Here is a 144,179-nt window from a genome sequence, read left to right as displayed (position 1 = left end):
AAAAATAGTTACAACTTGTCAAATGCTCTCCCCTGTCTATGCTCTTGCCTCTCTTTCTTTATGGGATGGAAATATGTAGACATAGAGGGAGTTAATTTGTAGGCTAAAAAGAAGGTTTGGTGTAAAATGTGAGTAAAAAAATTCACTGTAGATTTTAATGCTGCATTTTCTTTTTTCTCTCCACCCGCCCCCCTCCCCCCCACCCCCATCTGCTCAATTTTACCCTGTATTTTATCCAGTCTTTGGGTTTTGGCATTACAAATTTGTTTCTACTCTATTCCACACAAGTATTACATTACAGTTCAGGGACTTCCTTCACATCCAGTTAAGCACTGCCTAATTATAGGCTGAGCTGGCCTTGTAAATAGGCACAGCACCTTTTCCAAATCACGTTCCTCTTCATCCTTTTCATTACAAAGGCAGATGGGCTGCAGTTGTTTACAGCCACCTTGGTGGAGGAACCAAGACCAGAACATCTCTATCAGCATTGAGCTCATACTGATTGTGAAAAAAAAAATAAAAAATCCATGCTTGAGTGCAGACAATGAGAAGAATACACCAAAGGGAGGTTTTCAGATAAGCCTGATAGGCAGGGAAATGTCTGGAGACTGATCAGTGAGCTCTTAAAAGAAAAGACTGAGTCTTTGCTGAACCTGAAATGAAAGAGGGATCTCTTAATTGTGAGTCTGAGCCCTTTCTCTGATACTGCAACTGAGTCAATGGACTGATTTAATTCCTTGCCCTTCTTGAAACAGATTCAAAGTTCTTACATGTTTGGGATCCCATTATGAATCAAAATCCAAGTTAAATCTTTGAGAACTTCAGTTTTCAGTTGGTATCAATGTGTCAAGTCTTGTGGTTCATAATGATTTCCACAGTGTCTTTGAAGTCCCCCTTGCAGCTCCAGCATGAGGAAGCATATCAGCAAACAGGAATACACCACTTAAATGTGCATATACTGTAGTTAGAAGCTCTTGAAAATAGGAGTCCTGAGGTACAGAGCCATCAGGGAAATGACCTCCTAACCCAGCCATTTGTGTTTCACCTTTCAAGCAAATGTTCAGGTTTCCAGGTCCTAATTCAAAGGGCAGCATCAATATCACTGTTAGGTTCATAAGTAGCCCTTGGCTATACTGCAGCTCTTAATGTGGGAATAAAATTGTACTTACATTTTAGCTGACACAAGATACAGCTACAGCTACAGCTTGGGTGGGTCCTGCTTATGTAACTGAATATATCTTTCATTATATCCTCCAGGCTTCTCAAGACATGGATGGCAGTATTTGGAAGACTGGCAAATCGTACCAACTTAACTCTAAAATGAACTCGTCAGCTAAATTTATTCATTAGCAACACACATGCAAATGGGTGTTTCTTGCACCATATTAAGCACTGCCACTGCATAGAGGAAAGTCTTAGTCCCTGACAGCCATAAATTCACTGTGAGTGTATGACACCACAGAGATAACAGTTTGCACTGCTGGCTACAGTCCTGGTTATTCATAATCACCGAGCTCCTGAGAGTTCATCAGAAGGAAAACTCAGAGCACAGGTGATCTCCTTCTTCTCTGATTTTCCTTGATGATGCCTGGTTTAGGGCAAATTTGGGAGGAAACCTCTGAATGGGGTTCCTCTGGGGAGCAAACCCAAACAGCCCCTCTCCTCAGCCGGTCCAGGAAAAAAAGTTTCCTCAGAGAAAAGTGGAAAAAACTATCTATTTAACAAACAAAATGCCCACGAGCATGAGGAATGAAAAAATATTAAACAATAAAACCTCTCGCTGCTCCAAAGAGAGATGGCAAAACTGAGGAAGTTCTCACCAGGAGTTAGCTCGGCTCTCTCAGTCTTTTATCAGTCCCAGTCCCTTCGGTGCTGGAAAAGGCTGAGGTCCACACCCTGGTGGGCCACAGATGCCAGATCCCAGTCCTCCTCTGGGTTTTCAGTCCAGAGCAGATTGAAACAATCCCAAGACAAAAGAGGGGGGGGGGGGGAGGGGGAAAAAGTCTAGGAAGCTTCTTTGCCTCAGCTAGCTAAACTAACTAAAAGGAAAAAAAAAACCAAACCTCTCCCTGGTCACTCTCTGTGTATCCAATGAACATCGTCCCAGGGAAGAAAGAGAGGAATGCAGAGGAGTGAACACTTTTCAAAACAAACTATGTGTCTTCTTCCCTGCTCACCCTCAGAACCACTGTCAAAGGTACAGAACACAACCTACAGCACACACAGAACAGACAATTGGGGATACAGAGGCATCATAGTCACCCCAGGACAATGCCTTATGTTTTCCTGCTACTGGCCCTCTCCAGAATGGGGCAGAAGGTCTCCTCTTTTCCTGATGCCACCTGTAATATTTTCTGTTGTCTTGCCAACAGTTCTTATCCCATCTATTTCTATGCCCTTGCACTTCTCCTCTCTCTGGAAACTTTTTCTACTGGGATACCTCTGATGAGCAGCTACAGCCATCTTTGCCCCTTTGATGATTGCCTTGCTCACATACTTTTGAATAATTGCTCCCACCGATGCCATCACAAAGTTACAGAATTCTGGCATGCAGTTGGCAATTGGCCTATTCTGGTGTCCAGGTTGAAGGCAAGGTATTACTGATGTTATCTTGACTAGTGCATGTCTCTTCCATAGGTGTCAGGCTTCTGTTTTGGCTACACTGTACTGATATGGAGCAACCCAACCAATACTCACTCTGCAAGGACATGCACTTCTATAACTGAGGTGTTAAAGAACATGGTACTGAAGAAGATACCACAGCAATTAAAGAACCTCAAAAAAGCCAAATACAAAATAGAATCAAAAGAACCAGATTAGCAAAAGCAGCAGGCATTAAACAATTGGAAACCATTATCATAATTTTTTAATAGTAAGTTAAACCTCTTGCTTCTGGCTAGGCCAGCCTGGCTGCAGGACTCATTAAGAATTCCTGGGAGTCTTTTCTCTATATGCCTTTATGGAGTACTTTGCCCTCGCTTTGGCTGACTTCTGACATCCTCTACAACAGGCAAAACTGTGGTCCAAAAGACAACACCTTCCTTTACTGACTCACCACCAGAGTGAGACTGGGCAAAGGATGACACTGAAGACCAGTGGGAAGATGGCCAGTGATCCCAAAATAAGGCCTCTCAGGCTAGCTGTGGTAATGATCATTGGGATCTGAAAAGGGACTGAGACAGAACTTAATTTCCCCAAATCCAGTGTATCCCTTCCAATTATTCAAGCCAAGCAACAGTATGTTCCTGTGTGTTGCCTACACTCACCATGCTCCGATGTTTGGCTCCAGGCTCTGAGCAGGGAGCATGGATTGGCATCACATCTCACTCACAGGTCTCCAGAGGTGCCACCTAGTTCTCTTGGAGTCCATATATTGGTTTCTGCACCTGTGTCCCCACACCTCCAGGAACAAGCCCCTCACTAAATTAAGTGGTGGCACTGGTGACTGTTGTGACAGCTGCTTGCCTGGAGTGTAATGAGAACAGACTGCAGCATTCACATGGGAAATTAAAGACGTGGAGTCAGTTCCCTCAGCCTAGAGAAGACCAGGTTTGCTTCCCCCAGTACAGCTTGTGGGGGATATTTTTCACCCCATGCTGTAAAATGCCACATTGTAGGCTCATGGGATAGGGACTTGAGTTTGGGGAAAATGGGGACAGTAACTGAGGTACAAAGTGTCCTTAGCCTGGGTTGGTAGACTTTGTGGGACCAGACTGTAGGAACACTGCACCATGGTCTCTCCCTTTGTCTCTCTGGGCCATGTACATGGTACCACCCTGCTACACACAGAGCATGTATCCATCATTACCATTTCATGTTCTGCCTGAACATGTGGCTTCTGGCTAATGGAATGGAAGGCTTCTAAAAAGTTGAAGCTGGTTACACTTTATCTGTATTGGCATTTTCATGATATTTCTTGGACTATAGAAAGGCCCTCTATTGGTCAGTGGCAAAATCTCAAACAGCTGGAACGAGACTAGATAAGTTTTTTCGTTAAAGACATCACCATTTGAACATAACAGGCCTGTGTAACAATTTGCCCATGGCCTGATTCAGCAAAGCTCCTCAAGTGCACTCAACTCTGAGTGAGAAGAGCTATTCTGAAATAAGCAGCTGACTCACCAACAGCTAAACATGCACTTAAGCACTTTGCTGGGATGCTGCAGCATGGCTCCTTGCCTGCGGGGAGCTCGGCGCCCAGACAGGCTGGGAGTGGAGGGAATGGACACCTCCCACCCCCTGACTTGTACATTTATTATATTGCCACTGTTTTGTGTCAGTAGGCAGAAGAGAGGTTGGGATCTAAGAGCCGGTGGCACTGGTCCCTGTCCTGACCCCCTTCAGTTCCAAATTGTAGTGTGGCTCTCAGGAGGCCCTGAAGCCAAGGTCCCCTCCTGTGGTGTCAGCTGGACTGCAAGCACCCAGAAAGTTAACTGCACGCCCGCATTCCTTCCCTTGTGTAACTAAGGCACTTATTTAAATGTCTTAAAACACTTTGCTTGTATGTGAAGAGGTTTTTTTTTTTTCAGGCCAAGAACACTTACAGGCTTTTTGTATTTTTGTTGCTTACTTTGATTTCATCACCTGTGGCCATTCTGGGATTGCCTCTTAGTAGTCAGACAAGGGCTGAAAGTGGCAGTGGATTATTTAACCAGTGCCCTCAGTGAAGAGTTATCCAGTCCTCCTAATCCTTCCCCACGTGTCCTCTTGATTTCCATGCCTGGAAGAATAAGAGCACCAAACTTTAGCTGAAACATTACACTGCGGGATCCTCCTGTAGAAATAATTCATCCAAACAAGTCCTGCTGGGATTAGATAATGCCCAGCTGTTCCTTAATGAGATTTTGAAGTCATAGCTGACAGGTGGCCTGTGGCAGGGATGGATGCACGTTCCAGGGATAGCTGTGAGGGGAGCTTTGGAGCCCCAGGCCCACGGCAGCAGTGGCAAGATGTTGCCTTGGCCACGCTGTCAACAGCAGGCTCTGGCTGTACATTGTGCCTTGGTTGTTGGAGACCACACAGCTTGTCCCAGGAAACCTGCCAGGCCTCAAGACCGCCTTGGAACAGGGCTGGTGTGGATATATAGAACTGTGAGCTGTAAAGAATACTTCAGATGCTGCTGCAGCAAGGAGTAATGACTGGAGAGGCAAACTCTGCTTGAAATTCAGTGTCAGTGAAGATTAGCTTTCAGCCCTCTATAAACCTCTATAAACTGGAATCTGTCCTTTGCCTGTCCATAAACACCAAGGCCTTCAGATTATCTCCTCACAGGAATGATAAGGTCCAAAGGTCTGGTAAAAGACCCGTGTTCACAATCATAAAAAGTTACAGTACCAACAGGGAAATCTTGCTACCTAGAGCAAGAGCAAGGAATTTGTGGTTGGTATGTTTCTTTTTGAATAAAATAATTTTTGAAATAGACTTTAAAAAAACCCAGCTTTCCTAGATTGTTACAGAAGATATTTACAGCACATAAAGTATATGAACAATACAAATATTTTCAAATATATAGCTTTGACAAGTGAGACTGATTCCAGCTGGGTTTGGATTGCAATTTTTAAGCCAATTTATTTCAGTTGCATTGTAGGGGTTAGTGGAGAATCCTGCATGAACTCCAGGCTTCGTATCTAGACTCTCTTTTCTCCTTGCTGAGAGCATCTTGTGCCATGGCCGTGTTCTTTCTGTTCTCAGGAAGCAGGTTTGTGTTGGAATAAAATACTTATAACAGATAAGGATTCCTTTGGCATCCTTAATGGTGTCTAGTTACGAAAACATTTTTTCTGGTTCTTCTCCATCTCCAAGAAAAGCAAAAGATGTTACCTGTCTAGTGAAAGAAATGTAAATGTGTTATGCTCATACATACCTACACAGCTGCTTTTTCTCTATTCATCTCCACCTGAGACTGAAGCAGGAAGCCTGTGAAAGTTGGAGAACTCAAGCAATATTAAGGAAAAGTTGCCCCAGTCCTTCAGGAGTCTCAGGAATTTCTTCTTGGGTTTTCTGGCCTCTGCAGGTATCACCAAAGCTGTCCCACTCCTGAGTAGAGCTGAACTGCAGCACAACTCTTCCTTGAAGGTGCTGGACCTGCAGGGATCCTTGTGTTCCTGTGAAAGGCTTGGCACTGGTCTCACGAGGTCGGCTCAGGAAGGCTCATCCCCATTCCTGGGGGGCTGCAGGTCAGACCCTCCCCACAGGGGGTGGTTGGGACCAAGCAGATATCTACCCCAGCACCACCCTGCTGTCCACAGTGGCCTGCACTGGCTGACATCCCATGGCAGGGTCTCCAGAGATGCTGAGTTTGGCCTTTCTCCCCACTGACTGCTGGGGCATCTCAGAAAGACTGGCCTTGTCAGGCTGAAGTTGTGCTTTGGCTGTTTTCATCATACTTCGGTGATGAAAGAGGGGTGATCAAAAAAAATAATCATGCTGGCTTTCTGTATATGTCTTTCTCACCTTTTTTCTTCCCACCCCCATTCTCTCCTTTGGGTTTATCCAGGATAAAAAAAGGACTCAATGCAATAGTTTCATTGTCCGTGAACTACTTACAGCAAAGAGCTTTCCAGTATGCCCTTTTCCAAATGGAAAGACTACAGCTGGGTCTGTAGTGATCCTCAGCTTTGAAATTGAAAGAAAAGGATTTGCTGTTTATAAAGTAAACAAATAATGCTTTTGAATGGGACCCCCCCTTTTTTTTAAAAAAAAGTAATATTTTCAGGCTTTCCTATTCCTATCTCTTGAATGAAACATCTAACATTTTTTTCAAAGACTTTTTTGTCCAAATGAAATAAGTAGACCTGAAAATACTTTCAATTTGTTTTTGCAGTAGCTTGTCCTGCAAGTCCATCCAATTCCAATTTTCACAAGAGTGTGAAAGGTCCAAGAGATAGACAGAATAAGTATTGCTTGAACTAAAAACATGATAGAGTCTCTCTAGATTTCCTAGGGTTTGAATCGAGCCCTAGAGGGAGGTTGTTTTGCCAGCTGTGCTATTTCTCCCTGAGCACACTGCAGTTACAATTTGCAGTAAACATTAACTCCTTCTCTACTGAAATGTTGTCCAGGAATATATTCTAGGGAAACTAAGAAATCTGTCCAGGAACATCTTATAGGAAAACTAAGAAATAGTACAGTATTTACAGATTAGATGAATTTGTGAAAATTCATCACCTCAGTGAACTGTTCTCAGGAAAGATAGTGAGAAATAAACTGTGAATAATTCCTCCCCAGTCCTACCAAGAGGAAAATGGGAGAAGAGGCATTTTAAAATCTCACTCAAAGTGTCAGCGATTGTCTCCAGGCTTTCTTATCTCAAATGATTTTTAAGCAAAATAATAATTAAAAAAAGGTGTTTAAATAAGTCTTTAGCAGAAGTTTTCAGGGAATGTTGCTAATGGAAGAAGGTGCATACAAACCCCAATGCAGCTACTTTAATATTTCTGACATTTTCTGGTTGCTGGGATTATGCAGAATGAGGAAATTACGCAGCATGAGTCAGGTAAAAGCTAAAGCACATGGACCTGCCTCCTCTTACTGCCTTCCTGTCACCAAGCTGGTTTTAGGTTATAGTGTGCCAGCTAGGCTGAAAGGCTGATGAGAAATTAGGGGTTGCCACTCTGCTTGTATTATCTTTCTATGGCAGAAACCAGGATATTCCTGTGGTGAACTGTGCCTCCTCTCAGCAGTTCCCACCTGTATAGCACACCACCCTTTAGAAACACCCAAAATTAGGAGGGTAGCTATTAACCATTTACCTCCTCTAATAGGCACTGATTAGTGTACCTAGAATGTAAGCAGGAAAACGCCATAGTTTGGCTTTCTGAAGCTACCTGACTCGGCTTTGACTTTTACAGCACCATGAGATCATAGCACAGGCTCCGTGGGTACTGGGCAATGCCCCTGTGTCCTGTTTGCATGCTGCTTCCAGAGGGCACTGCAATGACACTGGAGCTCCTGAGCAGCCTCCTGTGTTGGGGTGTTGCATTCTCAGCATGGGTGCAGCATTGGTGCCGTGGTGCTCTGCCTGTGCTCAGCCCAGCGCTGCTCTCTGCCCTCCCTGCACTGCAGCAGCTGAGCCCTGCTCCACCCTGGGCTGCCCCGGCTGCCAGGCTCATCTCTTCCTCCCTGGGACATGGATATCAGACACCAGCATGAGAGACTGGACAGACCCACAGTCCAGCTTAGGGAGGGAAGGTTCCTGTAGCCTGCACGGATGTGCAGAAGCCTGGGGCAGTCAAGTGCTAATGAATTCCCCAGAGGAGACAAGCCTGTGTCTTTCCTTCTGAGTCGTGAGACCTGCTTGGGTTTGGCACCTCCTTCCAGGGCTGCACATGTGGTCATGGCTAATCCTGTGCCTGAGTGGCCCTTGGCATCAGAGGCCTCTTGACTATGTGCCACATCCCACAAATCCAAGCAGCAGAGGAGCACAGTGGGTTTCCTTCAGAGCTGCACTTCGCCACGGGACTGCGTGGGACCTTACAGTACTTCATTAATTCCAGGAGGTGACATCCTATCAGACCTTCTTATCACATTCCAGAAGTTTATTTCAGAAATATTTCATGGTCTGTAAGTGGGACAGCTGTTCCCTTGTGACACTGTTAATAGCATGGATCCCCTTGGTCAGGAGTCCTGGAGCTGCTGCTCGTCTCCCAGGCTCAGTTTAACACTTTGCTTTTAATCTCAGACCAAAAGAGCTGAAATGAAGGTCCAACAAGGTGTACCAGGTGTGGAGGCTTGGAGAGCGGGGCAAGGGACAGGAGCAAGGGCAGATCAGGCTGCAGTGAGGCCGACCAGCCTGGCCAGAGTTAGTCCTGCACAGCTGTGCCTGTGCTGCTGCATAAAACAAACCAGGGCCATTATTTGCCCTGAGAGGGGGAGGTATGTCCCATGTGCCCTGCCCATAGCTCTCTTCCCTCTTAAGATGGGGTGATCATATCCAGACTGTCCCAGACAGTGCAAAAGCCATGCTTGGGCATGTGCCTCTGTGGGGCTCACCTGTGGGTCCTGGGTAGACAAATGGTACCTTTGGGACTAGTGGGAAGCACAGAGGTGGGGCATCTGTATGGCAAAGGGGGGAATCTCTGGGGTTTTAGAGGGAAACAGGGCCCTCCACTCCTCCTGTGTGCCTGGACACTGCTGAAAAGACAAGGAGCAGCAGAAACAAGGTCCTGACAACTTTATGGGTAGGTGAATACTGTCACATCTTTTTTTTTTCCAGACTGGAGCCTAGCTAAATATTCAGCAACCCAGCAAATAAGGATTTGCACCTAGCCATGTGTGAAGTGTGGCAAGCTGTGCATTGTTCAGTAAAAGGGCTTGCCTCCTACAGGGAATACTTCTGGATTTATGGCAAACCTGGTGGGACCAAGATCAAATAATGCAACATGCCTTTTTCCTCACTTGCTATGTCATGTGCAACCTGATAACCTGTGATGGGAATCTGAAACTTCTGAATAAAACACAACAGAAAGGGAATACAAAATACAGAGCAGTGAATGTGACAGACATGCAGAGCTGGTGGGTACTGGGTCTGATTTCAGAAGAACAACTTTCCTTCCTCCATGGGGACAGGGCTTGGTGGGCACAATTGTCTGAATTTCTGCTGAAGAAGGGATTTTAAGGTTAGTTTGTAAAACCCAGTTATTTATACAGCCATGTTTTTATTTGCAGTTTTCTGCCCAAAAGAAGATGTATTTCCCTGACATTTCTAAACCAGCTCTGTTATGCCTGGTTAGTGCAGTAAAGCTGGAAGCACCAGCCTTGGCCATTAATCACAGAAGTCCCAATCTGGGTACCACTGCTGACCAAGTGAAAACTGGTCAATCATGCTCAAAAATATTTGTTGCTGGCTACAGAACCTCTGTGCCCTACATCTCTCTCCAGCTGTGTTCAGCCCTGTTCTACCTGGACATCATCTCTGAGTCCTGCCAACCTCACTGTAAGGACTTGGGGCCCAACAGCATTTTTTAAGTCACTGTGACTTGCCTGTCACCTGTTTTCTTGAATTTGAATGGGGTTCTGCTTGGCCACTTTTCCCTCAAAGTAAGTTTAATAGACTGTATTTCTTGAGAGCACTCATGGGGCAAGACCTTCTTTTTCTTCCAAGTCAAATGGCTTGGGGGACAGTAAGCAGGCAAAGGCATGCAGTCATGCCTCTGGGGATGGGGAGCAAGCAGGCTCCTTGGCTCAGGCTATCCCATGCATCCTGTCCCCCTTCTATACCCCACACACTCCTATATTCCTCCTTGGCTGACATTTCCCCAGCACCTTCCATTCTCTCAGGCTGTTCATACCCAAGCCAGGTGCTGGTAAACCTCAGAAAATAATTGGCACAGAACCAGTAACTTCTTATTACGAGGAGGATTGCACATAGAAAACAACACAGGCTAGCAAGGTCCTCATGCCCTTATTGCCCAGGTAATCATCAACAACTCCAACCCTTGTCAGTGTGTCAGGGTGGAAAAACTGAACTTTAGCTCAAGCTAATGAAGCAACATCCCTCTAAAGTTTCCTGGAATAATGAGTTTCTTGTCTGACCTGGCATAGATTGCTGCTTCTCTCCAAAAGCATAACAAGCCCCACAGGAGCTCTGCAGAGGATCAGTGTGGTTCCCTGGCTGTTCCTGCTGGATTAAGAGATACTTCTATTATCCAGGGTTGGCACAGGTCAGTGTCATGTCATTCAGCCTCAGCAGTCTATTAGGTGTCAGATGGTTGCTTAGGTCTTATGGGCAAAGTACTGATCTTGTTAATATTATCAAATCAAGCTGAGGAGTGCACTGACACCCCTGGCCCTCTCTTGCAGGGAAGAGTTACAATCATAGAATCATTTAGGTTGGGAAAGTCTCTAAGGTCACTGAGTCCAACTGTTAACCCAGCACTGCTGTGTTTACCATTAACCATGCCACTCCAGCCTCTGGTGACATATCTACACATTTTCAAACACCTCCATGGATGACAACTCAACCACTTTCCTGGGCAGCCTGTTCCAATGCTTGGTAATCCTTTCAGGGAAGAAATTTTTCCTGCTAAAATCTAAACCTCTAAACCTTTTTCCTGATAAAATCTGAACAGTGCAACTTGAGACCATTTCTTCTTATTCTGTTGCTTGCTACCTGGCAGAAGAGGCTGACCCCCACCTGGCTGCACCCTCCTGTCAGGCAGCTGTAGAGAGCAGTAAGGTCCCCCCTGAGCCTCCTTTTCTCCAGGCTGAACACCCCCAGCTCCCTCAGCTGCTCCTCACAGCACTTGTGCTCCAGACCCTTCCCCAGCTCCGCTGCCCTTCTCTGGACACGCTCCAGCCCCTCAATGTCTTTCTTGCAGGGAGGGGCCCAGAACTGACCCCAGGATTTGAGGTGTGGCCTCAGCAGTGCCCAGTACAGGGGGACGGTCCCTGCCCTGGTCCTGCTGGCCACACCATCCAGGCCAGGATGCCATCGGCCTTCTTGGCCACCTGGGCACACCTGGATCATGTTCTGAATTCATTCTTGTCCACAGTTTAGCCAGACCACCTACCTGGAAAGCCTCTCCTGTGATGCCGAGAGGTCTAGAAGATGGCAGATAACACATCTTCCAATAAAGAAGAACTGGAAGATACTTCAGAGGGGCTGATGCCAGAGGTGCATTGAGCCAATGCTTTCAACACAGCACTTTCAAGCAGAGCACTTTGTGCTTGTTGAAGTGTTTGCACTGTGTAAGATGGGTAGCACTGAGGAGCACACTCAAGGATGAAGGGAAGGTGGGATGCCTGGCTCCAGCTGCCATAAACACTGGGTGCACACTGGCAGGTCAGCTTCACTGCTGCAGGATTATGTCCATGACCTGATCCAAAGAGAGTCATGCTGACAGCTGGTTTGGTAGTGCACAGGCTTGATACTAGCAGTTGCCTAATCAAGCCTGAGAGGGCAAAACGAATAGTTTCCTATTCCAGGGCAGGGAATGAAAGATAATTAATATCTAAAGAGCATATTAACAGAGGAAGGGAAGGAAAGGTATGATAGCTGAGCAGGGAGTGGATGTCCTATTTGCCCCTCAGCCACATAACACTTAAGTCTGTGGGCGTAAGTGTGGGTGTCTGTGTGCTGCTCATTTGCTTCTCTCTGTAGTTGTACACCCTCAGGTAATGAAGCCTCCATCTGCTCACACAGAGATGTGTGAATTGATTTTGTAGAAAGCAAAAAGTGGATTTAACTATTCATCAGTGATGCACAAACTGTGATTACTAAGACAAGAAGAGGGCAGAGAACATTTATCACAAACAATGGAGGAAGCTTAACCTTAGTGATGCAGCTATCTAGTGTTAAAAGACTTTGCTCCCAATACATGACTGGTCAGTAATGTTGTTAAAAGTTGTTGTTCACTCCAAACACTTGTCTTTCCAAGACCCAGAATTGTATGTCCAGCAAAAACAGATTGGTAGAGCAATCTCCAAATGGCTAATTATAACAGATGAGGATTTTGACTAAGTGGAAAGAAGAAGCACTGGTGAAGTCCAGGCTGAGGGTGCTGTTTTGGACTGTTCCACTAGTTTTGCTGTTCAAACTTTTTTTCTGTACTAAATTCTGACAGTCTCAAAAATTTTTCAGGTGCATTTCAAAGCCTGGAGCAAGTGTCTGGGTCCCAGACAGGGAAAGTGTTACTGGATTGTTGATGGTAGCCTTTTATTCCATAAAAGTACATTGTTCTGAGAAAGAATAACATTTTTTTGCATTAGTTGTTACAAAACTCTGATCTGCATTGTCTTGAGTTAAGCTTTATATTAGATTTCATCCCTCACACAAGGTCAATGACTGCTGTGATTAGGAAGTCATTAGAGACTTCTTGACTCTCTTTGGCTGTGTATAAACACCTCAGAAATGAAGGGTGAATCCATGCTGAGAGAGGCTCTGCTCTTGCCTTCCCCTCCATCAAGTCAATCCAGCCCTTATTAGCTCTGTTTTTCCTAATGAACACAAAGCAATGCAACCCAATGTTTTGGGTTCAGCTCATTCCCTGCTAAATCGCTTAGCACTGAACTCCAGATTCCTCTGGAGTTCAGTGAGGGAAGGATGAGATCCTTCGTGAGCTTTTCTTGCTAAATAATACTGGCTTTGGATTTGTCTCAATGGATAGTACTGAAATGCAAGTGTCAACATCTCTTCAAGGGTTATTTGAGGTAGTGGTGGACCAGAAGAGATGTTTTAGATCCTGTTTAGTGGCAGTTTATCTATTCATCACATTCATTTATATTTGTAAAGGGCACCTAAATCTTGCAAAATTATTCTAGGTCTTCCAGGCTTGTTGGCTTCCTCCTGTTCCAGGCATTGCCTGAGGGTTCTTGTTTACATAATCCAGAAACTCAGACTGCTGTAAAACCCAGCATCTAATTGATGGTGAGTGCTAAACTGTGCTTTTCCAGGGGTCATACCGTGAAACATTTCTAGAGATAAGCTTTTATTGTGGTTTAAATTCAACAGTATTCCTGGTCCTTATGCAGATACCCAGATTAGTGTGGTTTCTCTACCAGTCCTGAGCTGGAGTCAGAGGTCATCCCACACATTCTCTTTTGCAGATCCCCAGGCTTTTTTTTCTTGACGTCTGGATGAAAGTGAGTGGCTTGCTATGTACCTCTGAGCTCCATAACTCCAGGAGCAGGGCAGTTGCTTTCTATATGTTTTTCTTGGTGGAGTTTGGGGGGGGGGGGTTGGGTGGTTTCTTTGGTTTTTTTGGTTGGTTAATTGTTTGGGTGTTTTTTTTTTTTTTGTTTTTTTTTTTTTGTTTTTTTTTTTGGTTTGTTTTTTTTTTTAATGTTTTTTAATGTTTTGGTTTGGGTTTTTTTGCTTGTGATTTGGTTTTCTTTTTCCATTTTTTACCAGCAGACAGGTTCCAGGCTAAGGCTTTAGCTTGCTGGTTCTGTTCACATGCTTCTCTGAGTGTCTCTAGGGAAGGACAGTTACTTTCCATGTTCCCAGGAAGGGGCTCTCCATCTTCTTACTGTGGATGCCAGACTATATAAAATGCCTACTGCTGGTAGTTATCTCCTGATGATCTCCTGGCTGAGGGTGAGGTCCCGACATGGTGCTTTTTGGTGTGTTGGGTTTTTTCTCATTGAAACAAGTGCAATGTTCTGTCAGAGTTTGCTGGTGGTGTTTGTAAAATAATGAGAAGATGAGGGAATGAAAGCTTTTACTAACAAGTAGGGCATACCCAGAATTTCTTGCTTCTTGGAGTCGTATTTGACAACCCAGTTTGCCCAAGGTTTAGTCAGAATTCCAGGGTTTTTCCTTGTTGGATTTAGATGGGATTGTCTTTCGGACTCAGGTGGGGCTGTCAAAGGATTTGTTTCCCAGGTGCACGGAGAGTGGACCAGAGAGTGGTCCTGTCAACTCCTTTCTGATTTTGCATGCACAGGCTGTTCCTGCTGCATTCTCCTTCAGCAGTGCTCCATTCCCCCTCTGGAGCACACCGCTTTGTATTCTTATGGCCAGCCAGGGGTGTTTCACACTCCCCTGTGGCTGCCACAGCTTTGTCATGAGGATTTGGGCAGGATGTTGTCTGTCTGAGGAGAAGTAGTGCTGCTTTCTTGAAATGCAGGAGGTGCTCCGTGGCATCTGTGTTTGCTGTTCCGTGACAGAGGCGGAGGGACCACCCAGCACACCCGGGTAAGGGCAGCCCTGGGGTTTGCATGCTGCAGCAGAGCTGGGCTGGGAGCCCTCAGAGGCTCAGCCCACAGCCCTGTAAACCACACAAACACTGTTGACTGGAAGTACCAGGGTGTGTTGGCACAACAGTTCATGGCTATTTAATAACTAAAGGCAAACCTCTTTCTAAAGGAGGGGCTATGGGCTGCCTTGTAAGTGACTTCAGAGATGTGAGAATTCACACAACAGCTGTATGGGTTAAGTTGAAAGCTTGTCACATACCAGTAGTGCTGATATTGTTGTTCATGGAGTTAAAAATTGTATTTCTTCATGCTGCCAGGACATAGTTTATTGGAGACTCACTTCTTTCCATGGAGGAGATCAAACCAGACTATAAGTGCACAGATGCCTCACTCTGTGCTAGAGTAAGCGGAGGACACAACTGACATCAGTGGAAACTCATGGCCAAACTCCTACTCAGAAGTTGCTTTAGTTACTTACAAATCTGCCCCTGTTTTTTTTCAGAGATGAACACCCTGCCTTTGCCTATGTGCCCATTTACCAGGGTGCAACCAATAGGTTGTAGGTTCACAGCCACCCTTGTTGCTCTGTGTCCATACCTATTCTGGGATAGCTGAACCCTTTGCAGGAGACTTGTGACATGTTGATAGCTACAAGGGCATCGATAATTCTTGATGCAAAAGCACTGAACACCATGGACTGAGTACAGAAATCTGCATTTCTCTGTCTGTGCCTCTGACCCTGCTACACCAGTCTCTCCTCCTCTACCTGCAGAAATTTCCTGCACCACTCAGAAATCCCTTTTAAAGAGACTGATTTTGTTTCTGATTTGAATGTGTTCCTCTTCCACTGCATCTTCTGGCATCAATCCCTCCCATGTGTCCTTGCTAGTTTGCAGATTGTTTTTTTCTTTGAAGCTGTGCTGACTAGATTTTTGATCTGTTCTGCTAACACCTTATGCTTGTGGACAGAAGTCTGCTGGTTCAAGCATAAATCTCATAAATGGCATTCATCAGAAGACAGATGTGGCAAAGGTCACAACTACTGTGCTTCTGAATAGGTTGCCAATGCAGGGGCTCATATTCTCAGGGATTTCATGTACTCCTGCCTACTCTGTCTGTCCAAACTGCAGCTCTCTCTGGCAGCACATTGTAAGGTGGCATGGAAGAGTGTGGCCTCAGTAATCCACATGTCTGCGACCTTGATCCTGATTGCTGAAATTAGTTTTAAAAGCATTAAAGCTCAAAACCCTCTCCATAGCTTCCATCAGTACTGTCTAGACAAGGAAGCACGGCAATAGCATATCCCAGTGCATAGCCATGAATTCCCTACTAGCCTTTAGTTATCTTCCTGAAGAAACTCATTAACTTCAAGGCCTGGCATTTAGCATCACAGAAGGAAGTTGGCTTTTAATGGTTTTTGAAGCCCTGTGAAAGACAAAGGCTGTGTCCCAGAATTCAACTTTATTCGGAACAAGTGGGATGTGAGAATATAGGAGCCAAGATGTAAAATACACCCATTTTTGTCTACACAACATTTTTTGCACAATTCCATCTGTGATATTTAATCTCTTAGTGCTATTCACTGCTTGATTGTCCCTGAAGTGACTGGATCACTGCTGTTGAAGGTGAATTGATGTTTTCTTCACTCTTGACCTGACATTTAATTTTTTATAAGCTATAAAACATTAAAATTAAGCCCTCCTTTGCTTTTTCTTTCTTACCTTACCTCTAATTTGTGGTGCTTTAGAAGTAATTTCAAGTTTTCTTCTTTCCCCTCTGTGTTCAGGGTTGCACATGGTCTTCTATTGGCCTGAGTATATTGCCACAGAGAGTTGCAGTTTGTCTTACCATATTGCAACATTTGTCCAGTTGAAAATGTTGTAGAGAAATAAAAGGAGTATTTTCTGAAGTCTAAAATTAATGAAACAACACCCAAACCCTAATAAAAATATTATAAGAAGAAAATATTATAAAAAGACATAAGCTCTGCCAGACAATGAGGAATTATGCTGGCAACAATTGTAAACACCTCAGTGACTCGTGGCCCATACTTGTACATACATATACTGCATTTGGTAAGAAAGGTAATGCTGGGGGCAAAAATGAACACAGTATCCTCTAATTGTGTAAGAATGGCTTTGAAAGATTGTATGGTACTTGATTAGTAGGCTGGGAAGAACGTGACATAGTCACAGCAACTTTAAATATAGACAAGAGCCTTAAGTTTGAGTATGCGAGGCATGAAAATGGAGCTTTGGCATGGCCACATGAAAGCTGAGAACATCCAGATCTGTCAGAAAATAGAATAATAAGTGACAATGAGAAAAATATTCAACACTCTATCTAAACCTCTGGATTAGCATTTAAAGTAAAATCACTACGTTAATTCTCTTCCTCTCTTTTCTGCTTTCCTAATCAGTACTGAATCACTTGGATAAATAAATCAACTTCTTAAAGAAGCAGCCTTTAAGGCCTTTATGCTTTTAGTTGATAAAGAGCTGGAATAAGCAGGGTTTTCTGGGGTGGAGGGCTCAGAATGTGCAGCCTCTGGCAACCTCAGACTCTAATCTGTGGCGAATTGAAGTCAGATGTTCAGACTCTGGTGGGATTCACTGTTCACATCCAGGCACATTCCACAACCCAGGGGTGTTTATTGGACCTCCTAGTCAGTGCTAAGCCCTTTTATTTTTACAAGTTTCTCTCTATGTGTGTAGATACGGATTATATAGGTAAAGCTCAACCATGAACGAGTTCCCTGATCTAGATTTATTCATGGAATGAGCAAGAGGGAGCCATAAACCCAGCCTGTTTGTAGTCCCTATCTAGCAATCCTGGTGGACTGAATCCCAGACATTTGAGGATGTTTAGGCAAAGATCATGTTATATTCACTGTGTTTCTACATACTTTCCCTAGATTTCTCCACCAGTCAGTGAGTTGAGTTAGATGAGCTTTGTTCTCATTCAGCAATGAATATTTGTGATCCTATATGCTCATCCTTGGTCTACTGCAAGATCCTCAGCACAAAAAATGAGAGAAATATCTGTGCGTGTAGAGGTGACTTGGGGTGCTCATTGTGTGTCTTGTGATTAATGACATTTGTAGTGCTGTTTCCCTGCTTTGAAGAAGGGCAATTTTCTAGCTGTCATGCAGGACATAAAAGAAGGAGGAGATGAACTAGAACAGAGGAGGAAGGAGCTCTCTGTCAGTGTGGAAGTGCAGAGGGCCTGAGCCTGGGGACCAGAGCTGATGGGTTCTAGGTTAAAAAATACACTTTTGAGTGTTCTGTTAGCAGAGAGTGAAATAAACCCCAAGGTTTCCACAGACCAAGGAGAATATTTGGGTAGTGCTGTGTAACATTTGATAATTAGGGTGAATGGCATTCAAATGTTTTACCATTTCTCTAGTGAAGATTTATGCGATTCTACGTGAAGTAAATGAGGTATAGCATGAGAAATCCACAGCTTTCTGCTTCAGAACATGCCAAGGGAGAAAACAGTCTAGAATAGGCTCATGGTAGTCATAATCTTGCTTCCCTCTGGCTAAAAGGAGCATTTTCAACCTGGATTTCCCAAATCCCTGTAAGTGTGGGATGTTTGCCCAAGTTTTCCCTAAAAGGATGGCCCTGCAGAGCAAGCATCATAACAGGACCCTGCCAACCTACTTAGGCATGTAATTCCTGAATGAGGCATGGGTTAAAGCCTTTGCTGTTTGATGTGTATACTTTAGCACAAGCCTCCCACGCAGCACACAGGTTTTTTTTTTTTTTGGACATGCTGCCTGGTTGTGTAGGAGGGCACTGGCAAGGCAGTCAAACCAATGAAAAGGAAGGCTTCTACTGTTCCAATCCCCACTCCTACTTCCACTGATCCCATGGGAAGCCTATTTAGGGAGATCATCCAGCAAAATCCAAGCAACACTCCCCTCCACCCCCCTGGTTACCCACAGCTATTTGTTTTGTTGTGTTTTCCACAGGGTAGGTTTCCAGCCAGCTGGCCCCTCACCTGGCCATGGTCCCGTGATGTGAGTGCCAGTGATGGCGCAAAGGGAGAAACCTGGGAGCTCAGGGAAGGGGACAGGGACAAACAAGCTCAGATACTCTGAGCTAAAGTATGTCCCAGCATGCTTGAATATAAATATAAAAAAGGCATCAGAACCAATAAATTATCTGCATGCTATGTATCACACGTGGTGTTTGGCAGTGAGAATAAGGTCAGTGTTGTGGATAGCCTTACACACTTAAGCAGGATCCCCCACTCCTTTGGCAGCATTTTGCACAAGTGACCCCTCTGACTTCGGTGGAAATGCTTGTATTTTCCAAGTAGGGGGAAACCCATGGCACTGTCTGCTCCCAGTTCATTCCAGCTGACTCTGCTATTTCAATTGAAAGGGAGCAAACAGCCACTTCTTGTTCACGTTTACAACAAGTTCTAGCACTGCCTTGAGCAAAGATAAGGGAATGTGGAGGTTATAGTTCTCTAGGCCACAGAGCAGTATATTTCTGCATGGTGACCAAACACTTCTCTGTATGCTCAGGTAGGTGAAGCATTCACACCAGCACTGAAATTCAATGGGGGAAGAGCATACAAGAATGTCAGCAGTTCTTTAAAGAAATGCTTTGTACTTTTCAGCACAAACTAGTCCCAAACTTTTCTATCCAGGAAATGATCCTGTTTCACCTATTTGTATTGAAATGAAAAGGACATTTTGCTCCTATTCACTTCCTTTTAAATGCATATAAACTCAAGAAGCTGTGCAGACTATAGGTATGTAGAATGTCAACAGCTGTACTGTACTCAAAAAGGTAGATTTGTAGACAGGCTCCTGGAAATGGTCTTGAGATCCTTAGCTCTGCACACAGAATTCTTCAAGTGGCTCTTTCCTTCCTTTTCTTCACACTGGGGAAGACACCAACAGGACAAAGGAAAGAGTGTACTGACAGAACTTGGGGGAATGGCTTCTAGCTCAAAGAATAGGTTTAGATTAGATATTAAGAAGAAGGAGTTGGAACTAGATAATTTTTAAGGTTCCTTCCAACCAAAACTATTCTGTGATTGTATGAAATGCTTTATCAGATCCAGTTGAATCCCAAGGGATGCACACAGCTCTGCTCTTAGTACAGCACCATGGCAGAAGAAACAAATCAGCCCTCTATATTAGATATTAGATATTATTAGATATTAGAGCCCACTGCATAAACAGCCTCAACCAAATTTATAGCCAGACTTAGCCCTTTAAAAATATTTTGGGGGTGGGGGGGGGGGGGGTGGGGGTGTGCGTGTGATGTCAGCACCTGGATTGCCAACACACTTGTTGGTCTCCACCCTCAGCCTACTTTAGTTCCCACACAGGGGCAGAGCATCCAGATTGAGTGGGAGATAGGCAGAAGCTTGGAGGGAGAAATTATCTTCAGTGGCCCAAAGTCCAGAGGCAGAACCACTGGGCTCCATTTACCTCCTCAAGGTAAAAGAACTGGCTTACTTATTAGGTCAGATTTTTTCGTGTGCAAGGACATAGGAGGCTGGCAAAACAACCTGAAAATGTAGGAATTTGTTAACTGCATGCATGAGGCTTTTAGTATTTAATCTGCAGACTAAAGTAATTTCAATTGAAACTCTCTGTCTTCATGCTGGTATGGTCCCAAGGCTTCTCATTTGCCCCAGAGATGTTACAGTCTAATCCGGCTGTGTAGCTGAAATTCTTTGTCTAAACTTAATACTTCATTGTTAAAGGGTTCTTATTTTATTTATGTGTTATGCAGAAATTAGCGCATGATATTAGGGATAAAGCATTCTCTTTTCTTTGCATGAACTCCAAAATCATATAAAATTCAAAGAATGCTGTCATAAAGTAAATAAAAGCCATAGCCAACAGAAAAGTTTTTGAGTACAGCTTGAATGGGATTTTGAAATATGAGATTTTTAGCATTTTTCAATTCAATTTTTCCTTGAAATTTCAGGAAAGGCAGAAGTTTCTTGAGAAAATGCTATTTCATCTGTGTAAATGACTCACAAAATATGTGAAGTTCTTCAGAAATGAAAATGTCTAACCTTAAGTCCTCCTTGTACTTCTAGTAGTAACAAATAATTCAGATTTATCAGTCTTTCTCAATAAAATAATAGTTTGCACTTTGTTTCTTAAAAACAATACACTAGCAAATATAGGAATTTAAAAACTCTTAGTAGTGTATTTACAATATATACTTGTTGAAAGTGTTGAATGGGACTTGGGGCATGATTTATTTGAAAATGCTTGCAGAAAGCAGCATTGATTTCCACAGCTCACCCTTGTGACTGTATTTTGGGGTGACCCTGGGAGTGTCCTTGTCAAACACCATAAATCAAAGAAGGTGATAAGCTGCCAAAGAAGGCTTTTAATTCTTAGTCCCCCAGTGCTTACTGACTCCTGGCCACTGAAACAACATTTATTTAGACCGACATAAAAAGCCCTACTGAATCTGCCACCTTCATGCATCTGTCCTTTACATGTTTTTCTTTTTTTATTTTTTCATAGAGCCTGTGACCTGAAGGTTGAGCTCAAGGACACATCCAAGCAAGTCACTGGAGTCTTCCCTTTGCTCTGCCTGCTGATCTCTGCTCTCCTCATTGCTCCCAAAAAATGGAACTTTCCACGCGAGAAATTTGCCTCAACTTCATGGTTGTCCTGATTACTGTGATCCTCATGTGGCTCCTTGTGAAGTCTTATCAGGATTGAAAGACTCTCAAGAACTCTGGGGGTGATTTCAGCGTGTGCCTCCACAGACATCATAACACCCACAGCATGCCACAGCAATTAGCTTTCAGTCAACTGAGGATGTTGTGAACCTTTATTTTTTACTCTCTCCTACCTGTTGCCCTAGCTAATATTTGTAATGAGTCTGTGATGGTGTAATTCTCTCAGTCTGCAGTGATCCAGCTGTAAAATGCAAGATGTTTAGGAACAGTTTGATGTGGCTGTCTCCTCCAGTAGTTTCTGTGTATGCTGTGCTCCCAGCCCACCATGCCAGCTTGTTTGGCATCAGTGTTGGGTTCTGGAGGGTGTAAAACTGCAGTGTGTAATGTAAGAACCTGTATTATCCAATGTAAAAGGCATAAACTTGCTTAGCAAAAAGGAATGTGAAACCTCTGCTTTCCCTTGCATATTTTGTTTAAATAAAGACCACATAAACCCTTTTTTTTTTTTAAAGCATTTTTTATCCCTCTCCTGACCTCAGCAGATAATAGGTGTGGTACAGCGTGATAGAAAAGTGGAGTTGTTTGCTTGTTCCTCCTACTTACATTTTGATTTGTATTTTTTATAAAGTGCTGTAGAATGGAAACCCTGCAGCATAACAGGCGTGTAACCACATATATGACCTGCTTGGGTGACTTTTCTCTCCAGAGAGTCTTGCACACTTGGTACCTGTGGACACAGACCTCACTGGGACATTGTCAACAATTACGTTTTCTGAAGCTTGATTTCGGGCAGGGATTCCCACTGTTCTATTTTAAGCCAAGTTATTTTTGGAGCAGTGCCTGGAGGGATGAGCCTGGCCACTTGTAGGCTCCTGCTGGCAGCCCAGCCCTGCCATGAGCCTTGCCCAGAGCAGAATTCCCTCTGGGTCCAGTGTGGCACGCTGGGTGCCACAGCACAGCCGTGTCCAGCTGCCCCAGGCTGAGGCATGACTGGATCTGGGTTGCTGTGATGGTGTCGTCACCTGTTAAAAAATCTTGAGCCATCTTGAAGAGCTCACAGTTCCTGGGCTTGTGAAATCAAAAATCAAACTCCTCCTAGGAATTCCCCATCTGTCATTTTAATGGCTTCAGAGAATCGGGATCTTCTACAAAGCACAGCTTCCTGTAGGAAGGCTGTTAAGTACATGCCATGCTGCTGATACGTGTCTCTTTCCCTTCCAGGAGCCTGGAAGGAGCAGGCAACATTGCAGGGCTGTGCTGGGCTACCCAGGTCTTTGATGGTGGGGCAGAGCTGGCCCTCACGGGTGGGATCTGGGCCCAGGCTTTAAGGAAAGAGCAAATATTCTGGTAGCACCATTATGAAGGTTTTGTGTTGCTTGGAGTTTGCTAACAAATGAACCCTTGCCCTTGTCATTTGTACTGTCTGTCTGGGTTTGCAGTCTTGCAGTTTGTGCCTCTTGTTCTCCCTGTCAAGGAATCCCCACTGCAGTGCAATGCTGAACAGTTACCGCTTGTCTGTTCTTGGCTACAAGTGAGAAAAGTTGCCTCCAGCACTTGTTGGGGTGGCAAATTTTCTGAAAAAAAAAAAGCACAGAGACATTGAAAAGAACTTCTGTCAGCAATGGACACAGCCTTTCTCTGCAGCCCACCTTGCACCAGATGCTGCTCTTTTATCAGTATTGCACACAGTCTGTGTTCATAGGCTTGGTTGAGACATGCAAGCAATGGCTGGAGAAGGACGTGGAAAATCTATTTTTAAATACCATGTATACTTGATAATTCAGTATGAAAGATGAGAATCTTTCACTGGCTGTAAGTCCCAGAAGAGAGCAATACCATGAGTGAATTGACATTTTTGGGCTCATCTCAGTCTAGCAATGGAAAAACCAGAGGTGTGGGTAGCAGTGATTCTGAAAAAGTTCAAAGCGATCCTAGCAGTTTTCCTATCCTAGCAGATAGGAAGAATCACAGAATGGTTTGGTTTGCAAGAGACCTTAAAGAACATCTAGTTCCAACTGCCCCTGCCAAGGACAGGGACACCTTCCACTAGTCCATTCTTTCACTTTGGATCCATCCCCCTTTTCCTATCACTACATGCCCTTGTAAAATGTTCCTCTCCATCTCTCCTGCAGACCCCTTTAGGTACCGGAAGGCTGTGGAAGGTGTTCCCAAAGCCTTCTCTTCTCCAGGCTAAACAGCTCTCTCAGCCAGTCATCATAGGAGAGGTGCTCCAGGCTGCTGATCATCTCTGTGGCCTCCTCTGGACTTTCTCCAGCAGGTCCCTGTCCTCCCTGTGCTGGGAGCCCAGAGCTGATGCAGCACTGCAGGTGGGGTCCCAGCAGGGCAGAGCAGAGGGGCAGAATCCCCTCCCTGGCCCTGCTGCCCACACTGCTTTGGATGGAGCCCAGGACACGTTTGGCTTTCTGGGCTGAGAGTGCACATGGCTGGGTCGGATTGAGTTCTCATTATCCAATGCCCCCAAGTCCTTCACCTCAGAGCTGCTGTCAATCCAGTCTCCACCCAGTCTGTATTTGTGCTGAAAGATGCTAAGAAAATATTCTGGAGGGTGTGGGTCATCCACAACTTTTAGTCACCAATCTTTTTCAGAGTCGACATGCATCTGACTTTCACAATATGATTAAGGTAAATCACTTTGAACAAGTTCCTAAAAGTGAGAATAACAGCCTAAGTGGTTCTCTTTTCAGGCATTTCTAGTTTTCAAGCAGATTTTGAATGAGATAAATTGCTTGCCTTAGGTCATTTGCCTGAAACTGAGGAAAAGGCAATTCAACATCTAGTGTCAGATGCTGTGAAGAGCCAGCATTTTGTAGGTGAACAGGCACATTAAGGTCAAAGAACTTCAACCAAATATAGATATATAAAATCAAAATTTCCTAGTTTGAGGGACCTTAATGTAGGTGTTTGGTGTGACCCTTAAGGCTCAAACTTTCTCCATTACCTTCTTGCTCACCAAAGAATCCCTGGATGAGAGATGGCTTTGTGGAGATGAATGTTGTAATGATTTTCCATCCTTTTGCAATATAAAGGAGATAAATAACATCAAAGGACTTCTAACTGTTAGCCCTTCTAACAATAGGCTAATAGTTTTTTGTCTTTAGTTTATCAGCCAAATTATCTTAGGCAAAATTTTCATTAAAACAATACTTTGGTGTAAGTAGCTACTCTAGCTCCTCCAGGCTCCCTGAGTAAAGTGTTCCAGTGCTTGACAGTTCTCACAGTAAAAAAGGGTTTTCTTATATTTAAATGTCTTTCCTGCCTTTGAGTTAGTTCCCATTTCCTCTTGTCTTGTTGTTGAGCGCCACTGAGAGGGGTCTGGCTCTGTCTTGTTCATTCCCACCCCTCAGGTGTTTACATACACTGAGAAAACCCCTCTAAGCTTTGTCCAGGCTGAACAGTCCCAGCTCCTTTAGCCTTTTTTCATATGTCAGATGCTTTCTCATCTTCATGACCCTTTGCTAGAGTCTCTGCATGTCTGTCTTGCACGGGAAAGTCCAGTTCTGGACACAGCATTCCAGACGTGTCTCCAGTGCTGAGCAGAAAGGATCACCTCCGTTAGTCTACTGGCAATGTTCTGCCTGGTGCAGCCCAGGAGGCTGCTTGGCTTCTGCTGCAAGGACCCAGTTTTAGTTTGTGGTCAGCCTGGTGTCCACAGTGAGCCTCACATTCTCTGCAGAGCTGCTTTCCAGCTGCTTGGCCACCCATATGCATTTGTATGTCAGCATTTGGCCCACAAGAAGTTCTACAGAGTGTGCCCAGGACAGCAGTGCAGCACAGTTCGTCCACAAGGAAGACTGCTGAAGTGACACTTAACTGCCCCATTCCCTCTGTCACCCCACCTCCTTTGTTAAACGCACTCTGTGCAGCAGGAACTGCTCATGATGAGCAAAACAGTGGTTGCTCAGGACTGACCTGGCCCAAATGAGGTAATTTTCACTCTGACACCTAAGTGTAGATGAATCAACCCCACATAGAACCAGAAGTCCAGCAGCACTCTCTCTGTTCACTTTTCTGGGCTTTGGCTCAGACCATAGCTACCTAATTCTAGATGTTCATATTTCAGACGCTTGACTCTAGCCATGGTAATTTGGAATTTCTAAGCTGTTAGCACTTCATTTCAGAGAAACTCAAGACACAGGATGTTCAGCATGCTTTTGGGAAAAATCAGACCACTAGTTTATGGGCCTGGATACCAAGCTAGAACAAATTCAGGCACCAAGATTTGAAACTTTGGCTAACCATTAGAGGATTGTTCAGTGGGGTTTACCAGCACGCTTTTATCAATCCAGTGCGTGTTCAGTTGAAACCAGCTTCTCTATTGTTTTTTTCAAGAAAATTGTTTTTAGCAAAAGGAAAACTAAAATTTGTCAAAGACAAATATAATGTATGAAAACCAGCTGTGTCCATTTTGCTTTTGCAGGATGTGTCAAGGCTGCTGTAGGCTGTGTGACTCGTGCCCCCTTTGCCTTTACTGCCCAGGCCCCAGGCCAGGCAGCTTCTCTATCCCATGTGACAAAACCAACCACTCTCATGTGGTACCTCCAAGTTTCAAGGTAGGAAATTGTCATGCAATGAGAGAGAGGTGAGTATGTGAAAAAGAAGTGGTTGACACCAAGGAACTGCATGTGCTGTTCCACATTGCTAAGAGGATTGATTACAAACATTTTCTTAGTGACATTTTTTAGTTTGCAAAGATTCACTCAAATTCCATTTTCCATGGGAAAAAAAAAAAAAAAAAAGGCACACTGTGTAATCTCTGTGTTCAGCAGATGGGAATATATAACACGAAATGTGTAAGCTCTGTTTATGTGTTCAGCAGATGACAAAGAAAAAGAAGAAAATGTAAAACCTGAGGTTCTCAGCTTTATGACGGCAGCATTCCTGTGTATGCACAGAATGTTTCTCTGGGTCATGCCAACAAAAATGTGAAGCATAAATAACTTCCTCACTATGTAGCAAGTCCAGCACAGTTCTATTTATACAACTGCATTTGGAAGCATGCCAGAGGCAATAGATGCCCTTGCAACTCAAGAAGAACTTGGCACAATCATAATATATATTTTGGTGGTGCAGTGAGCTGGAAGGGATCAAGAAGACTGACAGGTGCTGACTCCCAGGGTTGCCATTGTGGAGACTCCTAAATCATTCTTCACCTGCACAGCTGAGCTGGTTTGCCCCCCTCCCCCGTGTGCTGGGTTTACTCACAGATTAACATCTCGTGGGTCCGAGCTGGAAAAGCCTTTGGCACGTTTCTCAGGGCCACATACAGCTGCTGCACAAGCCAATCAACTCTGACCTCCCAGCTTAACAGTTCAGCTGTCAGCTTCTGCAGAGAGATGACAGCATTTTCAAGCAGGCTCTGCTACGCTTATCAGCTAATGCCAATCTCTACTCACACTGGGCTGATCTGTGAGGGAGTGCAATGAAGCATAAATTCGTATGTGGAACAGACAGAGGTGATCATCTCGTCCCACCCTTTGTGCTGTATTCCACTTGCACTTGCCAGTTCTTGGCTCTAGTGGGTGGATGAGGGAGATGAGTAATAATTTGGTTTTGGCTGCAGTTATTAGGTAAATGTAGACTCATGCTTCCTTCTACTACAGCTTGTATGGCAGGGCCCAGGAAGGTTTTTGTAAGTGCCTGGATGTGCCTTAATCTTCTGGCTTTGCATTGATGCCTCTTGGTGTACCCAGAGGAGCAGCCAGAGCTGTGTCTCTCTTCCAAATGGATGTTTTCCTTGTGTTTCAACTCTGCCCTCCTGAGAAGCAGGCAGAGGGTTTTGTCTCAGCCTCATGGCCTGAGATGTACAGTCTATCAGAATAATGTCACACCCTGTTCATGTCTGCTCCACCCTTCTTTCCTTGCCACACTGGAGCAAGTGTGGCTCAGGTGACCTGAAGATCAAATTGATGTGGCCAGGATATTCATGGTGATTAACGTATCTAAGTTGCTCGGGAGGGACTTAGTCCCTCATGGATATCTGCCTTGGGAGGAGGGCTCCAGGAGAAGATCCTACCTCATGCTCATAGAAATCTGCATATTTCTATATGCACATGGCATGTATGTGGGCTTGCACATCAGTGTGACAGCCTGACCCAGATGCATCACCCAAAATATTGAGTGGGAGTGACTCAATTCCTTAATCAAAATTATGGGACACATTGAGCAATAAATAATCTAGAATGGAGTTTGCATGTACCTCTTTTCCCTGTTGCATTCAACCCTTTTGCTGTTCAGCTTGTTGTGCACAGACATCTCTTGGCACAGCTAAAAGCAGGGACATAATTTTTTAATACTTGCAGCACAGTTTCACTGGTGGCTGCCAGTTCCAGTAGGATTGACCCGAGCCTTGTTACCATGTTAGGCAGGATCTGCTTCTGCTTACTGCGAGCCATTTCCCCAGCGTGCTCCAGTGGAGCTGGGCCTCGTTATATCAGACAAGGATCTACCCCTCTGTGTCTCTCTGCTTCTGATCTGCCCTCCACAAAGTTCTGTTTTAGAGAGAGGCCTGTTCTGTTCTGGAAGAGATAGGCCAGAAGTAGCTTTAGGTCCTTCACTTCAACACAATTTTAAATAAGAGAATTTCACTATAAACAATATTAATTCACACTTTAATGAAGCTATGATATGGAAATAGTAAGCCTTACACTTTAAATCTGTACCCATATTCCAAACTATGCTTTTGAATTTCTAGGTTTTAAAACTTATGTGACTTGGAACAAAATAAATAATAAAAACTGACTTTAATAGACTACTTTTGCAACAAATTTATTTTTTCAACCCCTGCAGAATTTAAAATCTAGTGGTTTTCTAGTGGTTTAAATCTAAGTTTAGTCAGAAGATAATAAGCATTAAAACCACTAAGCCTTGGTTGTTTTTTTCTTTTTTCAATCTAGGATACTTCTCTACTTAAGGGTAGAGTATACCTCTGAGTACTTCAGCTGCATTTTCATATGTGTATCAAGAAAACTGTTAAACTGAAACTATCTCATCAGATACAGTTAATTCCATGTCATAATGAGGCTAGATAAAATCTCCTGTAAGATTAACAAGTGGGAATTTACACCCCTTGTCCCAGAGCCACACTCCCCCTGCAGCCTTGGTTGTGAGTTTTGGCTCTTCTCTTTTCTGAGGCTGCATTCACCTGAGCACTGAAATTACTGAAAATGCCCTTTCAGGCTTGGGGAAAGACTGGCTGCATAAATGGCCAGCTCCAAATGTGTAGTGCTCAGCTTCTAGATTTAAATCATGCCATACTGCATCCTCTGATATAGAACAGAGTGAAAGTCAACAAAATTCAGATGGGAAACAAAACAATCAGCAATTTCAACAAATAAAGGCATATTTAGCTAGAAACAGAAAAAGACCATAGGACATGGTGTTAATGCAAATATCAGAAAGACAAAGATGACAATGTCAGTAAAGAAGATGCAGTATACATTAAAGAAATCTTTATCAAAATAAACCCACTGTTAAAAAGTACATAATAACCCTCTAGCCTGACATTTCAAAAATAAGAAAAGTGCAATTAGACTGAAGTGTCAACCAGAATAAGACACCAGGGAGGCTGTAAGGCTGAAAGCACAGCGGCCATAGAGAACTCTAGTGTAACACCTCCTCCATAAAGTGGGAAAATGTCAAAGTGGACTCTAATTCCTGCTACATTTTTTAGCAACACAAATTATTTCTCCTTGGGCAGTCAGACAGAAGGAGAAGATGTGCAGCCACTAACAGAACACAGGATCAGGATCAAATGTTATCTTTGTAAAACGACGGTGTGACAGTGACCACAATGTGCATAAGGGGAAACTTCCTTACGGGACTAGGAAGGCTGAAAGGAGAATCACCGAAGCACAGGGAGGAGGTATGAATAAAATAGTACTGCTCAAAACACAGAAAATGTATCTACATTGGCAAAACTGAAAAGAACTCAGAAAAGTTAAATAAAAGGTTGTGAAGAGGGCAAGAAAACTGTTGATTAACACCAGGGCAGATGCATTAAAAGCTAAAAATTAAATACATCAGAAGCAGGCGACCTGCCAGGAGACTGCAGGGTTTGCAGATGATAGATACAGGAGCAGGAGTGCTCAGAAATTATGTTTGGTATAGGAAAGGTATATTAATTACCTGCAGCAGTGCTCACTGTAGAAGGGATTAGGAGAGTTTCCATGCTAGAACTTTTATCTGCAGGTGATGAGTAATGGTCTCAACTGGCAGGCCAGAAGCCAACAGCATGAATGGTGATATATCAGCAGGACCAGATGATGTTCACCTGGTGATTTTAAAGGAGCTTGGATATGAAATTGCCTGCCAAATTACTGTGGAGTGTAACTTATTGCTCACATCAGACTGGTACCAGAGAAATGGGAGGTGGCAGATGAGGTATTAGTTTTTAAGAGGACTGCAGAGGACAACTGGGCAGTTACAGACCAGGAAGCTCCATTTCCATATTCAAAAACAAACAAATAAACAAACAAACAAAACAAAAACCAAAGAACAAAAAACCCACACAAAACAAAACAAACAAAAAAACCCCCCAAAAACCCCACAAAACCCACCACAAAACAAAAAAAGTGCCAAACCACAGAAAACCAGACAAAATTCAAAGACATGCAATTGCCTTGGGTTGTCAAGCATTGGAACAGGCTGCCCAGGGACGTGGTAGAATCAACATCTCTGGGGGTATTTAAAAGATGTGTAGATGTGGCACTCACAGACCTGGTTTAGAGGTGGACTTGGCCATGCTGGGTTAATGGTTGGAGCTGGTGATTTTAAAGGCCTCTTCCAATCTAAACAATTCTACAGTTCTAAGAATCTAAGTGGAAAAGTTGGTTAGGCTTCTACAAAGGGAAATTCTTCTTTTGGTATCTTTTACAATTCTGAAACAGTAAAAGTGAGCCAATCAATATGTTTTAAAAACCACAAACTGATGGGAGAGAAAGGGGACTTTTCCCCTTAACTGGGTGAATGATAGAAAGAAAGTGGCAGTGAACAGTGAAACTGCATAGTAAAAGGAGGTCCACAAGAGACCGCATTGTTTGACATATTTACAGGAAAAGCAGAAAGCTTGCAACATTTTCTGGTGGTATAAATGTCACAGATGAGGGGTTGCAGAAAGTCATCTGAATGCCAAACCATAAGTGATAAAATGCTGGATAAAAGTTGACAAATGCGAAGGAGGATATGTAGGGAGAAAGAACACTCCAACACACAAAATAATGAGCTCAGCAGACACCAGCATACAGGAAATATCTAGGAATTACTGCAGAGAGTTCCTTGAACACATCAGCTCCACGGCCAGTGTTGGAAAAATTGCAGAGGGCAACAAAATCATAAAAAGTATTGTAACAGTTTCGACTTGAGAAGAAACTAAGTAGACATAGATCCTTTTACCTTGAAAAAAAAGTAACTGAAGAAAAGGCATGAGTAAGAGCAAATAAGGGCAAAAAGACTGGCGATTTGCAGTCTCTCAGTCCATCAAATAAATAGCAAACATAATAGCGACATACAAAATGAAGAAAGGCATTTCACAAAGCAAAACTGAAATGTAAAACTCAAAAGTACAAGATGTTTTGAAAGAAAACAGAACAGATATGTTAAAAATGTTTAGACAAATATGCAGAAGGGAAAAAAAAAAGACATTGAGTGCTGGCAAACATGGCTCCGTAGGAAGCTTAACCCACAGACTGCTAAATCTCAGCAGGTATTTTGAAGAGTTATTGCACCTTGTTTCACCTATCATCAGGGCACCAACGTGACCAGCCCCAGCAGCAGACACCAGCCATCTCACTGGGAAAGGGAGTGGGCCAAATAAGATAAAAGAAGATTGTTAACAGCCTTAAAATATATATAACATAGCAGCAAAGAACAAAGCAAAAAACTCTTTTCCTTGAACACAAAGTAATGGGTTTGGTTGTTAGCAACGGAGGCTTAAGAGCAGCTTTCTTAGCCTAACTAATGAGTGTTGTAGTTGATTACTATGCTACAGTGCTGAGATGTGTGGGCTTACCAATGTCAAGAGATGCTGCTGCCAGTGGTCCCAGGGAATGGGTTCAAAAATCCATCAGAATTACTTTATAACAACTGTCCTAGCTTGAAGAGGAATACTACCTCTTGAGGTGTTCCTATGAAAAGAAATATCAAAGGCTTCTTTCAGTGTTTAAGAGGCCTCAGTCTTCCTAGCCTGGCTCAATGAAGAGGAGGACATTTTTTGCAATGGAGAGAAATGCTAATAGGAAGTTGCGTAATTTTCTTACCAGAACAAAAAAGAAGCATGTGAGTAGGCCTATCTGCAGTTGCCTTGATGGAATTTAGGAAGTGTTTAGGTGACTCAGAGTGGTGTTTCACAGCATGGAAAATGCTTGCCTCGGGGAAGACAAATGCTGCATTGATTTTATTTCCTCCAGGCTGCTCCTGTCTCTTTGGGATCTCTCAGGTCTGAAGTGCAGGATCCTTGGCAGACTATCCCCAAGGTGAGGGAATTCACAACAGCCAACTCCTATCAGGGAACTCTGGATAGAATAGAATCATAAATTATCTCAAGTTGGAAGGCAACCCATCAGGATCATCGAGTCCAACACCCTGCTCCTCGCAGCAGTATGTAAAACTAGACCACATGGCCAAGAGCATTGTCCAGCCTCTCCATGAACCCTGACAGGCAAACTGAGCGAAAAATCACCCAGTACAGATCCAAAACCCTGAAGGGCATGGCCTCAACATGACTGCTAAGCTGTGAATTCCATTAGAAACTCAACCATAATTTACCTAATTTGATTAAGGCGGCTTTCATGGAGATGGTCACCAAGCACCGCCACTGCTATTGTTGCAGCGCTCAGTGGCAGCAAAGGGCTGTAACACGGGAATCTCCGGGGGCTGGCGGGGAGGGTTATCCTCTCGCCCCGGGGCTCAGGGCACCCAGCCGGCAGTGCCGGGAGCCGGGCCGGCCTGGCGCTGTCCAGGGTGTTGAACCGGCGGCGCTTCGCCCTCCGCCGCTCCGGGGAGCCTCGGCCCGGGGTCCAGAGCGACCCTGGCTCCGGGGGAAGGAAGTTGTCCACAACCTCCGGTTGCTTTTTAGAATAAGAAGATAAATCTCCTGGGTAAAATAACCCAGAACGGTCCTTGGTTATAATGCAGACGGGAAAAATGGAAGGCAATTAGTAATAGAATCACCTGAGTTGGAAGGGATTCACAAAGATCACAGAAATCCAAATTCTGTCCCTGCACAGGACGACCCAAGGAATCATACTACGTGTCTCAGAGCGTTTTAAAAGTCCTTCTTTAACTCTGTAGGGCTTGGTGTTGTGGCAACCTCCCTGGCGAGCCTGTTCCAGTGTCCAACCACCCTCTGGGAGAAGAACCTTTTACTAATGTCCAACCTAAACCTCCCCTGGCACAGCTTCAGGCCATTCCCTCGGGTACTGTCACTGGTCACCAAAAAGATCAGTGCCTGCCCCTCCTCTTCCCCTCACAAGGAAGCTGCAGACTGCAGTGAGGTCTCCCCTCAGTCTTCTCCAGGCTGAACACACCAAGTGACGCTTGAGACTCTTCATACAGCTTCCTCTCTAGACCTTCCACCATCATAATGGCCCTTCACTCACCATAATATGAGGCTGTTCATAAAAGTGTTGGTGCTTAAGTCTGCTTTTGTCTTTGAAGTGGTCTTTTGTGGTGTTTTTTGTTGTTGTTTTGTTTGTTTGTTTGTTTGTGGTGTTTTTTTTTTTTGTTTTTTTTTTTTTTTTTTTTTTTTGTCTTTTTTCTTATTAGTTCAAATTCATTGTATAGTCAGACATCAGTGGTGAAGATTCAGGTTGTGGGGACCTTGCAAGAAGAAGAATTTTACGGGGGAGAGAGACTTTGGTTTTGAGGAGATAAGAATGCAGGTGAAAAAAAAAATAGGCAAGGAGGAAAAACCCAAAGGTGTCAATGGTATGTATGATGGTTAGTTAACTCATTAGAAACTGTGCCAGGCATTAAGCAGAGGAAGCTGCCCCTCTGCTGGGGGTATCTGACATTCTGCATTTAGGTGGTGTTGTGGTTTAGCCCCAGATGGTAACTCAGCACTCTCAGCCACTCCTTCACTCCCCAAAGAGTGGGATGGAGGGGGGAATCAGAAGGGTAAAAGCAAGAAAAGTCATAGGCTGAGATAAAGATAGTTTAATAGAAAAAGCAAAAGCCTCACAACAAACAAAACAAAATGAGGAATTAATTCACAACTTCCCATGGCAAGTAGGTGCTTTGCCACCTCCAGGGAAGGGATACATTACTTTTACTGGTTATTTGGGAAGACAAATACCCTTACTCCAAGCATCCCCATTTCCTCCTTCTTCTCCCAGCTTTATATGCTGATTATGATTCCATATGGTCTGGAATATCTTGTTGGCCCCAACTCCGTCCCCTTCAACTTCTTGTAGACCCCCCAGTCTACTCATTGCTGGCTTGGTGTAAGCCCTTCTCAGCAACAAAAAATTATCTCTGTATTATCAATGCAGTTTCCAGCACAGATCCAAAGCACAGCCCCATAGTTGCTACTATGAAGAAAATTAACTCTACCTCAGCCAAAATTGGCACAGATGTTGCTTAAAGGTCAGATTTTAAGTGTTGCAGGATGATGGTGATGTGATAGCTTTCAGCAAGATGAGACACTGTGTTCCATGCTCAGTGTGTATATGTATATATATGGAAAAACACAAAATTCAGCCATGCCAGAGAAGTGTCTGCTACAGCAGCTGAGACAAAACAATGAGATCATATCCAAAATTTGTATTTGCCAACTATAAACCAAGATTTTTCATTCTCAGAGGGTATCCTACTTGTCTTGAAACATAAACTATTTTGCATTGCACTCCTTTTCTTAAAATGTGACAAGTATGTGTTATTCATCCAGGTACAGAGATTTTATGAAACTGAATTCCTTATGATGGGCAAAGCATTACTTGTCCTTGCTGGAGCATGGTTATTGGGATTCAGTCATACAACAGCAGTCTGCTGAGACACACTGATATCATGAGGGCTTGTTAACAAAAAATTTGCTCTCTCTAAACCACAATATTTTTCCCATTGCAGTATTTGTCACAGAAAATTTAATATGAAGAAAATAAAAAATATTGCAACTGCTTTGATCCCAAGAGCAGCAGTGAACTAAGGTGTTCTGGAATTAACTCCTGGCACAGTGCAAGAGCAACATCGAAATCCCACTGCTAGTGCAGGTAATTCATCACTCTGCAGTCCCCAACTGCAATGGGTATTTCAGGCTTACCTTTTTCCTAGATAGGTACATGGTCTTGTGAATGTTTTCACTTCTGCTTATATCCCTCTCTGAAGTTTAGGCACTTGATATTAGGGTTATTGATTAAATTTTCAGTAGCATCACAGATGACCTAACCCAAATGACATAGGCAGCACTGCTTGACATGGTGATCTACCCAAAAGGCAATTTTCTCTCTTTTTGGGAAGAGAGTTTCTAATTCTCATCACTCAGATGTCTAGGAGCTGACACTGCTGTGCCTGAAAAATAATGGAATAGACTTGTGACATAGAAGTTAATCACTTTTGTGTATAAGACTCATAGGCAGTGATTATAGACACCCACAATAAATTGAAGAGGATAAAAAAAGATACCATTTCTAGAGAGTGATGTTTAATACTTTATTCTCTATTCTTAATTTGCACCTATACATGCAAAATGAAGTGCCAGTAGCTCTGTCTGATTTGCTGTTCAGACAGCTCCAAATGCAGGTTCCCACCATCTCTCTGTATCTTTTGGATCTCTACTGGAATTAGAAATTAGTTTAGTGCTCCAAAAGCATTGATATTTCACACAAAGAGAAAGCCACTGGCAAGCTTTTCAAACGGTCTATAAGGATATGAATGCTTAGTCTACCCATTAATACAAGGGCACTCACACCAGCTGTCAAGGAAGGCTTTCTGACCCACTCTCTGTGCTGCCAGATGAAAAATCATCTACACCTGGAGAGCTAACACAATGCTTATTCTTCAAAACCCACTGGCCTGTGGAACTGCACAATGCCCATTGTGTAAGAAGGAGAACTGGAAAGCAATCAGCCCCAGTTCTGCCAACTTTTACTAGTTCACCAGTCATTCAGGTGTGACTTCGTGCTGACCACCAGGGACCACCAAAGAGACCCCCAGCACAGAAGAACACGTGTAAAGGGAGGGAAAAATACGTCAATGATTTCAGGGAAATAACTATCATATATGTATATTTATTCTGGGACCATCAGTGAATATGTCTGTAAAATGCAGTATATAAACAGCAGCTTTCCTGTTCTGAGGATGCATAGTATTTTGGAGGACACATTCCCTCATGCCTCCAGACAAATAAAGAGTGCCTGATTCTTAATATTACATTGGTTTTAAGGAGTTTGTTTTATTTTTACTGATGTTTGGTTACAGCTAGATAGTTGATGTTCACATTTCCCTCAGACCTGCCCTTTTATCCAGTAAATGAAGGAGAATACAGTGCTGGGATTATAACTTCTTGCCAGGGCTCAGGATCTCCTTTTCTTTGCTGTTACTGGATTCATTTATTCCAGTCAGATTTGGAACCAGTGTAGATTTGCTGAGTTTCACAGCAGACAGGCATGACTTACACTAACTGAGGCCTGTCTCAGGCATGGATAAAAAACAACCCAAATACCCCTGTTCTATTCTGCAAGACAGAAGAAGCTGGTTCTCCCTGGAGACAGCCTGGTGGGAGATTGAGGGTGCTTGAGAGGCGGAACAACCCCATGCACTGCCAGCAGCTGAACTAGAGAAACCGTGGGTTATCCATGCAGCCACATGTTCCTTTCCCACAGCCCTCAAGAAAGGCACAATGCAGTTGGAGACAGCAGCCTGGAGACAGCCAAGCTGAGAGCAGCTTTCCTACCCCTGGTGTCACAGTGGCCAGGGCAAGCTGCGCCAGAGCATGCAGGAGGAGGAGGCTCACCAGGTCAGGACATTTCAGAGCAGCCTGCTCAGACCTCTGCTCCCACTGTTCTTTTTCTGCTCTTTTTGGCCACAGAGCTGTGGAGAAGTGACACTCACATCCTCTGCCAAATGGCTTACTGACAAATGTGTGAGAAGGACCAGTGGAGGCCAGAGGCATGAAAACTGGAGGTGAAGTGTGTGCCAATTGACTTACATTCAAACCAACCAGCCAATGCTGAATAGGAATGGGAAACTCAGAATGTAGAATGGGAAACTGAGAGTGAAGAGGCAAATGATGGCTAATCATAACTGCTTAAAGGAACATGTGAGATAATCCAGAGCCAAGTCAGCCTCACAAATTCCTCTATCAAGGACACAGCAAACTGCATCCTTGGTTTTTCTGCATCCTGCCCGTTAGGATTGTTCTCCAAAGTTAGAAAGTGCTTCTTGGCACATCAGCCTATAAAATCTGCCTATTCACCCCTAAGAATCAGCCTCTACTTGATGTGTTGGATGAGGGAACAACAATCTTTGTCTCTGGACCATGACCAAGGGCGCCACTTTGGCCCTTACCCTCCCCTCAGGGCTTTACATCTAGGCTATATCTACATCTTATTGATACTTCCTGACTAGTATCTTTTGAGAACCACAGACTTCCTTCGCATCCATATGGTAGGCACTAGGGATCACAGAACAATAGAATGGCCTGGATTGGAAGGGACCCTAAAGTTCATCTGGTTCTAATTGCTTGTCCTTGGCACAGACACCTTTCACTAGACCAGGTTGCTCGGAGCCACAGCCAACCTGTTATTAAACACTTCCAGGGATGGGGCATCCACAAATTCTCTGAACAACCTGCTTCAGTGTCTCATTACCCTCTCAGTAAAGAATTTCTTCCTAATGTTTCATCTAAACCTTCCCTCTTTTAGCTGGAAGCCATTCTCCCTTGTCCTGTCACTACATGCTCATGTAAATAGCCTCTCCACCCTGCAGACCCCTTCAGGTACTGGAAGGCTGCAATTAGGTCACCCCAAGAGGTCTACTCTTCCAGGCAGAGCAATCCCAATTCTCTCAGCCTTTTTTCATAGCAGAGGAGCTCCATCCCTTTAACCAATCATCCTGCTGTCCCTCCTATGAATTTGCTCCAACAGGTCCACGTCCTCCCTGTGTTGAGGACCCCAGAGCTTGAGGCACTGCTCAAGCTGGGGTCTCCTACATGTGTCCTTATTTCCAGTGTCACAGTGCCACGCCCTGTTGTCCATGAGTTAGGTTTTTCACTGTCACCACCTGGATGTGTCTTTCTTGGTTATCCTTTCAGGTGGGTGATATTGCCTGAAACATACAATAGGTGACCTTTTTTCCAGCTCCTCTTGTGCTGCTTTGCTGAGCTGCCAGCTGTGCTGGTGTGTGTTTGCCTCGTGCTTCCCCATCCTGCTACCCTCCTTCATTCCAAGCTGTAAGCTCTTTGGGCAATACACCACTTAGAGTTTTGACAGTCCTTCAGCACAGCGGAGCCCAGGCCCAGTATCCAGCCCTCTGCCCTTGCTCATAGCTCCTTTGGAGTTAAGCTGCTGTACCCAGCTCTTGCTTGGAGGTTTTAGAGCTAAATCTCTTTTCTAATTATAGTTTATATTGAGTAGGTTTCCTTTACTAGAATAAGTAATGACCTGATTTCTAAGTGCAATGCTCACAGGGGAAAGTACAAAGCCTGTCCTCCTATATTCCTGCAGCATCTGGTAGGAAGAATCCTGTCTAATCTTTGGCAAGTCTCACAGAAAACCTGCACTGCCACAAACTAAGGAAAACAATGAATAATTCATTTCCTTATCCGTTTCAGGATTGTTTTCTGCAAAACATCTATTTTAAGAATTTATGTGATTTTTAGCTGCGCCATGCTGCAGATGCAAGAGTACAGAGGGGAACCCTACTGTTTGTCTCAGTGTAGCCTAGAGGATTCATTAGTGCAAAATTTGAACTCCCATTAGACCAAGTTCCACGTGAGGAGTGAAAGGCAGAAATCAGGGTAGTCAACAAGATTTAAAGTAGAACAATTCTCTACAAACCACAGTTCCAGAGCAGTCTTCCTGTGATGCTGAAATGGTCATATATTGATGATGTCAAGCTTGTTAAGAGCCAGCTGAGGGACAGAAGGAAGTATCATTGGAGTTCTCATATTTCCCAACGTGTATACAGAGTTTCCCTATTTTCCCAAGAGCACTTGCCAAAGACATGAACTTAATAGTTATAGAATTGCACTCCAGCTACTATTTCAGGCTGTAACTGATTCCTGCCTCAGTCAGATCCATCCAAGTTGTGGAGCTGAGGATTGAAGTTTCCTCTAGAGCTCGGGCAGGAATGACTACAATCTACAATACCACACCAGGGGACAACCCTGCAGTGCTGGTCACTCCTTTGGAAAGGTCAAAAATCTCTGATCACATTCTGACAAAAAGGGACAGGTCAGTAAATGACATGTTAAAAGCTGACCACAATCCATGAAGGAATGGATTAAGAAGGAAATGATGATCCATTATGATATTGGCTTATAATGGAAGCCAATGCGTTATGATGCTACCAGTGATTCTTTGGGCCAGCAGAAGCAGATCTGGGTTCATTAACCTGAGCATCAGCACTCTGTTCACATACACCCTGTTCCACCTAACAGCACTTATTTCAGCTGGGGACATGCTGAAAATACCCTGCTTGCAGCAGAGTGTTTCAGGCTGCTAAGTCATCACCAGCTGTCTGTTCCCCATAGGGCACACAGTGAGCACAGGTGCTTTTAAAGATTGCTCCTTCATTAAAGAAGACAATAAATTCATCTCCTTTACCCTCTACATGACAGTAAATTTTTCAGTCGAGCTTCAGTGCTGCTCCAGGAAACAGGAAATACAATTGTCTAAGACAAATCATATAGATAAGGTAAGACCTTGTTTGCTTCTAAAAATAGTATATACAAATACCACCAGCACCAGCATTTGAAAAACTACCTTCCAAAAGAGCCAATTAGAAGCGCAGCAAAAATATTTCTCCTTGCCTCAAAGAAAAAAAAAAAAAAGAAAAAGCTACAAGCTAAAAAGTGTTAGCAAGCTGGAGTAGCACTTGCTCTCCTCCTCCTGGCTGTAACCAACCCCCGGGCACAGATCCTGTTGGCTCTCACAACCCCAGCTCCACAGATGCTGGCCCAGCACCAAGGTTAGTAAAGGAAAGTCAGCGTCCACCCGTGTTGTTGAAGGAGTCCTGGTAACAATTTAAATACATGTTAGCTGGGATAAGAAATGCTGTGCAATGGGAAATGCTTGAATCTGTAACAGGGAGGAATATAGGCACCATTGTAAAAGGATGAATACAGAATTAAAGAACTCCTATACTACATAGCCCTTCTTTCCCCCTGTCTTTTGACAGATCAAAATAAACATTTTTGCATTTTAACACATTCAGTCTCCCAATATTATCCTTTCATCAATTATATTCTCATCTGCCAACCCAAAGCAATATATATTCTAAGCAATTCAGCATGCTGTCTTGAATTTTATACAGTAAAGTAGCACCTTAGACTTACAACACAGCTGTGGCTTTATAAAATGACACTGTGTGGCATTGCCAATGTAAATTATTTGTTTGGGAAAATTTACCTGTTAAGAAAGAAGGTGACCATTTATTTACAGCCTGGGCAGAAAGCACTTGCTTCCCAAGACGCACATGGCCAGGCATGAGCCTGAGAGAGAGATGGCTGGTGAAATGCAACAACCATGAAGCTGTGGAAAGTTTTTTGAAAGATCCAACCTAAACCTTCTCCATACTTGCTTAAACCAAATTCTGTACCCTGCAGTGAGTATAAATATTGATTCTTCTTTATTGAAACAATTATTTAATACTTCCCCCCCCCCTTTCTTTCATTTTCTCCTCCCTAGGGAAAGCAACATCCAGTTGCTCACAGGTCAGTTTGGATCTGTACTAGTGATAATGTAAATTCTGACTGCTTAAAAAATGCTTAGGTTTGCATCATGAACTCATTAAGGTAAGAAGTCATTCTTGTGGAGGAAGGAAGTCAGTGCCTGACAGACATCCTCCCTCAGCAGTGCCCAGCCAGTTTTAGGCACCCACCAGGAATATCCTCTGCCCCAGCTTTGACAAAGATTTTGGGAACAAGCATACCACAGGACAAAGCTGAAGCACAAGTGAGCAGGCTGATAAGATTTAAAGGCACCAGCATGCAAGGGCTCTGCAGGAGAAGGGATTGCACATTTAGCTTCATTAAATCTATCTTCCTGCAAGACAGGAAAAATAATCACCCAAACCAGTTAGATTATAGTGATACAATCTGACACAGAGCCAGATGACATTTTCTGATTTTGTTTGAAGTTAACACCTTGAGACAAGTCATAACTGAGAGGATCAGAGCAGTAAGAAGGTAGCAGGAACCTTCCCTCCCTCCCCCACAACTCCATGAACCCCACTGCAGAGTATTAAAAACAAACCAGTGTACCCTAACAAATTGCAGAAGATATTTAAGTCAGAGTGGGGCAAGGAAAGAAAGAGGGAGCCTAAAATTCAAAACAATGAAAACTGTTAGTAGAAATCTATTTTAGAAGCTTCAAGAGTTACACAAAAAAGACCTTGAGACCTAACGGCTATAAATAACCACTTTCCAAAATCAATGGTATTTAGTTAAACATGCATAGTTTTTATTCCTTGTATTCTCATGCAAATTATGCAAATGTTAGTATTTCCAGTTCTGTATTTCCAAATTTATTAGAAAAGACTAATTATTGCAACACCCATAAAATTCTGCTGATTAACTCCACGAGTGCAAGTTTCCAGCCGTGTAGAGAAGTCCTGACCCCCAGCTTACATTTTAGCAAAGAAACCCAGGCTTAAACCCAGGGGGCTTCCTATGAAGTTGAAGTACCCCCATTTCTTTATTTTTATTTTTGTTAAATAAAGTAATGGCCCAAGCAGTAGCTAAAATGATATAAAGCACCTTATCTGCAGAAGCTGCGATCACACTTCAGCCTTGGGAATACCACAGAGCTGTTAAAACCCATTTTACCTGATCCATTAAGAAATATTTTTTCCTCTGTATTACTGCATATCTCAAAAATAAAACCCACAGTGCTTCAGTTTAGAATGATGTATAATTTATTCATATAATTCACAAGTAGTTGGACACTACTCAATTTAATCTCCATATGCAAGTGATTTACACAAACATATAATACTAAAATTGATTGCTTAGAAGGTAAAAAATACCATGGGTATGAAATGCCATGGTAGATGTTGTTCAGTATACTACACAATCTTAGTGTCAAACACTTTGATTCATTTATGGTTTTAGAAAAAAGGCAGTTTGCCATTTTACTTTTTTTTTTTTTTAATTAGTCTGGGAAGCACAAGCAGTTTTGTTCTAAACCTTCTAATCAATTATTTCTCCCAGCTCTTAGGAACTGAATTAACAACCAAAGCAACATTTCCAGTAGTTCAAAGAAAAGATACATATTTTTTCTCCCCTGAATTCACCAAGCACCACGTGAACAAATCATGTTGCCTTCCAACATGGGACATAAAACAGTAACCTCTGTATATCCAAAGGAATGTTCAAGAATCTAGACCATGCTTCAGCATGTTGGTGTTGGTGACAACAACCTGATGTTATAATTTTTGGCCCCTGCCAGTATCTGTTAGTTGTGAATGTGTTCACAGTTCACTGTGTTAGCATCACCAGACCATTTGGTATTCATGCATTTGATTGTAATTCTGCATAAACTCTTCTCACTGAAACTTGTATCTCATAAGCCTCATTAATTTTTGCATTAAGCATTTAATGGCTGCATGGAGAAAATTGGACTTTAATGTGTTTGTCTGCATTAGATTAAATTACATTATCTTCTAGATGAGGTCCAAACATATATTTTGCTTGAAATGCCAGTAGTTATCTTAAAACATATCGAGAAGTTAAAAAGCTTTCACAATACAAGATCCGGCTACTTATTCCACATATACAAAAACACTGCTAGAGAAATACAATTCAATTGTCAATGCTTAATTATGAGGAAAGTCTAAAAAAATAGAAAAACTCTGATATCTGGACATCAATTCAGAAGGTAACACTGCATAATGAGGCAATATGAGCACCCATTTAAAATGAAAAATCCCCAACAAGAGAAGCATAAGGGGATCATGTGACAAAAATAGATGAACACTGCGCCAAAAACATGCACATGATTGCCATGGTCATTCAGTATGCTAGTGATGGCCTAAACAGTGATCTAAACCGAGAGTGAGACAGTGCTTCCAAACAAAATCAGCTGAGTAACTACATATTGATTAAACTTTCTGATGCAGCAAAATGAGGACACAGAGCCATCTCTGGGTTCTGGAGCTGCCTCAAGATTCGCTTGTAAAATTTCTCTCTGACGCGATTGAATTCCATTATGTCCAGTGGATCCTCATCAATCCAGAACTTGTGGAATTCATGCATTAAGTAGCCTACAAAATAATAAGAAGGAAGAAGAGCTAAATACAGCATGTAAAGATGACATTTAAAATTAGAAAGTAGCCTGGAATTAATAATTATGATCTGCACAGAGAATCCTGGTCACTGAGATCTGGCACCTCATGACACTGGGCAGGAACAAGACTAAGGCTATTCTGGACAGTTCCAAAATTGGATTAATATTACACACACTGGCAGAATTTCTCACAATAAACACAAGAAGTCACTAGTCATCTTGACACATGGATTCACAAATTTAAACATAAAACCAGGGAGTATAAAAAACAGGGAGAGATGCTACAGGTGCTTATTATCAGCTCCTTGCCTACACATTGAAAAATGTTAGAAGTGTTACTCCCACTGTGCAAAGATGAACAGCAGGCCTCTGCTGTAGAATGGATGCTCAAATACAGGGGTAAGAGCTATCAGACGATTATTTTGGCAGTGGAGCTGCAACTCTGCTGAAAGGTGGAGAGTTAACACTAGAATGTAGTTGCAAGTATCATATGACAATTTGATTTAAGGGGAAGCAATACTCAGACACTCCTTAAAGCACATTTGCTTTCTTCTTATAATTTCAAAGACAGGAAGGTCACTTGTCAAGGTGCTTAGTGCTTTTTTTTTTTTTTTTTTTCCTCTTTTTTTCTTTTTTTTTTTTTTAAACTCTGGGCAGTATTATGTTAGCAGTGTACCAATTATGTATTTCCACCCCTTGCCCCATACTCATACCCAGCACTTACAGAAGGTCTGCTGAAAGTGAGTGAGCGTTGGTGCTTCTGGAGCAACATTGTAGAAATGGGTCTTCAGAGCCCCACTCACGAGCAGGTTGTATGCAAGGTCTGTTATGTTAATGCCCACGATAGCAAAAGAGTAGCTGTAAGGGAAAAGCAGCGACTCTTGTTCAGAGTTCACCTTCTTTCAGCACATTTTATGAAACACCAATGACCCTGACATTGCAGATTTCATGTGTTACTGAGATGTATCAATTCTCTCCTTTGTTAGTTTCCAAGGTGTGTGTGGGGTGGAAAGCAAGGAAAACATTTATCCTGCCTGCTTTGTACAGCATTTCCCTTGGGAAATACACCGTCACAGTAGACACAGGAGTTTCATCACCGTGCCAGCCTTTTCAGTGGAACAGTACTGATTAATTCCTACAAAATAAGAACAAGCACAGACGTACCCGTGCTCCTGTACTCGCCTCTGAAACAGGGCAAGGACTCCACACGGTGGCCATGGCTGCAGGGTGACCCATCACTTGTTATTTTTAACTGCTGGAGTTCCCACTGGAACTCATTACCCATAGTTAGAACATCAGGTTTCAACAACTTCAATAAAGACATTCATATGGCTAAAAAGCTTGTGAAAAAGATCCAATCAAGCCACCTCTAATTTCTTCCTAAAAGAGAACTTGAGATAAAGGCCAGAAAACAGGCAAAAAACCTAAATCAGAGTATGCTGGAAACAGACACAAGAAAATCACTCATTAAGCAAACTCTGTCCTGCTAAGAGATACCAACAAGTGAAGTATATATAAGCACAACAAAACTCAGAAACTGGAAGTTAATTTTGTGAGGCTGGTGCATAAAGAACTTGACATTTCTAGCAGTGACTATTTCCCAAGAAAGCACATAAAGACCGACATGGACACTTAGCGATGAAAGAAAACCTGTTTGGATATTCAGTGATTGGATTTTTTTCTCAGCTAAAGACAGCTGTCCTCTCTAGACTGTCTTGGGTATTTTTTCAACTACCTCTATCAAGCAAACCAAAATATTTTCTTTTCCTTTAACCTTTTTTCTGCATTTCAGAAGGGAAAAAAAAAAAAAAAAAGAAGTCCAGAAGTTAACTTCAGCATGAAGCCCAATGGCAGGTTTCACAGAAAAATTAAATATGGGCAATAAAATCTTGTATTACAGATTTTTAGATACATTCAGAAGGAACATTCCGTTCCATTCTCATGAATAATGCAGTTATACCAAACCCACAGTCAAAGAAAAAACCCTCAGTACTATTTCTTCACTATTATATCTTTCTAAAAGCAGTTCTGAACCTGGCTTTCACAGCAAGAAGTGAAACTTAATCATGTCATGTGCTAAGAAGAATATAAACAGATATTAATCACCACACTATATATAGCACACAGAGCAAGTGTCTTCTAGCTACAAAATTTTTGGGTTATTTTTTTCTGGATATAACTTGAACTGTTTCTCCTGTAATCTTTGATCAAAACCAAGGTGTGGTCAAGACAGTAGATGTACATACACTCACAGAACTAACTAGGAAACACCTTTTCTCCCTGAAATATACAGCATCTTAGTTACCTGCTATGTTTGTAGCAAATTAAAGGTCTTTAAACTTACCCAATTGCCTTATCAAACTTTTTCTTCTCCCATTCAGCTTTGCTAAGTTGGCTGAGGAAGAAAAAATAATTAAAATCCAGATATTGCCAAGCATTACTAGCTAAGAAATATTTTCTTCCAACTTCTCTGATGTCATAACATTGACTGAACATGGTATTTTTCCGTCTTTTATGTGGCTAATCCCATTTAACACTGCTAGTGGCTGGATGGATTGATATAAACAGACTTGAAATGGGTAACTGGTTTAGAGCATTGCCAACAAACTCGTCTCACCATTACAAAATGCACCTATGTCAGTGCTCTCAGCAAAAGACCGTTGTATTCTAAATTGACCACAAAGGTCATCCACTTCAGTTAAGCTCGAGCTGTATAAGAAGTTGAAATTACATTTAACTAATTAAAGATGGTTTTAGCTTTTTTGTGTTTTCAAAAATATATGTGACACTCATCACTGGAGGCATGATTCACCTGAGGCAGCAAACATGAAAATACTCTTCTGAGAGTAAGTTTTTATGACTGGCCAAACTAGAAATCACTCAACAACCAAAGATAAGGAAAAGTGTTTCTTACTACTTGCCACAATAATGCAGTGCTTTTACTTGCACAATAATGCAGAAGACGCCTCCCTTAAAATAAAATTAGTTAGGGAACAGGTTGATTTTAAATTTCAGCTCTTTCAGCTAAATTTCAGCTCTTCAATGATTTAAAAGAGCTGTGTGATCCAACCAGTGAGCGAACACCCCACTAACCAGGTTTGAGTGTACTGAAATGAGCAAGTTAAACAGAAATCATTGCCTGCATTTATAACCAGCTAAAGGTGGGCACAGAACTGACCATGACCAGGGGCCTACACCCTTGGCATGGCTGTAGGAGTTTTGCCTTAGTAAGGCAAATCAGAGTTTGCAAGTGTTAGGTCCCAAATTATAGACATCTGTGTGTGAAAACATTGTTCTTAGATTATTCTTGAACTTCAGTAAGTATATATTGCACTAAAAACAATTCCCTGCGCTTCACGTAAATATAGTATATAAAAATTGCTGTCATTAAGTACTTAAGATGCTAATAGGTTCATACCCATGGTGACTTGAGGGTTACTGGGTGGGATGCATGAGGATAAAACTTCAGCTCCTGAACAGCCTTGCATAGGAGTAGACTATTCTTTGCTCATCCTCTAAAATCTGAACCATCTTGGTAGGCTGTGGCATAACACCAATTATAAAACCCCAGGTATGGACTGAATAATAAAGGCGGCACACATAGGATGTGGGCAAGTGAAACAGTTCAGCTGAGACAGAAAATCCATTGATCATAATCCCATTAGAAAACAGCACAGCTGCTAAGCAACCACATCAGGAAGATCACCATGGGCACCACCTGCAGCATCTATCTTCTACTGAATGCTCTGTCAAGGCACAGGAATTGCACATGCTCACACAGCACTCCAACACTGCCCTTGGTAATCAAACATGCAAACAAAGAACACTAATATGTTCCAAGGGCTTTTCGTCACAGAATTATTGTTAGGAACTTGACAAAAAAAAAACACCCCAAAACCCCAAGGAGATCAAAAGCTCCAGGATTTAGGTGTGAACCAGCTTCATGGATATCTAACATTACTGGCAGAAGAAAAATGTCTTTTAAGGCAACTGATTTCTATGTAACTAGCTAAGAAACCTCTACTCCCCAATAATCATGGAGTGTCTTATTGACAAACTACTTACAATGCAGTTTGGGACACTTGAAGGTACCTGATCTCTCAACAGCCAGGACAATGGAGCAGCCAGATTGGAACCATCATTACTCAAGGTAGACAGAGTATGTGATATAAATAAAGGGGCTTTTCAGCTCTGCTAACTAATATTTGGCCTAGACTACTTGTGATTATCAAGTCAGTCACTTTACATCAAGCAAGCTGGATTTCATTTTTGATATATAAGCATGTTCATATATACCCAGTGTTCCACCCCACAGTTTGGGTCAACTCTAAAGAAAAGAATATGGATCTCTTGGGGTTGCAATACAGACTTTAAGTTTATAATACACCAAATTGTAGACTGATCTTTATTTACATGTAGTGTCTCAGAAAATTTAGAAAAAAGAAAAAAAATACCTTAGTTCCTTCTTAGTGACTTCCCTTTATTATAAAAAAAAAAGTAAACAAATTAAAAGAAAGGTAAATAAAAATACAAAAATCATTTGAAACCAGAAGTGAAAACATTTAACACTAAATTTAACTATTTCCAAGATTCAGAATACAAGTTTGCCTCTTGCACCTGATCAACTTTCAGGATCAGTGCTTTAAAACAGACAACATGTGGCAAAACCCAAGGATATGCCCAACAAAGAGAAAAAACCCAGCCCTCTTCCTCGAACAGAGGCAGCAGAGTGATCTCTCAAGTTATTGTTTCTGGTCTCAAGCATTACCTGTATTTAGGGTGAAGAGAATCCGTGAGAACTTGCTGAGCTATCTCAGTGTCCCATTCAGCAAAATACCTGCAGACATATATGTTCAGGGTGAATTGTTAAAAAAACAACAACAAAAAAAAGCATCTGAAGTCACACTAAGCTGTCTATACACACTTTTTTAAAGGTCAGTGCATGTGTTACACAGTATGAGTAGAATCTGACATGTTAAACTCATTAAACTGCCACCCAGACCCCCAAACTGAAAGATTAAAGCAGTCTCCAACTACAAGTGCACTCCTAAATGACTTTAGTGAATGTGCATTACCAGATCCTCCTTTCTACCCACCCCACAGAAAATCACTTGTTTATGACTGGAGCATGTCGAGCACTGAGCTCAAGAGAAAGCAATTCAGGCTTCTTGATCTGGCAGATTCATTAAGCAAGATAAGAGTCATCACAGAACACTAGGAAATTAAATACGTGGTAGGGATTAATTTCAAATGGAAGTTCAAAGCCAGAGTCAGTAGTCCAGATCCTCAACTGAGATTTACTAGGGAACAACATACGGACAGAGGATGATTTATGTCCTTCAGTCTGTAAAAGCAGAAAATACTGATATTTTGCCTCGTAAGGAGAAGATATTTTGCCAAATGTTTCTAAGTTATGTAACTGCATGCAGCAAATACAAGGGCTAGAGAAAATAACAGGCATTAGTCAATTCCCAAATTACAAAACACGGCTATCACATTAACACCTGGTGTGCAGGAGTTGGAAGAAAAAAATTATGTAGACTCACTGCTTAATTTTGAGTATTGACAGAAATTGAAGTAGTAGTCAAACTACCTAAGTCTGCCATCAGGAACTGCTTATCAAGTGTTTTGCTTAAGAATTCAGCATGAAACTCCCAAAGAAAGCAGCTGAGCAGTAACATAACCCTCCCACCTACATACTTCCAGGGCATTTTGCTTAAGGAGATGTAGATACTGGTGAAAATATACTTACACTTTCTTTCTAGTGGGAAGGGAGTGCTAACTTACTGTGTCACAGAGAAAATAAAAAAAGGACTTAGCAACTGATATTACAAGGTTGAATTAGGAATACTGGAAGAAAGGAGACCCCTCTGAGAAGAGGAACACTCCAAAAATTAGGCTGGCAAATAAATTCTTTCTTAAATGCTTAATATGAAGTCCCTTGCACTTTTCTAAATTATTCCCCCAGATTTGCTAAATCTGCAAGTAATTCTGCTTTTCATGACTTCCGACACATATAAACCCATCTGCAAAGGGACATACTTACACCAAGTTATATAAGCCCAGGAGACCCATTCCTCTGAAGTCTGTTTTAGGATCGTCACCCTGGAAACCAATTTCGCACCATTGCTTCGAAATCCGAGCTTTAAGTGGTGAATTCGGCTTCAAGCATTTCCACAGCTAGGAAGATTACAGGTAAAACATAATGAAGTTCCCAGAGAGTACAGCATTTTTTTTCTCTTTTTAAACCAAGCTAAGTTCTGATCACTGAACAGATTACTGCAGTAACATCACTGCATTGCTATCTCAGCAACCCAAACACAAAATCAAATGAAGTTCTCTCTGGATGTGTATTTGTGGGGGGAAATCCCAAACCACTCTGAAGGACTGAAGACATTTCAGCCCTACAAGGCTCTTCTGACCTTATCACAGCTACTCTAACATCTCACACAAAGACTTGTTTTGCTCATGTTTTGTGCATCGAGGTGGTGTCTGCCTCCATAAGCACAGAGACAGGAATGGGTTGGAATTTGGTTGTAAATCACTGACAGAGCAGCAGAGGAGCTTTGAGTCCCTGAGGCTCTGCAGCAATATTTTCTCTGGCATCTTTTGCAAGTCTCTGGAAAGGTTATAAATCAAGGGAGCTGACTTGGCCACCACAGTGTTGAAAAGTAGATTGAAGAACATAAAAAAAAAAAAAAAATCCATACGAGGATAGCATGTGCACCATCATATTTAACTAAGGGAAGAATCATTCATTGATCTCACATAAAGAAATGTCTGAAATGACTTAACAAGCCAGATCATCAGCTGGAATAAATCCTTTTAACTGCACTGGTCCAGCAACTTTAGTGCCTAAGTATCATGTTGCTATGCACCTAAAGGCAGCCTAAATTGCTATGCACCTAGAGGCAGCCTTTGACATATGACAAAGACGTACCTTTATGCACACCTCATGTGCCATATCACAAACTCACCCTTTCTGAAGTGTATTAAGAAATCAGAATTTAGGATTAAGAAAGTAAGTGTATTAGTCACCAACTGTGAGTTGGTGAGTACACCCTTAGGAAAATCACTTAGACAAAGCCCACCAAAGGGAAAGAGGTGTATGCACATTTCCCAAATAAAAACAGAAATTGTTTTAATTTTAGCAATTCTAACTGCATTTAAAATTAAGTGCCCTGGGAAGGTTAAAACTTTAATGATTTCACTTTGTAATGACTGCATAATGCATCATTGTTTAAAATAATGTTCATCCATCAACAATAAATACAGTATTAATCATTAGTCCAATCACATTAAGTTAATCTTTCTCATAAAGTGGTCTCCTGGTAAACATGAATAAATGATAGCCATTAGGAACCTGAATTACCCACTGCAGAGATCACTTAGCAGAGTATCTAGAAGGAATAGAAACCAACCGACCTATTCTTCCACACTGAGGATTGGAAAATGAATTAAATCTTTGGACATATTTCCATTTGACATTTGCAAAAGTAAAACATCTGCTGTAAACAAGTGCTAATACCATCGGTGAAACTGATACTTTTTTCAACATAATGAGTTTGCATAATGTTGCATAAACTTACACTGTTTAATCTCTCCTCAGACAAATACTCAGTTTCCATTCTGCTTTTATGCTCGTGCACTTACATGACTACACATCATTGCTGACATGATTCTCAGGACCTTGCCCTCACAGGCTGGATGGTGGGGAGAGACTACAGCCAATTCCTTGGTCCTTCTCACCTCTGATCCCATCCCCAGACCCTACTCGCTCTCTGGGCAATGTAGATGCCCAAGGTATTTAGGGACCCTCTCCTGGAGCCAAAGGCCCTCTTTAATCCGCAACGATGTGCCTGGTATTTTCAGGGATAGGCTGCCACCTGGATCTCTCACCTGCAAGCCACAGTCTTCATCAATGGGTAAATCTGTGTGTCACTAGCTAAAACTCACTCTACTCCCATAAATTTGTGCACTTGGCTGCACAGGGGAAGGACCTGAGCAGGAGGAGTCCATCTGCCCAAGTCTACCTGATGACTGGAACATTCCTTCAGGGCAGCTCTGGATTTGGACCATTCCTCACCTCCCAGCAGTGGGCAAACATTAAAGGCAGCTTTCCACACACCAAGAGGAACCCTGATCATCTGAAGGCGCTTTTTAGAAGTAGTTACTTGCCCCTGACAGTGCTGGTTTAATATGCCTACTGGGATTTTTGGAAGACCAAGTAACTATGGTAAAATTTCCAGAAGATCTCACTTCTGCAGTAACTTCTTCACTGCAAGCTACACCATGGAAGACATCTTTATCATCATCTCTTATTAGAGTTTTCAGTATTTTTGACTTAAACGGAAAAAGAAACCCCCCCACAACCAAACAGGTAGTATGTTTTTATAAGAAACATTCTCTAAAAAGGAATTTTTCTTGTAGCCAATTAAGCTCACTATCACTTATTCTGTTTCTTGGCATTTCTCTGAAGCATCCTGCAATAGCTATGGTTAAAACCAGGATCAGGACCATGGATTGCTATTAGACTGTTTTCCAGAACCTTTATTCTTTCCTCAATTTCTTTTAAAGAAATCTCTAGCTCTTCCTCTGCTTATGGCTTCAAGATACAAAAAATGCTTTTATTATCTGCTCCAGTGCAAGGCTTTCCTGAAAGCATGAAGGAAGTAAAACCCAATTGGTATGGTTTTCATAACTCCGCATGTATTATCTAAAGAATAGTTTCATTTTGTTTTCACTTGAAAATACATTTGGTAACTATAAAGTTACCAGTGTAAGTCATCAACTCCCACTCTTCCATTCCACACAGTAAAAAACCAGATGTTTGCCATTGGTATACACTGACACTACCCTCAAAAAATAAAGAAATTTAAGAAATAAATTTGTAATTTCATTAATAAAGAGAAATACCCTTCTTGTGTTGGAGAAAGATGTACTGAAGCAGGACATAAAGCTGCTTTTCCAGAGCTCACTGCAGATAACAGCTCTGTGCTCTAAGACCTGCATTATCCAGTGCCTAGATATAGTCCAGCCAAGGGAAATGTGTTTATCAACCAGGGAGTGAGCTGCTTGCCTGGCAGTCATTACACCCAGACCAGATTATAATGCTGGGTAGTTTTATCTTAGAACAGGTACATGATGGAGGAAGGTGATGTTTCAAAGAGGTCTGGGAAGCAGGCTTGAGAGCTGACATGAATAAAGGATGCCCTCTAAGTACCTCTTCAGCCCCTACCTTCAGCAGCATTTCCTCATGTTGAGGATTCTCCGAATCGTACGGCTCCCGGCGCAGCTTCTCAACCTCTGCAATGAGATTTCTGTACCCCACAATCTGCAGCAGGCACGCCTGAAGAGATACTCCCAACCTGAGGGTGGGGGGAGCAACATATTCCAGCTCAATCACCTATAACCATCAGTGCTACCATGTGCACATACAACCAATATACAATGCCTAGTGTCCATGAATTGATAGTCTAACACTTCAGTTGCAACAGGAAAATTTCCAAGAGATCAATATTACATTAAACAAGGTATTGTGAAAGGCATAGACTCATTTAATGCCTTCCTTAGATGACAATATTTGGGATTTTTTTAAAACCATGAACAGTGATTTTTCACATTGAAATCCCATTATAACTATACACAACAGCATTGAATGCCTGTAGCAAGCATATTACTGAATCTTTCTCCTCCTTCCAAAGACAGCTTCTCAAACAATTCCCTGAGATCAGAGATGTGAACTTGAAAAAAGCTGAGGGGGGAAAGAAAACTCAGGGAAAAGCTAAAAATAATTGTTTTGCTTCTGTGCCACAAAAGCCAGCATAAAGAAGCCAAAAGCCTGAAGTAATACAGTTTCAAAGATCTGCCTCCAGGCAGATTTGGCTTTTGTCTCATGTTAAGAATCATCATAATGGTTGTCTTTTCACTATAATGCAGATTTTTGTGTTTCCTTTTTACATTTTCTGATGCATCATCAAAAAACCCCAAATTCAACACATGAAATAACTACCCTCAAAAAACCCTAAACCAAACTTGAAAAAAGCTACCAGAAAACTCTGCACCAAACAACAGCTTTACATTAAGATTTTATAATACAAAATGGAAGTTATGCAGTATGCCACTGCCATGCTCATAGAAATATTTGCTTATACATGGGAATAAGCCCTTTGATATTTAAGAGTGTCTAAAATTATTTGAACACCTGCTATGGATTTGGAGGCCAAGCTAAGTGTGCACCCTTATTCCTCTGTGCAACACAGGCTGCACTGATATTAAGATGCACAGGTTCCTTGTCTGTTGTGTTTGATACATTGAAACATTTTATTCTCTAATACTTTTAAACTTCCTGAACAGAAGGATTTTCAATGTTTATCTTTTAAGGCAGGTGCTGCTTGTCCAAGTTGATCCCCCTCTACAGCAAGGTGACCTGCCTAGGATGAAGGAAAGGATGTGGAAGTTTTCTGTCTGAACTTTACTAAGGCCTTTGACACTGTTTTCCTCAGCATTCTACTGGAGCTGGCTGCTCATGACTTATATGGATGCACTGTTCACTCGGTAAAAAATTGTCTGGATGGCCAAGCCCAGAGAGTGGTGGGGAATGGAACTGCATCCACCTGGGGGCTGGTCACTCATAGCACTCTCCAGGGATCAGTTTGGGACCAGTTCTGTTTAATATCTTTATCAATGATCTGGATGAAAGGACCAAGTGCATCCCCAGTCAGTTTGCACCTGATACCAAGTTGGAGGGGAGTGTTGATCTGCTGGAGGGCACGAAGGCCCTGCCGAGGGATCTGGGTTAGCTGGATCAAAGCACCAAGGCCAATTGTCTGAGACTGAGCAAGGCAAAGCACTGGGCCCCTCACTACAAGAAAGACATTGAGGAGTGTCCAGAGAAGGGCAGCGGAGCTGGGGAAGGGTCTGGAGCACAAGTGCTGTGAGGAGCAGCTGAGGGAGCTGGGGGTGTTCAGCCTGGAGAAAAGGAGGCTCAGGGGAGACCTTACTGCTCTCTACAGCTGCCTGAAAGGAGGGTGCAGCCAGGTGGGAGTCGGCTCTTCTCCCAGGCGACAGGTGACAGGACAAGAGGAAATAGCCCCAAGTTGCCCCAGAAAAAGTTTAAATTGGATATTAGGGAGAATTTCCTTCACCAAAAGTGTTGTCAAGCCCTTGAATAGACTGCACGAAGGTAGTAGAGTCACCATCCCTGGAGGTATCTAAAAGATGTGTAGATGTGGCACTTAGGGAAATAGATAAGTGATGGATTTGGCAGTGCTGGGTTAATGCTTGGACTCCAGGATTTTAAACCTTTTCTAACCTAAATGATTCCTTGGTTAATATACAAAATCAGAGATGTCAGCATTTCTCATGCTGCAATCTTATTCCATTTGAGGCTATAACCCTTTCAGACAGAAAAACCTCCACAGTATTTTCCATCCTTTGCTGATTTTTTTAACATGCTTCACTAGCTATAGCCTCCAATTTTACAGAAAGGCTGCATTTCAAAGAAAGCTGAAAAGCCTGACAGACTGTGAATTGCTGTAGAGTATCACTAAATCACAGCCATAATGTTTTTAACTTCTTTATAGTCTCAGAATAGTTTAGACCAGCAGAACACAGGCTGTGGCAAAGCTGAGCAATTTTATATTAAAAGAACACATGTTTTAAGATCCAAGGTGCACAACACCTTCAAAGTAAACCATTTTTGCACTTTATGTAAAGGCAGTCAAAAGCTCCATGCAATGTTGTTTGGTTGAGGGGATGGGGAACGAATTAGTTTCCCCCCTACCCCTTTCATCAATGCTTTGTTATTCTTGCCAAACACAGGATGTGGGTGAAGTGCTGATATCCCACACCTCCTCCTTGTCACCCTGGTGCTGGCTGTGGCTGTTCTCAGAGCACAGGAGCAATGTACCTGGGCTTGGACTCCCACTCTACTCAGCTCCAGGTGCTCCACCAGATGGAGGCAAGTCTAAAACTGGAGCAGGGGAACTAGATGCTTGTTAAGCTCCCTCCCAACCCAAGCCTTTCTGTGATTCTGCATCTGCTTACATAGTTAGTGCAGACTGCACACGTCACCATCAGGTTATTCAACCTACTTACTCCTACTGCTAAATACACACACTTTTCTGAGAGGCACTGATAAAGGAAAATTACTGTGGGATGCCTTCTCCTCTTTAGATCACAGCAGCCCACAGCCCTCAAGAACAGCCAGTGCAAGCACCCCTGAGATGCTAGTTCATCTCTGCAAAAATGCCACATTAAGAAAAATGACTGCCTACAAACTTACAGAAACATACAGTATGACACGTCCCCTTGTCCTTACCCCAGGAAATTTCAAGTCTTTGCTATTCAACAGAAGGCCAGAGCTTCTAAACAAAATGGTCTGAATACAGTTTTTTTTTATGTTCAAGAGAAGGCAAGGCTCTGGATTTTCCTTAATTGTGTCTAAAGAAACAGCTGACCTGCTTTTGCTCGAATTTCTCCTGAAAATGTCAGTGTAAAATAAGTGGCTACAAGTAAAACTTCAGTGCAGATGTCTAAACCTCAGCAGAAATGTGATTAATTTAATATAAGGATCAATTTAGTGGCAGAGCATGTATCTATGTATGCAACATCATCTTGCACATATCAGGCCCCCATTTCCTCACTGTTTTAAGCAGATATTTTACCAAATGGGAGGGAGTGCAAGGGGGAAAGGGGATGAGAGACTCAAATGCAGTAAAATATTGAATGCAAGCATACTAGTCTACAAACAATTAAGTGTTTGTCCTGTGCTAAGGATATGAACACCAACTGGATTAAAAAAAAGATAATTCAGGTGATTTTTTGTTTGGAGTCTTTTTTCCCTCTGTGTGGTATTTTTAAAAAAGTATTATCATAGAATCACAGGATGGTTTGGGTTGGAAGGGACCTTAAAGTTCATCTAGTCCTAACCCCACTGCCATCTAGTCCTAACCCCACTGCCATGGGCAGGGACACCTTCCACTAGATCAGGTTGTTCAGAGCCCCACTTAACCTTGCCTTGAACACTTCCAAGGACGGGACATCCACAATTTCTCTGGGCAACCTGTTCCAGTGCCTCTACCTGTTCCATTGCCTCACCACTCCCACTGTGAAGAATTTCTTCCTAACATCTAATCTAAACCTAATCTCTTTCAATTTGAATCCATTATGTCTTTTCCTGTCACCATATGCTCTCCATCTCTTTTGTAGGGTCTCTTCACGTACTAGAAAGACCAGATCACGAGAAATGTAACCTATTGTTAAAGGTCCTGATTTCAAGCAAGGTGAAGTCATTTGCATGTCTGCTCTCTCTCTCTTCTGAAGGACAACATTTCTTCAGAGGCCAAAGGCATGCCATGAGGGGAATCAGAGGGTGATCTCTGGTGTTATACAAAATAATAATTCATTTTTTGTTTTCTCCTGAAATCATTCCACCCAGTTAGCCAAGGGTCCAACACTTGGATCACGCTGATTGCTGAACATTGCAGTTACTAATGTCCACAGGCCAGGCTTTCAGCTATGCACATTTACATCCTGCAGTTTTTCCTCATATGTCACTTTCACTAATTTTGCCATTGCTAGGGTTTTATTTCTGAATTTCAGCAATCAGCATCCTGTGCAACATCAGATGGCAGCCCCTCAGAAAGGCCTCACATCTGCTTGAAGGAGCTGGTCTTTCATCACCCTCCCTTTGAAGAGCATGTGGACAGGGTCAAGAGACACTCCTGGAAAAGCTCTGTGCTCGCTTCCAGAAAAAATTCACAGGGCTTTTCAACTATGAGAATGAGAGGTTCTTTTTGTTTTGTTCTACTTATTTTCTTCCTTTCTTTAATGGTTGGGCCACCATTTTTTCAATTCTTGGGACTGTGGTCACCATCACAAGACTTGTCTCTCAAGTTAGAGAGATGCAGTGTATTCTATTTCCTTTATGATCAGTGAAGCCTCATTTTAAGATTTGCCAGTTACTGGCCTTTTTACAGGGAGGTGGGCTGGAAGGGAGATTCCTGTAATGAGAAAAAAAATTTATAATTTCTAAGTTAGCTTTTGGGTTTAGTTGTTGCAGCAAGACCTTGGGACCAGTTTACTTGTTGATGCTGCTGATCACTTAAGGAAAAGCAGGTATCAATTTATGGATGCCCATTTTTCATTAGGTATAGTAACTTCAAACTTGGAAAGAGGAGTAAACCTCAGACTGACCACCTGAATAATACAGCTCTCAACTTTCCTCCTACTGATTCCTGACCTAGACCTCTTGTGCCTTAAGCTAGGAACTGAAAGGTAAGGCAACCACAAAAATGCTATCATCACCTACCCTTGAAATATACACTTGTAAATTTAATGGTTGGTTGTCAATCTCTTCTTATGATGTAATGTAATGTAATTAGAACTTCTGTTTGGATAGTTAAAGGCAGTTTTAAAATGCAAACCAGTATATGTCTGTATCAGCTAAAACAGGATGATTTCTTCCCTACTCAAAAGGCCATATACAGCCTTTCTAAGAAGCCATCAGTGTCCCTGCCAGGACCTCTGGTTTGGGGGTATTTTATCCCTGAGGAAGTGACCCCCACAAATCCATGCATTTACAATATACTAAGACAGATAAAAGACTCAGGATTTGCCTGTTAAATCATCATAAAAGATCATTCATTTTCACATCATTTTTTTTGACAGCAAAGTTTAAATTAGAATTTTATGCTGAAAGATAGAATATCTTCAAATAACCCACAGTAACTATGGAGAAACAGTTCTCCATGGACCCAGGCACTGAAGAAATCAGTAATTCCCACTTGCTCTGTAAGGATACTATGAACTTACTGTGGATTTATATCTGGATTAATCCTTTTCAGCTCCATGATGTCATCTATTGTTTTTTCAATAGCATCAGGGTGAACATTTACTGATGTTTGCAGCCGCTAAAAGGAGGTTTCAAACACATGTTAATTCCTATGGAAGCTATTACTCAACAGAAGTTAACAGTGGTACACCTGATACCCCAAAGCTTCTGCATTAAGAGCCCAGAAGACCCAACTCAACACATGTACATATCTTTCCAAACTTCAACCCCACTGACTCATTTCTTGCAGAGCGCTTGCCCTGTAAGAACTCGAGTCCTTTTGCCCTTGTAGTCAGTTTATTGCAGCTGTCAGTGAAGATGATCAAAGGCCTCAGTGCAGATCAAGAAGCAGCTTCAGACCATCCACTTAATTATAATGGAATTTCTAGCCTTCATTTGACAGTCCCTCACCCAACATGTTGCAGTACCACAGCAAAACATTCTTTCTCTTCTTTCACACAATTGCTATTTGTAGAAATGCCCCTGAGGGTTCAGTGTTCAAAACCAATATGCCATCTGAAAACTTAAAGAGGCTGAAATTTCTTGTGCTTTGTCTCAAGACAGCACAATTGCTTAAATGCAAACTTTTAAAGAAGATTCTGCCTTTCTGTTTGCGATAGAAATATATTTGGAAGTACTATGCTGAACTAAGAGCTACATGACACTATTTTTGCTAATGCTGAGGTAAGCTTTTCAATATCATTGACTCTTCTGACAGAGAATTTAAAGGCTGAAGAGTGTTATTTAACATATACACAAATGCCTTAGGGAAGAAGTTAGGTTAGCACAACCACTGGTACAGTAAAAGGATGAAGTGAAAGAGGCTTTCCTCCATCAATGTATTTAAAAGAAAAAGAGGGAACAAAGCTGGGAAAGTTGCTTTCCAGACAAAAATCTGACTTCTTTCTACTAAATTTGCTAGTGACTGACTGCAGATTACAGATATTCTAAAACAAGATGAGAAATCAACCCAAGAACTCCCAAATTACAACACTTCACTCTTATGATCTCCACCATGGCAGTGGAGATTCCATCATTGCCACAGTGGGCCTGTCCCTGGAACACAAAACACTCTACTCACCTCTGCAAGATCAACTGCTATTGCAGACACAAGACCCTCCTCGGTGGAAAATGGCTTTCATGTAAAATCACATCAAAATTTAAAGTGATCTTTTGGAGTGGGCTAACAGCAGACTGGACAAACCAACAGCACATGACACAATAGAAAATGTGAATAATGAGATCTTTCACTCACCTTACTTTTTGAACCTTTCAGGGATGCCTCTGTAAAGGAACAGTATTTGAAAGCATCATGTCAAACAAGCATGTTTACATCGGATCAATTCAACAACTTATTTTTAATAACAATATCACACAATTTTTAGCACATGCAGAAAGTTACAAAGGCATGCAGGACTAAGAATATTGCAGTTACCTATTTTCATAGTTCTGGCAGCTCCAGGTTTGGTATTGTAACAGATCCTTTGCAATTCACATTGACCTGTTAGTTTCCTGACCACGAATTTCAGGCAGCGCCACAGGCATTTGCAGTAGAAGTACAGGCATACCTGGACAAACATCCTGGCAAAAGAAGAAGCCTGAAAATAAGAGTCTGGAGCAGAGTTTGTTTCAACATGGTCACCCCCCAAACAGTAGGTACTTCCTCACCCCAAATTCCCATTGCCTAAGAGCACCTTTAGAGCAAAAGCAGCAACCACACTACAAACATTTATGCAGGTAAATGTTAAATCGTGCTTTTTAGTATTAGCCAACAAAACAACCTATACAGAAAGCACCAAAACTAGAAGCACAAAATCAGTAAACTCCAGAGTTTTCAAAAAAGTACTTATAGAAAACTCTTTTTCCTCTTAACGTAAAAGGCAGTATAGTTCCTACTAATGCTTTGGGGAAACAGGACTACATGAGAAGGGAGTACAGCTCACCCAGTTATAATGGATGATGAGAATCCAAGACATTACACCCTGGCTTAGTTTTTCCTCAGCAACCATCTGCTCCAAGCTGAGTACTTGGTTATCCTGAAAAACTTGACATCCTGACAGCATTCATGTCATGTCCTTCAGCAGGAAAATTAAGGCAATCAAAGTTTCTCCCCTTTCAGAAGAAGATGTTTTTAAGAACCTGTCCTGAGGACTGCCAGTTCTTCCCAAGACCAGCTGTTACACAGTACTGATGCTGCACAATTTCTCGAAGTACAGAATTGACAGTAAGCCAAGAAGGCCTTTATGTAGCTAGTGCAACTAATTTTGAGCCACAGCAACAGAAGACAGGCTTTGACAAACTGGATGTATTTCAGCGAAAATGGTAGGGTTGGAGCACAAACCAGAAGAGAGACTGGGAGACCTTGGCTTGTTCTACCTGAAGTAAAGATTCAGGAGGATCTAATAGCAACACCCAGTGCTTGTGGGAAGATCTTGATGGAAACAGAGCTGGGCTCCTGGTGGTCCTGCAGGGCCCGTAGACAAGGGACAACAGCCCTAAGCTGAAACACATGAGAATCAGCCTTGTAAGGAGATGCTTTTCCCCCTGGAGGACAGTCAGGTAGTGGCACAGGTTGCCCAGAGAGGCTGTGCAGTCTCTTTCCTCAGTTTTTTAATCCTTGACTGGAAGAAGCCCTGAGCAGCCCAGTCTGTCCTGGGTGCTAACCCTGCTGTGAGAGAGAGGTTGAACTGGAGGCCTGCTAAGGTCCCTCCCAGGCTCAACTGGGATCCTACAAAAGCCTGAAAAAGGCTGCATACATAAGAAACACTGTATTTTAAACCTGGTTAGCATTACAGCTGCTACCAAAGCCCACATATTGCTACCACAATTACATAACATACCCCAAATCCCTATTTTAATGGGAAACAACTTATTTGGAAATAATTTATCTTTATTGTTTCTATGGCTATGATGGCACAGATCTTGCCACATTATCAAACTATCTGTCAACCTCCTGGGGTACACATGGATCCACCCACAGTCCCTGGGTTTAGAAACATATCTCATAAAAGATAAATTGCAAAGAACTAGCAGTAGGAACATTGCCATTTGGGCATGTTCCTTGGCTACAGGTGGTTCTGCTAAAACAGGAGGATAGACTAGATGATGTCTACAGGTGTCTTCCAATCTCAACCTCTCTGTGATCATATTCTGTGATTATAGTATATGAAAACGTCAATACAACTTTGATATGCTAGCTTGCCAATAAATATTCACAAACAATTTTGTCTGTTATGTTCTAAGCCTGAGTCTATGCATATTTATCATTAGCCCATTATTTTCTGCTGTTGATGCTTTCAAAGGACAGTTATTTCTCAGAAGACTCTATTATCCTTTTCAATGGACTGCAGTGATCATTTCAAAACACTGAATTCCAGATACCCAAATCAGTTATAAATATGAATATGTATGTATGTAAAGCTTGAAGAGCTCCATCACTTCCTAAAAACTTCCTGAAGGGCATGCTGTAGAAGGATGCTCAAGGAAGGGAAGATGAATTAACGCATCTTAATGTCCACACAGGAGTTTAATCTGCTTTATGTTGGCTTCAGCTTAATCATCTTTGACGAGGGATTAAGCTATAGGAACTAAAGGCATTTTATGTCTAAATGGAAAACATCCACACAAGTATTTAAAATGCTTTAAAAGCATCCACTTTATCTTCAGACTTTTAGTTAATTCACTTAGCACTCCCAAATGCCTGCATGCAGGTAAACATCCTTGGTTTTTTTCAACAGAAAGCCTCTATTTTAGATACAAATTGACACCTAAAGAATGAGGAACCAGTCCCATGATGGAACCAAGTTTTAAAAACACAAGAAGTTTCAGGTGTGACAGCAAAGTATTTGGGTACTCCCTCATCCCTGATTCAGGATGTGCCAGAACATGCTACAGTGAGGGGTTAATTTGTGCTTCCCAGCAGGTTATCACCTTCAGTATTAAGAACAACACCAGGTACCGGGAGGCAAGGCCATCATCAAGCAGCCATTCTTTAAGTTTCCAACAGTCAGAAGTAGAATAATCAACACAGAATGATTTGGGCTGGAAGGGACCTTAAAGATCATCTTGTTCCAAACCTCCTGTCATGGGCAGGGATACCTTCACCAGACCAAGAAGAAGAATTCAAATATAACCTACAGCCACTCCTTAGTTTCATCAACACAACTCAGCTCTGTAGCCAGGCTAAAAACACAGGAAAACACCAAACTGGAAGTGGAGTGGTAAAATATGGTGGAGTGGTGGAGTATGGTAAAATAACATCCTCAATTTTCATCATATGTTTGTAGTAGAAATTAGAGTTGCTTTCTTTTGGTCTGTTTTGTTTCCAAATTCTCATTTATATGGAAGATGAGAGGAAAGACTCACTTAACTTCATGTAAAGAGTCCATGTAAAATTTCCTTCTAATGAGCAAGATAGCTCCTGTAGAAACCACATGTCCTTTAGGAAAGTTCATGCCTATACTTAGCTGCCTCCAATGCTGAAACATGATAATTCATACCATTAAAATATGTTTTAAGTATTATATTGGGGATAATTGAATACTGTGTGTTGTGGATAAGTTCTGGGGACTTAGAGGACAGAAGGTATCAGGTGCATTTGAATTACATATTTTTGCCTTAGGCTCAATGACAGATCTGCAAATCGAAGGAAAAACTCCAAATGGGATAGAGCTGTGACGACATAATTGCAACCACTTTCTCCACTAAAGTTCTGCTTTGGCTGTGGTTTGCACAAAGATTAATAAAAATGCATCTACTAAAAACATGACACTACAGCACACAAATACACACCTCTATGATTCACTAAAATATGCTTAGCAGCTATTACTAACAAACCAAACACACACTAGTTTTGACTAGGTAGCTTATAAAAGAAAGTTAGCCTTTGTGGGTACCTTCAGTTTCCTACCACTCATCCATCTCAAGCTTACAATAGTTGAAACCTTCCATTTGTAACATGGAAGATGTAAAAAGTATCACAAGCTGTTCATAAAAGAGAATTCTTGCTTGCAGAAATCCTGTAATAAAAGCACACTAGTGATTATGCTAGGCAAGTTTTAAGTTAGCCCCTATGCACTGTGAAACAAAACATAGTGTACCATGAACAGGACCGCCCCCCAAAAGCACAGCCAAGTGCTTTGAATGTGGCACAGTGGCACTGATTTCTGGTTTGTTTTAGAATTAAATTCCAAACCTTCTCTCCATTCAGTCTCCTCTGTGGCTTTTTTTTTTTTTTTTTCTTTTTAGTTTGTTATTTTTCTGTTTGTTTTGTGGGTTCTTTCCCCACCTGCTTGGCAGTGCAGGTTTCTCAGCACAGAAAATAGATTATGTGGTCAGGCACTGCATTATTTCAGATCTTGAAAGAACATAAGTATTACAGAAATGAAGGTGTTCTCAGGGACTCACACTCTATTCTTTCCTATTTCAATCCAAGTTCCTTTCCCCTCCTGTATTCCAAGCAGCTGTATAGAACTGTGTATTTGTGTTTATACATGCATTAAAACAGTTCATTATGAACATTATGTAAAACAAAGAAAAAATGCATAATAAGATGTCAAATCAACATTCAGTTTTCTTGCCAAGGATGCATGACAAAACCAATCAAGTGACCAATCTCCATCAGCAATAATGGAGCTCAGAAAAGGTTCTGGAGAATTCTCTTCCATGATGAAGAAGACAAAGAAAGGGGTTTCTAAAATTGCTCAGATCCTTGCAAGACAGGGAGAATTTAGAGCCAAAGCCAGCACAAAGTAAGAGTGCTGCTGCAGCAGAGACAGTGCTTCCATTTTTCACAGCATGTGCTTCTCTGCCTGGGGAAAGAAAGCACATGGCAGCAACCAGCAGAGAGCACTGAGCATGTTATTTCACACCCCAACACTGCAAATGGAAGGATGTAAATGGTTTTCAAAAAGGGCTTTACAGGTTTGCCCTCGACTAGCCCAGCTGATGCTGGGACATTGTGACTAAAATGGCAAATGCGATGGCTATTAGAATTTACACCTCTCTTCAATGACAGTATGCCATCACATTTCCATGAAATCTGGCTTTTCATTTATAGGTGACTGGCTCTAGGAGATAAGCACAGCCTTCTCCACGACAAACTGTCAGAAACAAAATTGTGTAAAACTTTCCAAAGTTGCCTAATATTTCTGTGAATCTCTTTCCTGTGTAATCTGTTCACCTAAATAGCAAGACGTATGTCTAATGCAACATGAAGTACTGCCTGAAGGGAAGTAGAGATTAATTACTGTGTGACATTTCTGAAACTAATAAAATGGAAGGTGCTTATTCCCTCCCTCAGTAATTTCAGAACCTTTGTATTTTCAGAGCTAGTAACAAACATAGGTACTCTGGGTAAAATGAAAGCTTCATGTAGACACTCAAGGCTAGTTACTGGACTTCAAATTGGGGCAAAAGCAAGGAAACCCCTGAAACAAAAACAAACAAGCAAACAAAACCACACAAGCCCCCCCACAAAACAACAACAAAGCCAAAATACCCATCCCTACCAAAAAGACCCCAAACACAAAACCCAACCCTAAACCAAAACAAGAAACTCACACCTCCCGCAACCCATTAGTTTAAAAGAATGAAATAAAAGTCACTGAGCATACTTACACATAATTTTCTTTCCTGTGTGTCATTTCAGGTTCTATGGATACTGATGATTTTTACACAACTATTTTTCCTGAAGGACTTACTCGTCTCAGAAAAGAGTGCATTACACATCAGTACTTCCTTTCTGAGAATTCTAATTACGGCTTGAGAAGTCAAGGACACACAGGGCATGGCTGATAAGTTGTCCAAATGGGTGAGTAGGCAAGTGATACAACCCTGTTAGGAGCTCATTAAGTTGACTATCTTTGGTTTATATGCATAATTTACAGTGTGTATACAAGGTCAACCAAGAAGTGAGGTACCAATCACCATTTCTGGCATAGGCGGACCTGCTATTACTGCCTTTAAAACACAAGAAATTGCTTTAATTCTGTCCCTTTGAAGACTTGACAGCTGAAATCCACCTTATCTCCCTATTTAGATATGGGAGCAACTCACTGTGGCAACTAGACAAGACATAAGAATAGTTTTTAAGAGCAGCTTTCTATACATTCACTGCTTTTGCTGTTTGCTGATTTGATTTTCATTTTACCTGATGCCTCCAGTACACTTAAAATCAGCCAGAGCTTACAGACTGCTTTGCAGTAGAGCAAGAGAAGATGTCAGATTCCTAGGATTTACTGAAAAAAACCTGTCTACTACAGTTGGTTTTCCAAGTTGTTATTATTTCAGATGTTTAAGATAAATTACAGTCTAAGTAGAAGTGTTGCTGACAGACATCTCAGAATCCCTTTACAAGAAAAAAGAGAAAGCCTTGAAAGATTAAGTATTTAACTGAGAAACAGTTTTATTTTTTCATAAGGAATATTTCAGATGTCAGAAATAATTCATATCAGAGCAAGCCGAAAAAGAAAAGACCAACTATTTTCATTTGGACATCCTCTTTAATTGGAAATATAATAAGAGTCTAAATTTAGGGATTTAGGGATTTAGGGTTACTCCAGCTACTGGACTGTTTAATAGACACACTCTTTCTCCAACCAAGTTGTGTGGAAGTGATGGTCTACTAGAAGTAGGAAGGCACTGCAGAGGCATCTGGACACGCTGGATCAAAGGGCCAGGGCCAATTGTAAGAAGTTCAACATGGCCAAGTCCCAGGTCCTGCCCTTGGGTCAAACAACCCAGGCAGTGCTGCAGGCTGGGGGCAGTGGCTGGGAAGCTGCCTGTTGGAAAAGGACCTGGGGGAGCAGGTCAGCAGCAGCTGGACATGATCCAGGTGTGCCCAGGTGGCCAAGAAGGCTGATGGCATCCTGGCCTGGATCAGCCATGGTGTGGCCAGCAGGACCAGGGCAGGGACCGTCCCCCTGTACTGGGCACTGCTGAGGCCACACCTCAAATCCTGGGGTCAGTTCTGGGCCCCTCCCTGCAAGAAAGACATTGAGGGGCTGGAGCGTGTCCAGAGAAGGGCAGCGGAGCTGGGGAAGGGTCTGGAGCACAAGTCCTGTGAGGAGCAGCTGAGGGAGCTGGGGGTGTTCAGCCTGGGGAAAAGGAGGCTCAGGGGGGACCTCATCACTCTCTGTAAACTGCCTGAAAGGAGGGTGTAGCAAGGTCGGGGTCATTCTCTTTTAACCCAACACAAGAGAAAATAGCTTCTATTTGTGCCAGGGAAGGTATAAGTTGAAAATAATTTAAAATTTTCTTCACAAAAATAATTGTGAAGCATTGGAACAGGCTGCACAGAGAAGTGGTGAAATTGCCATTCCTGGAGACATTTAAAGGAAACACAGATGTGGCATTCAGGTGACATGGTTCAGTGGTACACTTGACAATGCTGAGTTAATGCTCAGATTGAATGATCTTAAAAGTCTTTTCCAATCTAAGGAATTCTATGGTTCTAAAGAAATGGAAAAGGTTTTTCAGGAAGGCTGCGGAATGTCCATCCTTAGAGGTGCTCAAAATGTGTCTGGATGCAGCCCTGAGCAGCCTGCTATAGCTGACCCTACTGTGAGCTGTCTTTCAACCTCACTAAACACATACAACAAGCTGGATTTGAAATCCACTCATCAAAGTCCTCCTTTGGTCTCCAGGTGCATATCTGCTGCATGAAGTTGCTACAGGTAAAGTATTGTCACTATTTAGAAAGCAAAGTCAAGGTTATCATAACTTCAGAGATGAAAGCCCTGTTCCTCTTGATGTCTGTTTTATGGCATTTTCCACGTTGCAATCAACAAAATGACCTGCAGTTTGTGCAGACTTCAGTCTTTGGTTTTTAAACACAGAGATATCTATGTCATCAGCATCAGCTATTCTGCTGTCTGCTCCACGCTGTGCAACAAGGAAAACACTGTGCCACTAAGCAGTCCCTGCCATCAGAATTCAACATTTCAGCTCTGCATTTAATCTTCACAAACAGTTAAAGATGATTTAAGCTCCCAGGTGGTGCTGCTATTGGTAACAAACATGGGGACACAATATATATTAACTTATTTTCCAACCAATTTCCAAGCTGGAAAGCTTAAAATCCTTGTATTGCTCATGTTTGTCCCTGCAGCTCCACACTTCACTGCCTTATTCCCCATCAGAAAAACCTGCAACTGCAGGTTGTAACACATAGGGTAGAACTCATTATCCCCAGTAGGTCCTTTCCTAGGGAAATTTTCACTTCTTAATCTCTCTGGTTTCTTCTGTATTTACCAAATATGGGGAGAATAGTATTCTTATCAGTTCATGTCAAAGGATTAACATAATATAAGAAAATCCAGATGCTTATAACTAAATAGAAATAGCATTCCTATTTCAACACTGTGTTCATATTTTTAGTGCTCGGTGCTCTTCCCATCCTTTAACCCAACTTTCTTTTTCAGCATTTGGAATACTAGACTTTCCATTACAAAGTCCTAGATTGTCCCGTTTAGATAGGCAACCGTTTTTCAGAAGATCTACCTTGTCTATTTAGGAGAATCTGGCATCACCAAGACTTTTTAAGTCCTTTAGTATTCACTGACTTCAGGAATAACATGAAGAGAAATAGAAGGTAGTTTCTCTGTTTATAGCCTTAGGAACCCACATATTCAAAACAGAACTCTTTCTCCAACGTGGAAAAATCATCAAGGGGCCAGGAGAGCAAAGGTGAGCAGAGAGGTAGTTTAACAGGAAGAGAGCTGGCAGCTTAAAAGTTGTCAACAGCTCAGCTTCTCCATCAGGAGAGAGCAAAATTATTTTATGTTCAGAAAATATGAGACCATTATGGGGGCAAGTGTAACAACATCTGTGATCCCAGCCAGAGGCTCCCACCCCTCTCACAGGATGAGAGTCCACTTTATAAAGGACTCATGAACCAAATCCCATATGGCATCAATTTGTGACCTTAGGTCACAAGAGAACAAAAAGAAAAAAGGGTAAAAGTGTTTTTTAAAGAGAAAAAAGGTAAAAATTATAGAGGTAGGACTGTTGGGAAGGAATTAATTAGCAGGATTCCAGAACAAAGGTGCTGACATGAGGTGTTACAAAATTGTAAAGGGAAAAAGCAGTGCAAGGATGTTAGTCAGACTAGTTGTGAACTTTCAGGTCACTGGAACAGTACAAATGGAATTGGTGGAACCAATTGGTGGAACCTTGGAACCACGCAGGACCTGGGCCACAGAGCTGCAAGGATCAATTCTTTCCCTCCTGGCTGGTGCCTATCAGGTGGTGAGCGCACTAATGTTTAAATTAAGGCTCAATTCAGCCTCGGCTGTATTTTATTGATGCAAGCAAACAAATAGTTGCTTTATACTTTTGATCTGCCTACGTCCTGCTTACAGAATCCTTTTGTAGCTAGTTCAAGATACATGAGGAAGTTTGCCCAGACACTCCACAGAAATGCTTAAGCTATATCTGTCTTGGCAGCAAAACCATTGCAGATGATCAGCCTAGAGGTAATGATGCTGATATCCATAGTGTGTAAGATTCTTTGCTATAAACAGTCTAAAAGGGAGAAAAATACAGTGACAGATGCTCTATACAGAAGCATATGTTTTAGTCCTCTTGAAAAGGTTCCTCCCATACAGACAGAATATGATTTCTGTGGTTTATACACAAATTGAGCTCTTGATCTCTATTAGTTCTGAAAACTGTTCAACTCCCTCCACCAACTACAGAACAATTACAACATGGGCTTTCTGCACCTACATCTGTCTGTAAGTCACCCATTCTATACTAGGTTTATAGAGGAACAACTGCAAATCATATGTACGAACAAGTAATTGACATTTCTCCTGCAAATTGAGCATGATCAGCTTCAAAAACACTTGCACATCTTCAGGAAGCATCTCTGCTTTCACAAACAATGCACCAAAAATCCAGACAGTGGACAACAGCAGGAAGGAAAAAACCCAACATTTTTCAAGCACTGTTTTTTGTTACTATTTCTTCTCTTTTCCCCTGACATATCAGGCACTACTGATTTGATACATCACTGCTCCAATCCCACAAGACAGTTCCCACATTCTTTGCTTCTATAAAGAACTGCAAAAGAAAATTTAAATTAAAATAGCTTTAATTAAATAGTGAAATCTAGGTGAACCAAAGGCAGTCTAGTATAAACTAGTTTACACCTTCTGTAATACTTGTAACAGCTAAATCACTTAGCTCACTGCAGCATAAAAGTAATTAGAATAATTCAACACTTTTGAGAAAATACAGAACAGTTACCTCAGGAAGTGTTTCATGGTGATGGCTTGGTTTGTGCTGCTAGAGCCGTAATATATTGATCACTGGTGACCTCTTCTTCACAGGTGATATTAGTGCTGTAGAAACAGAATTGAGACTTTTTTACAGATAGAAAAAAAGGAATACTTCCGTTTTTTTAAATTGCTCTTGAAATAAACATCTACAAAAATATAAGGGAAATATATTAAGAAAAAAATCTCATGTCAGTGAAAACAAAATGGAAACCCATAAGGTGTTCACACTTCAGCCTGAGCAGATACTTTGACCAGACCATGCTACCAATGTCTTTTTTTAGAGCAGTAAAAAACTTGAATGGGAATACAGAATTAAGGGAGAAAGCTTGAAAAAGTATCTAGACATTTTCAAAGGCTCCTTGTATTCTTCAAACACCTGTCTGGTTCACAGCAACTCCCAAGCAGCAGCTTTAAGAGACACTCAGTTCACTCTGCTGTTAAAAGTCCCCTCTTTATCATGATTTGAATAAAACATATCGTAGAATAATAAAATAAGCTGAGTTGGAAGGGACCAAGAAGGATCATTGTGTCCAACTCCTGGTCCTCTGCAAGACACCTCCAGAGTCACACCACGTGCCTGACAGCATTGCCCAAATACTTCTTGAATTCAGAGCTCCTAAAATACAGCTGACCAGGCTGCCCATTGGTTTTGTGATTTTTGTGTCCTATGGTTAATGTTCATTATGATTACTAGATAGTTCCAGCAGAGAACAGAAAGTATTCATGAAGAAACTTCATAAATACAACCCAGCCTGTGTACTGTAGACTGTCCCGTCACCACCTCTTTAGTCTAAAATTAAGTATTCATATACAAGAGATACCTGACTAAAAGATGCAGACTTCTCAAGTTACTGTACTTCATGTACTGTAAAAGACAGTAAAATATTTTAACTTGCTGCCAGAAAACAGGACACTGCTACACAGGTCTGCTACCAGGACCACTTAATCCAACACTTAAAGATAACAAGATCACGGTTTCAAGCTCTGTACTGGTACAAACCACACACAAAGGCCTGAATGAAAATTCTGTTGTTAAGAAATCATTTAGAAACCCATTTTTCCTTAGCACTGCATGCTGACAAGTACTGAAGGCCTTAAGAAATCTGACCTCTTTTGTCACTAATTTAGAAATCTAGAGAACTTCAAACCTATTTTCTTTTGCGTGACCTATCAGCAATGATGGAATAAAAATCTCCTTTCCCTACCTTGTTCTCGTATTCTTTCCTCTTTGTAACTTGTAAGTTTTATTTTGTGCTATTGCCTGCTGACACTAACAGAACATGCTTTTAAGTGTAGAAAAACGCAGCTATCTTGTTGGATTATATCACATACAGCTTCCTAAAAATATATAATCCCTGAACTGTGAAAGCTTCCTTCACTTATATTGTTTTTGACTGGCTGAATCATGTTGCTGTCCCCTGAATACAGCTGTAATTGGTGCTGGCTGCAGTGACACCTGCTTGCAAGGGCAGAGAGATGCTAACTTTGGTTCATTAATGAACACAAGAGGCAGGCTCCAAACTCTTCCTGCTACAGCTTTTGATAGGTCTTCTATGGCAGCGAGCACAGGAGATAGGCAAAAACTGGAGGGGATGTAACCTGCTCCCTTTCTCCAGTCTAATAATTTGCTGTTTAAAAGATATAGTTTGTGAAAGATTCTCACAGCTGAGTCTCAGCATTTTAACATCAACTTGAACAAAGGAAGCTCCACCACAAAATTTGACCCATAAGGGCATCAGTGTAAGAAACACACCAGAAGTGCCAGAAGCTGTCAAATCAACCTCCTCTAAAAGTGCATGCTAGTCTCAGCCTCTGAGGTCAGCTCCTTTTTGATTCTGACCAAGGTCATTGGTCAGAATTTTACACTGAAAATTACACTGCTTCATTATTACTGCTTTAAAGTAAAGAGAAATTCCACTTGTGCCAACTCCAGAAATGGCTCGTACAAGCATGGCATGGTAGGAGCATCAAGATACTATCTCTTCAAGAACAGTTACCAGCTCCAGCCAATTATAAATTATAAATCTGTTCTAAATGTTCATTAAAAATTAGAGCATCGCTGTAGCTGTTCAGAGACCCTTGTCTTCTATGCAGAAAGCTAAACTGAAAGGAAGATACTGATTAAAAAAAAAAAAAAAAGAAAGAAAACTAAGTGACACAACAAGCATGACAAGTGGTTAAAAGTACCTGTTTTGAATCTCTTTAAAAGCCCACACTTGAAACTAAAAGAATAAAATTTCCTTGCTCTCTCCCTTTTAATTAAAATGTGTGTGGGGAAGTCTATGAAAAGAAACTTTATAGCTGAAGACCTGATGCCATAGAAGTCAATATCAAAGCCCTTCAGCATGGAGAGAAAGAGTTCCCCCAGCAAGTTCAACAGCCAGTTCCCTACAGTACAGGCCGAGTTAATAACTGGGTCCATAGGAAGGTCCATTGTCTCAAAAGCAGTTTACTCCACAGAGGCACAAAGCAATCAAATCCCACCAGACTCTACTAACAAGAGGGATTTAATATCTAGAAGCAAGACTTCCAGCTCAAACAAAAGTACAGGGAATCTATGCTGTTCTCTTGGTTCATAAGGTAAAAAGTTTAATTTTTGTTTATGGAAGACAGCCTTTATAAATGCTGTCATCTGCTAAGGACACGATACAAGTCAACACTATACTCTGTGATTCTTGCAACAGTCCACTTCATGGCATTAAGTTATTTACATCCAGAATAAACTGAGAAGCTGAATCAGGTGGGAATTTACAGTAATTTTTAAACAAGTAGGACTGGAGGGCAGGATTCTCTGTTTCCATGTACCTCCGTAAGTAATCATCTAGAGGAGTTCAGTAAAGATTTTCTGTGAATCAAAAGAGTATTTAAATGCTTAAAAAAGATTATTTCCACAGTTTACAACTAATATCAACTATTCATAAACCTGCAGAGCCAGAAGACCTAATTTCTGCCAATATCTTTTTATCTCAAAATGTATTAGACTTCTCATAAGTGAACCTTGACTTCCAGTGAGGTTGTTATAGCATCTCAGTGAACAGGAAGAACAAACCTAGCTTAGGATGATATGTTCTATCAACAATTCAGAATTTACAACAATCATTTGCCAGTAGGTGTGCTTAGAAACAAGAAGCCACAAACTAATTTTTATTTAGGGAGAAGGACTTGACTTCCAGCCTCCTGTTTTCTTAAGAAAAACCTTCCTCAGCAAGTTGGATGTCTGCAGATCAGGAAGGCTTTCAAGGTCCACTTGAGGAAAGAAAGACACATGAGAAAAAGATTCTCATCTACAAGTGATAATCTTGGTAAAAATTGTTTATGAGTTTGTTGAAAGAAAGGGCATAACAATTATACAATTCAGTTGAGAAGCGGACAGCAGTTACAGATTTGGAGAGACCGAAATACAAAATTCTGAAGACTTGACAGCAGGACACCCAGAGCCAGCAGGACACCCCAGACACACTGGGGAGCAGCCAGTTGGCCACAGCATGTACTCACTGCTCAGAGCTAGAGTTTGCGCTTTTACATGGCTTCACTCATGCGAACTTGTAGCTGTGGGTTTTTTACAGCTTTAGAAAATGTTCCAGCTTCATGCTATACGCACATTTTCTCACTAAGGAACCCTCAAGACACTTTTCTGTAGCCAGTTTTTCAGCTTTTCCTGATTTTAAGTGATGCAGCTGATACAAGTCTAAAGACAAATAGATTTGAATTTGTTAGCAATCTGCCATTAACTCTCTAGAAGTAGCTTGAACCTACAACTACAGAAGGCCCCTAGACTTAATGTTCGAAGTTTGCTCTTTGACATGAAGAGACTCATTCATGTTCTAAAGGGCTCTATATTGAGAACTATGGGGTGAGGATGAAGTTTGGGTTTCCCACATGCTCAGGTTCTCAGCTTGCAGGATTTTATCACATACCACATCACTTCCACAAAGCAGCTTCCTACTCCCTCCAACAAAACACCCACATACCCATTCACTGCCAATTGTTTAATCCAGTTTATTTTAAACTAGACAGCAGCTTCTCTTCCTAAAACTAACCACAGCTTTCCCTGGAAGAGAAGCAGTACTACTATAATCACATACAAGAGCAAAGCTATTGGAAGATCTGTCTCAAAATATAAATGAAGCTTTCCTTAAATAAACATCAACTATTTGAATTTCTTGTGACTCTATGATCTTTTTAGTCATATAGGAAAACATGCATCAATCTGAAAGGTTAACAGTTGCTGGAGGCTTAAAGAAATCAAGAGTAAGCTTTAAACGTCACCTCTTTATCCAAAGCTGAGGGTTTGCTTTGTTTGTCTTCAACAAAGCTGCAGATACAGCTGCAGGGAAAAGTTGTGCTATTTAATATAAATCACCATACTTTCAGAGCAAAATATAAACCCAAGGTAGTTCCCTTCACAATCTTTGTTTTGCAAGCTAATGGATATTTGCAACCTGCCATATTGCAAACACTTTAAAATGCATATTCCAATTATAAAGAAAGAATAGGTGTGCTGAAGAAAAAAAAATCATGAACATTAATGTGAGCACGCTGGATATAATACTTTGTTTATGTGGATCATTAGATTACAAAAAGCACCAAAAACAAGTAATGTGTTTTCAAGTATAGTTGTTGCAGTTTAAAGTATGTTATGAAGTATGTTCTTCTGAATGCCGCCACCACGATGTTCATTTCAGGTTGCCACTTTTCTTTCAAGTGGTATCCTGGCATCTACTCCTTATTCACCTCAAAAGCCTACATTTATTTATTTCTGAGGGACAGTAGGCTTGAGCCTTATGTCACCAAAAGTGTTTTGCTACTGTATATTCCTTTTTGTTCTGCTGATGGGAATGTTAGAGCTTCTGTATCTCAAAGACCAATCTGAGATAACTAGAATTGGAAAAGGGAAGAATAGTGGATACACACTATGAAATGTCCCTTGAGGTCCTGGAGGATAGCAAGCTGGCTGGAAGCCAGCAGGAGGCAAAAACAGACAACAGCACTCTGGGCTACATGAACACAAGCAGAGCCAGTAAGTAGATTGAGAGAAGAGATTATCTTTCTCTACTCAGCACTCTGGGCCATATTTAGCCACTGCCTAGTCTGGGGCCCCAGCAATACACAAAAGACACCAACAAATGTGAGAGTTAAGCAGAGGCCACTGGCATGATGGGGCCAAGGCTGGGGGAGACAAGCTTGTTCAGCTCCAGGAAGGGACAGTTTTGGAGGGACATTACAGCACCTCTAGTGCCTACAGGGCTGTCATTGAAAAGTCAAGAGGTGGAGTCTTTACAGCACTGCAGGTCAGGAAAGGGAAAAACAACAGGCAAAAACTTAAACAGGAGAGCTTCAGCCTGGATATGAGGCAATTTTTTTTTTCTCAAGAGGACAGTCAGGCAATTTCACAGGTTGCTCAGAGACACTTTGAGGTTTCAAGCCCCAAACAAATGAAGCCCTGAGAAGCCTGACCTCAAAGCTGACTCTGTTGTGGGCAGGAGGTTAGGCCAGAGATACTCTGAGGCCCCTTCCAGCCTTTGATTCTCTGCTCTCACACACAGTCACTCTCAGAGAGTGATCTCAAATATCTTTAATTATACCCAAATACTCTCAGTACTATAAGTGCTATAGAGATACAACTGACAGGGTGCCCAAGTGCCTGCTATTTTAGCAGTTTAAGAGATACCCACCTCTCAGTATACTTTGTAATGTTTCCCAAGAAACAAGCTTAGCTTTAGGATGAAACAAAATTATTTCCTCTCTTATGTCTCCCCACCACTCCCACCAAAAGCCTCCACCATGAAATATGACCATAAACAAGTCATATTATGGGCCTACAATTCAAGAATGAGAGCCTACAAGAGTCATGCCAATGACAAATGCACAACACACACAAACCCCAAATAAATAAATAAATGTTTTAAATGTCCACAAATAAAACTCCAACAACTCTAGGACCTCAGTTTGGTAAGCCATTCTAATTCTAAGCAAGTATTGTTTACCCAGCTATTCCATGGAATAGACAGAAAATTACTTGCATCTTCCATCTTGTGCTCATGGCCCAAGATAGAATAAAAACCACTTCAAGTGTATTAAACAAACTAGTAAAACCAGAGAATCTTCATCTCAATAACCGCATAATCATTTACAGGTCTTCGAATGTCATAGCAACAACACTGCTCACACCTCTCCAACTCAGAGGACATCCTGGGAAATGGCTCTACTGCCAGGAAAGGTCTCAAGAACAGGTCACTTGTCCATGCAGTTCAAAAGTTTTGTGTTAGCTCAGAAGTAGCTTTGACAGACTCAAATGGATGCAGCCACTGGCAGAAGTCACCTCAGAAATCAAAGGTGGATGCCTGTTTTGTGTGAGCTCAGTTCCCAATCTCAGGACAGAAGGGTATTTTCAGCTCTGTGTGCCCAAGATGTACTCAACATCAAGCATTCTTTAGAGGAAAATCTTGGAACAAAATGTCACACTTGATTGATGACCTTAATAAGCAATACTTGACTTCAGTCACACTGTCACAGGTAATAAGATTTTTTCCATTTCTAAACTCCATCACACACTGACATTTTACATTTCTGTATTTCACTAGAGGAGTGAGTGCAAGGCCAGATATGAAGTAAAATTTAGCAGAACTTTAGTCCTGTGAGGATAAGGACATACCACACAATTAAGCAATAAAAAGAAAAAGAGCGCTGAATAAAAGGTTAAAATCACAGCAGAGTTGGGGGGTCAGAGGGCACAAAACCCCCAGCTTGTCTCAAGCTACAGAAAGTCCTTGAGAAAGTATTTTGAAAGCCCCCAATTTTGTAATTCTAACTTAGCATTTCAGTCCATTACTGCCTCTTCAAAGCATTACGAATATCAGGAAGGATCAAGAGGGTCTTAGAATTCTCCTAAGAGACAGTCATGCAGGATTGTATTTGGGTTCAAGAGAACTTACTTGTCAAATCTCATATGGCAAGTTACCTCTAACACCACTCAATTCAGCCTACATGCTGTAATTCCTCTGCAGATTTTGGCTCAGTGACAACCCACAGTTTGATGAAGGTAAAATCAAACCAGAATTCAGCATCATAGAAGCATCTCCACCTTTCATTGTAGATCTCTGCCCTTTAAAAGAAAAAGGCTGGGGTTCTCTACCTGACTGTTCAAAGCAAACTAAATCCCAGAAATCCAACAAAGGAAATGTTCATGCATCCCTACGCACTTTGCATGCAGAACTGGGACAATAATCTACTTTTTAAAATTTCTATTACCACCACACTATTACAATGTTGAATGATGGAAAGGACGGACAAAACTATATGAAGTCACTTCAGGTGACTGATGAAGACTTTGCTGGGTACTAATAATTCTATTTCTAATAATAAGTCTATTTCTAATAATAAATACAAAGGCAAAAATAGAGGAAGCTCTCCACAACCCAGAATACCATAAATTCCTAGAGATGTAATCAGATGCCTAAATTCAACAGGAATTAAAGTATCCAAGTCTTGTCTCTGTCTATAATGTGTCCATCCTTAAGAAGCTCACTTTACATACTGAGGAAAGTGTATTTTATCCAGAAGGGCACTGAGTAAATGACATATCCGCTAAAAATGGAGTTCTCATGCCTGAAAACAGTCTTCAAAGTATAGCAACTTCCTCTGCCCGTCTGCTTCATACATTATAAAAATGCATATTTTTTAGTCACTTTTTATGAACTTCCACTTGACCACTAAGGAGTTCACCCAGAAGAACAGCAGCTTCATCTGGGTAGCTCACATGTGTCTACATGGTTTGCAGTGGAATGTTTCTGGCCCGCTTGCTCTGTTGCCAGACACACTGTACGACAGCTTGTATTGCAAGGAAGTGTGTTCTAAATAAAACATCACACTTTGTAGCAAAAATCCTTCAAGTTTAGAATAAATCCTACAAGACTAGATGCATAAAATCCAAAGAGGCTTCCTGGCTACCTCTCAGACTAATTACTGCAGAAGTTTCATGGAAAAAAAACCCAAAAATACTATTTCTAGAAGTGAATGACTGATGTGTTTTTGCTTTCCCTCCCTTCTTGGTTTCCACTCCATTGCCTAGAGATGAGTGGAGGGTACAAGCCAAAATGCAAAGATGAAGTATTCCCTTGCCACCAAAATTAACTGAAGTCTAGATTTGCTTTAGAGTCAAATCAATTCCTAACAAACAGTAGTGTATGGAGAAGAAACATCATGCTGTCAACAGGCAACATACAGATCTGCAATGTCAACAGATTTACACCAGAGATTCTTGTTCTGTCCATTCCCCCACCTTTCCAACATCTTTTATATTTTCTGAGATGAATCAGAGTTAACTCGGCCATAAGATTAATACAACCTCACATCAAGTATCCGTCTGAAAGCACGCAAAAAGGACTGAGGACTTAGTCTGTTAACTGACCCTTCCTCCTAAAAATTTAAAGATACCAGAGGTGTCAGGACAAAAGCCAAACTCAGCTTTCGAGCTAGAGCAGCATAAATCAATTTATTTATGCAGGAATTTGGTGAAGATCAGACACAATTCATACTGAGCTAACAGAATATTGTTCCATGTGGTGCCATTTTCCCATCATTTCATCAGATTACTTTGGCATGGAAGTGGCAACTTTTCCACAGAGCTCTGAGAGACAGACATGCAAGAGTAGAGCAAGTAGGATCCATGAGAGTTTCTGCATTTCCTTTTGCAATTTTACTAAGACAGGATTCAAGAATAATGACTTCCCATGCAGTCAGCCAGTTAGATGATGTCATGAAGCCTCACACTTGTGAAACCACAAGCAGCCTATAGTAAGTGTTATGCAGCAGCTGTTTGCTGCCTGTGGTCCTGCAGCATGCAGGGGGACCACAATAAAAGAGGAACAAACTTATTAAGCAGACAGGAGGATTTAAAATTCCACTGCAGTTATTTTGCAAACTTTATGACCTACAATTTAATCTCCTGGTTGCTGCTCAATGAGATGTTCTATATCCCAGGAGGTAGGAAACCAGGACAACTCCAAGTACATGACCTTGTTGGAAGCTCTGGTTATGCATTTGCTGCCCAGAAGGACATGTGCAGGGTATATTGCTCTGGTTTTACTAATGCCTGAAGTGAGAAGTGGAAGAAATCATCTGTTTTATCACAGAAACTAGAAACTTTTCCGAAGTTTCTTTAATATGTATTGCAAACTCCATGCTCTGGTTGAACCCAGTTTAAGCCCTTCTTTAAGGAAAAACTTTGAACAGCAACACACAAAAACCCCCCAAACAAACAAACCAACCAACCAACCAAAAACCAAAACCAAACGAAACAAAAACCCCAAACCAAATAAACAAAACCAACACCCCGCCCCACCCCCCCCCCCAAAAAAAAAAACAACAACCAAAAAACCAAAACCCCAACAACAACAAAACAAAACAAAAAATCACTCCAGGGCATCTATGCAAATCTGTTGTCCAGACAGGCCTATGTACCAGCCAGTATCAGCTCAACTTGGAAGAGTCATAAGGATCTTACTAAATTTTTATTTCTATTAACAAGAGCTGTGAACAACTGTAAAAATGACCACACTAAGATTCCCTTCACCTTTCTGTAGCTTAAGATACCTCCAAGTACCTCAAAGTCAAACACAGTGTCTACAAGTAGTGGAGAAAGAAAGACTTTGGAACCAGGGACATTCATAATAATGAGGACTACATCAACACAAACACCACACTGACATGACAAAATAAGAGGAAAAGGCAATGAAGATCTGCAAAAGGTAATGATGGAAAGAATGGCCTGAAGGTTAATGAACTTACACCAGCTGTTAAGCAAGACTTATGAAACACACTTTCAAACATGGCGTAGGAACAATTCTTATATGGCAATTGCGCAAAATGTATTTTCTCAACCAAGGAGGGAAAAAAAAGTGAGTGATAAAGGAAGTGCAAGATGCTGTGGTGCTCTTCCTCCATCTGCCACTACCTGCTTGGTTCAACCAGACCTTTACTTTCTTTTGGGTGCCCACTCTCAGACAGAAAAGGATGCTGGCAAAGATTTGATAGTAGAAAACTGGAAAGATGGGAGAAGACTACATGGGAAGAAAAGACAAAGAAGAAACATGAAAACCATTGAAAACTGTTCCTGCAACAACATTACTGAGGGGGAAGAGGAACAAAGTGGAGCCAAGAGGAATACAGACTAGGACAGAATGATTGACAGGATTGCTATAAAGCATTTATTCTTAACACACTGCAACACTGAAAATCTTCCTTCAGTGTCTCTTTCTACTTAGAAAACTGGGCATACTTTTATTTCTTATAGTCTTATTCTTAACCTCATAAGTGTAAAGTGATACAAAAACTAAAAGGCATTACATTAAACAAGTTTCCAGAACCCTTGCAGCAGATACATCCATAATAATTCAGCAGTATGAACTGATCTCATCCTTGAGACAGTAACCGTACAAAATAGCACATGTTGGTGAGGACAAAGGAGGGTCAAAGAAAACCATTACTATCTCAGACCACTGGAGATACTGTTGTAATCTTACTTGAGAAAGTGGGGAGTAGGTTGTGTGGCCTTTTCCTAATTTGTGCTTATGGTATAATCCTGTTTTCCTTGTCATCTTCTGGGAGTGCCACCATTTCTTTCCCTTCCTCACTCAGTTCAGCAAGAACTCCTTTTTTCCCTCCTTCAACCCATCTGTTCTCCTCAGGCTGCTTTAACACTGACAGCGTGAGGGCCTAGCAAGCCCAAAATTAACAAACCTCACATTGATTTTAGTGTTTCAGAGGAACAACCTGTTTGATGGCACACATCCAAGCCAATGTTGATATGGATATGGCTTTGTGAGAGCAGAGTGGGAGAAGGAATAAGAGACTTGCTCTTATAACTGCCTACCAGAGGAGGCCTATAGTTTCCATGACCACAGGACAGCTTTGTACTAAGGGACCCAATTTTTATTGCACACATGACTGTGCAAGTATTATCAGTGTAGTAACAAATTGTGGCTACGCTATGGGTGAGTCTCAATATCTAAGTCATCCTGGAAGATAATGAAATGTAGGGGTGTAATTCTATTTTTTAAATAAATTAATAGACTACTAAAAAAAAAAGAAGTAATAAAAATAGTTAGAAAACTTTTTTCAATCATTAGTGCAATCTGTAACTAGCCACAGAAACCATTGCTCAGTTGAACAAGCATAATAGTATCAGTTTCGGGGTCCTAGGAAACTTAGTGATTCACTTTTGGCATGGGCACAGGCATACAATAGGGGCTTAAATGGTATATATATATATAAAAAGGAATAACTCTCATGTCTGTGAAATTGATAAGCAGCTGTACACAAGCTTAAACAAGCCTTCTTTGTAGAAACTGCCTTTCCTTCTTACCACCAGAAAACATTGGTTAACCATGGCCAAGTTAGAAGGATGATACAGACAGCTGTGGAGACAGGACTTTGTATAACTAATTCTTTTGGGTTTGGTCTTGTCCTTTAATTTATCTGAGCATCCTTCCCTGGAAAAGCAAAATACCATGCTACTACAGAAGCTACAGCAACATCAGTGCAGAGCACAGACCAAGAGAAATGCTGCTGCCAAGCACTTGAAACTGAAACTGCATAGGATGGGGAAATGCAGTTTGTTTTTAAACAAAACACCCTACACTGATGCTGGAGTAGCTCCAACCAGGTCCCTGGGGCTGAATACCAGGTTGCAGTTGGTGTCCTCCCAAAACATTTTCACCTACTTATTCTCAAGTTCTCCAAGACTAGTCCACAAAGAAAGGTGAAGAACAAAAGCCAGGAGATTTGCTTGAAGAACATTAGTGTAGACATCTATATTTAGACTAAAAATGCCTGTGCAGTAATTTCCTAGCAGAGAGAGAACTCATACGTACACAGTTTCCTATAGACACTGTCCTGAGGATCACTACTGCACCTCCTAACTCTGCTTTAACAAGTTGCAATTTCACCTGCTTAGTCTGTCAATTGTTTTCAATACCAGTCTTTCTAGCTCCTATACTTTTCCTGCTCCCCAGGCCCCTTTTGATGTTTGTGGCTGTATCTGTCTGAGCTAGAACGGAGTGCTCAGCCTGCAGATCTGCAGACAAATTAGGATGAGGTAAAAACACTATGCCAAATTGCTCCACTTCACTCAGGTACTTTAACTACTGAGAGGGTTAGAAACTACCTTCTTAAAGGGCCTCTTAGCTGAGAAGTAACAGAAAGCTGAGAATGTTTGCTCACATTTTGCAGAGGAGTAGGACACTGCGCTCCAGAACAAACTGCCAGAAATACTTGAAGCTGATGAAGTTGATATGGGGCTCTTCATTGGTTTTATGCTAAAACGAATGAGAACTGCTCACTAGACTACAGCAGGAAGGTACTTTAAAAAAAAAAACGGTATCTTTCATGAAAGGCTCAGGAACTGAAAGAGAATGCTCCCAATGCAGAAGTCCTGGTATAGCTTCAATGAGATAGTTCAAGACTCTTGCAGCCAAACTGCTCTGAGACCTGAACCACTGCAAGGCAACCGGAGAAGGTCTTCGGAGGATGTGTCAGATACTTAAGCCGGATGCAAGCCAAATCACTAGCGTAAACATACCCACAATGTGTCTCAAGGCAAGTCAGACAGGTCAGCACCAAAATGCTTGCTTTGCCTTGAAAAGGAGTGCTCACGCAGTCCCTCTAAGTAGTGACTCAAGAAGGTGCTCCCACAGCTTCTGCTGTCAATACTTCCCTTTCCACTGCCTGCCAGGAACAAGCTAAATTTCCACCTCCAGCTCAGGCTTGGCAAATCCTGTGGTACAGCACAGCTCAGCACTCGAGCTCAGTTGGGTGGCTGAGCCTGTATCATGTTAGATAGATGCTGAGGATGTTAAGCCTGAACCACAGACAGAGTCCTGCATAACTGCAAACATTCTCTACATCTTTTCACATCAGTCTCATCTCTCATTTTATTTTCCCTTACTTTATGCATTTTGCCTGTTTGGAATCTCACCACCTGCTTTCCTTCACAGTATTCCAGTAAGGTCTGCTCTAGAGTTTACTTTTTAGGCCTCCTTTCCAAAGCTTGTGTTCAAAGAGTAACATATTTCATGCAGTCTTTTGCCCTGCAATACTAAGCAAAGGATTCGAAAGGAATGTCAAACGAAAGAAGCTTTCCAATCAAGAAAGCTGAGCAGATGTTCATAAGAAAAAATTAAAATGTAGTCTTATGAGCCAGAGGGCATTAAATCCAACAAGATTTGATCTCCAGACAACCCAAGCTTGTTCTTCTTGCAATTTTCTGCTAACACTTCAAATGACCCCTTGGGAAAAATAAAGCTTGCCTGCCTCTGTATAGTTATAATGCCCTGACTGTACAACTGAACATAAAAATTGGTTTATAGCTGATCACAGCTTAACTTTAAAATACAAGATTACTTAAATAGCAGCAGTCTGGAGCCTTACAAATGCCAGCATTTGTGCAACAGCATTCTCCCAGCAGTCAGCAGCAAGTCTGTTTGTGCAGGGAAGATGATAGATAACAAAATAATCACTTAATGCAACAGCCTTGAAGTTTACCACTTAAGTATAGCTCAGTTCAGGGGGCTGCAATTCCCTGTCAAGAGCGGCAGGAATATGTTTGATCACAGGAAATTCTTGGGTTCAAACATGTCAGTGAAGCTAATGTCATGCTGTCCCATGGTTAATAAAGCCCTCTCTCAGAACTTGAGCTGGCTAAGGGTTCATAGACACTTTGGTTTTGTGCTCAGCCATAGCAGGTTTTCACACCAGCAGAACATGTTTTACCGTGTGCCAGTGAGCCAGTAGAAAAGTTAACAGATGCATTCCATCACACAATTTTTCCATTGTTTGCTGCTTTCCTGGAATCATCTTCTGCTCATTTTCTGTTTAGAGTGATACATACAGCATCTGATGCTGTCACATGATTTCACTCTTGAAAAATCATAGGCTTCCTGTCTCCAAGCTTCTATTAGCCTTGATGATAAGTCATTTGCTGCAGCAATGTAGCTTTGCATTCGTTTTAGTTGAAATATTTCTTAAAATGATACGCAGATTATGAGAACTGAACAAGTCAAAGGGTATTTCTAGATCTAGCTCCACCTGTTCAGGCTGGCAGCACAGTGGAGCACATTTTTTAAGACAGTCAGAGAAAAGCAGGCTCTCTTAAGAATCAGTAAGTCTCATCTGAACCTGCACTTTGATAAAGAGATATAAGTATGCAACACCTACCAAATTACTACACATAATGAGGCTTTTGCTGTTCTGTTCCCGGGGAGATGAGATGCTCTTATCACACTCAACTGATTCAACTATTCATCGGCCTACGAGTACAAAATAACATTCTTTAAAAATGTGCAATAAAACGATTGGAACAGAAGACAATCAGTAAGCTTATTGTAGAGCACAGGGATGGTGCAGGATTTTAGAGATGCTGTTTTTTCTATTCTATTCTATTTCATTTTAGGATAAATTAGAATAACGGGGAGTGGAGGGGGGGCAGGAGGGCAGCAGAAGAGAAAATAATGAAAACCTGGATTTATTAAAGCATGCAAGCCACAAAATAAATTTCTTTCAGTTTCTAAAATGGCTTCTTTGTTTCAAATGCCTTTGTCACAAAAAAACCAGCTTGTTGTGATCTGACTGTTGAGTTGACTGAATTGGGACAAAGGTGTTGTTCTTCCCTCTCCCCCACCGCCCTCATTCTGACATACACTTCCACTACCCTCTTTTAGCCATTTTAAAGCAAATTGTACGAAAATCAGAAACGGTGAGGACAAAGGGAAACATCAAAGACATCAATCCTGGAATAAACTCGGAGCAAGTGTAACTTCAATGCACAATGACCATGTGGGGGGATGAGGGGAGGCGGGCAAGAAGAGAGTGCCACGGAAAAGAGAAGTCCTCATTCTCATGTGCACACGCCGGTGTAACTGAGGCGCCCAGAGGCCAGGGCAGGTGCGGCGGGACAAGGCAGGCCGGCGGCCCCGCGCAGGGCGGGCTGCGGGGCAGGGCGCACAGCCCACTGCGGAGCCGCAGAGCCGTGCGCCTGGCGGCCGCCCAGCGCCGGCCTCCTCCTGTACAATTATAAAGGATGGGGCTGTTAGAAAAAAAAATAAAAATTAAATTAAAAATTTAAAAAAATCAACTACAAATACCCCAAATCCGCAAACCACTCAGAACCTCCAAATTTCCTTACGCCGCAAGGTCTTTCCACAAAGCGTCCCGCATTCGGAGGGGCAAAACTTCTCTCCCACCGCCGGGCGGTGAACGGGGGAGGGAAGCGGTGCAGGGAGCTGCGATGCGATGCCCGGAGCCGCCTCCCGTCGCTAAGCGACCCTCGGGGCCGCCGCCGGGGCCCGCCGCCGCGCACTCACCGCTCCGCGCCGCTCCATCCCCGCGGCGCAGCGCGGCCGCCGTCCCGAGCCGTCCTCCGAGCCGGGAGGGACACGGAGCTGCCGCCGCCGACGCGATCTGGGTCACCCGGCGCGGCGCCCGGCGAAGGTGAGGAGGAGGAGGAGGCGGAGGAAGGCGGGCGGCGGTGCCGCCTACCGGCGAGCGCGGGGGGAGGCTGCGGCGGGGCCCGAACCCGCCCCGCGGGGAGGGGAACGGCCCGGGGACCCACGGGAGCCCCTGGGCGCTCCCTGCGCGCCGCCCGCCATCGGTCCCCGGCCCCCAGCGCAGGATGCATCTCATCCCTGGACTTCGAGACCTTCCCCCCACCTCGTTCTCCCCGCGCTTGCCAAGGAAAGGCGATACCTGTCTGCGCTTCAGGGGGGGTCCAGCCACAGTACGGTTAAGGTCCTACAGGAAAGCCGGAAACATCTCCAAGGTGTTAAGGTCCCGGCTGGCTGGGGTAGTACTCAGCGAGCCAGTATCCTTCCTCCATATCCCATCCCACCGACCTGCCAAGGAGATCAGTGTCCTTTCTTCCCTAGCAGTATATCCTGAAGGCTTTTGATCTTCAAAGTTTAAAGTCAGCTAATCGGGATCATAAGCATGTCGTTCTATTTATATAGCTCTCCCCTCTAGGAGAAAAACAACTGTTGTTTGCAGCATCCTCAGAATCATTTAAAGTTGCCCTGTGCAGTACCTACTGCCAGTAGGCAAGCAGTCTGTTTCATTCATCCTTACTGCTGCATGCATCTGTCCAGATGTTCCTTTGAAGCTGTAAGCAGCCTGTCAGGCTATACTGCCATTCCAACACTAGTCAGTAGTCTCATGTTTTTAGAATTCCTTTAAAAATGCTATTTAACCTATTTTTCTAAGTGTTCTCTATGCCCAATTTAAAAATAGCTTTCTGGATGCCTGTTTCAGGGACATGGTTTAATTTCTTCTGAATCTCTCTTTTCAGTCATTTTGATCTCATAGTCAACTGTCACATTTAAGAAGCATGGTGAAAACACTTGGGTCATTGTGTTAAATATTTAACGCCCAGGAAATACTGTTCATGTTTTATGGCAAAGCAGACTGGTATTTAATTCCCCTCCTAGCTGGAGCTGTGTAGTCTCTCTTCCACCTGCCCTCAGCATGCCTGGTGAACCTGGCTGGCAGGTGCTGTGCCCTGCAGAGCTGATGGAGTGGCAGGGATGGAGAAGGTGCTAGCAGCCTCCCCTGCAGCTGTGTGCTCCATCAGCAAATGAGGGCCAATGCTCAATGCAACAACGCAACGGTTGGTATCAGACTACAGCTTTACCATCTCATCTCTTGTTTGCATCATGCTCTGCACATTGAAGTAATCTTTCAAGCTTAATTCCATGCATCAATGCAACTAGAAAAGTAGTTCTTTTTCCCATCTCCTGCCTTACTGGAGTGTTTCTAATTACTATATCACAACGATGTTCACCCCAAACACACTAGACCCCTGCTCTCAGGTCCTGAGCTTGTCAGAAACTCCTGTAGCACTAGGCTAGAGGATCCACTGCAGGTCTGTAGATGTCTGAACAGAATAAACTCTAAATTGGGGGACTTTTCAGAAGCTGTAGGAGCAGAGTTCAGTTATGCTTCCCAAAATAAATCTAGGAACAGAGATTCATAAGACAATTAATTCATAATTATGCAAGATGAATCATGAGCATGAAAAGCCAGATCCTTGCTACAGAAGTAGTCTTACTTTCCCAGGTGACATGCTCTTGTTCACAAGTATTCAGGAATTCAAAACGTGAGATAGAAAGCCTTATTGACTTGTTCCCTTACTGTTGTGGCAAATTTCAGGGATCAGGCCAGTATGTTTGGAGTTTCCAGATGGCCTCCTGCCCGTTCTTGGGAATCATGCAGTGGTACATAGCTGTACTGTAGTCATGTAGTGCCATTTCAGATTTGCCTGGATTTTTTTGAGATCCTTGTTGTCAAATTTCAGTTTGATGTACACATTCACTCTATGTTGGTATGGAAGCTACCCAGGTTATATGACTCCTATGTTTAGTATCATTGTTTCACGGAAAGTTGAGGCAACCCAGCATTTTATAAAAAGCTTTTTTGTTTATAAGCAGTTACAGAATATTTGATCAAGCTGTACTTCCCTTTTAACGGCATGATTATTTTTAATTTATGGCTAATGAAAGAATCTGTGCATGACAGCAGAAATATGGCCTGCACTTAGAAGTGGCAGAGAAACCATATTAGAAAAAAAGATATGTAGGACCCCACTAGTTGAGCAATGTCACACTTTTCCAGCAATAGCTCATACAGCCTGCTGTGCTTAATAAAAATCAGCAAGGTCACCTGCATGGTTAATTTAGCTGTGGAAAGAAGGTGACAGAAGCAGCAGAAAACCCAGATAACAACATACCTCTCTCAGATATTGGTGAAAAATCAAAAGCTTAAGTCCCTTATTATTTTGGATAGAAGGTCTTGCTGTTTCAGAAATTACTGATAAAGAAAAAAAATTGATAACAAGGACACGTGTTGTGTCCTTGTGAAGAGCCTAACTATTTTGACACCACCTAGCACTTTTCTCAGACAATGTGCCACCCAAGCATTATTAAATGCACCATAAGGTGTTACATTTTAGTTAAAGGTTTTAAAGTATTATTTTGTTTCCTTTTTAGCAAGTAACATTTTTCATTTTGTGACAATATAGGCAGCAGAAATACTTTAGCTACACTTGTGTTCTTTGACGTAACATCGACAAGAGAAAGACTGTATTTTACCTAACAATCCTAGTACTGCTGGAATAATCTTGAAAGTTGTACTAAGAAAGGATAAGGAAGGGATAGGAAAACCCTCCCTATTTACGTAAGGAACTTTCTTACCTCAGTTTTCAAAATCTGTAGTTCAGACTATCAATCCCTCTAATTTTCACTCAGCATGACATAAACTACTCTCTCCATAAACGACAAGCTTCTTAGACTGTTCTCAAATTTCCTCCCTTGCCCCTTTTGAGGGGTTTCTTGTCAGCTGGCAATTCTTTGTGCTTGGCTTAGGACAAGCGTCAAATACAGATTGTCCTGCGGTGGTGAATTATATGGCTCTGATGCACTGATATTATAGCAACTAGGGCTGTGTGCACACAAGCTTCAGGACAATTTCTTAAATCAATCTCCTAGTTATTCTGTTCATTTTCAGTCCCACACTTCACCTCACTTGTATTTCTTTGACTGAAGATGCCATAAAGTTTAACATGTGAGACACTAACAGAAGCATGTAGATGATGGTAATGTGAGAGATGAAGTGTGTCAGGCTTACTCACAGAGCCTTTAGAGAGATGACAGCTAAGTGAAGCAGCCAGTATGCTCATTTAGTTTACCCATTTCTTGAAGCAAAGGATTTTGCCAGAAAAGGCTTTGTCTACATATGAATTAAGAGCATTTAATGTTATAATATTTTAATTTATATGATTCTGGTGGATATTTCTACATAGAAAGAGTAAAATAAAGTGATGTAGACATGAATTTCAAATAGTGCATACTAGCACTAGCAATATCTGCTTTTTTCTCTTAATAAAAGTGAACAAACTCAAATATGCTGAAACTGTGTCCTAATCATCACCAAGATGTGTACCAACCATAATATGTTTGTGTGAAAAAGAAAGATTTGCATTTATAAGAGGAAAATTGAAAATCAATTTAGAAAGAAAAAAGAAAGGTGATGTGGTTTTTTTTAATATATCTTTTTCATTAATCTTCTGCCATTGATTAGAACTGTACTTCAAATGCATGTGCTACACTTCATGCAAAGATTGCAAAGTGTTCACCAACAATGATTCATGAAGATTCACAACCCCTGATGATTTGGGTAAATATTTATATAAATGTCATACAGATCAGCAAACTGACTCACAGACAAGTGGTGTTCATAAACCAAAAAAAGCGCTACGTTTGGATGCATCTTTTTTTTTCTTTTTTTTTTTTTTCTTTTTTTTTTTTTTTTTTTCTTTTCAGTTTAAAAGCTTACAATTCCTGATTTCCAGATATGTCAAGTGTACACATAGATCCAGGGAAGTAAGGAAATCTACATTACAAGAGCAGCAAATGTTATGAGCCAAGCATCTGACCATGTTTTTGTTTAGAAAATTTTAACTTCTGGTTGAACAGCTATTTTTCTTATAAAGAGAGTAAACGTGTTGCATGAGTTCTCCTGAGATGATGCCTGGAAGGAGACGAAAGAATAGAGTTCCAGACCAAGGAATACATTGCAATATTCTCTCCAGTCAGTGGGGGCACCAAGGATCTCACCACAGAAATGTTAACATTTAGCTCTCTTATGTAAACAGTACTATGTCTTTAAAAATTAGCTTCACAGATTGTGCCTGAACTGCAAGCACTGTGTCCTTAAAAATACATTGATTGCTCAAGTAGACAGAATCAGAGCCCGATATTCCATGGTTGTCCTTATGATACATTTATGCCCTGAAGTTATAATTGTAGGAAACAATGGTTCCCAAGGACATGCAGGAAAGCAGACTGCCTGCCCAGTGTCAATATCAGGGAGGATCCCTGTGCAAGGTCACATTGCTTCCTGAATGCCTACCAAATCCTAACTGTGGCAGAACTGAGTTTTCCCATGTTACTGTAAGATTTTGACTATAAGCCCAGAAGACTATAATATGTTCAAACAGTATTTTCAAAAAATTGTATTTCCTATTTCTTTAATGTAAAACGGGCATAAAAAACTAGAAAGTATAAGGTATGTGGAGACTTTGAATGGATGACAATTTTCAATCTTTGTGTCAGAGAGAACAAGTATTTTGTGAGACTCTTTCTAACAATATTGCCTTCAAGGCTAAACTACACCACGTGTTGATTTAGAGTGATTTAGAGGGAAATCAATATTTTGTGATGGTTCTTTCAGTATTCCATGTTATTTTTGTGACATCCCAGAAAGTGTACTAGACTGATGAAACACCTCACCTAAACTTTGCCTGAGCTGCAGAGAAAGAGTCACAGCAGTAGTGAAAGCAACAATTCACGTTCAGTAGAGAATGATCATCTTTTCTTTAAAGCTTGCATGGCACTGGAAAGATTTAAAGCCCTAAGTTGCCAAGGTTGCTTATGTCAAGAGAAAATTAAAATTGAGGTATGGTTTATGTATGGTTCACTTAGTATTGGTGCATGTGGGACTTTGAAGGCTAAGGACTATTCACTGAGAGGTTTTATTTGAGCAGAAAAAGCTGGTAGGAGCTTCACTGGAAATTTTTGAATTAACTTCAAATATTATGCTTTCCAGGAGTTGTGTCTAGGAAATTTATATCTCTTGGGCTCTTTCTTAATGAAATCAAGAAATTATCTGTTTTTTGACATCTGTGTCCACACGTTGCAGGAACCTCTCATGAGCTGATTCTTTACACCAGCAGTATGTATACTGAAGTACCTTCAGACTTGCAGCATGCACTTCATAATTACTGTAATTTCTGTCTTATACCTGAAAGTTCACAGGAATTTTCTGGTTCATCAGTAGATGGTCAAAGATTTTCTGTTTATTGGGGCTTATAGATTGTGCTCCTAGTTCAAGTGCAATATTAATGGCCACCCAGCAGTGTAGGCATGATTTTGCAGTGTGTCTGACTACAGAAGCTAATGCTGTTCCTCCCTGTCTCTAATAAACAGTCCTGAACTTCATTAGTGCAATCTCATGGCATAGCAGAAATGCTCAGTTTAGCTAACCCTTGGCCAATCCCAAACATTCCCTGACTGGTTTGGTTCTGTAGATGACAAGATCTGTAGCTGCCCCAGTAGAGAACTGGCATCTCCCTGCTCAGAAAACGCTGTGTCATCATGCTAAAGAAGCTTGCTCCACAAGAGGATCACACCTGGCAACAGTGGAAGTGAACCTGTCAATAATCATGTATTTGTGCCAGAAACACAGTGTTGCCAAATATTACATTTTTTCTGCGAGATTTATGCTATTTAGTGTATTTCTTAAAGTGCCAGTACACTGAGTCTTGAGATTTCAGGAAAAGTGCAGCTCTTTTATTAAAAGAAAGCGGGAAAAAAAGTACTCTAAAATCTTACGTTTGTGGAAAAAAAGCTTGAAAATGTTTTGAGGTATGAACAGAATGTAGGCTAGAGCTTAGAAATCAGAAGGCATACTGATACTACTTGACATTTTAAGTCTCTTGAGAATACAAGCATTGTGATCACCAGCATTTGAAAATGCCACTGATTGTAACAGGATCCAGACTTCTCATGTCTCTTCCAGTCTTATGCAATTGCTAACAAACTTCTAGAAGTTGTGGGTTTTTTGTTCTTCTTTTTTAGAAAGAAATATGAAATCTAGCATCGAACAGCACAAACGCAGAATAAAAATGACAAGCACAGAGCCAGCCTTGCCTTCTTCCTAAAAAATATAAGCCCTTGGCATTGCAGAGGTTTTTTATGGAGAGTTTTATTATCGCAAGCAGCAGCAGTTGCACATTCTGAATTTAGGTCAACACATATTTGTCCAAATACTGAACCATTACATGAATGCTATCCTAAAACAATTCATCTTGTCTTACCTTTTATTACAGTAGTTCTCTACAGGAGTAGTCACGGGTGATTTTGAGCTGGATTTGGTGCTAAGAGGTTTCTTCTTATTTCTGTAACAAACTGCTATCCTGAAATATATCCTATTTGTCATGATTCTTAAATGAAGAGATTTGATACAGCAAATCCTATCTTGCGATTCCCTTTTAATTGGGTTTGAAATTAATGGAAATCCAGAGTGATCACATTAGGCTAATGCATGGTTTGGCTTGCTTTGCTATAAAAGGGAGTAAGATTGTCTTTCCACATATGGACCAGTAACCTCTTGTTTGTTGAAGGAAATAGAAGTGTTTACTTGTTATCCCATGAAGCTGATTACCAGGGACTGACAAATGCCTTGATTTTCTCTTGGAATGTGGCCAAGATAAAACAGCTAACAGCACGGCAAATAGTGTAATTTGTTCCTGAGAAAAGTCAGTAGGATTTTATTTTTCACATGTGACTAAATGGGAGCATGATATTCTGCTTTAGAAGACATCCTTCCTCATTATCAATTAAAAAATAGAGCCAGAGCCAAGATTTTCTGATAAACCTTATTTTTTCTTAAGAAAACTGTTAATACCAAACTAGAATATTTGCTGACATTTAAAATCAAAATAATAAAATTATAAAAAGGGGATTTTTAAAAAGAACTAGTGAGCTTTCTGCAAAAGCATTTTAAATCAGAGATGATATTAACATCAAAGGTAAATGTACTTGAATGCTCACTTCTGTGAACTCTTTCGTGGGTTAGTCAGTGATAATGTTGTTAATGGAGATGTATTTTTACTTGTCAGTAAGCACTGTGGTATCTGTAGGAGGAGCCTGTACCCATCTTGTCTAGCATGGGAGGAGAATGCACAGTGCTTCTGGGCTTAAATCATGAAGAGCATAACGGTTCTGGTTTGAAACAAGCTTATATTAAACCCTTAACCAGCCTTTAACTGTTTTCTTTTTAAATGGTGGAAATTTCCTATGTGAGAACGTTGTTTATAGAAGAAAAATATTGATTCGTTATTGGAGGAAACCTTATTGCAATATGCGTGAAAAATTCTTGACCAATGCTAATCATACAGAGATACTTGAGAAAACCCCTCACAGTGAGTTTGTTCTCCCTCAAAGAACACACATGGACATGCATGTAGAATGGAGAGTGCACAGAATCTGGAATGTGGGCGCTTAAGAGAAACAACCTTTGGGCAGGTATTTTCCACTTGTCAGAACAAATCGGTAATGAATTACAAACTAGTATCATTAGGATCATTCTTCCAGTAGCTTTTAGGGTTGGGTGGTTTCCAGGGCCGAGAGCCTCAGAGAATATCTTGATAGAGACAGCAGCTGTTGATGCAGCCTGGTTGTTCTTTCTCCATTCATTCTGGCTCACAAGAAGAGCAGACGATACTAAGGCTTAGTGTTCATGTTCACAAAGGTTAACAAGCTCTATGCTATACTCTTACTAGGTAGGTAGCAAATATTCATACTTTAAATATAAGAAAACTTAGGCAGAGGATCTGTGCTATCACAACACTTTGTTATCCACTGTGTGGATCAAGGACAGAGGTTGACTTAATAGCACAGATGTGGTGGAGAAAAGAAGTGGAACCACTCTTCTGACCAAGCACTACCTACCTCCCAAATATTGCAGGCTGGTGGATATGCCCTGTCAGCCTCACATGCTTACTGCACTTGTACCTTCTGTACGTGGAATAGCTGCGTCCCTGGCATAGGACATGGCATACATTCCAAGGGAAAGGATTTTTTTGGTGTCATTTCTTGGTTGGTTGGATTTTTTTGTTGTTTTCTTCTGGGTAAGCGCAGCCATGGGTAGATTGCTCCAGAGCGTGCATCTGGGAAAAACTTGAGGACCTGGCTTGAGTCCACAGGTTTATAGGCTCATTAGTCACCTTAAATACCACCTGCCTGGAATCCCACACATCATTGATGCTGAGAAAGGTTACATATCCACAGGAGGCTGAGGGAGGAAAAATAAAAATCAGCTTGGTACTTTAAATAGAGAGAGAGAAAAAAAGTGTTAGGCTTTAGGTAATAAGATGCAGTTAGAAGTAGAATATTTTTCAGGTAAACAAAAAGTAGGCAATCCCAAATTCCAGCATTTTGGATAAAAAAGGGAGAAAGGTTATGTCTAGGGGCACAGTATGAAGCTTGGTTAGCCTATGAAGAAGAAAAAGGAAGCAATGGCTTACACACTGTATCTCTGATTTAAGGGACCACTTTCTCCACAGGGAGTCAGTGAGGTGTGGAGATACTTCCTTTCAGTGAGGCAGGCCTCTCACTAGTGTGGGGTCACTCCACCGCCTTAGGGGGGTTGTCGGCCAGGTCAAGAGTGGTGCAGCAGAATATTTATGTACAATTAGAGGCTTGGTCTTCACATGGCCTTGTCCGGTCTGACATGGTTTTATCTTTGTCTGTCCCTGGTGCTGTGGTGAGCCAAAGGTAACATGATCAGTGCTGGCTGTGACGGTGACTTGTCCAGGGCATGGTCTCTTCTGGTGAGCGCCTGAGCCTGGGGGAAGCCGTGATGCTGTCTTTAATCCATCCTGGCCTGGTGGAAGCTGTCTTTAACTGGCAGTGTGGATGTGGCTTCCCCCATCTAGTTTTGGATCCTGTGTTGGAGGACGGTCCAGTGAAGGAATGGACCCAGGTGCCGGGCTGTGGGATGGTGTCCCTCTGCATGTAAGGTTAAAGCATTGCACTTGTTCTGTGAGGACTCAGAGGGAGACTCTGTGGATAGAGAGGAGGATGGCAAAGAGCTGGCCTTAATTGTAGAAAAGGTGGCATGGGGAGGGCTTTCTGGCAAGTGGAAGCATGGAGTGAGCAGGAACAGGAGGTGGCACAGTGACAGTAGGTGTGAGCCCATGAAAGGTATTTGTAGGGAGCCTCTCAGCCCCTTGACACACCGCCTGCCGTCGATCCACTCAGCATGGATGTCCCTCTCCTCAGGACACAGCTGCATGCTGCGGGAGAACCCTGGCCTGGTCACTGGGAAATCTTGGCACATAGGACTGGCTGTTTCCAGAGAATCAGAGAACCAGTTAGGTTGGAAAAGACCTTTGGAGATCATCAATCCACCCTTTGACCCAACATCACCGTGTCAAACAGGCCATAGCATTAAGTGCCACATCCAGTCTTTTCCTAAACATCTCCAAGGACAGCGACTCTACCACCTCCCTGGGCAATCTATTCCAAGGCCTAATCACACTTTCCATGAAGAAATGCCTCCTAATGTCCAACCTGAACCTCCTGCAACTTAAGACTATGTCCTCTTGTCCTCTCACTTTTTACCTGGCAGAAGAGGCAGACCCCCACCTGGCTGCACCCTCCTTTCAGGCAGTTTTCAGAGTGATGAGGTCCCCCTGAGCCTCCTTTTCTCCAGGCTGAACACCCCCAGCTCCCTCAGCTGCTCCTCACAGCACTTGTGCTCCAGACCCTTCCCCAGCTCTGCTGCCCTTCTCTGGACACGCTCCAGCCCCTCAATGTCTTTCTTGCAGGGAGGGGCCCAGCACTGACCCCAGGATTTGAGGTGTGGCCTCAGCAGTGCCCAGTACAGGGGGACGGTCCCTGCCCTGGTCCTGCTGGCCACTCCATGGCTGATCCAGGCCAGGATGCCATCGGCCTTCTTGGCCACCTGGGCACACCTGGATCATGTCCAGCTGCTGCTGACCAGCACGCCCAGGACCTTCCCAGCCACTCTGCCCCCAGCCTGCAGCGCTGCCTGAGGTTATTGTAATACAAGAGCAGGGCCCGGCACCTAGCGTTGATGAATCTCAAAGCTTCGCTTCCCTGACCTGTAAAAAGGCGACAGACGATCGCATCCCCCACACCCCCGCCGAGCCGCCCCGCTCCGCGGGCAGGGCCGAGGCGGTGCCATGACGGCGCGGCGGGGGCGGTGCCGGTGCGGTGCCCGCCCCGACATGGCCGCCGCCTGCAGGTAACGCGCCCGCCCGGCCGGGACGGCAGCGCCCGGGCCTCGCCCGGCTCTGGCTGGGGACGGGGAGCCGCGGGGGCGGCGGGAGCGGCGGGAGCGGCGGGAGCGCCGGCAGCCTCTGCCGCCTCTGCCGCCTCTGCCGCCGGTTCCCCTCCCGACCCCGCCGTGCCGCTCTGTGCGGGGAGCAGAGCCCGCGGCGGCCTGGCCGCGGCTCCGGATCTGCCTCTGTCAGGACGAGGTGGTGTAAGGGGGAGAAGTTCAAGCCCGTCCGTACGTCTGTCTCAGAGCTTTTAGAGCCTCCCCGTGTGTGCTCGGGCCAGAGCAGAAGGGAGATTGCTACGAGGGTGGTGAGGCCCTGGAATAAGTTGCCCAGGAGGCTGTAGGTGCCCCAGTCCTGGCAGTGTTCAAGGCTTTGAGAAACCCGGTCTTGCAGGACGCTCCACTGCCCATGGCGCGGGGTTTGGGACTGGTTGATCTTTAAGGTCTGTTGAAAGCCTTGGCATTCTGTGATTCTAAGACGCGCTCCTGTGGTTATTCTTATTATCCTTGCTGTTTGCAGCAAGTGCCCAGAGCCCGGGGGTTTGCGGGGTGTCAGTGGGAGGTTTGGTGCTGGCTCTCCCTCGCAGAGATGGATGCCTTCAGGCGCGTTTAGCCAATGCTAGAGCTCTTAAATCTCACCTTCCGGCCTCCTGAAACATATATACATATATATATATATATACATATATATTCCCCCCAGATGTCTGTGTGAATACTGTGCCCTTACATGTTTGTTTTCTGCGGCATAAAACCAAGCCAAAACGGAGTAACCAAGAGCCAAACTTTTCCCTGATCGTGGCGCTCCCTCTGCCGACAGCCGCTGCTCAGCTCTGCCCGGCCACAGGGTACTTTCGTTTTCACAAGTGGGTTCTACAGCAAATAAAGCTTCTACAAAATAAGCTTCGTGCATTGAATTAAAGCTTTACATTAACCTTTGTAGTAACTTCAGGCCAGTTTTGTGACGTGCTATAACCTTAGCTCGTATTGCAAGGAGAAACGGTTTTCAGTGTGTTTTTTCAGATCATTTTTAAAAATGCTTGTTATAAAACTAGGTGATAACAGTAATGAATGCAACAGTGGATTAAACCTTTTTTCTTCTGTAGTCATAGTGGCCTTTCTAAAGGAGGTGTGAGATCCTGGCAAGTGAAGTTTCCTATTTCCATACAGTTGAGTGTGATTCCTTTATTCGGAAATTAGGGCAGACTTGGTTTCTGTGCCTGCTGAATTGAGCCACTGGTAATGATGCAACAGACAAGACAGAGAGTTTAGAGCCCGTTCAGAATCTGCTGTTTCAGCTATGCAGGGATAAATGCAGGGATAGAAGCTGGAGGCACCAGAGTGAGGCTGGCAAGCATCACAAGCATGACACAGCACATCAGGAAGGTCTTCAGCTTGAGCAGCAGGTGAAAGGCTGAGTGTTGTAGGACAGGTCATCTCTGCCAGTGTTACGTGCTATTTAGACAGTTGAATCACACCTCAGCTGGCCCTTGTTCAGTTGTTTAGTTCAGGAGTTATAAAAAGATAGAAAGTAGTCTTCCAGCCTCAGTTTCAGTGCTAGTTTGACAAATACTGTGGCATACTTCTTTGCTTTTACCTGGAGAATGTGGGCGTTTGTGAGGACCTGACTACAGGCCAGGCTAAACTTAGAACTGCTTTCCCCACAGATCATATGGAGTCTTCCAGTATGTAAATGTGTAGATGTTGTGGGAGAGACGTGATCCTTTCAGTTTGAAGTCCTCTGTTCTGCCTGACAGTGGTCTGACTGGTATGGGTGATGGGCATAACCTCCATGCTTTTCCATCTGAATCCAGTTTGCTTGGTTCCAAAGTATTAACCTGTCCCATATTTTTGCTCTCTTTCTGTAAACTCACCAAGTCAAAGATGTATCACTTTATTGTGAAGTAGTTTGGGACTGCCTGACACCCTGCACAGAGGAACCTGCACATGTGTAGGCTGTAAAGATGTGGGCCTTTGTTTGCCTGGTTGTGGCAAATAAAGTGGGGCAGGCCAAGCCTTTTGGACTCAGTTGTGTAGATGGTGATGCTTAGGGACGTAGGGTTTATTGGTTGACTTGGCAGTTCTGGATTAACAGTTGAACTCAACCTCACAGGTCTTTTTTAACCTAAATGATTTTTGTGGTTCTGTGAAATCTTATCATTGCACAGCTTGGTCCTAGTAGGCTTGCTGAAGGAACCTGCAAATAAGCTGAATCTTGGTAAGGGTAACTCATTAGATGCACTTAGGAGAATTTACTTAATAAAAAGTTTTTGTGCTTCTTTTCATGAGACTTGTGTTTTTCCTCTCTCAGTTACCTTGGCTTCTAATTATCTTATGCTTTTGGGTGTGGTGTTTTTTTTTTTTTTTTTTTTTTTTTGTGTGTGTGTGTGTCTTTCACCGTGCACTTTTTTTTTTTTTTTTTTTTTTTAAGCAAATTTGGGTTTTTTTTTATCATTATTTAAATAATGAAGGTTAAGAGGATCGTTGCTCTCTGTGTGTTTAACACTGTCTATTGATTAAGTGAAAAATCTTACTTTGAACTGTTTTGAACTATTTGTCTTTAGAAGGAAGAATGTTGTTTTCAAAGAATGAGCTGTGACCTGTTTGCAAGTGTGCCATCAGGAAGGGAAAAATCAGGGTATAAAGTAGGCAAAAAGCCCTTAATGAGCACTGTTGATTTAAAGAGAAGTGGCACAGTTCCTAGCAAATCTGTAATAAAACTAATTTTGCAGAGATCAAGATTGATTCTATAGCCCATTGATCTTTTCAGCCTCTACACTTCATTTCTGAAGTCATGTGAAATAATTATTTTCATAGTCTTCTCCTTTTTCTGACATTCTGCCCTATTTCAGTTTTATTACTCATGAGATTTTTGTCTCTTGCATTTTGCCTCTATTGCATGTGAGCCTCTATTTGCCTCTATTGCATGAATTCTGTCTGAGAGATCCTAGGAAATGTCAAGAATCTAATGGTGGTAGGATGGATTTTGGTGCTGAATAATCTATTAAGTGTTTTTTGGTTTTTGGGTTTTTATTTTTTTTTTTTTGTCAGGCTGAGATATATATGTAATCTTTATGTGGTCAGATATATGTAAAAACTTGAATAATGCCAGGAAGTCAGGGTTCAAACTGTCACAGTCTTGCATGTGCCACCTCAAACTTGACAGCAGGCATCTGAAACTGCATCAGGAGAGAATTGTTGATGCCCACCGTGCCAGTAACTTGATATCTTTGCTTGAAAATTGTTTTTGACAAGGATTTCAATTCATTTAAGACTGCTGTAAAATTCTGTGTGAGAATGGGAGAGGAATGTACTAGTAAGTGGAAAGGAAGGGCAGAAGACTGAGTCTTCTTTTACAGCATTTATCCTGCTCCTTTTTGGAGGATTAGAATCTTTTATTTCTGTGGAGTGCTTTTGTCATTCTGATTCCCTTGAAAGATTTTTCTTGTGCACTGTAGTTAAAAGTTGTGCAGGTTGATGATGGTAATGCTGCAGCAATCACAGGGAATACATACCCACAGCTCCTGGGCAACACTTCAGTATTTTATAACGATTTTACTAGAGCATCAGTGCTTGTTTAAAGCAAAATTTTTGCTAAGTCATTCAACACAAAGTTGCAGCAAATACTAATACAAGGGGTTTTTTTCCTTTACCATTTTTTGTAGTACATTGTCATATTATCATGATTGTGTCTGCAGTTTAGGTATTGAGAAACAGCTCTGCAGTCATGCAAGCCAGAAGGCATGCAAGTGGATGAGTGACTGTTGGGATAGGTGACAGAGGTAAATGATGACATATAGGGGTGATTGACCTATTTGAATTTGAATTGACCTATTGAATTTGTTTTTTCCTTAAAATATCCCCATTTTTTGACAGGAAGAGAAGATGGAAGGATTGTTGTGAGGTCGATGATGATAAAAGAATGGAATAGGACAGACAGCTGCAGTTGGATTGTCCAGCTGTACCGTTAGGAGGATTTTTGGCAAAGAAGAGAAGATACCTCTAAAACACAGGTAAGGAGTAATGTTATAGGGAGAGATAAAGTCAAGCTGCATTAATGTCTGGGAGCTTTGTCATAATCTTATGTGAGATCTGGACTCCTCCCTGGGATTTGAAGGAAGTAGGAAAAAAGAAGGAAAAGAATGTAGTCTCAGAGAAATGTGGGAAGAGACTCTATGATCTCAATATAGTGTTAGACTGAAAGAGGCAAAATGTGCAGCAAAACTTGGAGAGTGCCAGTGACCTTTGAGTGCTCACTGATTGGTAAATGCTGTGTTGTCATGAAATTCAGTAGTGTATATATATATATATATATATATATGTATATGTATGTGTATGTATGTACACAGTTTTCTGTTCCCTCTCACAAGAGTCATGTGATTTGCATTAAGTTTGGGAGATGTGGTAAATGATGTGTGGAGCATCCTAGTTGGTTGCTCTAGGACATCTAAGTATTGCACACGTTTTTCTTCTCTCACAAAAGGCAAGTTTTGGCCAAATGTCACACTTGGTTGCAATGAGGTAAAAGAAGCCAAACATTTAATCTCCAACTCAAGCATTTGGTGAGACATGAGAATAACTGAGAAGCTGAGACAATACAAATCTCCTGGCAGTTCCACACATAATTTTTTTCTCATGTTCTGCTCTGGAGAGACTATAGAGAGAAGGAAATTAGCTGAAATTACTGTATGAAAACAGGTGGGGCAGACAGGTTAAAACTCACAAATGCATGTAGTGATACTGTGATTGTGAATGAAGGAGTGAAGAGGAAGAGAAAAATGGGAAAATGAAATCAAGAATCATAACGTAAGTCTTTTAAAAGCTTTATTTTTGGGAGAGATCCTTTTCAAGCAGGACACTCACTATGTGTTGTTACTTCTGCTTTCCAGAACACCAGTATGGAAGCTAAAACCAGTGAAAATCATTTGAAAGTACAGAAAATGGAGAAGAAGGTATTGAGGAAGCAGGTCAGAGCTCAGCATACATTGATGAGACATGAGGGCATAAAGTGCATCTCCCATGCCACACAGGTGACTAGTAGTTGTGATTTTGATGGTGCTGTTGAAATGCTGCTTATCTGTGTTCTCACATGTGTCTTGTGTAAAATGCCGTTCTAAAAAATGCGCTTCCTGAGATGGAGGGTTTTCTGTGCTTCTTTGATTTCAAAACAGAACTGTAGCAGTTTGGTGTTGTGGAGAGGCTTTGATGGCCTTTGGATAAGGTTTTTTTAACCTGAAACAGTAGTTACTTGGGTTAAGGAGGAAGTACTGGAAATGCTATTGAAGTAGATAAACTTTTCTTCTCTTTATCTGTGGTTTCTTTTTTCTTTTACTCAAGCTTTTAGCTTTTGTACCTTTTTGTCCTCCATAGTTCTCTGTCAAGTGTAATTTGTCTCATCTAAGCTCCCCATTAACAACATGTCTATCTTGGAAATCCTTTCCATTTTGTTTTTTCCTCTAAACAGATTAAGGCTGTGGTTCTGTGGGAATTGAGCTGGTTGGCTGACTTGTAGCTGTTTAAATGGGGACTTCTTTCTCCTTCTTTGCAGAAGAGGCCTAGCAGAAAGCAACTTAGATTTTTGATTTATAGTGTTCTGCCACAGTAGAGTTACAGCAGGTCGGAGAATGACCTCACAGATACTGTTGCAGCAAAAAATGACAGGAACTTGCAGACAGAAAGGGAGAGTTTCTTATTTCCCTCATTTATGAAGAAATGCAAATGGCTTGTAACACTGTAGAGCAGAATCATTTTACTCATTTTACCCTATACTTGTTCATCCTAATCCTGCAAATTCTTCCCATTCAAATACGGAAACATCGGTTAGATCTTTATACATTTTTGTAATAAAATGTGGTTCAATTTTTGCTCAGATTTCACACTACATGGACAAATGTTAATGACTCAGCAGTCTTGTTTATGTTGTAAACTCTTTAGAACAAAGACTGTGTTTTTCTAGTGTTGCTTGGAAATTGGTCTGTAATTTGGGACTTGTTCTCCTTGAAACTGTCCCAGGTATCAAATTATGAATCCAGTCTATCCAAAGAGTAATTTTGGGGTCCAGCAAGGTCCTTTTTGGTAACAGAACATTTGAATAAGTGCTATATGGAACAAAATCATAGTGCTAGTGGTAAACTTGTGTCAGGAATATCTAAAATACCTCCAGGCTTTGTGCAGGAGTCCGAGTATCTCTAAATTACATCATTAGTTGCTGCATGTGCTGCAGCAGTTGTGTAGTGGGGTCTTTGTAGATTAAGTGAAAAGAGTGGCTTGAACATCTGCCTGTGTTTCACACACATGGTTCTCTATCAATAATGTTTTAGAAAATAGCAGTAATTAATAATGAGGTAAACATTGAAAAACATGATCTGTAGTGGACAGCCTGATGCAGAGCTTAGAACAAATGTTAACAGAGCCTTCACAATGGGCAAAATCACAGCAGTGCTCAGTGTATAATTTTTTTTTTTAATGACCCTCCTCTTAGATTCTAAACCTCATTTTCTGTTTTTTTTGTTTTAGATAAGTGAAGTGCTGTCATTTGAAATAACACTTTTCCCAGCTGTTTCAGAAACCTCCAAAATTACGTGTCCCAGTGTCACTGTTTGTTTGCAGTACACTTGATGCACACATGCCACTTCAAAGTGTGCATTAACTGAGGAGGTGTTTCTGATAGAGGCTGCAAGGCTTTCAGCCAGATTATGTGCTGGGCAAGCAAAGCTTGCCTTAGCCTTGTATAACAAGCTCCTGGAAGTGTAAATATCGTGTGCAGAATACATAAAAGAGTGCTCATGGGTTTAATTTTTCTTTATAGTGCTGTTCTTTTGGTAAACTCTTAGTTTTAAATGAACCAACAATAATCACTAATTCTTTTGTTTTGTTGTGTTTTTAAATTCTTTTTCAATTAGAGCCTGGTTATTGCCAATGCTGGTCTTGGTAATGGAATGAGTAGACAGCAGTTGCTCAGGATACTAGAAGAATATGGAGCAATGGAAACACTCTTAATGCCACCAAATAAACCATATTCATTTGTGAAATACAGGACAACAGAAGAAGCCAAGAGAGCCTTTAGTGCCCTTAATGGAAAGGAAGTAACACTGGAAGACTGTGGCCAAAACATTATTCTATATATTAATTTTGTAGAAAAAGGTACAGTTTTTCTGCTCTCCTATATATCCATCCATATATCCATCTTCTTGCATACTGCTCCCCTTGGCTTTTACAGCCTGGGTTGTAAATATAGGTAAAAGCACACCAGTTTTTGTAGACACAGAGAATGAAAGCTAGAATCTGAGATTCAGAACATAAAATAACCTTTGCTCTTTGTATTCCAGGTTAGGATACTCTAATTTCAACTCTATTACTTGGAAGCAAAAGAGAAAAAAAGATTTGAGTAATTTTCTGACCATTCAGTACTGCACATGAAGGTTGTGTGATTAAGGAGTCTGGAGAATCTTTGGACAGTTGATTGCATTTCTTGTGTGCCCTTAGTCTAGCAATCTTTATCTCAGCTCCAAGAAGAAAAATATGCACAATGAAATTTCTCTCCTTTTTTCTCCCTTCTCCCCAATACTTTTTTTTTTTTTGGCTGATTATAAGCTATTTACCACAAGAACTGTTGCTCTTCCTGTGAGCTTTCATAGTGTCCAGCAGAAAGGGTTCCTGGTGTTGGTCTGTGCATTCTGCCAGCAAATAGCTTTTCTGAGCTCTTAAGGCAGCAAACTGAATGTCCCAACATCAGTGATATTTCATGTTCACCTATATATTGTTCTGTACTCCACATTGGTACATATTTGATTACAGAGTACTCTCTGTCTATGGAAGCAATCTGTTGGTATGGTAAATCACTAAAATCCTGCAAAACTATAATGGAATTCAGGTAGAACCTTGCAGTGAAATTCTGTTTGCCATTATTTTTACAGGAAAACCACAAGGGAGTTTTGTGTTTGAATAGTGTAAAGTCTTGTTCATCTTATGCAGTAAAATTTTTAGAAGGTGCTTGAATGATGCAAAACTCAGACCTTACCCTGTTTTGTCATGACAAAAAGGTATCATTCATTCTCCAAATAAGGCCACAATGAGGACTCCATTGTATCATTAAACATTTCTATGTTTCTATTTTCAGTTGTACTATATTCTCATACAAAGTAATTATATCCCCATAGGGAACACAGGTTTTATTTTCTCAAAGGAGTGACAAAATTGTCTTTTTTTCATGTACCTCAGTTTCCTTGCAAAATGCTGTTCCTACAAGCTTGCCTCCAGGCTTAATGGTAATTGAAAAGATTATTTCTCCAGAGGAAGAAAGGATGATGTTGGATAGTATTGACTGGAAAGGAGATGAAGATACTCAGAATGGTGGGTACAGCTATAGGAATCCAGACATTCTGTTCTTTTAGGCTGTTTTTTTTTCCTCCAGTTTCAGGTTGCAGGAGGTCTGCATCTTGGTGAATGTATTGTCAGAAATGATTCTGTGTTTAATCTTAGCATTTTAGGAATTGGGTCTTATACTGCAAGTAGTCAGCTCCTTGGGGCAAGTGATCTGAATTGATATTCTAGAATGGATTAACTTGATTAACAAACCTGCATCCAAAGACAATTTAAGTCTTTTTTATTTGCTTGGCACAGGACTGTTTGTAATTTGATGTCCAGCTGAAGAGCCATGTCTTCTTATATGTAAAAAAATAACTTAGTGAGGCGCACATTCTGGATGCTTTCATACTTTCACTTGAGCTTGTGGAGTTAAATCCTTCAGTAAATGAATTCTTGGAAATCACTTCAGAGTTCCTGTGTAAATTAGTTCTGTGGAGCAATGCAAAAGGTTCTGTTGACCTTAGCTAATGTGTAACTTGGTGATAAATGTAAATGACGGGTCTTGGTGTATCTGTAGGTGTTCATCAGGTGTAAATTCAGAGAGCAGGGCAAGAAGATGATGCACTGAGCTTGGCTCAAAAAAGCTGGTATTCCCTGCGTCTTGCAAATACAAACCCACCATACCTTTGAGTCAAAACAACAGTGAGTGTGATGCTTGATGAATTACAAAAGATGATAAGCAGAAGTGTGTGCATGAAGAATGAGGGTCACATACACCGTTTTAACTGCAAATTAAAGATTGTTTAACAAGTCGGATGGAATAGGGAACCATAGTAAATTTCCAGCAATGTTTCGTGTAGTCTTATGTAGTCTAATTTCACTTTGAAGTTATGTGTTTTCACAGCCCAGAAGACTTTAAAGCATAGAAGAGTAAAGCATTTTGGATATGAGTTTCGCTATGATAACAATAATGTTGATAAAGACAAACCATTACCTGGAGGTGAGAATTTCCCTGTTAAACTGTGTTTATTTTGCACTGTTGTTTGAACCATTATGTAAAGTCTTTAAACCTCACTGAGTTATGGCTGTGAGAGTCTGGTTAAAGGAGAGCCTTTGCTGTATTTTAAACACACACAAAAGTGCTTCTAAATTTTGAGATTCAGTCCAAATTATTGTTAGTGCTTTAAGCTTGTTGTCCAGTCACTTGGAGCCAGAGATTGCTCCCCTTTGTTGAGGTCTGGTCAGATAAGGCTTTTGGGATTGTAACTGTCATTCCTTTTTAGCTTTTGCTTCCATAAAACAATTATGTGTTACAAATTGCATATTAATTTATTTGGGAGATGTGACGTATGTTGCTCTATATATTTATCTCAACCAGCTTGAAGCTTGCTGGATGCACACTGAAATAAAATTTCCTTTGCTCTGAAAGCAATTTTGTGAAGGTTTCAATAACTCATATTTGGAGTTGAAAGCTGTGAGTCAGAGCAAAGCAAGTGAGTCATCTTACAGACTTAGATTTAAAAATAGTAAAATAGGAGAGTTAAATTCCTGCAGAACTTGAAGGTGTTTAAGGTGATGCATGTGTGCTGAGGTGGGTGTAGCCTGCAACAGAAGGATTCTGGTTATATTAAGATTTTAACTGTGAAGGTATATCATTGTAAGAGGATTGATGCACGAATTGTTTTCTAGTTTCACAGACTATTTTATGTGTGAGAAAAGCATAAACATTTCTTGAGAGAAAACAAGAATAAAAATCAGTAGATTCATGAAAGGGGGAGTAGTAACATGTTTGTTGGTGTTACCTTCAGCAGAATTTTTCAATCAAATCCTCAGGTAAAATAGCAAACCAAAGTTTCAGTGGAGGCAAAGAAACATTCCTGTTTCAAAACCATCTTAACTTCAGCAGATTTTTTTGTGATATTTAATCTAATACAGTGACATTTATTCCAGGGAATAAATTTTTTTAGCAAGCTCTCTGCACAACTGACTCTCTGTATAATAATTTTACTTCTTGACTGCAACTTTTTTATTGTAATTGGTGAAAACTTTACCTCTGATTTGATGTGGTTTTATTTATGTGTAGAGATCCTACAGTTTGCATTTGCAAGGAGTAGTCTGCTTCTGAATGCAGAGGCCTTGGAAGAGTGGCCTTTTTATTTTTGATATCTTAAAAATATATTGGACTTGAAGATTAAGCCCCCAGTTCTGATGTGTGTATTAGCAGCAGATGCAGAGTAATCATCATTAAGGATGGACTTGCATGTATATGAAGCTAGTTATAGCTATTTTCCTAATTATATTTATTGTCAAAAGCTGTCCTGATTTGTTTACAGTTCTGTTTCTATAACTAGGTCTTCCTGAAATTTGCAACCCATTCTTGGAGAAGTGCTTAAAGCAGGGATATATCAAACATAAACCTGATCAACTGACTATAAATCAGTATGAACCTGGACAAGGTAAGTTTATTTGTCCCTCCAAAATTTTGAGCTCTTTATTTTATATAGTGGTTTAACCCTGGTAAGTAACTAAGCACCATGCAACTGCTCACTCACTCCCCTCACTGAGGTAGAGAAGAGAATTGGAAGATAAAAGTGAGGATACTCATGGATTGAGATCAAGACAGTTTAGTAAGTTAGAAAAAAGAAGGCAAGCAAAACAAAAAAAGACAAATGATGCAAAAAAACCATCCTTGGCTACTGGTCAGTCAGTGGTCAGCCAGTCCCTGAGTAATGACATCCCTGGTAAACGTGACCCTTAGTGTTATTACTGATCATGATGTCATATGATCATGTGGAGTATTTTTTTGGTTGGTTGTCCCAGCTGTGTCCCCTCCCAGCTTCTTGTGCACCCCCAGCTGACTTGCTGGCAGGGAAACATGAGAACCATAAAAGACCTTGATGCTGTGTAGGTACTGCTTAGAAAGAGGTGAAACCTTCATGAATTATCTACAGTTTCCATCACAAGTCCAAGGCATAGCACCCTAGAGGCAACTGTGGAACAAATGAACTCCATCTCAGCCAAGCCAGTCCAACTTCACTAAAAAGCAGGAGAGTGTAGCAGCTAACTGTGGAATGATGTAAGGATAGGATTTAATCTACAGAATTTTTGCACTTGCTTAGTATTTCCTCTGTGACCAGAGATGCTTTGAATCAAAACTAGAATATTAATACTGGTTTCTGCACATGGGAACTTAGGTTCAGAAGTGCAGTTTTTGATATCACTCTTATGGAGGATGATGGTGTTTGAGTCCAAGGCCATGATTTAAAAACTGATTATAAAAAGATAAAGGAATAAGTAGTCTTTGGTCTTCTTGTTAAGTGCGTTTTTTTACTCCAAACTTGTATTGCTTCCTGTAATGTGCATCCAGGTTCCAGTAAATGGCTCTTGCTATAATGTTAGTGCATGTGATATATGGAGTCTTAAGTATGATGAAATAGTGTTCCCTTATCTTAGAAATAAGGAATTACTGTATTTTTGTAATTTTTCCCAAACTGGAGGCTTCTGAAGAAAAATAAGCTGCTAATCACACCTCTAGGGAACAAAGCACGTGCTGTACTTTTTGCTGAGCTTAGTCATGAAGGTTAAGTATCTGGCTTGCTTTCCAGGGCGAGTATCTCATTTGTCCTTAGGAAGAAAGAACAATGGCTTTACTCTCAGAATTAATGTCTGACAGCTTTTACAGTGTCTGCTGAACAAGGGTCTGAAAAGCTGATCCTATTTGTTTGTGTATCTGACAATCTGTTCAATTGATCTAATTGTGTACTACTGGCTGGGACATCTGAGGAGATTAGTTAGATTTGTAGATTTCTATCAAGAATGGAAGCAGGCTTTTTTTGAAAAAATAAACAAAAACCCAAGCCCAAAGCAAAATACCCTTTCTTAAGTGCAGATCATTATGATATGATTGAGCACAGAATGCAGTCAGATTAATACTGTCTGCATCTTGGTTCTGAGCCATTTTTTCACTGGAAATGATACTTGAAATTTTAGAAAGTGAGCTATGGCTATGAGTATGTAAGCTGGAGGGGCCACACATAAGACACATTAAACAGGTGGGTAGGTCTTGGCTGAATTATGGGTGACAGTGTGGAGAGCTGTCAGTGTTCTCCTGCTGCACAGTGAATTGCACAGACTTCAGTAGGCCTCTTAAGGCCGAGTCTCAGTGCTTTGAACCGAGGCCAAGTTATGAGCCATAACAAACAGGTATCTATCTGTCCTTGGTTTTTAGGTCTCACTGATTTTCTGTCAGATTAAATGCTGGTCTCATAAAACTCTTGTATTGTTTTCACTGAAACTAATGGAATTTAGAATATTTACATCTGGATGTAAAATCTGCTGTATAATAGGAGTGCCTTATAGAGCTGACTGACACTTTAGAAAAAGTGTTTTCAACTCAGGAATTCTCTACAGAGCCCAAAATGAACTTGGGTAGAATTTTTAATAAACTAATAAAACTGTTTCAGTTTGGACAGTGTAGGAATGACTCTGTTTGCTCAGCCTGCAGTGGATCAGAGGAGGGTGCAGTTGCAGTCCTCCCAAGCTGTCTGCTGTTCCCCGTTGCTCCACTGCTGACTGCCTTTCCCCACCATGTGGTGAGATCTTGCTGTGGCATGCTGCACACTGATGTTCTAGCACTTGGCATTAAAATGTGTGACAGAAGCTGCAGGGATTGGCAGTTTCTTTCCAATTAGCAGATATGAAGAGAAATCTAAACAAACCCTAAAAAATGACTGTCCTTTTGGCAATTCTCAGTTGTGTGTGTGTACTCATACATGAATTGACAGATGTATTACCCAGGGGTTATCCTAGCAGTGATATCTGTTGCCTGGGAAGTGCAAAGCAGAGGCAGGACTTGATCCTATCAGTGCCTGCTTCGGAGGTAGTAGGTCCTAATGCTGAAGCTGAAACCCTTAATGCAGGCATTTGCTTAGGAAATAGAGGGAATTGAGGTTACTCCTCTGTGAAGGGAGTGAGGAAGAAATGTATGATTATGGGTGAACTAAAGCCCAAAACTGCCATATGTACCATAACTGTTGGTGCTAAGGGCTAAACTGCCTATGAGGAGAGCAAAGTGCTTGAGCTGCTCTCTGCAGCAGGGAGAGCATTTGGGGTCATCCAGGAGTGAGTGAGGCCTTGGAGTAACTTGAACTATGTTCTAGGTATTGCTACTGATTATACAAGACACTTAGGTTAATTGAGGCCATCTAATCTGGGTGTGTAAATACGACAATTGCCCTGAATTCTTAGATAAGGCAATTCCCTTTTTTATGATAAGTTTTGTTTGTTTTACCATATATATCCCAGTTTTCCATATGGACATCCATCGAAATAGAGCTTTCTAATGGAGATAGCACTCTCCTACTGTTGTTGTTACTATTATTATATTGACTTTTTTTTTTTTTTTTTCTTCTTAACAGGAATTCCTCCTCATACTGATACACATTCTGCTTTTGAAGATGAAATAATCTCTCTCAGTTTGGGAGCTGAGGTAAACTTAATGTTTGCATGTGGTCTGATGCTTTACTGAGAAGTTCCGTTTTTATACTGATTTTCCATGGTGTCAGTCCACATTCTTCCAAACTTAATATCAAATATGAAATGTGGTGTGATATGCTAATTAAATGAGCAACTGCAATACAATGTTGTCACTGGAAGATTTGCCAGTGACATCAAGGATTTTTAAATCTTGGCATCCAGGTCTCCAATGACCTTCCTTCATCTTTATTTCATACTTTAATTTCACATATTTGCTTCAGTACTGGAGCCCTGGGCTTTCTTATCCTTTTTATTTCAATGAAAAGGCTGACTCTGGCACAGATGCTGTGTTACTTCATTGATGTAACACCATGAGCAGTGTATTTCTAGGTTTTTGTATTACAGCATACTTTTGTGATGGTCTCAGAAGTGGTCAAAAGCACAGGGATTTTAATCATGGGAAAAATACAAATCTTTCTGGGAAGCGGACTGCCGGGAGCGTTTCGAAGTTGTAAAAGGTTGGAATGTGTACATTTCAGCCAGGCACAACAGCCAGACTGGGACTATTTCTAGATATGTCAGGTGTAGGTGTTGAATGACAGCCTGTTAGGTATCTCAAAAATTTCAATTCCTTTTCCTAATGGGCCATAAATACACTTTTCATGTGCAGGCAATCAAAGCACAGATGTAGTAAAACAAGCCAGTGGCCAATGAAATGCTGCATTATTTGTGGCTTTTTTTTCTAGTACTTTTACTCTTCTTTATGATTTCTTTGTGATCTTGTGCACTTAGCTCTTCATCTGATCTTAAAATAAAAATACCAGTTGCAGTAATACTTCAGGAGTGAAGCCTCCTTCTCTATTCCCATTATTCGTCCTGTATCAGCCCATTCTCTGAGTTGTATTTTGTCTGCAGGTGTTGAATGTGTGTTCTTCCAAATCATCCAGGTCACTAATGAGGTTGTTAAATAGTGCTGGCCCTGGTATCAATCCTAAGGGCAGTCCACTAGTGATGTGCCTCCAACTGCACTTTGTGCCACTGCCATTTTCAGTGGTACCTTGCAACCCAACTCGCCTTACTGAGGATCAGTCTTTCCCTCAGTGGGGAATGAGTTTGTCTAGTAACAAAGCACTCTGTACTGTTTTGTTAGAGGAATCATTGTAAGTTTAATTTGTTTCTGCAAACCTGATTTATGTTGAAAAAGGAATAGCATATTGGCATGTATGTTAATTTTAAACATAAACAAATAATTTTGAGAAATAAAAGCATGATTCTTCACAACACTGCATTTGTCCTGCATCAGATAATCTACAGTGATCCAAGTTCTTATGCCTATGTCAAATGAGGTGGAAATGTAGGTGTGAGATCCTCTTTCCTGTCTTAGTCTCCTGAAACAGCTTTATCAGGAAGCACAGAGTGGCTAAGTGGTTGCCCTGGTTGGTGCAATCCATCGTGTTTTGAGGAGTTTACAAGATGGATTGAACTTGTTTTGAAGGAGGAAAATCTCATTATTGCTTTGCACTTCTGCCTAGCTTATAAAAACTACTGAATAGTTAGAGGGCAAAGCAGTGAGAGGTGATCTGTCTTGTCCTATAATACTTCAGGAAAAGTGGGGGTCTCAGGCTAATCATTCCTGTTTGTAAACCATTTCTTTGCCATCTCCTGGGAAATTGCAGAATGAAATGAGACTTCTAGAATGTCCTGTGGGCTTGTAATTGCATTTTATAGATCACCATGTTCGCCCTGTCTTCATTGGAGCCAATACACTGAAAATATAAATGAATATCAATTTCAGTGCTCTGTTATTGAATGCAACTTTCTTTTATTCAGAAATTGTCATACTAGGAAAGACAAGGCAATGTATTAAATTTAGGTGAGCAATCTTTTATCAAGCTTAATGGCAAATCATGTTCTGTGTCCATGAATTTGAACAAAGTACTGCAAAACAGTGATCAGTCCTTTCTGTTGAGAATTCTGGTTTAATTTCAGTTAGGTGTTATTTTCAGTGCCTCCATTTGGTGTCTCTAAAGATATGCAGTTTTACAGTATTTCATCTTAGAAGCCTGGCCAAGTTTGCAGCTGTCTCTAAAGAATCCTAATTTTAAAGCCTGTGTCAAATTTCTCTTTGCAGGTTTGCAGCAGGAGTTTGATCAATATTGAGATTTCTGTCTCTCCACTTTTCCTAATTTGTCATTTTATATGCTGCTGTGTAAGCCTTGATTCATTAAAACTTTAGAAATACAGCGGTAGCATTTCTGTTATGAACTAAGTAGCGCTATGTGAACATATGCAGCCCATAGAGGAATTTTCCCTTGCAGGCTGCAATATCTTACTCCCAGTCTAAAGTTACCCATGCCCCGCAGTCCCTCCTTGTCATCTCTGCCCTGCTGTGTCCAAGACTGCCATGGAACACCCGCTGCACCCTGCCAGAGTGCAAAGCACAGTCCTAGTTTGCTCAAAAGGGCTGTTGTGTTGGCGCAGTATCCGGATTTATGTTGCTGTGTCCCATTTTCCCAAGATGCAGACCCAGGCTTGTCATTCTCTTCTTAGCTCTGCTTTTCCTTGCCTTACTCTGCTTCCTGTGCCTTGGGCTGGCAAAAGGCTGGTGCAAACACTGAGAACTGCTCTGTGGTGCTCTGTCTAGGCCCCAGCCTAATGTCTGAGGAAGGAAAGCTTTAGGGATGTCAGCCAGGTTGTGGCTCAGGGTTAAAGAGGGGGAGCATGTATGGATCATCCTTGACCTTTGCCTAGCTTCTGTTCATCTGAGCACATTCATCATCTCCTAGCCTGTGGATCTTAAGTGCTTGATCTATAAAGAAAACGTGTGACTTTCTTAAGCCTTGAAAGCAGAGCAATGTTTCAGAGAAAAGCTTCACCAGACCTTTTGAACAGCCTTTGAGTATGGTCATTCTAGAACTAATAGAATGAGGTATGCTGCTTCTCTCAGTCTGATGATTGACCCTTTTTCTGGCACTTTTGCTTCTTGTCTGTTTCCAATCTGTTTTGGCTAACAAACAGAAACCTCTAGCTAGTATAGCAGCAGCTGTTTCTGTAGTAGCTGAGAGATTTTATGAGAAGCCTTTAGAAAGTCTAGACTGTACCCAGCCTTTGACAGTTAGCAGCTGTTTTGTGTCTTGCCATGAGCTTTAATAAGATAGGGAGGCACTGGATATTGCTGTGGAGTCCAGCTCTTACTCTGCTTATCTTGGTTAGTTGCTAATTCTGTTTAATTTGCTGTTTACATATATATTGCTTTAATTTTCTTGTAAGGGATGGCAGAAAGCATCTTACCTATTCAAAGAATTACTGTGGTAGTGGCTATACCAAAGTTGTTTTTTCTCTGTCTATGCTGGCAGGATGATGGTAGTGGGTGAAATAATAGTAATAGTCATCACTATTTAAAAATAGATTGTATTGGTAGAATCAAATTGTCTCTGAACCCAAATGGAAGATACTAATTTTAATCCCTGCAACCTAATGCTGAGTTTAGATGTTTTTTCAGATTAGGTAGGATTCCTAAAGCTCAGTGATGTGCTCTTTTGCAATCTGCAAGACAGGTGCAACTCAAGAAACATGTCTTACACTCATGGATTTTATTGGTTCCTGAAAAATAGCAATGGTTCTAGCTGGAAATCCAAATGGGCTTTATTTATAACTGAATGCCAAGTTTAGTTGGTTTGTTCCATTTAAAGTAGTGTTCCATTTTTGAAAACTTATGAGGAGCTACTCCATGTGAAAGCTGTGCTGAGCACTACAAGTTAAATGCATCAGCTGTCAGAAATCCATCTTTCCTCTTTGCATTTGCTCTTTATAGATATGTCCTGTGTGTTTCTTTCTGTCCATGTCATACCATGATGGACTGTCACTGAGCTTGGATGAGATACAGGGGCCACCAAAATCAAGGGAGAACTTCCTTTTAATGTAATTGAACATGGAATTATGCCCTTTGAGATAAGCAACAAAGCCTGCAGCCTCTTCAAGGGAATACTTACAGCAGTCTAACTGCCTCTTTTGGGAAAGGTGAAACATTCTGTTCTGAGTTTTTATTTCTGTGCTGGATGTCTCTTCCCCATTTGCATACAGCATTCCATTCACAGATCCCAACACGTCCTGCTGATGTTTGCACCTGCTGAGTTATTTTAACCTTTGGAAGGATCCTGAAAGCCCAGCTTTCATGTAAACTGTTTGAGTGAATCTGTGCTGCAGTAAAAAAAAACCCTCCTTGGGTGCTGATAAGCTAACTCCTGTTTTAGCCAAGGGTAACAAGAGCAAGGCACCCACTGTGCAGTTAATGCAGACAAGCGTTTGTTTCCCAAGCGCTGTAGAATCTGCTAATCAATTTCATTTTGTGTTGAGATGGTACAAGAAGAGCATTCTGTCAGAATTGCCCCCAGAACAATGATTTGATAGCATTATTTCTCTAGGGGCTTTCTCTGATATCTTCTCAACTATTTGGGAAGACAAAATCAAAGCTAAGCTATGACAGAGCCATATTTCAAAGTTTTGTATGTAAAAATATGCTATTTTGCTCCCCTTTCATATTGGTGAGACATTACTGTTTCCAGCTGCCTCTTTGTCTGAGGCTGGGCATTTACTACCAGTGGGCCAATACCAAGTAAATAGCTCTGCAAAGGTTGGTCTCCTGTCTGCCTTCTGTTGGATCTGTAGCAGCCTACCTTCCTCTCCACGAAAGGAAGAAACTTATCATCCCCCATGGCTTTCCATAAAGCTGTTCCCCACTATGCAAAGCCTAGTTGCTCCTACTTCAGTGCTGAGGAAGGAAGGCACCCTGTGTTTTGATTGCTGTGGGATTTCTGATCTGCAGAATGTGCTGTGACTTGCTGAGCTATTTCTCCTGGGTCTGCTAGAGTGGGAAGCTGCCTTACTCCATTCTCTGTGGTGATTTTGTTTCCTGTTCATGGTCCATTATTTTGGCTGCTGAGGGGGAAGGCAGAGCTGCAGCTCCTTCTGGTTCTTACGAGTTTGCTTTCTTCACAGTCAGTTGGTTATCCTTTTTAGCATCCTGTGTTTTGTTTGAGATGTTTAGTGTTGAGAAAAGGTTGTGGGAAGAATGTTCTTTGTTTCCTGAGCTCCTCTGGGCAGTGTATTCAAAGTGAATGTGGAGAGATAAAAGAAACTGCAATTAGGAAGAATTTGAAAATTAAATACACTCAATATCACATAGAAAAATACATAGAGATGCTATAAAGAATGTCATGTGATTCCAGTTATTTTTGTATGATTGTGAGAAAACTCCTACTGTGACTGAAACACTTCCTAAAATGTTTGCAGTTTGCAGTAGGGCTTATGATTTTTTGATTGGGGTCATAACTGCTAAATAATGAAAGAAAACTTCCACTGAATTCCTTTACCCACTTGATTCTGTTTTAACAGAACCTGTTGTCTCCAGGCTATTTGCTGTTTCTGTAGTGTGCTTATTTTGTATGCTGAGGCAGCACCATTTCATTTTCAATTCTCAGACGTCTGGTTGTTAAGGCGCTACTGTGACACACAAATACAGATACTGAATTTTTCAGTGGAAGTAAATGTACCCTCTTAAAAGTCTTGCTATTCCATAGCTTTTGCTACATATTTCTAATTGGTTTTCATGTGGTAGGAAAAATGTAGATAGGTAACAGTCTTGGAAAAAAACATTATATTGTGGTATACAGTACCATTCATTTTAAATTGAAACCTTTTTTTTTTTTTTTTTCTTTTGCACTTCATGTCTCCCATGTATCCTTCACTATGATACATGAACCATTCTTCTGTGGTGGTGAGATGAATTAACTATTTAAATATGAAGTTTCTATTTATTCCAGTGAAAAAAATAGAGTTATTGTAATAAAAGAAAAGAAGCATCAGATAGCAGACCATCAAAAGCAGTGTGGTCAAATAGGTTGAGGGAGGGGATTCTCCCCCTCAGCTCTACTCTCATGAGACCCTGTAGTGCTGCATCCAGCTCTGGGGCTGCCAACATAAGCAGGACAAGAACCTTTTGGAGAGAGTCTGGAAGAGGATCCTGAAATTGATAAGAGAGCTGCAGCTTCTGCCGTGACGACAAGGTTAGAAAATAGGGATTGCTCAACCTGAAGAAGAGAGGATTCTGGGGAGTTTTCCAGAACTTAAAAGGGGCCTATAGAAAAGTTGGACAGGTATTTTTAACCAGAGAGTGTAGTGACAAAATGTGGAGTAATGTTTTGATACTGAAAGAGTGCAGATTTAGATTAGATATTAGGGAGAAATTCTTTACCAGGAAGGTGGTGAGACACTGGAAGTTATAAATGCCCCATCAGAAGGATTGAACCCATGGAAAGATTCAAGACCATGCTGGATAGGGCTTTGAGCTGTGTAGTGGAATGTGTCCCTGCCCTGGCAGGGGGTTTAGACCTAGATGCTCTTGAAGGTCACTTCCAAAACAAGCCATTCTATGATTCTATGAAAACTAACAGAGCATTTGAATTTGCATTTTAATTGGTATTTTTACAGCTGAAATTGCTTTTGAGTCAGGATTTGAGTTGTCATTCTTGAAATATAGTTCAATTTTTTAGTAGTGTTTTTTTTTTTAGTAGTTACCAATTTCTTATTTTTTTTAAAGGGTTATTTTATTTTGTCAAGAGGTTAATCAGTGGAAGCTACTTTAATTCCCCATGTTATTTTTAGAAGGTCACTTGCTGCCTGAAATGGAATCCTGTTGTCTGTTACCAATTAAAGCAAACAGGCTGAACTGGAGCATTAAAAACTTATCTTTGGCTGTTGCATTTCAACTGTACTTCAGTTTTGGAATTCAATAAGGAAATCTAATTTCATTAGCTATTGATGTCATCTCTATTGTCATAGGAGCCTATTTTAAGGCTGTGGCAAATTTCGTGAAGAAATGCCTAGTCAGTCAATAATAATAATAATCACAAGTAGCTTATAAGCAAAGAAACAAGCTTAACTTGCTAAGCTCCTGCTGTGGTGTATTGTCTCTCTTGGCTTTGGACAGGACTTTGTAATAGCAGTACTTGTAGCACATGGGGTTTGAAATCTGTCTGCATTTATACTACCTGAGTATAAATTTATAAATACATACATATATATATATATATATAAAAATATATATATATATAAAACATATATAAATATATGTATTTATAAATAGATTTATACTTTACAAATCTGAGTATTTTGCATGCTTTAATGTTCTGTTTTTATACAAACCGTGTTTTGGGGGGAGTTTCTCCACAGAGCTCTTGTTGCAGTAGAGTTGAACTTTTGCTGAGGAGCTGGCAATTTGGAGCAGTTAAAGTGTGCTGGAGCTGTCAGGCCTGTGATGTTGATACACTTGACAGAAAGATTCTGTGGGTGGGAGAGTTGTGCCCTTGGCAGAGAAGCAAGTAGGCAGGCAGCCTGTTGGTGCTGCCCAGGGGCAGTGCAGGGAAAACCCTGGTCTGTTCTTTTCTGGGGCAGCAGAGGCATGGTTGGAGGAAACCAAGACTGATGGTGCAGCAGAAATCAGAAAACTGGACACTTCACAGTCCCTTGGGAGGTGTTCTTGTTCCTCCTGCCCTTTCTGTTACTGCCTGCATCTCTGCCATGTGCGTTCACGCGCATGTTTTAAGTTCAGGGCCAGATGTTAAGGCCCTGGTTAGAGCCCTTTTGTGTAACTTTGTCTGCATTATGAGAAGACAGTAATTGTGCAATCAAAGCAGATGGAGGGAATGACAGAAGAAAGAGATGACATTGTTTATGATGAAAATCATCAGTGTTGGAATACTGCCTATCCAAATTTCAGGATGTGTTTTTCCTTTATGGTTGTTTGCCCTGCTTTGAAATAACATGTCAGATGTGTGGGACCTCTGTGGTGTGAAACAAAGCAATTGAGTAATTGATAAGGAAGTTTTCTTCAAATGATTTTAAAGAAGTGTCTTGGTGTCATGCAGTACTTTGAATTATGCTTTATGTTTTGAATTATACTTTATGGCCACCAGAGACATCATTAACTAAGAAGACAGCTTTCATTGGTTCTTTGGGTTTTGTTAGGGTTTTTTTTTGTTGTTTGTTTGTTTTTTGTTTTCTTTTGAGGGCGGGGTTTGAGAGTTATATGCTTTTGACTACTAAAGAATGAGGTTTCTTAATGTATGTAAGCAATTCTTTTAAATTTATTCACAGATCTTTGTTCCTCAGTAGATTTCCCTTTTACAGAGAAGGTGTAGAGGATTAAAAAACAGGCCATATGGTAGTTTCTATAGCAATAAATTAAAAACCATGTCTTGTCAGCCATTATGAGATATGATGCAAGAGTTAGTTTGTGAAGGCACTGTTTGCATGTCTTGTATCCTGGCAGTTCTCTTTCATTGTAATGATCTCTGGGACAGCTGTTAGATGCAGGTGTGAGAAGGACTAGCTGACCTTTGTTTCAAACAATGAGTGCATAAATTCATCATTTCATCCCTTTGAATTGCAGGTATTCAGCACCACACTGTTTCCATACTACTTTCACAGTATGTGGGGCCAAGATTTTAGTGATGATAATAGTGCAGGAAGAGGTTTTAATTAAAGGAGAACCATTTTAAACAGAGTTGAAGCATCTGCTGAAACCATACTTGGATGCCTTATTTAAAAACTTGTTGATGGTATTTAGTCCAGGATTAAGATACTGAAATTTTAGTGTTTACCATAGGTGTGAACCTGTGCACTGCATGCCTGAGCTCCTCTGTAATCAGTGGGGACTGAGTCAGTCCAGCCTATGGGGTAATTCAGCTTATGCTGAGTAAGACATCTCCTGTTTCATTTCATAGATTTCAGTTCCCTAATAGGTTGTTTTAAAATCTAAGGCCAAATGTAGATCTTCATCTTGAACTGATTTGCCTATTCCCACCCTAGACTTAAAATTAGCCTGAATTTCTGTACTGCAGCTCTGCAAGCAGAAAGCTGAGACCTGCAGAGGAGAATAAGGTTTGATGAACAATCCCAGTGTTTGTAGAGTGAGGGAAGATGGTTTTCCACAATGTAGCTGATGAACATGCAGCATGTTTTACCCATGCCTTGAAATATACTGAACCTGCAAGGGCTATTTTACAACAGCTGGTGGGTCTGTGCCACACTAGTGCTTGGTATTAGTCTATACTTTGAATGTAAATATTTCAGGTCCTCTTTCCTGCAAATTGCACTTACTTGTTTTATTCCATGTTTGGCAATATTACTCAGCCAAAGCCTGGCTTTTGCTGTATCAATTATTGTTTATATTGCGTGGAGGCTTTATTCACTGTTCCTTAACACTGCTTCTGCTGTAGAAAACTTGCAATTAAAGCTGGTAATGGTTGATGACAGGATGATAAATGTATAGGTAATGTGGAATGGATGTAAAATTACAGTTGAAGGGAGTCCTGCTTACATATATTTGCAACCTCAGTAATGGGAAAGTTGTGTGTATTTCCAAAGATATATATTGGTAAACAGTGGTTTAGAAAGGTGAGATGAGCTTTTTGAATACTGAAGTGTTTCCCTTTCTACTTAGATACTAAAAATCTCCTGAGAACTTTTCTAAATGTGTGGAAGAATTACAGATATGCCACAGCATCACACAGACCATGTGCTACCACATTTAGGATCCTCTAAATATCATACTTGCATATAAATTTGTGCTTACAGAACAGCTGTGTCTGTGTTGTAAGGACTTGTTCAGTGGTTTCTTGATGGACATTTGGTATAGTATTAGACATGTGAATAAGGATTATTTGCTTTGAGGAGTAATACAGTAAGTGCAAGTCTGATGAGATGTAATTGAGGACTCAGAACTGCTCTCTTATGATGTTTGGGCTTTACATCTCCACAGATTGAGTCCTCTGGAGGCCATCAGGGTCAGGGTGTGTAGGAGTCCTCCTGTGCTCTTCCATTGAACTGTACTCCATTAGAAAGCAAGTGATGCAAAACCTTAGAAATTTTCTTTTCTTTGGAAAGGAGGATGAAGGTTTTGGTGTGTTTCTGCCCTGGTATATTGGGTGTAATTCCCTGTATGTCAGTGTAGTAGCACCCATGGATGTGAGGAAAGATGCATGACTGAAAGAGTGGAAAATACTACAGAGAAGGCTAAGTCAGTAAAAGAAATAAAGCTAAGACTAACAGCATTAGCCTGTTTCTTTCTGTGTACTAAAAGAGTTTAAGCTAGGAGCTAGGGAGGCAATTTATTAAAGGATAAAGATGAAATGTTAGTGAGAATGAATAAATTGTTTCTTGTTGAGAACTTGACAGAGTCTTTGTCTCCAGATTTATAACAGGATCCCAAGGTTTTATGCTTTGGTTAGATAGCATTTTCCAGAAAGGAGAGATCTATACCTATTGGGGGAGAGAGAGAGAGAGAAGCAGTGGTAATGCAACTATTACCTTTTACTGTAGGGATTGAAAGCCTTTTATATACAAGTCAAACATTCAACATTGAGTTTTAACACAGGTAATGATTTGGGAAGATGCAAAGACCACAGGTAGCATGCTGGCATACAAAAGAAACTTAATACTTTTAGGGGCAGTAGGAAGTGACATATTTAAAGACCTTTGAAACAAGTAATCAGCTTGAGAAGACTTATGAGTGAAGCACAAAAATTTGTAGCAGCTGTGAGTGATCTTGGAGTGGGAACAGCAGCAGTCAGGAGTTGGTGGGATGGTGCCAGGAGTACCACCAGTGTCCCAACCTCTGCCAAGGCTGGGCAGAGCAGCCACCTTGCTGGACATCACAAGGAGCTGGCATCTAGCTTAGTGAGGTGACTGATAATTTCTAATAACTTGGAGTCAGTGAACCTCCAGAGAGGAATCCCTGTGTACAAAAAGGAGACTGGTACTTTAAGTATCCAGCTAGCTAGGACAAGGCTTGCAGAGGATTAGAAGCTCCTCCACCCAGTTGTGGTTAGCTTGAAAATTACAGTAGTTTTTCTCTTCTTGTGCACTACCTGAATCTTTTAGACAGAGGCCAGACAATAAGGGAATTCGTGTCATGGAGTCAATGGCATACAGAATAACTGAGAGAGATACTGGTGTGCTGTTCAGTGGATGCACTCAACTCTGGGGGCTTATCAAGAAAATTATCACAAGGTGACACCTCAGATATAAAAGAATGAAGTGCTGTCCATATATTGAAATACTTTTTAAACACTCATAGGCTAGACTTTGATTAAGAAGAAGAAATGCATAGATAATTAAAATGACACAGAGAATTCAAGGGGATAGTAACATGTTGCATGGATGGAAAATTGAATGCAATTTTTGAAGAAAGAAAGCCTAGTAAGTATATTAAGCATCTGAGTAACATCACCATAGTGCCTAAGTGGATAAACAGACTTAGCAAGAGATGGTGTGCTTTGGTATAGATCTGGTATGGGGGAGGCCTGCACATGTGTTGAGAGATTTTTGAGAAAGGCAGTACTGAAATAGTTCATCGTCACGATTCTCAATGCTGCACTCGTTTCTGAAGTATGGCCTGAGAACATGATACACAATGTAAATATCTGCATGTATTACCCAAGGTAAATTTGCTATGATGTAGTTTATTCAGGAAAGATAATCCTAATTTTAAATTAATTTCTTTTCCTTTTAAATTCAGCATTTTTGAATCCCATATTTTGGAATTTAACATGGTTTTTGCAGTGAAAGGTGCTGTATGTTACTAGTTAATTGCCTTGGTCCTGTGTGAGCCAGCAGGCTCTTGCCTTTGCATAGAGTCCCACTATGTTGTTCAAGCTCCATGTGTGGGCTTTAAACCTCTCAGCTGTCTTTGAAGTAGACATCCTATTCCATTTGTTTTACTTGTGGGAAACTGTTATGTAGGCTGATAATCTGTCTCTGCTCTCTGAAAATTCAGTAAATAATGTCAGAGACTTGAGAAGCATTCCACATTGTACTTTTTTTAGCTTTAGAGTATGTTTCGTCTAAGGTAGTCTATTAACATCAAATACAAATTGCATCAGAGACAAAGCTTAGAAAAATAATTGTCAATCCCCACTGTAGCTGTGAATTTCTTCTTGACATTGTCCTTGTAACTCTTGCATTATTTCTGTATTGCCTTTGAATCTTTACTTGTTTGATAGACCAGTCATTCACCTTCTTCCTCCTACTCTTTCATGAAGTACAGTACCACTGCACTGACAGGTGGTGCAGACTTCTGCACCCTGAGGTGTTCAGGAAAAGATACTTTATTCCCTTCTTTTGCTGGATTATTTTCTGATTTTTGCACTTTGCTATATTTTATGCCACAGGAACAGTGTTCACGATGTGGGTGTCTCTTTGCTTTGAAGTTTAGCCATCCTTGAAAGCTGTTTACTGCTTCATGTGCTCCCTTGTCATGAATGCTCTCTCTTAAATAATTTGGCATCATGACAAGTTATTTAAAACCACAAGTAGATATTAGCTGTTTGTTTCTTAAGATTTTTTTGCTATATTCAGAGACACACTTTTTCCATAGTAGAAGGGAAAATGGTAAAATTATATAGCACCCACTGTTATTATTTTTTGATTGTAATCCTTGGATGATGCACCATGAGCTAGCTGGAAATTTGATCTTTATTGACTTTGCCATCTAAGAGAACAAAGAAAATAGGTAAAAACAAAAATAGTAATTGGAAATAGCTCCTGTGGAGCAAAGCTGTCATGAAGCAGATTGATTCAGCAGTTGCAAAGTTGCTTTATTGATTGTAACTCCTTAGTAAATTAAAAAGAGGACCAAATGCGTTAATCTTCTGTGCGTGTGTGTGTTTGACAGTGACAATTGAGAATGCTCTGCCAGCATAAAGACACATAGAGGAGTGTGGGAATGTTATCTACTTCAGTCAACAACAGGCTTGCCAGAGATAGGAACAGAGTTCTTCAGAAATCGTTCTGGGTTGAATATTCTTTACTGTGCTGTAAACAAAAGAGAGAAGAACTACTGCTTGCATTTTTAAGCATTCAGGTGCAATTAATCTAGGTAAAGGAATGAAGCATAGGAATTACAGTAATTTTCTTCAATGTTCCTTAAATATTATTCTCTGTTTCAATTGCAACATCAAATTAGTTGTTAATAGATCAGTGCAAAACCTTAATATATTCTAGCTGAGGATCTCAGTCTGCTTCATAAGCAAAAGTCAGTTTTGGATTTGGATTTTTGACTCTTTTAATTACTGCTGATTACTTGATGTCATTGCCCATTTGCAAGTAAATTAATCTTTTATTTATGTTTTCCTTCCCAAATTGTCACAGCTTCTCATAAGGATGAAATTCAGTTAGATGGGGAGCAGCTACACAAAGTGAGATTATAGTACAGAAGCTTTCCCTTCCCAGAAAAGCAGGGAGCAGGAACAGTGCTGGGATTCTATTCTGGTGAGGACTAGATGTTACCAAGATAAATTCTTGCTTTTCAGCCTCAAGTTCTGCACCATTAGAAATTTTGTTTCATGTATTTCTTGTTGGGTTAGTGTAGTTGAAATTTAGCCAGGAGAACATGCTCTTCTCTTCCTCTTCCTCTTCTCTTCCTCTTCTCTTCCTCTTCTCTTCCTCTTCTCTTCCTCTTCTCTTCCTCTTCTCTTCCTCTTCTCTTCCTCTTCTCTTCCTCTTCTCTTCCTCTTCTCTTCCTCTTCTCTTCCTCTTCTCTTCCTCTTCTCTTCCTCTTCTCTTCCTCTTCTCTTCTCTCTTTTCCTGCCACTGGTGCCTGAAAATCCAGTTGCCAGGGATAGTTTTGTGGCCTCTCATTCCCATCATGTCACCTGCCTATAGAACACTCTGACCCTCTGTTGTTTTGGATCCACCATTGTTTATAGGACAGGGTTTGAGCAGCATTTCCTATGAAGAGAAACTGGAGTCACACAGATGGGGAGAAAGGAATTGGAGATGAATGAGCTAAAACAGCAGAGAAGGCAGAGAGCTGGAGATACTGAGTCACCAGCTTGGCCTGCGGAAGTGAAAGGGAACAAGATCCTCTTTTGGGCCCTGGAGGGGGATGGAAACTGTAAATGCAGGGGACTCATTAGAGGTCTCCTCATTGTTTCATGGATAAAGTCCAGTTTTTTAATATCATCTGCAGGAACAAAGCTTTGTAGTTACTACTGACTGAGAAAGAGGACCAGTGGGGTAACAGGATTCCTTCCAGGAAGGAATCTGGACATTCTTGTGTTCAGTTTATTATGGCATACTGCTGAAGAACCTGGACTCTATCTTGTCCACTCATGTCTGTCCCCAGCAGCAGTGAGCCAGAGAGGCAAAAGACAGACTGAGGCATCATCTCACCCATTTCATCCTACCACTTCACTCTCCATTTCTTTCCATGCTTTTTCTTTCTTCACTTGCTGGTCCTGATTAGTTCTCTTCTGATTTATTTACCTTGCCACATAGCTGCTTCTTTTTACAGAGACATGCTGCTACTTGTGCTTCACAGGACACTCTCCCCATCAGATTTGTAAAGCCTACTGTGTTTTCTCCTTCTTCACCCCTTGCTTCTTTGAGGTTTCCTAGAAGAAATTGCCAAGTCTAGAGAGAAGGAGTACAGTTGCCAGTGGCTGCCATTCATCTGTTTGTGTAGCTATTGAAATGTTTCATGATCATTAATCAGAGCTTATAGTTATGCTTTATTACTCTTTCCCGATACCTCTCTACCCCTTTCAACCCCACTGTTTGTCACCGTTGTCACATTTTGCCATAAATTTAGATAGCCCAACAGGAGAGGCTGTGTCATTCTATCTGAGTGGTAGTACAGCATAAATAATTTTTTCCCTAAAAATGTAAATGCCATTGTGCTTTGCTTCAGTGTGCACAACATTAAATAGTAATTGTTGTTAGTGGCAATTTGTAGTGTTTAAGAGTCTTGCTTATTCAGTCTCTGTCATGCTGGGGTTTTGTGCTGAATGACTGATTGTTGCACCACTGTTTTTTCTTTGTTAAACGCGTCTGTACGCAGAAGGAGAACTGCCTAATTTGTTTCAATCTGCCATACTGGAGTAAGTCTGCTTTTAAATTGCATACTTAGTAGGTTACAAATCAGATGGCAGCATTTTCATGGTGCTAATTCTCCAGTGTACCAGGAACTGCTGACTTGAATAGGTTTTGACCACTTTTCTTTTTCAGTAAGTCTTCTGTAAGTCATTTGGCTTGCTTAAATGACCTGCTTCTTATTTTCCACAGCAAGAGTTTCTCTCATTTGGGAAATGTAAAAGGATAACATTCCTAGTCCAAGCAGAATCAAAATGTACCATTGCCATCTGGGCTGTGAAACTGGAATAAAGCTGAAAGTGTTACCTCAGTATATTGCTGTGGCAGGAAGCCAAATGGCAGATAATAAAAGGATGGTCTGGTTAGTTGGCATGTTAGTCAGGATCTTGGGATGTGCTTGTTGTGCTTCAAATCTCCAAGAAACTGGGCAGGATGGAAATTATTTCTCTCACCTAATACTGCTTATCTGAACGTTACGTATCTACTGAGCTAATTGTCTCGGCTCATCCACTGTGAATGCATAGGCAGTTCCAGAGGGCATAGGGTCATTCCATATCACTTAGCTCTACATTTTACACTAGGATGAATAACCCTGTGGAGAAACATGTCTCTCTGTGTAGACATCACAAAAAGACAGTAGCTGATGGCCTTAGTCCAGGTACATAACTTTCAGGTGCATGAGATACAGCGAGTCCTTTCTTCCTCTCATGCAGCTGCCTTTAATTGATAGATGGCAGTCCTTTCCTGCCTCACAGGTGCACACAGAGATTGAACAATGCTGCTGTTCTTACAATGTTTTTATTGTGAAAAAAAAATGGTATGTAATTTTATTATCTCAACATACTATATATTTGTGCCTGGCTGAGATTGGAACATAGTGCTGAAAGGGAGGGAGCTGTACGACAGGAGACTTGGGAGATTTTTGCATCACTAGGAAATATGTAACTTTTCCATTGCAATATTCAATGGAATGCATTAGAGAGACAAACAAAGATAGCACTTGAGAATATCTGGCTTGTATATGAAGCTCTGTAAGTCATGCTCATTCATGGTGACTGGTTTTGTTTCTTTTTAGATTGTGATGGATTTCAAACACCCTGATGGCCATACAGTGGCAATTATGTTGCCCCGATGTAGTTTATTGGTGATGACTGGAGAATCCAGATACCTGTGGACACATGGGTATGTGTAAGAGTCCCTGCATTGCTGGTAATAGAGGAACAATAAGTGTTGTTTGTTTGCTTTTTAAATGACATTCTATGTTTAAAATTACCTGAAAGAAATCAAGTTTTGTAATTAATGTACAAATTCACTCTGCTGCTCAGATGCTGCTTAGGTTAAATTGAAAAACTTGGGGATTTAAGAAGCTAATTGCCAGTCCCTGAGGTGTAGTTTCCTGCTGCTGTCACAAGTGAAGTTTCAGTTGGAAATTGCTCTCATATCTGCAGTGTGAAAGTTCTCAATGACTCTGAGCTGGCAAAGAATTGATTGTAGTGCAATTAGTGTCACCATTCCCTTTCTCTCTTTTCAGCCCACTTTTCCCATTGGATCACATATGCTAAAGGCTTGAGAGAGGGGCTAGTTTAAGAGATTGACTTCCCCTGCACTGAGAGCCTGAGGGTGGCAGAGGGGAGTGTTCCTGAGGTGCTTTAGGGACACTTTAGCTGCTGGTAAGACTGCATCGAGCAGTTTTGGGATGATGCAAAAAGATTTTTTGAAATAAGTCTTGAAGCTTTGCTTATTGTAGAATTTAAATACATCCTTTTTTAATTGTGCACGATTGAGAGATACTTCTAATTAGAGTGCTGAAATTGGCCAAAAGGTGAGCTTTGGTGAGCTCTGAGTGTGACAGTAAAATATTTCAGGAGCGTATGGCAACCTTGTATTGGACAGAAATGCCCGTAGTAATCATTTCTTCCCTTTTTTGACCTAAACTATCACTGGTTCAGCAGTCAATTGGAGACCCTAATTGCAGTCTGTGTAAATTAAACACCAAATCCTTTTATTGGCAGAAAATTATCTGCCTTTTAATTTTGCTGGTTAACGTGTATTATGAAAACAGGATGAATACTAACTCCCTGATAACCTTTACATGATTAATTTTATAGAGTTCTCATACCACCTGTATAGTCCCTCATTAAATTAAATAGCTGTAAAAAGCACTTGGTACTTCTGATGTGCATCCTTACAGAACCCAGGGCAGTGAACTCCCTTGTTGTTTGATCTGCAGGACTGAATACAGGTACCAGTGCTGTAAGTTTCTTATGCTGTCCTGTCAAATACTTGTCTTTTGGAAAGGCCGTGTACAGCTCTGAGAACACAGTGCAGTTTCCACGTCAGTGACATTGCTGGCCAGGGAAGCCAGTGGGCAGTGCCCCGGCATCAGGCAGCTCTGTGGGCTGTGCCAAGGCCAGGTCGGAACACCAGCCCAGGGTCAAGGCAGAGGCTGTGCACAGACAGAGCTGGGGATGCAGCTGGGGCTGTAATTGGAACAAGGGCCAGTGGGACAGCCTCCATTTAAACACAGCTCCCAGGGGAAGGAGGGCTTATGCTCTCTGAGGCCTCAGCTTTCTCCAGGGCTACCAGCTCTACCATGCCAGTCCTGGGCAGCCACACTCCCAGCAGGTAGAAGGATGCATGCTGGGCACTTGCAGTACTGGCCAGCAGCCAGTGAAGGTGGAATAGTGTACCTGTCTATTGAAACGTGGAATGAGATTATTACTTAACACCCTTGTACCTTCAAGTGATGGTTGTCTTTTGAGAACCAATGAATGAACTACATTGAAAACTAAGATCCCAGACCTTTCTACTCTGTACAAGTGGTTCCTGTGCTGGTTCTTGTCCATCTTTCCTAAGTGGAGTTTTTCTATATGTTTTTAAAAGCAGTAGTGGGTCAAGATACTCAACTGGAGTAAGCTTTGGATCATGTCACCGGAACATTGTATTGAAATCAGAATGAAATCATCCAGCGACAACTAATTCACTTGCATATATAATGTCAAAATGTATTTAATAACATTTGTGATGCCTTTTATCTACACCTCAGAAGTCAAATCATAAGTGCACAAGGGTCAGTTTTGAAATTAATCTGGACGTGTTTTCATTGTATATGCTTGGATGCCAAGGAAATAGAGACTTTGTTTTGACCCGATTAACAAAGTTCACAGGAAAAGCATTTTTGTTCAGTTCTGTGTGAAAGAGAAACACATGGTTTAGAAATAAGCTATGCAATGTCATCAAGGAGGACAAAGTATGTTTTCTCTTTTCAACTCAAAGGTGAAAGTAAAATTCTGACTTTTGTGATGAAGTTCATTACTGATGTGTTTCATATTTGGTTGGATAACCTGGCAGAACTCTATTCTTGGCACTGCAATAGTAAAACCACTCTGTGCCAAGCAAGAGGGTGTGTAGCATTTTATTTTTGACATTGGGAAGTCCTCATAAGAGTAATGAGAAGAAGTGAGAGAGAGGAACAAAACCCAAGAGAGACAAGAGATGCACAGTGCAGTTTTTCACCACCCACTGACTGATGCCCAGCCCACCCCCAGTTCATACACTGAGCAGGATGCTCTGTGGTGTGGAGTATCCAAACTGGTGTGGCCAGTTTGGGTCAGCTGTCCTGGCCATGCCAACTCCCAGCTTCTCATGCCCCTCCTAACTGGCAGAGCATGGGAAACTTAAAAGTCCTCATTTAGAGTAAGCACTAATGCTGTTAGCACAGATGCTTAGAAGAAAATTGACTCTATCTCAGCCAAAACTAGGAAATAAATAAATATATTAAAAATATATAGAGAAGTACTAGACAAATCAACAATCAAACTTTACAGAAGAAAATGGAGGGAGGGAAGGGAAATGTAATTACATGGAATTAAACAACACTTTAATTCATGTCATTAGTTTATGTGTCATCTCCTTTCTTAAATTGACTAAGTTGAAAACAGAGGCAGAAGTATGTTGGATAGGATGTTGTAATCCCATTTCTCTCAGACTGTCAGGATTGCCTTCTTACAAAGATGGGATTGGGTTTTTATCTGATGCAAACTGAATTATTCCTTATTTTTGTGCTGATTTGTTTTAGGATCACACCCAGAAAATATGATGTTATTCAAGCATCAGAACTTGGGCAGAAAGTTAGAACAATCACCGCTGATGTTGGAGATTTAACATTAAATCGAAGGGAAACAAGGACATCATTTACATTCAGGAAAGTGAGGAGAAGCCCTTGCAATTGCAGTAAGTGTCTTGAAGCAACCTTCAAGTCAAAATTGTTATTTATCACCTATAGGTAGCTTTTTTTGTTGTTGTTGTTTCAAGCAAATAATTTGATTCCTTTGGATAGTTTTGGCAGTTGTCATTGCTATTCCTGGATGGTTTATAGCCTACTATACGGCTTGAATTGGTTGCGTTCATGTGGTTGCTAGAGTTTCCCTATACAGGAAGGTGTTTGGCTTGCTCCAGAGCCTGGCAAGTAATCTGGAGTCTTGTGTTTCATTGGCATTTCTAGTATAATGTAACAATAATGTAACAAAATAGAAATAACTATTATTCTTCAAGTTTTTTTCCTCAGTTTTGATCAGGTTTTTTTTGAGGGGAGCCTGTAATTTTGAGAAATAGGTACATAAGAGAAGGAGAAGCAGTCATGTCTGCCATGACAGAGCCATGTAATTTGCCTTAGGGCAGTTGAGATAATAATAGACAGGTGGTTCAGTGATTACATGGAACTGAAGTCCATTTATGCCCTTAGAACAGAATTTCAGAGGCTGAAATGTAATGATGTTGTGGTCTTTGGCATTGGGGGCACTATCTCAGTTTTGAGAACATAAACATCATTAACACAGCAGATTAATGATCACTGCAAACAGCCTCTGGCATAAGTGGGCTGGCTACTTATTTTCAGGTCATCAAACACTTCTGTAGTTTGACCTGTATTTCTGTTTTTAAAAGGTAAAGGAGGAATGAAGCATTTTTTGCATTTTATTATTTCACTTGTAATTTAATTTTACTAAATATGTTTAATCAATGAGGAATTGCTTAAAAAATTAATATTTTGACTCTGTTGCTATATCTAGTTTACCCATCTGTCTGTGACAGCCAGAAAGGACAGCAGAGACCAGTGCAGCCTTCATTTCCCCAGAATGAGATGGAGGCCTCAAAGCTGGAGCAAGAATATGTACACAAGGTGTATGAAGAGATTGCCACACACTTCAGCAGTACCAGGCACAGCCCATGGCCCCGAATCACAGAGTTTCTCAGGTCCCTGCCTGCAGGGTCAATAGTGGCTGATATTGGTTGTGGTAACGGGAAGTACCTCGGCATCAACAAGGATTTGTACATGGTAAGTAGTAGCTACTGTCATTTGTTTTTGCTGGTTCAGTCATGCACTTGTAGCATGCTGGAGGTCCAGGTTGGCATTGGAAGAGTGCCAAGAACAAAAAGCTATTTCCTGATCCAAGATCAATTGCCAATTGTCTTAAGTTTCCACGTGTATTCATTATATGCGTTACCTTTTTCTTTTTTTTGAAGCCACTTCTGCTTTGTAATTGAAAATGTGTTAAAGAAAAATAGTAATGGGTGCAGCGGATTGAAAAATTGTAATGGATAGTTTAGCCTTTTTTGTTATGGTTGTTGAATAAATATATTAAATGGTTGGGCAATTTGAATGCTTTCAACAAAATTGTCATTTGTTTGGTGGGTGGGTGAAATCTCCATGGGCAATGCTATTTTTCATGACCTCTTCAGTTCCCTGTGACCTGGTGGCACATCTCATTTGTGAATGATGTCATGTGTGCTGTTCCACCTCTGGCTCTGTGCACAGGCCCAGTAAAGACACCAACATAAAATTCACAGGGAGATCTCAACTTTGGTACAGATTTCTGGCCTTTCACTCTCTTTTCTTCACTTTTAGACAGTTCTGACATAATTCTTGCTCATTTTCTTTTCCTTCACTGTCTCATAGTCTGCACTTAGTCTGGTTTTACTTCTCTCCCTTCCTGTCAGGGAGAGATGAAGTATGCACAAATATGAACCAAGAGGTAGCTTTCATTGCAAATATTTAAAAGACCTTTTTGGGAGAAATAAAAAAGAGTCAAACTTGCCATTGTTTTAACACAAAAGAAATCTCAGAGAAGTGTCTGTTATGGCATCTGCTTTCTCTTGTTCCAGAATTGTCTGATTCTTTTACATGTTTGTGCTGTGAAACACTCTGGAATTCATCAGACTTGAAAACTTCTGTGTAGGGTAAAGCATTCATTATTGTTAATAAAACTTGGAGGTGTTTGTCTGTTTCAGGAGTTTCTGTCCTGTTATTTATATTGAGCTAAAAAAGATAAGTTGTTATTTACAATGCTGTTTGTGATAGTAAATTATCTACCTTACTGTTCTTATGGGCTAGAACAACATCAACCAAGTTAATAAGTAGACATCCTTATGCCTGACTGCTCTAGCCTATTATTAATTTCAGTACATTTCTTTCTTCTAGTCTTTCAGTCCTGACTCCTGTAAGAAAAATCAGCAAGCCTAACCGGAGAAACATTTATCAGGGTATCATGAAGGTCAACTGGTCCTAGAATGGATTTAGTAAATTGCAATTGTGAAGGTTTGTGGTAGACTTTCACTTTTTAAGTGAAATAAATGCAAGATACTGTGTTCAGAAATTGCCAGCGCCAGTCTGTTTTCTGTAGTCCACAGTTAACCAGCTAAGGAAGGGAAAGATCACATATTGGCTAGCAGTCAAAGGAAAGCCAGCTCCTGTCCTCTGTTACTTTAGGAGTTACCTAATTTCATGTGTGTCTATAGGAAAAATAAAAAACAGGAAAAATAACAGTGAAAGGGAGGAAACTATTAAAGAAGCAGTTGAAACAGTTGAAAGATAGAATCTGAGAATTGCTTCATTCAGTTGGCCTCCCTTGACATTTTGTTTTCCACTGGCAATGACAACTAGTGGTTCTTAGATGGAGATAGACTCTAGACTTTGCATTTGGTTGTTTTCATCTACAAGTCAGCACAGAATCTCAGGAGGATGGATTTGACTACTTCTTTCTACCAGATTTATTTTTCTGTAGCAGCCAAAGTGTAGTTCAAGAAAACCCTGTGTGTATTGTGTTTACAAGTGTTTTAAAAATTTTGACAAGGTATCTCAAGTGCTGTTAATTCCTTCTACCATGGTTTAGTCATGGAGCTGAGGGTGAGGGATTACAGGATGTTTTATGTGTCAGGTGCATTGTTGGGATAAAGGGAATGTTCTCTTGGTGCAGGACATCAGTTTTCTCCCTCATTTGCTCCTCTTTAGCTGGAGGCATAAAATCCAGGCATAAACTTAATAAATTCTACATCTCTTTTGTGCACAGTGATTACACTGGAGCTCTTAGCCCAGGTCCTGTTGGGAAAGAAGCAATAAAGCAGAGCTGTGGAATTAGGAGTTGTGTAGGGATTGGGCACTGTTGGCACACCTCTGTGGCTTGGGATGGTTTGGCTCAGAAGTACTGAAAACCTGAGGCAAGCATTTCTTGAAGTCAAGCAATATGCTTTACAGGCTACTGTGCGCTTTTATGCTTTAAGTAGCGGTGCTAATGGTAGATCACAGCTAAGGTATCTCTCTTGATGGTTTTAATCTTCAGGTACTGTCTGAAAACATCTCCACTGTGGCGTGTGTTACTGTAGTTGTTTCAGTTTCTCTGGATGATTACATGCAGCCTTATTTACTTGAGTATCCTGTATGACCATGAAATGCACGAGTCCAGCTACGCTCAGCGAAAGTGACAGTGCTCTAATGGCTGCGTTATCCTGACACAGTGAGAGAGCAGCAATTCCGTGACAAACAAATTCAGATTGAGGATGTTTCAGCTGGAGGTGGAATCCATGTCTGATGCAGCTAGCACAAAGAAAGGTTGAATTTAACAGAGGTTTCAGATTGCTTTTTCTTTTTCTGTCTCACCCACCTTGTTTAAATGAATGCAAAAAAGAGACACAGTTTTAGTGTTGTTTTTCCACAGTTCTATCCCCACCCAATCTCTTTTGGAGGAATTATTTTAAAAAAATTTTATTTAGCTGCTTTCGAGCTTAATATTCACATCTGTATGCAGAGCTTTTATTTTTATAGAACAATGTTTTTAGCATTTAGCCATTCTCCTGATTACCACAAGGGTTTCATTGCTGTTGTTGCAATGATCTCATTAATTTCTGTACATTTCAGCTTTGTCTCCTTGTTTCCAGTGTTCAGGTAGATGTGGTGATGTCTAAGTCTCTGCAGGAATGTTCAGAATGCTCACAGGGCTACAGCATGGATGAAAAGTCATTGAAGTCTTTCAAATTCGTTGTTTACAATTTTAGTTGAACTGATAAATTGGTGGAAAATTCAGTGCAAATACCTGAAAATGCCATAGGGTAGATATGTTTTCTTTTTGAATAAAGAAATTACCTTAATTGACAGAGTACTGATGATAGGAAAAAAAAACATGGCAATAGAGGAGCCAAATTGATTTGCTTTAATACAGACATTCTTATTTCTGTTCCAAAATTCTGTTCCAAATTCAGAGGTAATTAATAATGCAGTTTATATTTCACAAGACCTTGCAAGACCTGCTTTTGCTCTGAGATGTGTACCTCTGTTTTCTGCATTACTGTCCCAAAGTGACATCTACTGGAACTATATAAAAATTTGGTTTTTCCATGGTGTGGGGAGGAGAGAGAGTGAATGTTTACTGTGGTATGGTTGCATGAAGTTGAGTGGGTTTTAGTTGCACTGGCTTGGAAAGACTGGGAATAGATTCGTCTCCCAAGAACTTTTTAGTAGTGGGTAAAAGCAGGAGGGACAAAGCCAATTAGTAAAGGTATACCTAGAGTAAGTTCACCGTATCTTAGCATTTGAAGGGCAAGACAGAGGAATCTTTCATGCTCTTTTCTCTGAGCAGATAGGAGTCATTAAATGGATGAGAGATCTGGGATGAGAGCTCAGAAGGAACTGGGAAAGAGCAGCACAAAACTAGAATGAAAGCTGAATTGTTTAACATGGTTCTGTTGCTTTGTCACCAAGAAATAAACTCCAGATCTTAGGCATAGCACTTAGCTTTCAGAGATACCGTGGCTACATGCAGTGGAAAACCAAAACACCACATGAAAGGAATGCTGATAGCCTGACTCAGATGAATTGTTTGCTGGAATGTAATTTGGTTTCTCAAGCTTCTCATGCTGTTAGTTATAGCTGAGGCGTTTCTCTGGAGAGTGACATAATTCCATTCGGTGGCTGGATTTCAGAATTAGATGTTGTTTTGTTCATCGCTTTGTAATGTGCTGAATAAATCAGGTTCCCAGATACTTAAATGAACTGAGTCTACCAGACTGAGTTAGTTATAATGAGATAATGTTAGAAGAAAACACACAGTGGTGGGTAACCTCAGTCTGTCTTTACCTATCTTTTTTTCAGCATGCAAGAGGATTTATCTTTTGCAGATTTGCAGCATCATTAGAAAGCAAGTTATCTATTAGTCTTTTGCCCCCAAACCACTGCATTAAATAGATTTTATAAAAGCTTCTTTAGCTACTCCTTGCTGTAAAGGTGGAGGTGAAGGTGCATGGGAACATGAAGGAGCAGGATGGCATAACTGGCTATGTTATCCATTTCCAGGGTGCCGATACAGTGCTGCTGCAAATCCAGACAAGTCAGAGGTGTTGTATTTGTTTCTCTCTCCCTTCTCCTCTTTATCTTGGCCTTTTCTTTTTTTTAATACATTTTGATTGTCTAAAGGTTTGCATTATCCAGTGTGCCCGGAGAGGGTGTGGTATCCCAGAGTGATTATATACTTTTGCCCCTTTCCTAAGTTTTGTGTTTGTTAGGATTCTAGTTGCAGAGTTACAGGCCTCCAGATTTCTTAAATTCTTCATTTAAGACAGATTTTCTGTCTTAAATGAAGAGTTGGATGCAGTTAATATTATCCTTATACACTGAAAATCAGTGCCTGAAATCCAGGTGGATTTCAGTCACAGGACCTGTCAGTGGCCACTCGTGAGCTCCTGTGAGCCACTGTTTACATCACAGAAAGTGGTGAAGAGATGAGTGGAGGTACTTCCCAAAAAGGTAGAGATGTGGTAACGGATGTCTGGAGAAAAATCTGAGGAGCCTGAGAAGCCAGCCTCCTTTATGGGAATATTGAAATGTGTGGAGCAACTTGCTGAGAGGTGGACATGCTGAGGTAGACTCAGCTGAATAATCAGCCATGCTGTTTGAGATACGTATGAGAAATTGTGGAGTTCGAGCACAGAATTTGATTTAGAAAGCCAAGGTATAAGAAATGATTGAGAAGAATCACAGACATTAAGAAATAGAAAGCCTAAAGACATACACATACAGCTTGACTCACTAAGAGCTGTACTAGATTCTTTTGGGTTTGGATGCAGGATTAATAGTAATTCATCTGCCTTTGTCCACTCTTCTAGAAGAGATCCTAGCAAAGACAATAAATACGCTGTTCTGATCATTGAAAATAGAGATATGAACTGGCAAAAATTAAAGCTTTCCAGATATATTTTGAGATTTGTTTAAATGTTTTGATTATACATTTTATTAGAGAGAGAAAAACCTGTTCTCAATTAAAACAGTCCTTCAAACTCTTCTGTAGATGAAGTTGCATCACATCAAAGCTTCTGCTTGATTTAGAATTTAAAAATCAATTAGTAATTGAATTGGGAAAAGTTGAGTTTGGGATCTGTGCCCCTTGCTGTAAATGTTTTCTGCACTCATGAAAACTACAGGTAGGCTAATTTACTAGCTGTAAGCTGGTATTGCACCTCTAAACTTACCTTTTTTTTGTTACCTATTGTTTTCTAAGTGACTGAAATGAATGCATGCTTCTCTTGTAAGTTAGAAAATGCGGGAATGTGGTGATTATAATTACCTTGAAATATCATGTAGATATAATTCTAGTAAGGATGCTAAATTTGCCTAGCTTCAGCACCAGGCATCTCTGGTGACTCCCTGTGTTCACCATTAATGCATATATGCAAAGCACCTATTGTCATGTTTACATTTAAAACCACATGAAGTTTTACCCTAATATGCCTATTTTAGAGTAGCTGTGTGTTTGAAGTGTTCTGTTTCAAGGTCTCCATTTTCACTGTGAAACAGCATCTTTTTGCTTTGGATGTATGTTTGCTTTTACTTGTATATCAATACAAGTAAACCTGACTTCATAATATTTGATATAATTTAGATGCAAATGAGGACTTTGCAGCCTGGCAGTCATGCCTTTGTTCTCATTCTTAGTTCACTGGATTTCATCAACATACATTATAGTCCTTTGCAAGGTCATCTTGGGAACGGGGGATTGTGTTCCATTATCCAGCCCATTTTCACTCTAGACTGGAGGGCCAAAGCAGTTCTTTCTGGGAAAACTTGCTGTCAGTGGAAGCTGCAAGTATTCTTCTTCCTCCTTCTGCCAGCAGTGAATTTGGTCCTTTGAGTTTTATTATTAAGTGCTGCCAGCCAATGTCTTAATTGCAGAAGTAGTCAAAGGTACCGGTAATGAGGTGTGCAGTCACTAACATGCAGGTTGTCAGAGTAATTTAAAGACACTTCAGTTGGCTGCCAGTGTAAAATGATGGGGATTTGTTTGCATTCAAGTAAACAAGGGTTCCCTTTTTTTATTCATCAACAACATAATTCACTCAGTGCTTTAGTAAATTTGAGAGACCAAGGAATGAGTATGAAGAAAGCAATGTTAGGATTGATCTTTTCAGGTCTGTTTATTGCTAATTGACAGGATAATATACACATAGTTTTTGTGGAGGATTATCTTGTATAGTTAGGTTGGCGTTTTCACAGCCGTTTCATTTACTTCAGATCAAAAATCAGGGACCTGAGTAACAGGCAGCTCACTAGTAAGCTTTCAGGAAATAAGTCTGGAAGAGAATTCAAGGTTTTTTCAAAACTGTGGTAGTAAGCTGAAAAAATAAAAGGATTTGAACAGATAAAATGAAAAACTATGATGGAAAATAAATATATTTCCATTAATCATTGCAAAAGAGGTTTTTAATTGCAGAGGTACTCTTGTCTCTTCTGGGTGGATTAAGCAGAGCAAGTTGTTTGCTATTCTTGTTGCATCAAAGACAGTTTAGTATTCTTTCGGTGTCAAATGCAATAAATGCTGTCAACAGTAATTATTTAGGATTCTGAACCTGTTCTCTGATATCTTCTTGTTGCTGTTCATTGCAAACAAATAAATTTATTATTCTCATACATGCAAAGTTTTGATATACAACCTGGTAGCAAGGCTTTGGTTTGAGTATTCAGTGTGCATGGCAGACATAAAAACAAGAGTGGCACATGCCTCGCTATTTCTTTCAGAAAGTGTCTTGATCAGTTTAGAATTACTGTTTTTATGCAAGCATGTAAAAAACACTTCTAGATGCTGATTTTTCAAAGATGGTAAGTTTTGTCTTACTGCCTTTGATGTGGACACTGGGCAGGTGTAGCGGGCTGTCCACTGGGTTTAAAGGGGGAAAAAATATTTATGTTTTACGAGGTATTCTGAAATGGTCCTAGGGGTCACTTCACTGGACTGTACAGAACCTTGGAAAACTATGTTGAGCTTAAATTCTTTTGTGGATCATGATGCTGAGGGGTAAGAGAAAGATATCTGAGCAGTTCCTCACACTGAAATGACAAAACCTGGGTGAGGATTGAAGCTATATGCCATACTTTTGTGATGCCACCAAAGTCACTGGACAATTGCTTACACTTGTAGATGAGCTTTTGTGAGTTCAGTGTTTGGGTACTTCAAAAGTTATCAAGTTACAAATGGCAGTTGACATGATAATAAAATACTGAGGTTAGGTCACCTCTCATTTTGCTCATTTCAAGACACCTTGAATGAATTTTGAAGAAAAGTTAGGTTGAAACCTGGTCCATCTTAAGCTGGTTCAAAATCAGGGTGCTGTAATAAGCGGTCTAATATCCAGTCTTTCATCTTTGTTTTATGTCAGCATCAGGGTTGTTTTCTTTTTGTCTCTACCTGGTAACTATATACTCCTCTTAAGGCTATTTTCTCACACTTGCTCTTGTTTTGATTTTAAACTGTGTTCCCTCAGTAGGAGACTGTGATGACTCTATTACTGTAAGCATCAAATGAAAATCATATTCCAGTCTGGTAATTATCCTCTCATGAAAAGCTTAATGAAACATTTTCTCTTCTAGGTTGGCTGTGATCGCAGCAAAAACCTGGTGGATATTTGTGGAGAAAAACATTTCCAGGCGTTTGTCTGTGATGCCCTGTCAGTGCCAATCCGCAGCGGTTCTTGTGATGCCTGCATCTCTATTGCTGTAATCCACCACTTCTCAACACCAGTAAGTCACCCCTCTCTCTGCTGTACTGTACTGTTGGATTGCTGTGCAGGGCTGCTAATACTGCAGCACAAGCAAGGGCAAGAACAAAATTGGAAGAAATCCAAGGTTTGCGTTTGGTCTAAGCAGTTGTCAGAGCAGAGTTAAGCTGTTGTGCTACTGCTGCTTCTTAGACTTTCTGTTCACCTTCTCCTTCTCAGATGCCCTTGCTCCCCCTGAGGCTTTGGTCCTATGCTTGGGTTTCATTTTCCTGTGCTTGTAATTAAAGACACTGGAGAAGGGATCTCTGCTTTGGGAGTCAAGAGATGCATTGTTTCCTGGCTCAGATTTTGAGCTCTTGGGCAGGTCTTGTGATTTTCTGTTTATTAATCTGTGAATTGATTGTCCATCTCCAAACAAAAGGGAGACTGCTCACCTGTCTGCTGTATCTCTGGGCTGGGTAAGGTTCCCCTGGCAGAAATTGCCATGGTGACAAGTTTCTAAACCATCTTAGAGGGGCCCCACAGATCTTTCCATAGCAGAAATGCAGTGAATGTTTACAGATCCAGTAAAAAAGCATAGAAGGAACTATGGAGAAGGCTGACATATCTTTGTTCATGTTTAAGGACAGAGGATCTGTGTTTAAGCTGTAAGTCAGACCTCTTCAGCTGCAAACTTAGCCTGTGCATCATCAGGTGTAGTAGATTTGAATCTGGGATTTTAAATACTGAATCACCTTCTTGAAGAGGTGTCCGTCTTTTCCAGGTGGGCTGATATGTCCAAGAATTCCTGCTCAGCATAGACCTGTTTTCAAATGGAAAGAGAATAGTAGAATCATTGAGGCTGGAAAGAACCTTTAAGATGATCAAGTCTCGCTGTTAACCCAGCACTGCCAAGTTCACCACTAAACCATGTCTCTGAGTGCCACATCTACAGGTCCTTTACCTCCAGGGATGGTGAATCCACCGCTGCCCTGGACAGCCTTTTCCAGTGCTTGACATGAATGATGTCATGATAAAGAAATTGCGTTTAGGAAAATGTCTTGGCTTGCACACAGTGATGGGCTGTATTAGGAATGAAAATAAATGGTGGGAAAAAACCACCTTCTTTTCAAGTTTTATTGCATTTTGGGTAAGGAGCAATTGCTGCCACTTAATTCTCCTGACTTCTTGTTTATGTACTAGTTTCACACTTTTGCTTTTCCTTTCCAGGAGCGGAGACTTGCGACTCTCCGGGAACTAGCTCGGCTTCTAAGACCTGGTGGAACAGCACTCATTTATGTCTGGGCAATGGAACAAGAATACAAAAACCAGAAGTCTAAATACCTAAAGGAAAAGAATGGTTGTAAAAACAAGGACAAGGAAATGAATACTGGCCCAACCCAGAGACCGCTTAGTGACATAGGGCCTGATGACAGCAGTCAAGACTCAGCATGGTCTGACCAACTCCTTAAAGACTTGAAGGATGAAAGCTGTGGTGCCAAGCCAGTTGCAGACTTCAGACTGCCTGTTCACACTAACAGGACCTCTTTTCACTCTCAAGATTTGCTGGTTCCCTGGCATCTGAAAGGTAGTACTAAAAATAAAGAGGAAAATGTTGATACAGTGTTGGTTCCGGGTGGCTCCAAAGAATCGCAAGAACTCAGCCCTGTTTTCCACCGCTATTACCATGTGTTCTGTGAAGGGGAACTGGAAGCAGTGTGCAGATCCCTGGATTGTGTGAGGGTTCAGAAAAGTTACTATGATCAAGGAAACTGGTGTGTGGTTCTAGAAAAGTTGTAGCCTGTGATCCTGTGATGCTTCCTTTACTGTCTGTAGTGTTTTCTTTGTTTTTTACAGTCAAAGGTATTTTGTGAAAGGTATTTTTAATGCAGGCTGTAGCTATTGCCTCTTTTAAAATAACAGAATAAAGATTGTATATTGAGTTAATACCAGTGGCTAGCACTGTGTGCATATGTTAACAAAATAATGGCCTAACTCAGCTACTACCTCTGCAGAGTGTTTGCTTTACTTCTCTGAATTACAGTGAAGAGGATTAAGTGGGAAAATACTGCCCATGCAAATCACTAAGGCCACTGTTGAGCTTTTAAAGACAAAGGGCCTGGTTCTCTCTTCTCTTGCACCATTTTATATTGATGTAGCTGCAGTGCTTTCCATGCAGTCCACAGCTAATTGGAATGGAGCTCTGGGCAGGAAAGGCAGAGCTGTTTGCTGTGTAAAATTGTGGATCGGGGAGGATGGAGTGAATGGCATATGAAGCAGTTAAACTGAAGAGTCAAAGTGTTACCTCAGGTTTGGTCCTGCCTGTTCTGGTGTCCATAAGGGGTGACAGATCTCTTTCAGTTTGGAATTTACTCTCTTGGTTGTGGTAGTAATGTTTTCCTCAGAGGGAATTGGAAAGTTAATGGGGATACCACAGACATTTTTCTCTTCGACTCACATACCCACAATTCATGCTGTCCATCCCCATATTTCTGTAGCTGTTCATTGTAGTATTGTGTGAAAGCTCCTGTGAGGTGTGAGTTCCAGCCCAGCTGGAACAGCCAGACCAGCTCTGCTACACACTTGCATTCCTGCGAGTGTGCATCTCTGTGCCTGTAGCACCAGGACTTGTGGGGGTGGGATGACCCTGAGAACCCCTAGGGGGAAAAAATGGAAAGATATTAAAATGAAGGTGATTTTGTTGCAGGTTTTCTGCTGGGTATTTTCAATCCCTAAATGTTCGCAGTAGAGTAAGTTTTAATGCACTTCAGAAGAACAGAGGACTGGAGGAGAACTGATGCTGGGGAGGCTCACTCAGAGCAGCCCTTTTGGCTGGGGCCTAAAGGGACGAGTGCAGTTTATTTGATACAACTCTTGTGCTTCCAAAGGGGCGTGACACCTGGAATGCATTTCTGGAATTAAAATAATGGGCTGACTTTTGTAGGGTGAATGGCTATTGGTGCCTCTGGAAACCAGTGCTGCTAAGCTATGCTGTCATTGCCTGTTATATTGACTGATCGCCTGTAGGTGTAGCAAGGCCTATGGTATAGCAGGTTCTACAGATCTATAGATCAGCAGGTTGTGCTGCTGTAAATAATGGCATATAAACCAAGGTGCCCATCCTAAATCATGTGGGGACTTTGATGACAGCTTGGCCTACTCCTGCCTGCCTCCCATTTGCAGGTTAAAGGCTGTTGTGCTGGCAGCCTGCTCACAGTCACCATTTCTCCTAGCCTCCCATCTGGCTCCCATCTTGTAATGGAGAAAATCCAAGGGGAACAAGAACAGTAAGAGAAGAGCTTGCTGTCACCACAATTCACCTGGCCTGTGCTTTGCTTGCAGTCTGCTTCCAAAGAGCCCTTGGGAAAGAAGGTCTCATTCCTCAGCTGCACTAGCTGTTCATGTAGCAGCAGCCTTGGCCAAACTTATTTGGTTTCGTTCATTTGGACAACTAAGGAAGCAGGTCTGTAGCAATGAGCCCTGTTGGGCATGTTATGAGGCTGATTTGAATACCACATAGCTGGAAACATGGCCTGTATCAAGGCCTGAGCTGGCTTCAGTGCTGGGACACAGTTTGGGTGCAGGAATTCACCCCTTTCCCAGCTGGACTGTGAGACCAGAACCAGCCTAACCAGCTCCACTGTGCAATGCTGCACGATGTCAGTGTTGTTACTGAGAGAAAGGGCAGGGACAGCCTCTGCTGCTTGTCTGTGCAGTGACTAACTCACTAAACTGGGTTCCCTGTTATTTTTGATTACGTGGATTGCATTCACATAGAATAAAGTAGGAGGGCACATCTCTGAAGCTCTGTGTCTGTGTGGCCCTGTGTTTGCTGGTGCCTGGACTCCTGCTGAGCACACAGCAGCTGCTGTTGGGTTTGTCCATTGCCTGTAGCTGCGTTTTCTTTAAGAATGTATGGGTTCTGCAAGGAAAAATTAACTGCTTGAAAGTCCTTCTGAAGTGCTGCCATATCATGACCTTTTGTGACAAATTAGGAATCAGGTCTGCAGTTGTGCTCAATTACTCAGTGTAGCCTTGTTCTGACTGAGGATAGCTCAGAGGTGCTGCCTCTAAATCCACTGCTGGCTCTGACTGGACATAGGGTTAAGCACTCTTCTGACCTGGGGCCCAAATGCATCAAGTAGACAAAGCCTGAATAATTCAATGTGGACTTTATGTAATACTGACCTATTTTTGGCAGGCCCTGTGGCTCCTGTAGAGCTTTCCTGCTTTCCCTCTGTTTCCCTGGCAGAAGTAGCATTAGGCAGTGTCTGGTGTCATATTTAGCATTTCTTGCCTTCCAGGCTGATTAACATCATTTATTGACTGCCATATATATGAATAGGTCAGATTCTCTCTCGCCAGGTCTGCAGTGAAGCACCTGGGATGTCTGAGAGAAGAGTCAGATTTTATTGTCAGTGTTTTGGATACCATCAGTCTTCCTGCAAGGTATTCCTTTTAGCTGAGTCACAGCAGCTTTTTCGATCCATTTCGTGCTGGCTCAGAGCAGAAAGCGTCGCTCTCCCTGTCCTAGGCAGACCGATGGTGGTGAGTTCCAGTGGGCCTTGGTTCTGGAAGGAGATTCTGGCATGGGGAACACCAGCTTGGGCAACACTGCTTGAACAGGCACACGGGGCTGAACATGCAGTACGTAATTCCTTACCGAAGAGGCTTTTCCTGGCATTTCTGAGGGTTGTGAGCCAGAGCACAGTCCCAGCAGCATGCCATCTCTTCAAAGACAATAGAAAAGCTAAAAGTACTCTGACATCCTCTGAGGCCTGGAAATGTTACAAAATATTTCTTTGGTTAAAGGCAGAGAGTCTCTTCAGATGCTTAAAGAGGAATCAAATGGTGAAGGAGAAAATGACAAGGGAGGAGGGCAGGTAGATGTTAACAAAATGTATTGCAGAGATTTACAACACAGAATTACGTGCCATCACAGCTGCCCTCTGCAGTACTTGCCCCGTTTCACCGCCTGGAAGTGATAATGAGATGAAACTCTAAGGTCAACAGCTGGGTTTAAGTGTTACAGGTTTCTTCGTGCTGTGGTTTTCATAGTAATTATGTTCCCTTTTAGGCCTTATTGAAAAAACAAATATGCTTAAATGGTTATTCATTTGCAGTCTAGAAGATAAAGGGAAAGCAAAGGTCCATGTGAGCATGATCTGTGCTGTGAATGCCAATGCCTGTCCTGTGGCAGTCCTCCCTGATGTCCCAGTCATCACCAAAGCACCTCGGTGCACCCAGGACTAGGGAGGTGGAAATTTCTACTCTGGCCCAAATATGACCCTCTGTTTGCTCTGGACACATACCGGCAAACATCTGGTTGTGTGAACACAGGTGGCTGTTTTGGGGATCACTGTGCCCCTTGTTCCCAGCCTCCCATTCCAGAGACCACCAAGCCATCCCAGTTCAGGTGTCCTGACCCTGCACTGGGCAGACCTGCCCCATGTGTTGCACTGTCCTGCCCTGACAAAATAGGGGCTTCAGAACATCCCTGGGCTTAAAGCAAAGGACATGATGAGGTGATTTCTTGTTCCAGAATAGGCAAGAAATGGAACCTGCAAAATATGGAGGACTTCTTTTAACTTCATAGAGGTTCTTCAGACTGATGTCCTGGTGCAGCCAAGCCCATGACAAAAACTCCTCCAGACCTTGGAGAGGCTGGATTTCTCTGGAAGTGCTCAACTCTAAGCTTAGCAGGGAGAGGTGTAGGACAGCAGATGGCAAGGGACAACATGCTGATTGCATTGCTTTGCTGAATGTGAGACACAAAAAGCTGAATGGGGCCACAGCTTCTCTTAAGAGAGCTTGCAGGACTGCCCTTGGCACAGTGAGCAAAAGATGAACTCTCTTACTCTCTAGTGCCCACCAAAGTCACTCAGTCATGCCCTTCCTCAGCTGCAGAGGAGAGAGAAAATTTAACAAAAGGCTCATGGGCAGGGATATCACTGGGGAGAGATCACTTACCAATTACCATCATGGGCCAGAGCAGAAAAAGGAGAAGTAAAACTAAATTTTAAAAACACCTTCCCCCCACCGTTTCCTTCTTCCCAGTCTTAATTTTATTTCTGATCCTCTAACTCCTCCTTGCAGTGACACAGAGGGATGGGGAATGGGGATTATGGGCACTTCATCACATGTTGTTTCTGCAGCTGCTTCCTGTTCATATACCAGGATTAAGAATCTTTTTCTCTCACAGAAGCGTTATGAATATGAAACTTCTAATTCATGTAAGTACAAATACAGATGTCAGACATTCTCAGTATAAACTGAATGTCAATGAGCACGTTTGGGGAACCATGTGCCTGAAATAAATGTCATGCATCTGTCACTGCATACAGCAAATGTTCTGAGTTTTGCAAACTATTCCCCTGACAGTACTAGGTGCATGGGGAGCCTTCCCAAACACTTAAATTATGAGAGATTTAGAGTGATAACATTTCCCATACATTACAAAATTTTCACGTTTACCAGAATCTAAAAACAGCCTTTTAGTTTGAGAATTCCAGTTCTGTTACATCTGTAAATATCACAGAAACACTTCCCACTTGCAAAGTGAAAATGGTAAAGATTTGCCGAGGAATATTAAAGAAGATTAATAGCTACTGTCTCCAGTGTGCTTTGCTTTGTGTATTCTTCTTGCTGCTACAATTAAGGATTTCTTGTCATTATCACTTTCTGTGTGTCACTATGGTTTTCTGTAATTTATTGTGGAGAAAAGAGGGAAAGACATTTCATTCATTATTACAAATCTCTTTTAGGTATGTTAATGTGCTTTATTTTAAGGGATTATACTGACAACATCAGCATTTGGACCCTAATTTATCATGCAAATAACTTGCTCTGCTTTAAATAGTATATGTCCTCTTGGGGCAGAATCAGAATTGCATTGCTTTGTCTAAACTTTCTGAAAGACCATGCCTGACATCTCAAGTGGCTGCAAATGAAACATTTTCCTTCTCTCACCTGCCTCCTTAACAGATAAATGTTACAGAGATGCTTGTTGAATGCAGATAGCTTGTTCCTGTGCCTGTTGGTGCTCTCATCCACAAATTTCTCAACCAAGCCATGTCACTGAACTGTAAAAGACACCTGTGTTGAAATCTAGAGCTCAGGTCAACAGCAAGACCCTGGTTTTATCTGGTTTTATCTGGCTGACATGATTTTGTACAGTATTTCTGTCACAGAAATGTACTGTCACATTTCTGCACTTGCAGCAAGCCACCACTGGTGTGCAAATACTGTAAAATTCTCAGAAACTTTGCCAGTATTTTAAGCTATTTTAAAGGTATCTTTATTTAAATTGGATCAGGGGGAACAGAGAGCGCTCTGACATGAAACTCTTCTCCACCCCTTAAGCAGGCTATGCCTATGCTT

General features: G+C 41.4%; 3 protein-coding genes across 6 annotated transcripts; 2 read left to right on the top strand and 1 right to left on the bottom strand.

Moving 5' to 3' along the window:
* The first annotated feature begins 19,992 nt into the window (after window positions 1-19,992).
* SLN (sarcolipin) lies at window positions 19,993-21,805 on the top strand. The gene is made up of 2 exons (XM_066339373.1): window positions 19,993-20,098; window positions 21,149-21,805. Exon 2 carries the CDS (start codon window positions 21,254-21,256, stop codon window positions 21,347-21,349), a length of 96 nt encoding a protein of 31 aa, XP_066195470.1. The 5' UTR covers window positions 19,993-20,098; window positions 21,149-21,253; the 3' UTR covers window positions 21,350-21,805.
* Window positions 21,806-41,379: 19,574 nt separating this feature from the next.
* ELMOD1 (ELMO domain containing 1) lies at window positions 41,380-84,362 on the bottom strand. 3 transcript variants are annotated; one of them, XM_066313007.1, is made up of 12 exons: window positions 84,245-84,362; window positions 68,854-68,948; window positions 59,039-59,184; window positions 58,859-58,887; window positions 57,585-57,682; window positions 52,006-52,135; window positions 48,814-48,947; window positions 47,536-47,604; window positions 47,222-47,245; window positions 45,112-45,162; window positions 43,492-43,625; window positions 41,380-42,744 (listed from the first exon to the last, which is right to left on the bottom strand). In XM_066313007.1, the coding sequence occupies exons 2-12, from the start codon at window positions 68,868-68,870 to the stop codon at window positions 42,572-42,574; spliced, it is 1,005 nt and encodes a 334-aa protein (XP_066169104.1). In that variant the 5' UTR covers window positions 68,871-68,948; window positions 84,245-84,362; the 3' UTR covers window positions 41,380-42,571. The 3 variants fall into 3 exon arrangements, with proteins under 3 accessions (XP_066169104.1, XP_066169105.1, XP_066169106.1); XM_066313008.1 differs by lacking the exon at window positions 84,245-84,362 and adding an exon at window positions 84,067-84,153; XM_066313009.1 differs by lacking the exon at window positions 47,222-47,245.
* An 11,215-nt stretch (window positions 84,363-95,577) lies between these two features.
* Window positions 95,578-138,746, top strand: ALKBH8 (alkB homolog 8, tRNA methyltransferase). 2 transcript variants are annotated; one of them, XM_066313006.1, is made up of 12 exons: window positions 95,578-95,641; window positions 99,683-99,823; window positions 101,696-101,936; window positions 103,014-103,145; window positions 104,005-104,100; window positions 105,452-105,556; window positions 108,518-108,588; window positions 124,582-124,688; window positions 127,585-127,739; window positions 128,576-128,841; window positions 136,693-136,842; window positions 138,030-138,746. In XM_066313006.1, the coding sequence occupies exons 2-12, from the start codon at window positions 99,692-99,694 to the stop codon at window positions 138,597-138,599; spliced, it is 2,025 nt and encodes a 674-aa protein (XP_066169103.1). In that variant the 5' UTR covers window positions 95,578-95,641; window positions 99,683-99,691; the 3' UTR covers window positions 138,600-138,746. The 2 variants fall into 2 exon arrangements, with proteins under 2 accessions (XP_066169103.1, XP_066169102.1); XM_066313005.1 differs by lacking the exon at window positions 95,578-95,641 and adding an exon at window positions 98,662-98,806.
* Window positions 138,747-144,179: the final 5,433 nt, after the last annotated feature.

Source organism: Sylvia atricapilla, chromosome 2 (assembly GCF_009819655.1).
Source record: "Sylvia atricapilla isolate bSylAtr1 chromosome 2, bSylAtr1.pri, whole genome shotgun sequence".
Classification (NCBI taxonomy): domain Eukaryota; kingdom Metazoa; phylum Chordata; class Aves; order Passeriformes; family Sylviidae; genus Sylvia; species Sylvia atricapilla.
Note: the sequence above shows the minus strand (reverse complement) of the source record. Positions and strands in the feature narration are given on the sequence as shown.

Excerpts from the sequence above, each read along its gene's own strand:
- ELMOD1 (XM_066313007.1), bottom strand. Across the intron at positions 57,683-58,858 it reads TGAAAGGTTCAAAAAGTAAG|CGGCTGCAAACATCAGTAAA; the intron begins GTGAGTGAAAGA and ends ACCTCCTTTTAG. Across the intron at positions 47,246-47,535 it reads TCTCTTCACCCTAAATACAG|GGAAGTCACTAAGAAGGAAC; the intron begins GTAATGCTTGAG and ends TTTATAATAAAG.
- ALKBH8 (XM_066313006.1), top strand. The coding sequence starts at position 99,692 with ATGGAAGCTAAAACCAGTGAAAATCATTTGAAAGTACAGAAAATGGAG. Across the intron at positions 101,937-103,013 it reads TATTAATTTTGTAGAAAAAG|TTTCCTTGCAAAATGCTGTT; the intron begins GTACAGTTTTTC and ends CATGTACCTCAG. Across the intron at positions 128,842-136,692 it reads TCAACAAGGATTTGTACATG|GTTGGCTGTGATCGCAGCAA; the intron begins GTAAGTAGTAGC and ends TTTCTCTTCTAG.
- SLN (XM_066339373.1), top strand. The coding sequence starts at position 21,254 with ATGGAACTTTCCACGCGAGAAATTTGCCTCAACTTCATGGTTGTCCTG.